This window comes from Equus caballus, chromosome 15, assembly GCF_041296265.1.
Source record: "Equus caballus isolate H_3958 breed thoroughbred chromosome 15, TB-T2T, whole genome shotgun sequence".
Classification (NCBI taxonomy): Eukaryota; Metazoa; Chordata; class Mammalia; order Perissodactyla; family Equidae; genus Equus; species Equus caballus.
In genome coordinates, this window is record NC_091698.1 from 16,180,663 (window position 1) to 16,290,086 (window position 109,424).

The following is a 109,424-nucleotide window of genomic DNA, read 5'->3' on the forward strand; positions in this document are numbered from 1 at the left end:
AATTTGAGATTTAGGTAGATCATTATGGGGGCTGGATTGAGGAGAACAAGTCAGAGGCAGGGAAAATGGAAGGCCATCATAATCCTGATACGGCATAATGAGAACCAGAACTAGGGCAAAAGCAGGTGGAATAGAATGGAAGGAGCAGATGTGAAAAATATCTAGGAGGTAAAACTGGTAAGATTTGGGGGCTAAGAAAGAGAGACACTAACACCGATCCCACGATTGCCCCTCCCCTTTGGAACCATAGTGAGCGTCTCGGCTGAGCTGGGGACCAAGGCGAGGAACAGGTTTCAGGGAGTGGTGACGAGTTTGGATTGGATGTATTTAGCTCCCAGCATCTATGAGACTTCCCAATGAGATGTTTTACACTCAGTTGGATACAAGAATTGAAGCTTAAAGGATGAGATCTGGGCTAAAAATTTAAATGTCAGAGTCAGCCTATATGTAGCTGCTGAAACAGTGAGACTGGGAGAATGCCAAATCCAAGAGTGGGAACACTGCTACTGGGGCAGATGAAGGTGAATCGCCCATGAAAGACCAAGAATAAACCATCGAAGAAAGACATGGAGAACCCAAGGGGTCACAAAATGCAAAGGAGTTGGGTTTCACACAGGAAGAAGAGATCTCAGTCGCAATGTGGTAAAAAGCTCCAGGAGAAAAAAGACTAAAAGGCATCTATTGACTTTGGCAATTAGGAGGTCCCTGGTGACCTAGGCAAGAATAATTTCAGAATGTAGGGAGAGCAACAGCCAAGTTCTAGCAGAGTGAAGAGTATGTATAACTATTTCATTGTGAAATCAACCATTGTTGGTTGATACAACCCTGTGAAAGACAATGATCGTCATTCAGATGTGCACACTGAGACTTGCTGAGGGTAAGTGGCTCAGCCTACAGACATACAGAATGAAGCTCAGAGCAGGCTCTCGAAGCCAGGTCTTCAGACTGCAGGGCCAGAGCATCCGGCCAGCACTCTGCATCTTTACCTCGGTGTTAAACACCCTTGTTGAATATGTTCTCTGGATGTTTCTAAAGTGTTAACAACCATAATCTTTTATATTCCTACTAGGCCACCTTATTTCTCAGACCTTTTTCCTAGAAGCAGGATCTAGAAGGATGGACAGAAGTTGGATAAGTTTTGGTGAAACAGAAAGAATAGTTTCGGAAAGTATCTTGCAACAGGGACTAGCTGACAAAGCCCATCTTCTCTTCCTGGACACACAGAGCACTACATTTCCCAGCCTTGGTTGCAGTTAGTATGGGGACAGGTGACTGGGTCTTATCAGTGGAAGTGATCCGCTCCACTGCCAGGCCTAGCTCCTAAAACATCATGACGTGCTCATCCAAGCTTTCTCTCTCCTACCTGCCCTGGGAGGATGGACTTAGGATGGCAGGGCCACAAGATAGAAGGAGCTTGGATGTCTGAGACACAGCTTGCAGGAGAACCATCCAGAAGAGCCACCTGACCTGCATCAGAATGTAACATGAGCAAGAAGTAGCTCTTATTATATTACACCACCAAGATTTCAGGGTTATATGTTACTGCAGCATCACTTGCCCTACACAGACTGTTATGTCCTGGAAGGTTACTAAGAGGGAGGCCCTGGGCAACAGTGTAGCAGATCAGAACCCTGTGCTTGTGGACAGGAGAGGCAGAGAACAAATGGAGATGATTGACAATGATGGAAGAAAATGCAAAGTTCAACTCTTCTCGAACATTTTAAACCATTTTGGCAGACTCCTGGTACAGTCTGATTAGACCTGTTTTTACCCTGTAAAAGAACTCATAGTAGGAGAAGCAAATCCCTAGATTAAGCAGGAATGATATATTGTTTGTTTCTTATATTTTCGATACTAGAAACCAACGTAAGCAGAAGTGTTAGTATTCTATCCCCTACCCAGTGACTCGCTTTCATCACCTCTGGGGTGCACATTCCCCCTTTGGAGACCCTGGAGCATATGGTTAGTTGACCTCTTAACGAGGCCAGTGTCCTAAAAGCTGCTCGGCCATCTGCAGTCTTTCTTATACTTGGAGTTGCTCCAGGAGTCTAGTTGGAAATTACTGGACCCCGGAAGGGACAGGCTCTCCTCTGAGAGCTTTGTTCTCTCTCTCTGTTTTGTAGCCCAATTTGGGATTGTGAGAAACTGAGTTGAACTTGAACCCATAGCCCTGCACTGGGCTGTAAAGATTCCTAATCCGTGTGGCTTAGAGGAGGGCCAAGACCGGCCCCATACCCTGCTGGGGTTCAAACTCAGTCGGAACCTGGAGCCCGGCACCTCTGGCTGCTCCATGAGCTGGACGCCCTGGCACACTAAGGGCCACAGTTAGTACAGGGGCCTCTCACTTGTCGCTCCCCATTCCCAAATCAGAATCCTCAGTTAGCCAACACTTCCATCCCTTCTATACTCCAAATGACACCCCTTTAGAGGCCCTATGAAAGGTAAGATCATCATAAAACAGACTATCTTAAACCTTGCTTGTCGAGGGGAAAAAAAATAGCATATCCCAATTTTTCATGAGAGACTGTACAAATCAATTAGATTTCTAGTACCGGGCCCAAGCACAGTGGCCAAAAGACATGAGGGGTTACTCTTCCCATTAATGAGGCAGGTAATTCAGGGCTGATGTGACAGCCCCACAAAGAGGCCAAAGCTCCTTCTGTCCTCTGGCTCCCCCATTTTTACACTAGTCATCACATCCTCACTGGGCGGCAGCAGAGAGTAAGCACCAGAGGATGGACGAGCCGTCCTCCCAAGTGAGTCAGCCCGCTCAGCAGCCTTTTCAGGAGTCACACACTTCTGCTCTGGCTCCTCGGCCTGGCTGCAAGGGAAGCTGAGGCAGGTAGCCGTCCAGCTGGGTGTGCCCCCCTGGACAGGGCTGAGGACGTGACTGCTGGGACTGAGACTGGGCGGCAGGCGCAGGTCGAGCTCCGCCAGCAAGGCTCAATTCCCATTAAAACACTTTTTCCTCATTCTGGTTTTCTTTTGCTAACCGCAGCTTTTGAGGCCAATGAGCTCATATCCATGATAGGTGAAGAAAAAGGGTATACCAAATATTCTGTAGAATTAAATGCCCCCAAGGACACATTAGCTCTGTTAAATTGATGATTCTTCTGCCTTACGTGTAACTAGCAAAATGTTCTCATAAATGTGATAAAATTCCAATAATAAATTTTATTGAATATAACCCAGTGAACAGATAATTTTACATATTTATACTCTGGACTCATATTCCCCTGCTGTGAGTATCCACTGATAATAGAGCGATAATCCCATGAGCAACTAACCCCATTACCCCAAAGCCATGAATTATGGTGGAAATGTGAACTCGTCTACTGGAAGAATGAACTTGCTGGTTTTTAAACGAAGACATCAATATTCTGTATTTCCAAACTCAGTTTTCCCGCTCTCTTAATTTTTCTGGTACAATGCAAATAGATTTTACCATACTCTTGTGGTTTCCTTTATTAGAAAAACATACTGATCTGTACTATCGAGCTAAATGGCAATACTACAGGTCATAAAAAAGATTCAGTATTTTGAACCTTTGCACTATTCACACTCCCAGAGTCATTCTGGGCGAGAATCAATTTCAATTATACTTTCACTGCTTACATTGCGGAGGTGAGCTGGGCCACTGCAGGCACAGAGTGGGAGCAGAGAGAGCTCAGGGCGCCGGCAGTGCCGCTCCACGATCCCCCCCCACCCCCAACCCCGCTCAGCTCCGCCCTGGAGCTTCCTCCATGCAGATCTGTTTCTCCATCCACAGGTTCACAGCCGTACTTTATGGGACCAGAATTCAGTGTTCCAAATCCAGGCAGCCTTTCTAATAAACAGGGTCCGCTTAGGAATCCGGGCACGTGGGCAGTAACCGAAAGCTAGGCTTCTACCTCAGATTAGCAGCAGGGTGTTGGGTGTGGCAAAGTTTAATTAAATAACAAAAGGTAGAATCTTGATCTCAGAAGGGGTAAAATCAGTTGAAGCCCAGCTTATTTGCTCTGCTTTTGACCTGGACTCATCCCGTCTTATTTTGTGCTGGGGAAGGACCACTGACCCGGGCGTGCTAACGGCTCGCTTAGCCTTTCCTCTCCCCGTGTCTAGTGTACGTAAGACCAGGGACCCAGCGAACACAGGGCTCCCCAGACTATGTCTCTCCTTCCTCACTTTGCTAGGGATAGAGGCCTGTTCCTCTTCTAAGATAAGTTTCCCTTTCCAATATCTTTAAATCATGATATACTCGCAACAAAATTCAGACCCCTTTCCCTGGCCCATGGCCTGCACTGCCCTTCCCAAGCCCAACTCAGCTTCCTCCTTCACCCACAGGGCTTCTCTTGGTTTCCCCACTATATCTGGCTATTTCCCCCTCGGTGCCTTTGCACAAGCTCTTTGTTCTCCCCAAAACATCTTTTCCCCATACCCTGCAAGACTCCCTCCTTCCTTCTTAGAACATCAAGTCCTGACCACCTTTCTTAGCCAACACAGGCCTCTCAAGCACCCTGTTCTCCATCGCAGCTGCTTGCCTGCCTCCTTTGTACCACCTAACTCCATTCTAATATTTGGGGCATCTGTTTGCAAACCAAAGCCCTCTGCAGGATCCATGCTTTTAGGAAGACATCATGAGACTTTAAATCACACTATTTATTTTCCTGTCTTTTCTGCCTACAGAGCTGTGATGAGCATGGGCAGCAGGGGGTCTGAGACAATGCTGAAAAAGTAGCTAGCCGGTGCTCTCAGGAGGGCAGAGCTGGTGCGTTGACCACTAACAGAGCTGGGGTCATGCATCTTCTAGAGACGGGGAGGAGCCTGAGGAGCCTGTGGTCTGCACCCCGCGAGGACAGGGGCAGGGTTCTCCCACAACACAATGCCAGTTCTGCTCCAGTTCAGGGACAGACCCGAAGCTGCAAATTCCATGCCACAGACAGAGCTGTGGTCATTTTATTCTGAATACCTTAGTGTTACCAAGCACCTGCCATGGACATAAAAAACATTTCATCAGATACTCATAAGCTTCCTGTTATTTGAGCAATATAATTTCCTGGCAGGAACTCAGAGATAAACTCTGTTTGTAGGTAACCAGAAGTTTACTTGCTGTGGTGAGCTGTTAGGTAAAGGCAGGTAAATGTCAGGGGTCAGCTTTCAGAAAAAAGCATTCTCATTTGGTGTCATTGGTCTGATTCCACTTTTCTAGACAGTTATTAGATAGCAGCAAAATGTCACAAGAAGGCGATTATAATCCCCCCCAACACAGCCCAAGTGTCCTCTATTCCCTTGCCTGCTTATCACTTCCAGAAAGTATATTTCATAGTTATTTGATAACTCGATTACTCTCTGCCTCCCCAAACAGAGTACAAACTTCTTGGGGCCAGAGATCTGACTGTCTTTATCATTGTGGTTCCCAGCACCTTGAGCAGTGCCCGGCTCCTAGAGGTACTCCATTCCATCTGCTGAATGAATAAATGATGCATGAACACATTAACATGGAAGAATGCTATTTTGATGGAATGAGTGGGTATCAAGAGTTTTCTTCCTGCTAACCCAATATAAGATTAGTAATTCGGACACAGTTGTTAGATAATGATGACCAGGATCTGGCTTAGTTTCCCGCTCTGGGAATTATCTGATCTGCTAGGAGGTCCTTCCTACCAAGCCCTGCATGTTTTCTACAGGCGTGGAGTCGCATTGAATCTCTACGATCATTTGCAGCGTTGTGGCTCTGTGGTGCAGAGAACTGGTGCCTGCTCCCCGAGCATGCCGCAGCCCCTCCACTGGATTCCAAGCCAGGATCCCTGCACACCCACCAAAGGTCAGACAGGTGGCCCAGGGCCAGTTCTGTGTATCAACCATGTGTTCTAAATTGTACTCTGTTGTCCACAGCCCCGAGAGATCCCGTTCACCCAGCCGTGGTCTGCAATCTTGATTCTGGTTCTTACTAAAAGATGCTCCTGACAACCATTTGTCAGTTCTGCCTCAGTCTTTTAGGAAATGTGCAAAACCAAACATCATATATCTTCAAAGCTCTGGAGCCTTAAACAATGAAGATAAGTAGTTCTCTCTCCTTTCATTCTTTCTCTTAACTGAATTAATTTGTATACTCATTTTCATTTGATATGACGACTGTGAAAATTTCAAGTCTAACTATCTACAGCCTTCCTTAACGGCATAATGTTTTGGATTTTTCAGAGTGGAAAAAAAATTGGGCATAAGAAATATTTATTGCTATAAAAAAATTGGCTTGTCCTACTACAGCATCCGTGTTCTGTGCCCATTCTGATTTTTTCTCCTTTTTTTCCCTATCTTTTGGCAATATCAGTGTCATCTCTTTGGTAAATTTAAAGCCACCATTTAATTTCCAATAGAAAAAAAAGTTACACCTAAGGTAATCTCCATCCTCAAATATACTTATCAGAATGAACCTGCCGACAAGTCAAAATTATACTCAATAGAAAAGATTAGCACAGAATACTTCCTTATCATTCATTTTCCTAGGTTCCTAATTTAACAATTCTAGTAATTTTAATTTATCACGAAAACCCTCAGTTTGGACTCAGCCTGGGGTTTAGTATAAACCAAACCTGAACGTTCAAGTTAAAATTCCTTTGAGAGCCTGTGTTCTCTGGATTGATTGTCCGTGTTGGTCAAGTAAGTTGGGTAAATATGGCCATGCTCAAGCCCTCTGGAGAAAGCGTGAGTCTTTAATCCAGGACCCTCTGCCCAGTCCCACATATTTTTGTCTCTGTTTCTCTCTTAAGCTCTTACTTTCTCATGTGTGAATTAAACTGTATGCGTCCAGGGCAGAGGGGACAAGAGGAAAAGGAGAACATAGAAATATAGCCTAGAGGAGCTGCTTGTTCTCTGTGTGTACGTGGGGTTGGGGGAGAGGAGGGTGGAAGAAATTCCATCCCTTTAAAGGTTGGGATTTTTTCCTAATCATTTAACTTTGGAAAGAGAATTCACCCGATACTAAAAGGCAAAGTCCTTTCAAAATGTTTGTGTTTCACATGTCTTCCTGATTATCTAGTTATATGAGCAGTAAATGGTTATCTGGAGTTACATGGAGTATGTGGTTGTGCTGAGGGGTATGGGTGATCAGAATTGGCCACCCCAAAATGTGTCTCTTTGGCTTGATTATTTTTAAGGACAAAAGACTCTGAAAGAAACTTTGACCTTCCCTCTAACTGCCTGAAAGAATTCAAGGTAGAAGGCCTGTCCCGGGACAGGCCATAACCATACATAACTGTGGGTATTGGTAAAATGGGAGGGTCCTTGCTGAGCCCATTTTTATCAAAGTTCTGTTTCTTGTGCCACATCGGCCATAGATGACCCAGCAAACACTTGTTTATCAAGCATTTGTTTTTCCTTCTCCATCTAAATTGCCTTCCCCTCCTTTGAAATTGCAAACCACTACCCTCAAGATCCTCCTTTGTCTTTAACTGAAGATGGCATTTAAGGTGGTGGCTTCAGCCATTTTGGTGAGTTGCTTAGTTTTACTGGGTCTCTCCCAAGTATACATGTTGTTAAACTTTGATTTTCCTCCTCTTATTCTGTCTCATGTCAGTTTAATTCGTAGACCAGCCAGAAGGACCCAGAGGGTAGAGGAATTGTCTTTGTCCCCTACAGGGATACAGGGGAGAGGAGAGAAAGAACAATCCTGGTGACTCAAACCCTGCAGTAGATGTGGTGGGAAGGGGCAGCAGTGGGGTGGCAACGTGCAGGAACACTGCCAACATGTTTCAAAGTTGAATGGATGCAGCAGCAGCCATGCCTGTGGCCATCTCGATGGGGAGTCCTTGGGGTGAACAAATTCTGTAATGCTCATTTAGCTTTCTAGCATTCCAATGCCCAAAGCCTCTGGTTGTTCTGACAGAAGCAAGAATTCCTTCCAAAAAAACAAATCATTGATTTTACAAATTCCATCTGGTGTCTTTCGGGGCAGGAAGTCGAGAGCCAGTCCTGTGGGGGGGTGGTCAGGCTGCAGAGCGGGCGGCCCTGCAGAGCGGGCACCAGCCTCTCCAGTGCTGGGAGAGGCCTCTAGGTGGCGCAGGTGAGTCTGCAGTGAGGGAAAGCCCCTCGGCAAGGGCTGAGTTTCCAAAGTGCAGACAGGACGGGAACAGTCGAGGAGGAGTCCCGAGAAGCCCCGTGGAACAGAAGGAAAGAGGGGCTGACGGCAGAGAGGTGCCTCGCCCCCCGCAGCTCTGCCGGCCTCCAGCGACGTTGAGCACCTGCTTCTGAGAGCAGTGCCGGGCCGCCAGCTGAGAACCCTGGTGGCCCAAACCGGGACGGTGCCTGGCTTTCTTCAGGGACCATCTTCTGCTTGGATTAGAAACTGCCCCTCCAGGTAAGCCTTCGTCCTTCTCTGGAGGTTTTCTAAACTCTTTGGCTGAGGATGAGACTGAGGTGTCATAGACTGAGAAATAGCCTGAGTGCATTTTTGAGATGCGTGTCATTTTTGGGTTGCGTTTGAACAAGCTTTCCCGATTATTGTATGTTGGCGCTACTAGTTCTAAGACCTGAGATTGTTCCTTTGTTTTCAGGAAAACATCAGAAACCCCATTTTGCTACTGGTTGCACATTTGGTTAGTGAGCCAAACGCTGTGTGTGCTTAGCGGGCTTTAAGAATTTGGCAACAGAGACAGCCGGTGTCTCCAGAGAGCGTGAAAGTGTTTGTCAGGTTTGCCCCCGAGCCTGGCTCCCGGGAAGGCAGCAGCAGCTGGGACTCTAGCTGGCCTCCGTGCCTGCGTCCCGCCCCTGGTTCCCCCAGTGCCCTATCAGACCTTCCAGGTGCAGGTTTTTGTTTTTTTTTTTGAGGAAGATTAGCCCTGAGCTAACATCTGCCGCCAACCCTCCTCTTTTTTTCTGCTGGGGAAGACTGGTCCTGAGCTAACATCCATGCCTATCTTCCTCCACTTTATCTGTGGGATGCCTGCCACAGCATGGCTTGACAAGCGGCACCTAGGTCCACACCCGGGATCCGAACCGGCGAGCCCCAGGCTGCCAAAGCGGAATGTGGGAACTTAACCACTGTGCCGGCCCCCAGGTACAGTTTTGAGTCAAGTCTGAGACCCAATGTCTGGCCCTTGTGTTTTGGGGTGGGAGGATGGGGGAGTGAGGGGTGGGTATGTATTTCTGACGATTGAGGCTTTCATTTCCAGCCAAGGGGTTCCTCTCAATGCTCTAACAGATCTTGGAGTGGTCTGGCTCCTGCACGGGAGCAGGCCCTGAATCCCCAGCATCCTGCAGCAATTGCTCTTGCACCACAGAGGCTAGGGGTGCTAGGGTGGGGAGGAAGGGGGCAGCTGGGTGGGGAGGATGGCAGGTGAGGCTCCAAGAGGGACAGGTAAAGCCATAAAGGGTCGGGAGTGAAGTGATAGGTTAGCAGGGTGGAAGCGTTTGACAGTCAGGGGCGTTTGACAGAGTTAGTGGGACACAGGGCTATGAGATGATGGGAACGAGGAACGGAGAGAGGAAGAGGACAAATGAAGGCCAGGCCGCTGCCCCCTGCTCTCCAGCTGACCGCCGCTCCGTGGGTTTTTTGAGACACCCTACCCAAGAGTGAACTGCAGCTAATTCAAAATATTGAAGAGGTGAAAAGCCATAACGGACTGACGGATAAAAGGAATTAGTTCAAATAGCTAAGAGAATATCATTGCCTGCTTTGATGCTCTGAGATTTCTAAGTCATAGTCACTTAAAACCTTTAAAGTTACGTTTTGAGAGAGTCCCCCAAAAAGAGAGTTTTCATCACAGTTGGGAAGGAGCATGTGTCCTGATGACTGCCTGTGTGTGCCCTTCCTCACTGGAGGAGAGGATGGGGCCCCTTGGCGCTCAGCTCTCCCCATCCTTAAGTGAGCCAGCTAGGCTGCGTGTACTGTGGGAATAGTAATTTGTGACAGCACGTTTGGAGGGTAATCCTGGAAGCACACGTCTTTGGGAGGAAAAAGTAAATAAAATTTCCCTGAAATGTTTGATGTCCACTGTCTGGCAGCTACCCAGTCTGTAAAAGTGAACAGAATTGTAATTTTGTTTTGAAGCTCAGAAGGGTCAGGGGCTCGCCCTTCTCTCTTCAGCGTCATTGTGTCCTTGTAGCTAGCACAGCACCTGCCACAAGTAGCAGCTCAGTGTTTGCGGGGAAAGTGAAGACAGACCTGGCCTTAGCCCCATTTCACGGGGCGCAAACGGAGCTGACCCTTTTAAGCGGAGAGCATCTTCTCGTCAAAGTTCCTTAGGTCCCAAAGGACCACAGATAGAAGCCAGGTCACCTGAGTCTCCTTCCTGGGCCCAGGTGAGTGAGTTTTGTGGTTTCCAAAAAATGGAATTCATTCTCAAGGAAATGCCCAGGAACCCTGCTTCAAAGACTCAAGCAAATCTGAAATTCAAACACCGTAGCTGTAAACAGGATGGCATTTTGGAAGCCAGCCCGCTGATTAAACGGCTCAGCCCCTCAGGCCGGTTTCTCTCCCCAGCCTGCTCTGTGTCCTGCCTGCACACTTCTTAGCAGCTTTCCTCCCGGCCCTTGTTTCCTCAGTTATCCCAGATGACACCTGCCCGCTTGTTTCTTTGATGCTGTTTGAGGCTCTGCCTAGGTAATTCCACCTACCAAGAGCATCATTAATTAACTTACATTACGCTCACTTAGCACATTAGATCAATTAGGAAACAAAGGCTGGGTTCTGCTTCCGTGAGTGCCCGTCACAGCCATGCTGCTGTCCTCCTTGAACTCCGTGTGTGGGCAGGACTTTTATTCAGCCTCCGATTATCGTTTTCCTAAAAAATAAAGCAAGGAAAGGTAAAGTGATGTCCAGTCATTTAACCTCTGCCCTACTTTCTCCACCACTTTACAAAGCATTTTCGTGCATATCTTCCCTATTTTCCAAATAAAGAACTTGAGACTTAGAAAGGTTAAGTGACTCGTCCAAAGCTACATAGCTAATGATGATTACGATACTGGCAGTAGCTGACGTAGGTCGCCCACCTAGAATGCCAGGCATCGTGCCATGTCAGTTGTAACTAGGAGGGATGAACCTCTGTCCCCACCTCTGAGACTGGTACATGGGCCTCTGTGAGGACAAGCGGAGAAGGTGCAATGACAACCATCAGGTAAAAATAAGTGTACAGTGAGTAAACACTCCCCTTTGTATACCTTAGCCTCCCAGGGTAGGGTCAACCCCAACACCACACTATTTATTGGCCCCCTGTCCTAATTTTTCATCACTCTCTGTCCTGAGGGAGTCACAGAGCATTGCCAAGGGTGGTTACCTCTATACAATCGAAGCTAAGGAAGAAGCTTTGCCCTGGGTCTTGGCAGAGGGTGGGCCATTCATTACATGGCATAGAAGCGGATCCTACAATCTGAGGGGTCCTTAGTCCCAGCGTCTTCCCTAGCACATAGTGGGCACCTAGTGAAAATATGTCCAATGAATGAATGAATGAATGAATGGAATCCTTCATGTCAAAGAAAGGTCACAGGTTGTTCTAATCACACAGTTGGGGGCAAGGGGCTGCCGAAACATCAAAGAACCCTAAGTCAACAAGCAAACCAATTGCAGTGAGCAAAGCTACCCTCTCTAGGAGCAGAGACGCATGTTATTTCTTAAAGGCTGCATGGCAGACACACTGTGTGGCTACAAGGTGGAACAGACACAAGCTGGAGAATCTGGAGGTCCTGCTTCCTCTGCCCGGGCCCGCCTTCTTAGGCACCTGGAGGTCTGTACATGTAGTTACACATGCAACTAACCAGGAGGCCTTTGTTTTCCATTCCGACAAATCAGATCACTGGAAAATAAAGAGCAGTAATGAGACTTGCACAGGGGGACACACTTGCCTCGATGCCGCAGTTGTGCCCCCAGTGAGCTCAGGTCATCTCATGTCACTTCATAAGCCAGCAAATCAGACTGTGCCCACCCATGGCAGGAAATTCCCTTGGCTTGTGAGTCTTGATGGAATCAGCAAGCAGAGCAGTAACAGCCATAATCGTGTTATCACTTCTAACAGTGGCAAGGCCCAGGGTGCATGGAAGCCCAGCTTAGCTGTGGTATTTCTAGATCCCTTAGGATTGATGCTGTTAAATGATACCATTCAGTGGCTAGATACAAGCAACTAAAAGGTGAGCCCAAATACTGAAATAAGATATTAGTCTCCTGAAAATAATAGGGAGATAATTCTGCCAACACTTTAATCCTGATACAAAGTACTTTCTTAGGATATAAAGAAAGACATGCTAAACTAGACCACAAATGAAAAATGAGAGGTCATAGTTTTGACAACCATCATACCATTACCAAATCTTTTCTCTTAAAATTCCAATGTTGCCGTATTTCCAATTCTGTATTTCCTAACCTTCATGCACAGGAGAGAGAGGAAGGTAGGATTTCACATTGGTTTTAATATACATTCATTCATTGAACATCTTTCCTGAGCTTCTGCTCCATGGCAGGCACTGTCCTGGGCTGTGGTGATGCCAAGGTACCATGGACGATGGGAGAAAATGCCTCTGCTTCATGGAGCTAGCATTCTAGTGTAGGACAGAAGCCCTAATACACAGATATGAAGGTAACTTCAAATAAATCCACTGCCATGAAGAAACAAATATGCTGGGTAAGCAGAGAAAGTGCTTGGCGTGAGAATGAGGGGGCTTTATGAGTAGATGGTGTCTGAGCGAAAACCTGAATGAAGTGAGGGAGTGAGCCAAGCAGAGGCCCCAGGGTGGGGATGAACCTGAGCCGTCCCAGCCCCAGTGAGAAGGCGGTATGGCTGTGGCAGAGGGAGGATGAAAGAGGAGAACCAGGAGCTAGGGCCTGCCGGCTAGAGGCCGTCGTGAGGAGTCTGGGCTGTCACTGAGGGGGTGGGAAGGCCAATAAAAGTATAGCACATTAACTGAAGGCTGAAGTTCAGCCACAGTTGTTCACGCCTGTGTTGTTCTGGGACCATCAGTGCCCACGGCACACCAGCTGTTATATTTTGAAACCCACCTCCACCTGCTGTGAGTCAGAGCTCCAGGGAGCCTCTTCCTGAGAGGGCTGATGTGGCTAGTGTGCCGGGCAGGAGAGGCAGGTGCACGAGGAGTGGGCAGGACAGAGGGACAATCCCTTTCAACCTAACTTCTGTTCTCTCTGCAATTCATAAATGAGAAAGGGGTCCTTTCGGAGAACAGTCTTAAAGACCTGAAACACATGCTTAAATTTTTTTAAATCTCAACTAGAAACAAGATACTTAACATTGTTCTAGAGTGAAGAATGGCCCTCTGCTCCTTTGCAGCCTTCCCCAGTACTGCCGCAGTCAGCCCAGAGCACCTAGCCAGCTCCGCTCGCTCCCCAGTTCTCACTCTGAGAGGGAGAAGCACTTACCCTGTTAGGAGAGAGATGGAGCAGGGCGGACAGAGGAGCACTGAGGGGAGCGCAGCCCAGCACCCTGACTCTTCCTTCCGCCAGGAAGCCTCCTATTCCAGTGTGCTGTTGGGGAACTAATTCAGAGAGCACTTTCACACCCAGTTTGGCATGCCAGAGCTGTTCCTGTCCATTGCACACAGCCCTTGTAGAGTTAGAGAGAACCTGGCTGCTCTGCCCAGCACCGTGTGGCCCACCAGCGCCGGGCCAGTTCAGTTTCCTTCCAAGTAATAGGACCACGGAGATCAATTGTCTGGGAAGACAGCCTGGAGAGGGACTCTGTGTCTGGGAAGCCCAGCGTGGTGAGAGCATGTGGACGGGTCATGAGGGAGGAGCTGGAGCATGGGCTCGTTGGCTTGGCATCTGGCCAGGCTCCTGACACTGTTCAGACCACGGAGGATGGTCCGATGGGATGCAAATGTCTATTGGTTTGGCTGATTTTGTTTACCTGCTAGATATGGTTTTATGGTTTAATATTTTGATTGAGGCTCTGTGTTCTTGCATAACAAACATTACCTCTGGCCCAGAAAACTTCTAATCCTTAAAAATGTTGAAATGCACTGCACTTTCTTAAAGAAACCTCAGAGGACTTTTAAGGTTCGTTTTCTTCAAGATTTAGTCCTCAATAATGGCTCAAAACGGCTGTTCCTAAAACTTCCTATCCATCAGGAAGAAAATCAATCAGAATGAGCCCTTGGGGATGTGGCTATTTAGATGCTCCCTCCTCTGCAGAAAGCCAGCATGTCCCAGAAGTGTGACCGGGAGGGGCCGGTGGCCGCCGGGCAGAGGGGCGTCGTTCGATTGGCGGAGTGTGGTTTTCTGCTGATGGGCAATAAAATTTACAAAAGTATCATTTCAATTCAGCAGGACCCCTTTTAAATTTTAGCTTATTCTTGGAGAGATTTGGAGAGTGAGACCCATGCCTCAGGTATGTGAACACACAGCCAACGTCCGATCCGTCAGGGTAGCCCCCGGCCTACAGCCACTGTGGTCTCAGCAAACGTCTTGGCACCCTCTGACACCCACTTGAGCAATTTTGCCCCTCACTTTATGGATAGAAGAAACCAAGGCAGGGACATCCCAGTGACTTGGGACACTTGGTTTTGAGTCAGCTCTAAAAACCAAGAGTCCAAATTTTCTCCAAAATTGCTGCCAGTTGGTTTCCAACTTGAGGTTTCCACAAGAAAATCATTATCCAAACAGACCACACACAGCTCTCTGCCTGACCTTCTGCAACTGGCAGACATGTGAGAGGGAAAGGCACTCAACGATATTACCCTGATGATTATCTCAGTGGTTGCTTTGAAGGCAAATATTTATTTTGTGAAGATTGCAAAACTAAGAACAGTAGAATGTCGAGCTCCTCCTTATGTTTACAGAATAAACAGAATTGAGACACTGGCAAATTCAGTGTCCCTTGTTCTCTAAGACACTGGCTGTTTGCCTCCTGCGGCATCAGTCAAATAAAAGGAGGGCCTCTGGACATGCAGGCCTCAGTCGGGCTGAGCATCCTTCCTCCTGCCCGCTGGTTCCAGTCAGGAGGCCGGAGGATGCGAGCTCCTTGAGTGTGGCTGTCCAGTGGGATTGGGGGCTGTCCTTCCTGTTTACACTGGTGCCTGAACAAGAACGCTTCACCAGGGCCTCCCTGGAGGTTTTCTCTGTTGAGTTAGAAAGGCCACTGATTTGCCATAGGATACCATGCCCCGAATCTTGCTCACGTTTTTGTACGAAGATCTAAAAGAATAGGAGACATGATTCCTGCTCTGATGGCCTTACTAGCATTAAGGAAGAAATAGGACAAATAGCCACATGTTCACACACAAACAAAAAGACAAATTCATATAAGAAACAGCAATAACAGCATTGACCACATTGCACGGTGTTGTAATTAGTCTGTTCAGTGTCCGTGTCCTCCATGCACTGAACTGTTCTCTCTTCGAGGACAGAGGGCGTGTCTACAGATGGAGCGCTGCTCTGCTCCAGCACCTAGCGCATGCCTGGCACACAGTAGGTTCTCAATGAATGTTTATATAAGCCAGCCTTTTTGGGACACTTGTGTTCTCATTTCATTCCCTCTGCACAACAATCCTGTAAAATAGAGAGTTTCACCACTGTTTCACAAATGTCAATTAAGGCTGGGAGAGGGCGGTCGGTAACTTGACCCATAGCTCTCTCCTGGTAAGTGGCAGGATTTCAACTCAGGTTCGTGGACTTCAACTCAGTGTCTTTTCTGTGGGCTCCTTCAGAGCTCAGATCTGGGAGGAGCTGGGCTGTTGCAAGTTAGATTGAAGTTTCCCTGTATGTCATAACCACTTCAGGGGTGGGGACACTTTCTACCTAGACAGATGTCTAAAACCCTAGGCATCTCTGAGCTCCGCAGACCGTTTAGCAGACACCCCCTGCTCGTTGGGCCGCAGAGCCTGCCCAGGTGTTGTTTGGGGAGCAGGATTCTGGGAACTAGAGCAGAAAACAGAACCTCTCTTTCCATTCCCCCATGGCCAACAGCAGACCCAGGCAGCCACTCTGCTCACAACGGCAGGGTCAGAATTGCACCCAAGACAAGCCAGATCTGCTTCAACTCCAGAAGCGTTTCTTCTCTGACGTAAGGCTGGACGTGTCCTGTGGGGTTGGACCAGAGTGGGTGTATCCACAGGAGGTGGACACACCTGCAGGAGGCAGCAAGGCTCAGGAAAGGGTGCTGAGGCCAGGGCATGGTGGAAGGGTGGGCAGGAGCACAGTCCCCAGCACCCCGTGGACATGTGCTGGTTGGGGGCACTCTGGATAATCGTTGTTGGGTGGTGTCTCTCAGTTTCTTGAGAAAGGATAATAGGACTCACTGTGTGGGATCGTTGTGTGGATTTAAGTGAGATGAGGCAGGCAGAGCACTTAGAACAGGACAGGGAGACGCTGTAGTCCTGTCAATGCTCTGCGTGCACTCATGGGCTGAATTTAATATGACAGCTAAACCTTGCCTCGTCAGTCATTCACTTGGGTTTCCTGAAGGTCAAGTCCATCTGGGGTATCCATCTTTCCCTGGGGCAACCTATCAGTTTGGCCAGGATCCAGAACACCACTGGGACCCTGCAATTAAGGGGCAGCTACACCAAGGAGGACAAGGCAGGGTCTACGATTTCCATGGAGCATCATGTCTGGGCGGCCACATGGGCCGTCCTGCCGCTTGTCACACAAGCCACAAGGTGCTGCATCTGCTGTTCCTTCTGCCCCAAAATACTCTTTCCCAGGGTCTCTGTGCGTTTTGTTCATTCTCTTCATGTCTCTGCTAACAAGTCACCTTATCACAGAAATCCTCCTGCCCCACTCTGAATAAAATAGCAGCTCCCACCCCAACACCACACAAGCAGTGGTCACTAGGTGGCTTGTTATAGGCACAATGTAACATAAATATCGTCATGTGCACGTGAGCCTACAACTTGGTGAGTAATCCATAAATCTTTGTTTAAAAATATAGATCACTGCTGAGACCAGAGGCAGGCATGCCAGCCAGAGCTGGGGAAGGGAATTTCCTCCCAGCCCTTGAGAGCCTCACAAGGCGAGTTTCGCTCTCCTGTCTCCCACCGGGGCTTCAGGACGTGACTCTCAGGAGCCGTCCTGGAATTCTTTCATCACAGACCTGTCTGGAATCGGTGAAGCCAATAGGGAAGAGGATGAAATGAGCTGAGGTTAAACAACAACTAGAAGACGTTACATAGTTGGGTTTCAGGTTAAGAACACAGAGAGTGCAGTGACCTGTCCCCCACCCCCACCCCACCCCCAGGAGCCTCACAGTGGCTGAGGTTACTAAGTGCAAGTGCACACCTTATCACGCATACGCGCAGCAAGCGAGGGGGTGCGTTCCCTTGGCTCTCCCACAGTCCCGCCCCACCTGCCCCAGCCCCCAAATGCCCACTGGGCTGCTCTGTCTCCCATGTGCTGCCCCTCAGAACTTGGGCGCATCAGGAAACACAGTTCATGTTAGATGGTCAAAATGAAGCAGCTTTATTCAAGGGACCAGTAATTCCAGAGGTGAAAGCAGGGCAAAGGGAATCCAGCTTCGCGTTCCCAAACATGCCTTAGTGGCTTTCCACTTGTTGACTCCCGCTACCCAAAATTTGCTGGAGTCCTCCTCTGAGTCGTCAGTTCTTGCTGTCTGTATTCTTCACAATACCTAACCCTGGGTGGGGAGGAGGCAGGCCGTGCTTTTCTTCCCCACAACCCTGCCTCGGAGCAGCCTTGCTCAGCATCCTCAAGCTCCCTACTGCCATCTTGACATCACCCCAGTTCATGGGGTTTCCTACCCTTCCCTTCACTCGTTCCTCGCTCATCGTGTTTTAGGTGAACAGCTCCTCTCCCTGCCCCAGAATTCCTGGGGTGAGGAGCAGTTTTATAAACGCTGCTCCCTGCCCCCACCCCAGCTGCTGTGGGGTGCCGTGTGGTGTGTGTGTGTGCGGGTGAAATGTAATAAGCAAAATTTCTCGGGATGAGGCTGGGACCAGGCTGGGCAAGTGGGAGAAGTGAAGGGCAGCGGGCAGCCTAGAGTGGGCCCAGCAAAGGAGGACGTTGGAGGAGGTGGACGTTCACCAAAGGGAGGTGGCAGATCTGGCCCTCAACTTGCCCAGCTGGGTGATACCTTCACGGCCTGGGTGTCTGGGTCTAAGCTGCAGATGCTCCTTAACCAACATCGGCTAAGGTCTGTTCCTTAGGCGTGAGTTACGTCCTTTGAGGCGTGACGGAGAAGTACAGTGGGAAGGAGGGAACAACTTTGGCATCACTGGATGGGTCAGCACCTAGGAGTTTTAGGTGAATCTCATTTTCTACAACATTGAACATTTTTGAAGCTGGCACTTCTCTGCTTACTCAGTAGACACCTGAGCCCTCACTGGAAACCGAATGCCTGTTCCTTATGCACCCCTGCCCCTTGCTGGAAACTCTTGAGCGTTAATGGTTTCCTTTTGGAAAGCTTTCAAACTATACTCATTTGAGTTTACATTATCTGCCTCTTTCTGCTCTGTGTGTGGATTATTCTCCTGTTGGGTTTAATTTAACCAGATTTGCAGCTGTGCTAACAAATTCATTGATACTCCCCTGCTTTCAGAATGGATTTTTCTTAGTCTTTTCTCTGGCTTTCCTGAGACTGTCTCCATACTGAAATGCTCCCAGGTGGGGCACAGTCTGTGTGGTGCTCCCAGTGCTTCAGCACCCATTTCTTTTGACCTCACTTCACTACATCTCAGACTCTAACAAGTTTCCTCTAATATTGTAAGAGTCAAAATTACTGATTTATAAAAATCCCTGTTAAAAACAAACAGGTCAACAGCAACAAAAATTCTTCTCCTAGTGCTGTCAACCTCAGCATCTGTTAGAAGGATCTGTGTGTTCCATAAACATGAAGATCCTTGGAGGCCTCATCTTTAGAAATACATTGCAAAACCCCGAGTCTTTTAAAAAATATTACAAACATGCAGACTAGCAAAGACACCCAGAACCTGCCAAGTTCAATCTTTTTGTGATTTTTTTTTAAATGAGCTTGTTGTGTTTAATTAGACTGAAGAAGAGACCTGGCCGCCTAATAAGCTGGTGATTATTGCGGGGAGGGGGAGACCACAGAGAGTAATGGGGTGTTCCAGACCTGGGGGGTGTGTTTTACCCCTTCAGACACTACTCCTGTACCCTGCCTGGATTCTTTTGTACTTCAAAGACCAACAATGGGTTTCTAAAAGATGTGGCTTTTTCAGTGATAACAGTAGCCAGCAGGCCTTACCCCAGTACATGGCACATGCAGCCCAGCCATGGTGCCTCTCTGCTTGCCTTCTTGCCCTGGGCACTTCCCTGTGTGGATGTGCTTGATCAGGAAAAGGAAGAATGACTTTGTACTGCAGCCCAGTCCTTTCGGAGAATGAAGTCAGTTGGAGTTCCTCTATTAGAAACGGGCTTCTTGAGGGGTCGTATCTACTTCCATAGAGGCCATGAGTGCCATCTATAGATAAGAATAAACACATGCCATTTGATTCTTTAGTTCATCGTATAGTGTGATGCCTTGCATTTAATAAGGACTTAAAAGTGATTAGTATCTTTGTATGAGTGAGAGATTGAGCAAAAAGAGAAAACCAATGATGGTTTTCCCCTCTCAGACCCAGAAAAGCCCTCCCGGCCTTTCACAAATGCTGAAGCCCATTGCCGCTGTCAGCGCTGAATTCTCATATTAATTGGAGAAAGTCTTCCAGGCTTTTTCAGTGATTAAAACAACGAAGGCTCTTTCAATGAGAAGGTAAATGTTTGTCTTAAAGTTGAGGAAGCAGGCGTTGGGAGAGAGGACTTTCTGATGCGCCAGGTCCTTCATAATACCTGGAATCATTTTTCTATTTAAAGAATACTCAAAAAGGGCAAGTTCTTCGAGGAGTCAAAGCCCCCAGACCCCTGAGGCAGGCTGCAGGGTCGACACTGATGAGCATGGAGGCAGACCTCTTGGCCAGGAGTCCAGGACACTTGAGTTCACCTTGGCTTGATCCGTTCTGGAAAAATCCAAGGGCGGGCCAATGGTGGGCTACCAGCATCATCAGCATGCCATTGTCGACTTACTGTCACAGCAGTTACCTTCATAAATGTGAGCGCATTTTTCTTGCACCGAGACATAGCAGGTATTCAGGGCACCCTCAGATATCTCTTCACCTTACCCCACATCTGGATACAGGTGTCCAATGCCACCTTCAAATAAAAGGGACCAGAGCTCCTTGGAGAAGTAGCTCATCCTGGGGCTGGGGAGGGAAAATACAAGGCGAGCCTGGGCATCTTATAGTGCCAGAGAGTAAGGAAGTGCTCAAAACAATGGGGGCGTGTCAAGGGGACACAAGACTCAACTGAAAGAGCTCCCAATCACCATACATATACATACATAAAGCAGCAATGGATTATAATCCAAAACTTAAAATAAATATCCATAGACGTAAATGATTGATTGAATGAATGGAGCAGAAGAGACAAATCTCTCATACAGAAGAATTTGAAATAACTATGTAGATACTCCCCTCTCAAGGAGGTAAAGCATCACTCCCCACCCCTTGAGTGTGGCTGCTCAGAGGGACTTCCTTCAGAAGAGACAGTGTGGAATGGGAAAAAAATAACTTTCGAGTGGAAAAGCCTGGCAGGCGCTGCCTCAGCCAGGTGATCGAGGTCAGTATCTACAGTGATAAGTCATGTTGATGGCATGTCCCCTTGATGCGCTGTGATGAAAAGGGCACTTCACCTCTGTGGTCTTCCTCCCCACACCTGTGACCCAGTCTAATCGTGAGAAAGATGTCCAACAAACCCCACTTGAGGGACATTCCACAAGATGCCCGGCCATCACTCCTCGAAACTGTCCAGGTCATCAAAAACTAGGAGCGTCTGAGAAACTCACAGCCAAGAGGAGCCTGAGGAGACATGACGGGGAAAGGTGATGGGACGTGTCCTCCTGGGGGGCATCCCGAGACAGAAAAGGACCTCAGGCCAAAGCTAAAGACACCGAGTAGAGGATGGACTGTGTGTTAGTAATGATGTACCAATATTGGTCCATCAGATGTGACAATGTATCATATGATTGTTAAGATAACAAAAGGGAAAACTAGGTGTGAGGTGTACAGGAACTCTCTGTACTATATTTGCAACTTTTCTAGAAATCTAGAACTTTTCTAAAGGAAAGGTTTATTTTAAGAAAAATCCCTCGTTTAGACTCGGTTACTTCCTCTTTGCTCCACCACCTGCAGATCAGCTCCACCCTGCAGCTAAATCTGTCTTCCCTGCTGGCTCCTGGACCATGTTCAGAGGTGGGAGAACCTAGAAGTCAGGATGGGCCCTGGAGCCAGACCACCTGCTTCCAAACCGGGTCTCCCCCTCCAAAGCTCAGTGAGCCTGGGCAAGCCCCCTACTCAGTGCCTCAGTCTTCTCCTCTGTAAAGTGGGGATAATAATACCCTCCTTCGTGAGAACTGCATGTTTAACACATGCATGGAGAGTGCTTAGAACAGCACGTAGCATGCGCTCTGTGTCTGTCACTCTAGTACTTTTTCGTCGCATGGCTACTGATGGTCCCAAGAGTTGCTTGTTAACCTTTCAGGTTAGGAATAGGGAGGAAGTCCTGTCACCATGCACTCCTGCTCCCTGGTGTCATCTAAAATTCTGGGCCTCTGACCAAGGAAGCAGGGCCACCTTACCCACAAAAGAAAGAGCTCCTTAGCGATGAAAACGTCTCCTTCTTGTCAACCCTTCCTCTGTAGATCAGGTTGGGTGAGGCCCTTCCTTGCAGGACAGTGCAGCGGCATCCGAGAGCTACCCTGTCTTACTACGGGCAGCTAAGGGCGGCTGTGGCTTTTCTAACTTGTGCAGGAGCAATTTCATGAGACATGCTCCCGTTGTCTAATCTGTCCCCAGGTCAGCCAGCTGACTCTTCCCTGCCCAGCACTTCAGGGCCACTCTCTCAGACATCACCTGCTTATGGGTTGGCCAGGCGGACAGTGCCAGGCCTTCTCTTGCTGAACCAATCAGTTCCTGTCCCCCAGGCCACTCCCTCCAGCCACCACTGGGCTCTAACCAGGGACATTTCTGCCAGGGGCTTTTCCATGCTCCTCAGTTCCCAGACCACAACTTCATTCCACCCAGCTCTCTCCCAGGCCTGTTGGTTCTGGCCACCCTCTGCCTGCCTGAGATCTGTCGCCCTGCTTGTGGGCTGGGGTGGGGGTGGGGTGAGCTGTGCCTACAAGTCCACCCACCATCTCCACTCACCCTTGCAGCCATCCTCTCAACCAACATTTATGAGCACCTGCTGTATGTGGGGCCCAGGCTGGGGCCTCCAGGACAAATAAGACACAGGTCCTGTCCGTGTCCTGGGCTTTTCCATTTCTCCCCTGACCCACTCTCCAGCCCTCTCTGCTCTGTGGCGGGGAGACTGCCCTGTGTGGGCTGCACCAACAGGCTGCTTTGCCCTCTGGCCTCCAGTTGGATTTGGCCAGTAGAAGGCCTGGTTGGGAGGCAGAGGGCAAAAGGAGGCTAGCGGCAGGCAGGGTGTTTACTCCCACTTGCTCCCTGTTCCTCTCTGCCTAAGGCCTATCGCTGGCTCAGAGAAGGTAAAGGTCCCTGCAGTGCTGGCCCCAGGACACTGCACCATCTCTTGCAGCCCAGTGCATATAGGCAGTGTCCTTGCACGTGGGGCCGTCTCAAAGGAAAAGCAAATTCAGTGATGGGCGTTGGTCCTGCAGGCCGGGTGTAAAGACGATGCTCATAGAGGAAAGCTGCAGAATGGCTGCCTGGATGGTCAGAGGACGACTGACTTACTGCCTCTGAGTCCTTCTAAATCTCCACCGGAATCCTACAAGCTCAGAAAGGCTGAAGCCCACTGTGCAAACTGCGAGTGTTCAGTGTGTGCTGGTGAGGCACCTCGGGGAGTGCAAAGAGCTAGGGTTCCATCTGTGCCACCTACTAGCTGTGTTAAGTTCCTTTTCCCCTCTGAGTCTCAGTTTCTTTATGTGTAAAATGGGAACAATGTCTACTTTTCGTAATGTAAGTATTTAAATAATGCTTGTAAAGAAGGTAGCTCAGTGTCTAACACATAATCCATGATGAATATGTGCTACCTTTTACTTTTATTCCTGTTTGAAAAAATGAGTGGACAGGAAGGTCTTCTGTCTCCTAGAGGTGGAATGTTGAGCCTTTTGTGAACAAAGATGAAGATTATAGCTCCATATTTAGTTGATAATGGATAAGAACTTTGTGCTGACAATGTCCCATGGACCTGATCTTGAACCTCAGGAAAAGTCGTTGAGTTATTTACACAAAACCAAAGGCCAGCAGGACATCTAAAGGAGCACAGTGTCAAAGGTCTTTGAGAGTTCTGATATGTTTTTTTTACCACCAGATGGAAGCCACGCTTGTGGCTCCAAGCCAGACAACTTCCAGTGTCTCGAGTCAGCGTGGAGCTGTGAGCAAGCTCCGGGCACCATGTACAGCCCTGGACTCCCAGACAGGCTCTCCGGAAAGTGCATTCCTCGTTTTCCTCCCCCAGAGGCAGCTGGCACCTTGGCAGGTGGAGGGAGAAAGGCACAGTGAGTTCTGGGGGCCACTGCTTGCAGGCTGGGACTGTTCCAGCACGAAGCCAAGAGGCAGGGGCGTCTGCTCACCGCCAGGGCTCAGGCCCAACACATCCTCCGGCGCTTGAAAACTCTGCTGTGCCAAGCCCAGACCCCTGGGTCTGCCTACAAGTTGAGTTGCTGCAGGACAGAGCTGGATGGCGGCTGTTCTCTCAGTACCACGCTCCCGCCCTGGCCAGCCCCCGAGGAACCATCCAGCTTCTAATGGCCTGTTTTCACAAAAGGCAGGGAAGTGGCATTTTAAACAGCTGGTGGAGCACCCTCATGGGAAACGCTTTGAACTTGGGACACAGGTTGCTGTGTTCTATGCATGCCCAGCTCAGAAAACTCTAGAAGAAAATTCAAGAAGGCAAAGGGGAGAATCTGGCTAGCCAGGGTGAGGTGGGTAGAGCACAGATGGAGCAGAGGCACAGGCAGAGCGTCCCTGGCAGGAGGTAGCCTGGCCTGAGCCCACATTTTCTCACTGAGTCTTGTATCTGTTTTCTGGGCCATTGGCCATTCTTTGGTCGTTGACGAATCACGGGGTCTCGTTTGTTTGTGATTTTCAAAATAGCTGGACAAGTTCTCACTCAGTGCATTCACAGCCACAGCTGAAAGACAAGTGGAGTAGGGGAAAATCCATCAGCCTTGTTCAGACGCTGGTTTTGCCAGCACTTGCCACACAGGGACAGACATCCTGTTTCGGCACCAAGGTTCCAGTCTTGCTGTTGCTAGGCTGCCTCAGCCTGCCCTGGCCCTGCCCCCAGCACTCCCACAGCCTGGCAAGTTTGGAAAGGGCAGTGGCTGGAATCTTGATCTGGAAGCCAACCAGAGGGCTAGGCAGATAGATGCCTGAGGGGCTGAGAGAAAACAGTGGGGATCACAGCATGACTGCGTGTGCTTGGGCTGGGTGACTGCACTACGCCAGTGCCGTACCTCCCTGTTTTGACTTTGTTCTCATTGTCTGCTTTAAATCCTAAACTTTTAAAATACTGGGGTCAGCATGTGTGCGTAATTTCCATGGAACAGACCTTGGTGCCACATGAATGTCTCACTGGGGTGTGGCTGAAATAGCAGAGGACTCGAAGGTGAAACACGCAGTTACATAACAAATGACCCCCAAACTTACAACTTCAAACAACAGCCTTTACTATTTCACAGAGTTTTTGAGGGTCGGGATCAGGGAGTGGCTCAGCTGGGTGGTCTGGCTCAGGGTCTCATGAGGTCGCAGCCAGCCGGAGCTGCATTGTCTGAAGGCTTGACTGGGGTGGAGGAGCCACATCCAGGAAGCCTCACGCTCATGGCTGTCGGCAGGAGCCTCAGCTCCTCGCCATGCGGGCTGCTCCACCAGCTGCTGCGCGACCCGAAGACAAGGCGGCTGAGCCACCAGAGAGAGCAGGCAGGGGCTGCAGTGCCTTTTATCACCCAGTCTCTCAAGTGGCACAGTCACTTCTGCTCTTTTTCTGCTCGTTAGAATTGAGTCACTAACAAGCCCACACTCACAGGGAGGGGCACTGGGCGCTACCTTTTGAAGGCAGTGTCAGAGAATTTGTGTATACTTTTTAAACCACCACACCTGATGGCTAATGCTAGCTTGTCTTTAGCTTTTACGTGACCTTGGGCAAGTCACTTCATATCTCTAGGCCTCAGTTTTTCCTTCCGTAAAATGAGAGACCTATTCATATGTCCAAGAGCCTCCTCTCAGCCCTCATATCCTATCATTCGTTCACTGTATGCGTTTATTTACTAAACATTTACTCAGTTCTTACTTTGTGTCTAGCTCTCACTCTCTTCTGGATTCCTGGCCTCTCACTGGAGTGCCTGGGGAGCTTCTAAAAAATACGGGTACTTGAGACGCACCCACGAAATCCAGCTTTAATTGATCTGGGTGGAGCCCAGGAACTCCACAGTCTTTGAACACTCCCCTAACGATGGCTAATGTGCAGGCAGGATTGAGGACTATTGTTCTAGAGCCATAATCTTGAACTTTGATAAACACATTTAACCTGGGGATCAGGTTAAAAATGCAGATTTTGATACTGTGAGTCTGGAGTGAGGCCCCAGACTTTGCATTTCTGACAAACTCCCAGGTAATGCAACGCATTCCAAAGACTACACTTTGAATAGCAAGTTTTTAGTTGCTGGGAGAAAGGCACAGAAGTACAAAGATAATTCCCGCCCTCAAAGAGCAAAGAATCTAGTTGGAGAGGGAACACATAGCATGAAAATGTAAAAAGCACCCCAAGACCTAAATGCCCAATATGTGGCCCAGGTAACATGCACCAGGAACTGAGTCTGAGGTGGTCAAGAAATCCCAAGAAACCTGCCAACTCCTGCCTGGACTATGACTTCAGCACCCTGAGCATCCCTCCCTCCCACTCCTCCATCATCAGCACGGCAGGACGCCACAGACAGCACAGGTCCGCCTGTGACCTCTGGAAGTCTTTCACAAGCTAGTTCGTTTTACTGAACAGTAGTGATTTCCACAGGGAAAGAAAAGAATTAGAAAATCTATTATTTGTATTTGTTCAGTCTTGTAGGGTATCCTCAAGATGAAACTTTTATTCTTTAGTGAGCCTGCTTTTATTGGTGCCACTAACAAATTAAAGCGTGTTTTCTGAACTTATTTTAATGGTGTGAAATTCTAGGCTTATGGAAATTCTAGTGGAATTTCCTTTAATGAAAGCTGCAAGGATCCATCATCCTAGTGTTTCTTCCTCTCTCTTGTGGTCTCTCTGTCTTCTCTGCTGAGTCCTCTTCCTGTGCCCTGAGTAAGAGGAACTGGAAGAGCCCAGAAGCTCTGCTCTCAGCGGAGGAGGCCCCCTCTGCTCGTGGAGCTGCTCTGCCCGTGGAGCTCAGCCCGCGGCTCTATGTGCGGGCTGAGCGCACTCACGCCTGCTGCCCAGCCCCCACCCGGGTCCGGAGGGCCTGTGCAGGTGTCTCCACGTGGTGTCTTGCCCTCTCTTCTACCTCAAGAGACCCAAAATGACATCAGGACCCTCCTCACTTCCTGGCTCAGCTACTGAAACAGACTCTTGGTTGAACTCCTGGCTTCAAGGTTCTCTTCACTCTAACTTTACACACCATTAACAGACTAATATTCCTGAAGTATTTCCTTTGTCCTGTCACTGATTGCAAGCAAGTCCTGGCTCCTCACATCCTGAACAAGTGCTTCTCAGATTCTAACGTGTGCCCCCAGGGTCCTGCGAGAATGCAGATTCTGACTCAGTGGGTCTGCAGTGGGGCCCAGGTTCTCTGGCTCTAAGTAGCTCCCGCGATGCCCAGGATGCTGGTGCTGGGTTTGCGCAGCCGGGTTCTGTGGGATGAGCTCCCCACAGCAACCATCTAAGGTTCACCATATTTGGCCGCGTTGCACCTGTCCCACCCGTCACCTTCCACGAGGCGGCTTGACTCTTGCGAGTCAGATTCCACATCACCCCAATAGCCGAGGCTCCACTTGGACTCCAGCCTCCTCCACTGTCCCCTTCTGTAGTGACTCTCCCACTTCCCTTCTCCCATATAGAAAGTCTGTAAGGTCTTTGTGACCCGGAGCAAACTCAAGTTTTCCTTGAACCCTTCTGACTGCACTTCCCTCGCCCTTTGGGTCCCTGCACAACTTTGTTCTGCGCTCTTTCTTGCTCTTAATCACGCACTGCCTGGCACTGTTATTTCCATTTTTTACATGTTTCTGACATCTTTCCAACGACATGGCAAGGCCTCAGGGACTGTGGCTGACTCATCTTTCACTTGTTTTGTATTTCTTTCAGCACTGAGATGGTGCTGTGCATTTATTAGGCACTTAATAAATTTCCTTAAGTGACTCAAGGTAAAATTCCCACACTTAATCAAAAATTAGTCTGAGAAATAAAGGGAATGAAGAGCTCAATTGAAACAGAATTACCCCCACTTTATAGCCCTCACTGAATTGTATTGTAGCTGTCTGCTTTTGAGTGGACTTCCCCACTGGACCCTTAGGGCTGACCCATCTGTCGCTGAAGCTGAGCACGGCGCCTGCCCCGTGATCGCTGGACAAATGCATGATCCATAAGTTTGCTAGCTGTCCTTTCCTCACTGGAGATGTAAGCCATCCGTCTTCCACCAGCACATCCAGAGTTATACAAATCAATAGCAGCAAAAACAAGACCAAGGGGAAAATGGGTAAATTCAGCTGAGGTCTTAGAATGACAGAAACTAACCGTATATCTAAGCAGGGCTGGGGTCGGGTCAGGACCAAAGGCGAGATAAGAGCAGAAGGAAAAGAAGGGAATAGTCCAAACCAAGGAGGGCGGTGTGTTCTCTCTGGCCCATCAAACCAGCGGCCTCGTCCCACCGGCTCGTTTCTCAAAGACAGCCCTGTCGCTGCCATGAAGAGGGTCCAGGAAAGCAGTTGTATGTGCTGCACTGGGCCTTGCAGAATCCAGTTGCCAGGGAGCTGCAACCACGACTCTCGTGCAGCCTAGACTGCGTTGCGTGTCAGGGATTTATTTGGCTCAGTAATGAGGGAGCCCTGAGGTGACAAAGCTGCTTCCAGGAGCATCGGAGGAATTAGATATTTAAAGAACATTAGGATAATAAAACGGCTTAAGGTCCTGCAGAGCAATGAAGTCATGGTCTTCGGGTTATCTTTGCTACGTGGCCAGAACCTGCACGCCGACGCGTAACCTCATGGGGCCTGGGATTGGCCTTGTAGTACATGACAAAGCCCCACCCAGAGACCTCCCCAGGGAGGTTCAGGCGTCTTGGCAGGCCTAGTGGTCCACAGAGCTCCTGTGCCCCCTTTCCAAGTGTTGGACAGTGTTTGAATCAGGGTCAAGCTGTAGCCCAGGGTGACCCAGAAGGGCACAGGGACAAGCCTTCTCTGCACAGGGGCGTGGAAGAAAGTGCCAGCACACTTCCCCCGTGGCGAGGAAGAAAGCACCACACCCTTTCCCAGGAGACTGGACGCACAGGCCTCCCTCAGGGCCGGAGCGCCACCCTGCGGGGCTGCTGGGAGCGCCTCCCCCACATTCCTGCCTGGAGGTGGGCAGGCCCAGGCAGGTGACAGGAAGGCTCTTACTGGACCCTCAGCCACAGCAGCTTTATGTGGCCCACTCCTTTACAGCTCCTCGAGGCTGTGACCACTGAGAAGAGCCCTCTCCATCACTAACAAAACGCCACAGCCCCCGTTTTCAAAGTTTAAATAGCCAAAAGTATTTTCGCGCCGTTTGTCAGTAAAACTGCTTATTTCGCCTTAACCTCATGCTTCTACTTTCTGTGTTTGCATTTATTTATAATGTATGTAATATATTAGTATAATAGGGTATCACGTATATGTGATGCTTACTCATTGGTTTTTGACTATTAGGGATTTGCAACCAAAAAAGCTTGGAGACCTTTGCGCAAATTCCTTCCATCTCAGGTGTCAATGTGTATCTGAATCACCTGAGAATCTCATTAAAATGCAGGTTCTGATTCAGTGGGTCTGGGAGGGCAGAGACTCCGCAGTCCTAACAGGCTCCTGGCTGAGGCCAATGTCACTGGTCTGGGGACCACACTGGAGGAGAGGACAGGTTTTGGCTCCCAGTCTGCAGAAAGCTGCTGACCCCACGGCACCCAGATGCCAGGACGCGAGTGAAGTGCTCACCACCCACCCAGGTTCAGGGGGTGGGAGCTGCTGCTGTGGCTGCAGCTGCTCCTAAAACTTCAGTTTCTCTTGCACCTTGGGTTCAGTGTTCTAAAACAAAGCAGGTAGAGAAGTACCCAGAATATCTTGCTTTAGGGTTACCCACCGTGGGTTTAAAGTTCCCCATCTATCACCTGTTAGTTACTATGACCTTAGATACATTGTTTGGCCTCTCTGAGCCTCAGTTTCCTCATCCGTAAAGGCACATCCCTCATGTTGATCTGTGAAATTCAGATGAGCTAGCACGTGCAGCACTGAGCACAGTGCCTACTGTGCCCAGGGCCGAGGGTTCCCGGGTGCAGCGCCCTGGGCCTGGGTCGGCTGGTCTCATGGTCAGTGCTCACTTGCACGGCTTGTACACTCTCTCCATCCATCCTGTCTCCATCCGTTCTCTAGGCACCGGTCCACAAGTGGGAGTGAACACACGGCTCTGTTTTCTGCAACCACAGGCTATTCTCGACAATGTGGCTGCTGGATGCCAGGCTCTCTTTTTCCACAAAGCTGTGTTTGACAGGCCTTAGACTTGGTAATCTCTAGGGTTTTCCACCTTTTGTCTCTGTGAAGTCACTGCTCTCAGTAACGTTGTTACATGAAGAGAATTTTATCTTGGTGGGTTCTTACTGTCCTTTTTAAAAATCCACATATGAAACCCTCAAACAAACAGAAATCCACAGTCTAGTTTTACCCAATATATTGTGTTATCAGAAGCTTTGAGGGAAAGAAATTGGTTTATGAAGTAAAATTGATGGAATTAAAGGCTCAAACTCACCTTAAACTTTTTTACAAAGACACATTTTTCCATGCATGGACAGCACCCAGTTCCTTTCAAGTTTTACAGTCACCTTATTTTGGCAGAAAAATCAGGAAGTCACTTGTAGCACACAGGACTGTTATAAGCCTCTTTGATAATAAAAAAGGATGAAAAGACAAGCAAGAACCCCGTAGACACTCATTTGAAAGCCCCGAGAGCAGTGGCCCCCCCTTCCTCCACGCCCCTCTGAGCCTGCAAACCCCAAACCATATTTTCCACAGCACATTCACGCAGCCTCGGGGAGAACACAAAGTATTGAAGTAAAAGAAAATTCTAGCCTTTGATATCCCTACATTTTTTTCTGGTTTTCTTTGTGAAGTATGAACCCACAACTGATTGTCCCAGGGACTTGATCTTGAAAATGCAGGATGGGCTGGCGTCTGGAGGAACCTGGTGAGGGGGGTCCCTCTCTCTGCCCCCTGGTTTGCTGCCCACGTTGCTTCATTTACCACGTTCTCAGAGGTGTTTGTCCTGTTTGGTGGCTTAGGCAAGGGCACACAGCTCCTGCAGTCCGTGCCCTCTGCTCCAAGGAGACCAGGCCTCCCTCTGCTAATACCTTTCAGGGCCGGCTCCTGGACTTACATGAGCATGGAACCTTGCGCGTGGCTCAGAAGAAGGGTAGGCGTGAACCCCTGCGCCCTTCTCCACAGGTAGAGCCAACACAGCTGGGGCTCATTTTCTCAGCAAGCTGTAACAAAATACCGTAGCTGGAGTGTTCCTGAAACAAGATGGGTTCCCTTGCTATGGGAATGAACCAGAGACAGTAAGCGCCATTATGACTGGTGTCCACGTGAAAGACAGCCTCTTCTGAGATGCTCTTGGCATTGCCTTGAGGAAGGAGCACAATGTATGGCTGAGGTTGCAGGCTTTATGCTCTGGCCCCACATGACCACACAGTGGCCCAGTGAGACATCACATAATGGGACTTCCTGTGAGCCATGAGGAATGTCATCCCAAAGAGGCTCAACCTGAGCTGGGCCTCCTCTGCATTTCCTAAAGTTCTAGAGTGACTAATAACACTCAGCATAGCAAATGCTAAGTCCTTCGCCCTTGGTCCAGGTATTCATTGTAAAGATGATCAAATACAAAATATCAATAATAAGAATAACAAAGACAGAACTTCGGCAGCTAATAAAATGCTACATGGACACAGTTTTAATTTCTTGAAATTTAATACATGAAATGGAAGTGAGGGCAAAAAGACTAGGAGGAGAGGATTGCTTCAAAGTTAGTCTGATCAAAACACCTTGATGTACTAACGGCATAAACTGCATTAGATTCAAGGTTGCGGTGGTGTCAAATGCTTTAGTTGTGCATATTAAGAGCGTAGTTGGAAAGTGGAAGATGTCACTCACAGATAAGGGAACTGGGCCTGAATTTTATAACCTAATTTAATTAGCGCTGATCTGTGGTTGCTAGTACCTGGTTTTTCCAGTTTTCAGGAAATATCTCTTTGCCTGGGGAGGTGATGAAGTGCAGGAGGAAAAGGTGGAGGGAGGGTGAGTGCAGGGAGGGGCTGGGGGAGGTGGGCTGTGAGACATGAAAGGCCCCAATATTGAATTTCCTCTGTGAGGTGATAAAACCTCAGGCCTCCCTCTCTTCCCCTGCCAATGCACACAGCAAGCCACACCTCTCCTCCACCGAGCACTCAGTTCCCGTAAAGGAAGCGCGAAGGAGACTTTCAACTGTGACAGTCACTCCGAGGAGAGTGAAAGAAGTACACAGACACCCAAAGGTAAGAGAAAAATACCCAAATCCCTCTAAAGCCTGTGGAGCTCAAGAGGCGAGAATCCTCCTAGGGTGACAGCGTTCTAAGGCTCCGCCTGGGTCTCAGTTTCTTTCTCCTGCTAGAAGAGCGTATCTGGGGACAACTGGGATGTTCAAGATCATTAAAAGATACAACCATGACACCCGAGGACTCAGCAAAAAACACCCCCCATACACACAAACTTACACATTTTCTGATTTGGTGGGGCAGTTTTAAAATGTTTGGGGAAATATTAAATAAAGAGGAAGTTTTTAGGAAGTTAGTATAAAATAGGCAGATTGTTATTAAAGATACATTTTTAATATTAAGCTGAACTTTATAGGACTTAATTAGAATGCATGAATTCTTCTGTGTTCTAAATGTGCTGTGGAGTGTCTTTGTCATGCTGCATGGTTTGCAGAATTTCTTCCAAGCAGGTTGTGCCTGCAATTCTCTGGAGCCTCCTATTGTGAAGAAAGACCATGTCTCTTGGTAGAAACCCACCTGTGGGCTGGTGCCATCACTGAATGAGCAGTGAGCTTAGCCTAACAGAATCAGTATTGAATCTAGGATTTTGTAAGCTCGCATATGGATCTGTCGTCCACATTTTTTCTTTCTAGAATTGGTTTGCTATTTGCTGTCCCATTTTGCTCACAGAAACCCAGTTGTTTAGGTAGGATCTCTTAGTTGTCAAAAAATTATCCTCATTTCTGTTACTAGTTACCATGGTTTTTTCCCCCAAAGGGCCTGCCTTTCTCTTAGTTAGAATAAGAACTTTTATTTCCAATATTTCGGGTTTCACGTTCAGTTTAGGGGAAGGATAAACAGTTCCATGACTTGATTCCTTTTTGTCACAGTAAATGGTGGTGGGATTGCTGTTGAGCTGGGGTGTAACACAAAAAGGGCGAAAACCTGGTCTAGAAGTCACACGACCTGGGGTGTGCTTCTGGCTCTAGCACACATTCCCTGGGGGACCTCAGAAAAGTCCTGAATCTCTCTGAACGCCGGTTTCCTCAGGAGGAATGCTCACTGCCTATCTCACGAGGAGGCCAGATGACCACTCTCAACAAGCCTAGATATTTTAGTTAGAACATTTGAGAGGTGGGGGGGATCCGAAAGACCATCTTCCTTCCTGCCCAATGAGGTAGCCACTAGCCACATGTGTCTTTACATTTAAATTGATTAAAACAAATTAACATTAAAAACTCAGTTCCTCAGTTGCACTAGCCGTGTTTCAAGTGCTCAGCAGACGCAAGTGGATAATGGCCATCGTGCCAGACGGCACAGGGCTCAGCCGCCACTTCCTATGGCTGCGGAAACTGATCGGAGAAGCGCATGCACACCCGGCCAGCGCTGGGGCTGGGCTGCACTCTGCACACCGGCCGGTCCACGGTTAGTCCAGAGGGTGTGGACGCCTTTACAGCCAGCTCTCACTTTTCTCCTGCCCACGTATTTCCAGGAGAAGGGCAGAACTTACAGCAAGAAAGGGCCCTTCCTGTGCAGCTTGGAGGTCAGGGCCAGTCACTCCCATGAGACCCTCAGCTTGGAAATTGCTCCAAACTGGTCACAACAGCTGAGGAGCCCCCGAGTTCATTCTTTTGCTGAAATGGCAGCTCACTCTTGCAAATGACGGTTTTATAGAATGGAGTCTTGTAGAAAAAGTCCTCTTGTAACTGTATTCTAATCGGATGGGCGATCTCATACTATAATTTTGCAAGATGAAACCATTGGGGTACAGGGGGCACAGGAGCTCTCTGTATTCTTTTCCACAACTGCAGGTAAGTCTACAATTCTCTCAAAACCTAAAGATTAATTTTTTAAATGTCCTCGTAGTTCTTACAATTCAAGTCTTTTTAAAGTTGAGAATATCTGCTCTGGGCACTCTGGAAACAGGTTGTGATTGACCTTTAAAAGCTAGTTAAATCTTTTTCTCACAGCTCCTGTGAACTTCAATTTACTAAATTTGGAGTTCATGAAGATCTTTTTGCTACGGTAGCTATTGCACATTTGCCCAGAATTTCAAATAAGAATAAGCGCACAGCTTGGCGATGTGGCTTGCCAGCCCTGTGAAACGCCCCTGTGCCGGCTCGCCTGTGCGTCACGGGGCCTCCGCTGGTGAGGCACAAGGGCTTGGAGACTCCAAAGTGCCTGGACGCTGAAGGTGACAGTGAGTGATCTTGACTGACATGCAGAACCACAGCACTGTGTTCAGTGCGGTTGATTGTTGCGCTGACATTACCTGCAAGAGGTTAGGGCACAGCAGGCACGGTGGGCCAGCCCTTTCCTCATCATCTCCGTGGGTGTCTTCAGTTATCCTAGAACAACACTAGGGTTATTCGATTTTATTTTTTTCCTTTTTCTCCCCAAAGCCCCCCAGTACATAGTTGTATATTCTTCGTTGTGGGTCCTTCTAGTTGTGGCACGTGGGACTCTGCCTTAGCGTGGTTTGACGAGCAGTGCCATGTCTGCGCCCAGGATTCGAACCAACGAAACACTGGGCTGCCTGCAGCGGAGCGGGCGAACTTAACCACTCGGCCACGGGGCCAGCCCCCTACACTAGGGTTATTTGTAGATCTTTAACATAACCGTTAAGGAGTGAGGATCTTTGAATTTATGCTTTATCTCTCTGTCTCTCTCTTTTTTTGTGAGGAAGATTGGCCCTGAGTTAACATCTGTGCCAGTCTTCCTCTATTTTATGTGGGATGCCACCACAGCGTGGCGTGATGAGTGGTGCTAGGTTCGCACCCAGGATCCAAAGCAGAGCACGGAAACTTAACCACTACACCACCAGGCCGGCCCCTGAATTTGTGCTTTTAATTCACTGGGACTCTGCCCAGTGCCTGAGGGGGTGGTATGTCTGGCCTTGAGAAGGGTGTGCCCTGATGTCATGCTGGAAAGCTAGAAGCAGCGTGGTGGCCCCTGGGAAGACCACGGGCCTTGGAGTGGGAAGCTCTTGGTTTTAGTTCCTTTCTCATTTATTATTGGTTGTATGAACTTCAACAATTGCCCTCATCTCTTTAAGCCTCAATTTCTTTATCTGTAAGACAGGCAGAACAAAATCCACCTATTTCATAAGATTTTCATGAGAGGTGACTTTGGTTAGTTCGGGTGAAACGCTCTGAAGGAATGGGTGACTCTCCGTAGTGGGCAGCACGCTGTCACGGCTTCTCGGAGCCCTGAGGAGAGGCCAGGTGGGATGCCGGCCCCGACGGAGTTCACGTTCCCACTGGGATGTCTTTGCAGATCTCCCTTCTGTGCTTTACAAAGTCTACACAGGGAGAAAAATCTCTCCAGGATGTGACCCAAACTGTTATATTCTGGGAGAGAGTGTTGGGAGAAAGAACTGAGGACTCATCCTGCCGCTGTGTTTCCCTCCTTGGTTCCCCTTATCACAGCTGGCATTTTTCTCGTAAATATCGACTTGGAAAAATGAGAGCTGGCCTGGCTGCGTGACCTTGCCTCTGTCCTTCTCCAGCGCGGGGAGCACTCACATGCAGCAGCGCACGCCACCAGCTCAGGCTGCAGAGGTACAGCAGCAGATTAGGTACACCAGCTCACTCCTGAGCTCCTCCGTGGGGCCCCCTGACTCATCCCCACCCACCTAAGGCCCAGCTGGGTCCAGGGCCCTGTGCATGGGAATGAGTTCCTTTTGACCACAGAGCTTCAGAAAAGAGACCATTTATAACACCTTCTGCCAGTGAATGCTCATTTAATATAGGTATCTGTAGTTTTCAGAATCTCCATAACCAAAAAGGCAGTTCCACCTTTGACATGGAAATCTGATGTTTGTTCCTCAGGAGCTCTGCTTGTCCCTCTCTGTGTCCTCTCTGCTCCACACATCCCTACTGGACACGCCAACCACAGAAGGGGTTCTTGCGAAGATTCTGGGTGAGGGCAGCCTGACACCAGCTCTGTTAGGTGGGTCCCAGAGCAGCTGAGTCCCGTGTGTCCACAGCGAGAGACTCAGGCCGTGACAAGGGTGGCTGACCTCCAACCCTGACCCCTCCTTGCCACTGCCACCCAGGAACCACCATCCGAGTGGGCACCTAGGGCTAGTGGTTCCTGTCGTCAGAGGAGTGACCTTGGGCTCAGTTATGTAGCTCCTTTCAGTAAGAGTTCCCTCCTGCCTGTCCAGGAGAGAAGGGCTGGGCAGTGCTCTCCTTGCTTGAATGTGTTTCTTTGTTCTTTCTGTACAAATCACGCTTTCTTCTCTCTGGGAATCCAAAATCTAGTCAGGGGCCAACGGGACTCCTCAGTGGTGGCCGTTCTGCAGATTCTGTCCCACACGGCACCGGGAGAGGCACTCAACGAGGCACTGTGGGGTGGCTGAGCTCTCCTGCACCTGTGGATCTTTGACCCAACAATTCTGCCACTAGGAATTTATTCTGAAGGAAGAACTAGAGTTCTTTACACAATGTGACTGTGCACATTGTCACATTAATTATAGTAGTGAAAGACACTGGAATAAGCGTCCAGCCTCAGGGGATGCATTGACCACTCATGGTACATCCGTGTGGTAGAATACAGCACAGCCATGTTCCTGAAGAACATTCCATGACAAAGGGAGATCTTCATTAAATTATTAAGCCAAAAAGGATACAAAACTCTGTATACAATATGATTCTAAATTTTTAATTATACATATATAAAATGGAAGGAAATAAATCAAAATCTCAATAATGTTTCTGGATGGTAGGACTACAAGTCATTTTTAGGTTTCTTCTTTATGCTGTTGCATATCTGAAAGCTTTCTACAATTAGTATACACTGTTTCCACAGTCAGGAAATTATGAAAAAATGACAGTGACAGGCCAGGTGACGAGGTCACCGTTCATTTTACTGTTTGCTGAGAGGTCAGTGGAGACAGAAGTGTATTCCACCCTGGTTCCTCACGCTCCCACCCTTCCAGAAGTTCTAGAAAATACTCATTCTTGATGATGTGCTTTTGAGAAACTCTGCTCTCTAGTATTTTGGAGGAGCATAATGGTTGCTCCAAAAAGTTACTCACCATCAAGGTCACCTTGTGAACTCAACCCGTTCTCCACTACAAATTCTAAGGTATCGATCACCTATTTTTTGTTCAGACAGTCTCCGATGAAAGTGTCAAATCAGGTCCTAAAAACAGAGTTAGAACCCTGTGGTCTCGTCAGTTGCAGTGCTCTCTTTTACCAGTGGAGAAACTGCTGCCCAGAGAGACCTGGCGGTTGCCTGTGATGCCTATGCTGAGCCAGGACTGGAACCCCCCCTCCTGGCTCCCAGTCTGCTTGGCTCTCTGTCGTGTCACTGAGTCTTTCCTAAGAGCTGCCTTCAATCTTGGCTTCCAGTCAGGGGCACCACCCTCCCTCCCTGGGGGCAATGCTTTCTCAATCTGCCTGTTGCCTCCCACTAGTGCATCGTGAATCAATTTAGGGGGTCGAGACCAGCATTTTTTAGTGGAATGGCGTACATAGTATAGCACTGTATAACATGGAAGAGAGTCGAAATAGCATATAGGAAAGGTAAGTGTAGTTTTGTAAATCATCTATTTCAGTTAGATATGTATGTGCTTGTGTGTGTGTGTAAGTGTTTTAAAGGAGGCTTAAGTTCTGTGGTGACAGACCTGTGGAAAAGTTAGTGTCTCAGAAGACACATCTTCCTAATTTTCATGCAGTGTTGTGTGTTAGGCTGGTGAGTAACTAGCATACTTTTGGCTCTAGTCATGCAGACGTACTCTGAGAACGGCCTCAGCCTTGGGCGTTTCTGTGAGGTCAGTTTCCCACCATGACTGCCCATTGGCCCCAGCAGCCATTCGCTGGGCATCAGAGCTAAGTGCTCAGGGTGCACGCCACATCCGGGTGCTGGCCTGGCTTGACGCCCCAAAAGTGCATAAGGCCACAACTCCCCCTCGGCCTGGTGACTGCCATGGGAACCAGGGTCCCTTGGACACCTTACAATTTGCGTCACTTTGGCACAGGTTTTGAACATCACAGAAAACAAAGCATTGGGAGGGGCAATATTTTGGTCATGAAAAATCCAGGAGGACCCCATAATAGACCAGAGCATGGTGAAGTCCATGTTGCAGGTTCCTCTCACCTAGGAACATGACACTTGAACTTCTCCAAGCCAGCATCGGCTCGCTCCCTCCCTCCGCACCCCACCATCACTGGGCGACTCTTTCTCAACACTAGCTAAACGGCAGTTTGGGTTCTATTTTTTATACTCACCTCCAGGCATCTGGCCCACTATATCCTCTGCGTCACAAACACTGGGAAACTCTAATTTTCTTTCTATCTGTCTTGCTGTCTGGGAAAGCAAACAACAACTCCAGGTCACCTTCTACTCCAGCTGCCAGGTTATGTGGGTTCCCTAATCCCAGACCACAGGGTTCCATGGAGCGTCGTTGGCCTCTCTGCCCAAACTTAGCCTTGCAATGACCTTGTTGGCTTCACTGAAGACTTTGCTTCCTCCTGAATCACCCCCAGCTCCACCCTCCATATACACACTTCATTAGGCATTATTCCAGCATGTTCTCAGAGTCAGGAATTTATGGGAAGCCACAGAGAGCTGGGTGTTGACACAGTGATTCTCTGGCTCTTGCCCATTTTCTAGGCATGACCTTGAGAGAACAGTGTCCCATTCTTGTGGATGCCAATTCCAATTGCCTCAGCCACAGGCCACGGAAGCCATGCTAAGTGGACTTACCAGATGGGGACGGTATTTCATTAGGTGGCTGCAGCTCCCAGATGCTCTCTCGAACTGTGTTGTCACCCTGCCCCAAACCTGGTGTCTTTTCTTGGACAGCCGTGAGCCTGGAAAGCCTACTCCCCCTGTTGATCTATCTGATTGGCCTTAAGGTCACAACATCCCAAACTATCAGAAGCCTCCTTTTGGGGCTTTTAGGTCTCTTGGAGCACCACGTATCTCAGGCCATTCCAGCAGAAGCCAACCTGCAGAGGCCTGAGAACTAGACCTCAACCTCTTAACTAGCGGGGTGAGTAGTAGGAGAAACATGTGCCTGACTCCTGGTTTTGCCGTTTCTGAATGGGCTGTCCTAGAGATGCCCTTGAGCTGCCCCTCCTGCCCTCCGGGCTCTTGCACTCTGTGTCCAGAGTCTTTCTGAGCACTGTGCTCCGCCTTCTACCCCCTCGCCTCTCCTCTCTGCCCCTTCCGCCTGCCCTGTCCCCTGCCCTAAGCAAGCCCTCCCCCACAGGCCTCCAGTCTCAGCCCACGGAGTGCATTTGCCTGTTTTTATTTTTCTTCCTGCTGAAGGAAAGCATATTTCTCGGTTATTAATGAAAGTGATAGCAGCCCCTGTGTGTTTATCTTAGATTATGTGGTCGTTATAAGACGAAGCTCCTCAAGCAGTCAGTCTGCGGCTGATTTGAAAACAGACGAGTCTCAACAATGAGCTTAAGGGAAGGTGTCAGGTATAAATCTCGTCTTCAAACAGCCAGGGTGCATTCCAGACTTCAGAGACACTTCTTTGTATAAAGGTGGTTTTTTTTTATCCGGCCTTTCTTTTCCTTGGGCCTGGAGGAGGATGAAAGTGCAGGGGTGTGTGTTCTTTTAGTCTGATAATGAGGCGAGGCTCACGGGCATGGTAATTTGGCAGCTTCGGTACTTCCTGTAACAGTTTTAATTTTTTTTTTTTATTTTTTATCCAAAGGCTGCTTAAAGACAAACATTTTTTGTTAAAGTGCTGGTAGTTCATTTTCTGCAGGAACCATGCAATTAATCTTGTTTATATTAAAGAGACAGGTTGCCTTTGTCAGCTTTCCTGAGCTATAATTAATGAAGATCAAAAACGTTACAAAGACATAATATTTAGCTTAATGTAGATGAGGCTGGGCAACAGCTGCATCAATTAGAGGAGCAAAAGGGAAAACAAACATCCCTTCCTTCGGAATAACTCGGATACATTAAAACACAAGGATCATGAGGCGTCTTCCCTCCACCAACCTTCCGCGGTCGGCCTGCTGAAAGACGGGATTTGGACATCAAATGGTTTGTAATGCCCCATCAATTACACTCGAAATGCAGTTGGAGGCACCAAACGTCTCTCTTCACTTAGCTGAAGTTTATCCAGGTGTGTGGCTGTGGATCAGAGGCTCCAAGTCTGAGAACCTCTTCATGGGGAGGTGGGGAAGGAACAGGGGCGGCAGGTAGAACCTCACAGAACTGTGGAACCCACTGGGGGACGCTCAACAAGGCCAGGGGCTACGTTATTTAGAGTCCTGTTGGAAGGACGGTTATCAGGAAAATCCAAGCAGAGTTGGTGAGATGTACTCAAACGGGCAACGCCAGCTGCCCTGCCCGTGCCCCCTACCCGGTGACTAAGACCTTTGGCTTCCAAATGAAAGTTTAAAAGGGATCACCTCTGCCTATAAACAAAACAATGTGGGCTTTCATCTGTTTCATGAAGCCAACGGTAAACAACCACCTGGGAGCCCACCAGGAAATTTCATGGAGATCCAGAGTGTGAGGGCTGGAGCCACCTGCCCGCGGCAGCCAGGTCAGTTACGTCACTCAGAGTTAAAGAAACTGAGGCCTGAGGAAACTGTAGAAACTTGTGCAAAGTCACACAGCGAGAGAGTCATCACCTTTTCTGCTGGGCTTCACAAACCTCAGATCCCAATCACAAAAGTCCAAGACAAGAAGGAAAGTGCAAAATAAAACATAAACTAAAGATTTTCAGCAAATGCTGTGATGCAAGATGGTAGCTGAGCAGGTGGAAGGAGCTGCCCATAAACAAGTATCTACAAGGGAAATGTTAATCAGTCAACCAAGTAACCAACCAGACAATCACAAAAGCACCCATGGGACCCCTTACACCTCGCCATGTGCAGGGGCTTGGCTCCCCAGACGGACTGAGAGATGTCAGAACCTTCCCATCTGAGTGACTGTGCTGAGTGGGCGGACAGCAGGCCGAGGACAGGGGGTGATTTGATAAAGTCAGGAACAGCCAGCAGTCAAAACCTTTCTGTGTTCCTACCTGAAACTAAACCAAAAGTCATGTCCGGATTTGAAAGGACACCCCTGCAGTTGTCATTCTCACACAGCAAGTCTTAACATTCTCATGCCCTTTAACTTCATAATTGCACTTCTTGGAATTTATAAGAGAAATATCATTAAATATAAGGTACCACCTGTTACCTCCCCACTGTAGCTCTTCCATGCATGGCGCCCACACCGGAACTCCTCTGCCCTGTCCCAGGTCAAATGCCACTTCATCCGTGGAACTTTCCTCGGAGCAACCAACCAGCAAGGTGATTTTGCTCTTTTGTTCTTCCCTCCCCATCCCCCAAACAAAGCAAGAAGAACAAGAAAAAAGCCCATGCTTGTGCTTCCTTGCAGAAATATTCCTGGGTCTACCTTCAAGGTCATCTGTCTACTCTCTAAGCCCTCCTATGAGACCATATGAGCCTCAGGGGCCAGTCTATGTCTTACTCAGCTTTGTATCCATTTGAGACCCCAGAAGCCCCTGGGAGGATGATGATGTTTGTTGAATTAATCAGAATATAACCAAGATGTAAGAAGGTAGCCCATAACTCAGGTATTTGTGATGGTAATAGTGTAGTGAGAGTGTTCAGTGCACAATGTAGATGTGATCATGGACTGATAGAGATGGCAGAACCCTTAGAAAGGATCCCGTGTAATACCCTCTGTTTACAGTTGAAGAGACTGAAGCCTGTTGGCGAAGTCTTACCCAAGGCTCCACCCTGGGCTAGTGCTCTTCCCTCTAAACCACATTACCTCTATCTATGTGCTTATAGCCATATAGGATTATGAATAAGATTGTATGTAGGATTTGAAACAAAGAATTTCAGCATGCATTTAAATTCTGATAAGACTAACTCCCTTCCATCAAGATGTGGTTTATATTGAATTCCTTTCAATTCTCCTGAAGTTCACTACCTATGAGTACAATAATCTCATAAGACATCCTGGCCTTTCTGGTTGAATTTTTTGTCTGACCCTCGGACACAGTCCTGCCAAGATAACAGAAATAACTGACATTTCGGCTTTTTGTGGTCATTGGCTAAGTTTAGAGTTTTCCTAGTACTAGTATTGTGGTGTGGTCATTGCAATTAGATCCCACCAGCCTGGACATAGGCAGAAGATGGGTGTTGAGATAATTCCACACACAGCTCCTATAGGGTGAACCAGGAGAATGGGGCCTCCTCCATGATGACAGCCCTCTGAGGAGAGCTCTAAGCCACATAGAATCCTTTCAGGGTGCAGGAAGTACAGAGGGTAGATGATGAACAAGCACGAGGAATACGGGTAGAGTAGAGCCTGTGGTGTGCCTCCCAGATGCTGGGACAGTGGATGGTAGAAGGTTTACAGCTGAGTTCCCCAACCTGGAAACTGCCCTTGGGCGGAGGAGGTTGCCGTACCCAAGGTCACAACCCCTCCTTGGGGAAGCCTAAATCCAGTGCTTGGGTGATGTGGGAATGTAAAGGCCTGTTGCTCTTGCTCCAATTCAGGACAACTCTGTAGGGCCACCAGCCTCTTTGAGGTCTTTGCTGGGGCTGCATTGCAGCCCAGCTTCTCAAGGTCGCAAGCATTGATCCCCAAAGCTCTCCCTGATAAATGTCTTGTACTTAATCTCTAGTTCATGGAGTTTCTTGGAGAAAAAGAAAAGGGAGTGAGAGCAGAGACTTAGAGCTGAGGAAAAGCTCCAACAGAGCTTACATGAGGGCACATGGCAGCATGTCACATTAGACACATAGACACAGAGCCCTGGTGGCATGCAGTGTGAAGTCACACACTCCTACCTTTCAATCACATTGCGTTGGAACATGAAAGAATAAACGGTCCCTAGGTCTTCCCTGATTAATCTGGCCCTTGCTGGGCTCACCTGCTCTCAATTGACTTTGGCCCTTAGAAAAGAAATACACACCTTAGAAGGCTATTGTCTGCTCTGCCTTGTAGGGTTGGGTATTTCCCTGTGCGTGTTTTATTCCGTTCCCCAGCTAAGAAGCTCCATCCTATGGTCAGAAATCATGTCATAAGTACTGCCTCCCCATGGCATCATGGCCCAGGCAGAGCTCAATGAATACGACCATCCAGTGAATTGATTTGTCCAGTTTACTACACCTAATCTCCGCAGTTCCAAAGAGATGAATTCCACCCGCTCCCAGATATACTAGTTTGTTCAAAAACCTCAGGAAATGAGGGCATTGGCCTCAGTGAGCTCACAGAATCTTAATTTGGAAGGGACATATTTTTCTGAGGTCATTTTCCAGTCATATCTGCTTCTAAGGCAGCAGACCTAGCCAGTGATAAATCATAGGCTGTGTCCGTCATTATTTCAACTGAGTCACTCTTGGGAGTTTTGGAAGAAATGAGCACATCTGTTTTCCATATGGCATACAGGGCAGGGGGTGGGCGTGGACATCACCAAGAGCGTGTATGGTTGGTGTGATTAGTTCCTGCAGCCCCAAACCAGTCCTCGAAACTCAAATGATTCTTTTTTTATGGGCAAGAGTAGGAATCTCATCACAATTGTTAGAAAAACGATGTTTTCATGGTAAAGTTCACACGAGGCGTGCACTTGTGTTGAGGCTGGTTTCTGGGGAGTGATGGCAGCAGGAAGATGATGTTCATGGAAAGTAATTGGATGCACCAGGCAATATCATTCTGAACTGACGGGCCGCATGCCCCTGGCCAAACAGGACTAATTGTAAGGATGGCATGACTGGGCCTACGATAGCTATAGTCTCCCACTAACTGAAAAGCAAAATCATTAGATAGCTCCTGTGCATGTGGAAATATCAATGCCATTGCTTTTTCCTTCAGAATAATTATTTTTTTAAAAAAAATAACATGCTTTAAAAAAATCAAGTAATACAGAAAAGTATGAAGAAGAAAGCAGAAAAAAATGTCTAATTCTGCCACCCACAAACAACCATTACTAACCATTACATCCCCAGAACGTATTTATTTTATAACTGAAAGTTTTATACCTTTTGACCACCTTCACCCATTTCACCCCCCCACCCCCACCTCTGGCAACCACCAATCTGTTCTCCGTATCATGAGTTCAGTTTGTTTGTTTTTAGATTCAACATATAAGTGAGATCATATGGTATTTGTCGTTCTCTGTCTGACTTATTTCACTTAGCATAATGCCTTTAAGCTTCGTGTTGCAAATGGCAGGATTTCCTTTTTTTTTATAGCTGAATAATATTCCCTTGTGTATATATACTACAACTTCTTTATCCACTGATGCACTGATGGACACTTAGGTTGTTTCCGTGTCTGCGCTGTTGTATATAATCCTGTTATGAACATGGCGGTGCAGACATCTCCTCAAGTTAGTGTTTCTGTGTCCTTTGACCAGAGAGCCAGATTTGGAGGATTGTTTGGTGCTCAGGCTATTCCTGACACTAGTCCCTGGGAGGTCATCTTTGTACACAATTCAGGTCAACAAGTTTTTACCGATCCCCTGCTGTGTGCGAGGCCCTGGGCCTGCTGAATACACTTGGGCCAGTGTCACCAGAAGATCCTCCTCCTGCCCCCTTCACATAGAGCTGCCCTTCCCTGCAGGTACTGAAGTTACTTTGGAGCATATCCGAAAACCTGCAATAAAGTGAGGGGAGAAAGGGAATTTCAAGACCTCAAAATTTCAAAGCTGAGAATATTGGGTTCATTTTGTACCTTGACTGCTCCTCACAGCCGGAACACACTCCAGGAGCATTTTACCAGGGTATAGAGGCCTGCCAGAAGGAGGGGGCTGCTGTGTCCTCAAATACACCAAGCATTTGGCAGTCCTCCAAAATGGCTGATTCCTTCACACCTGAAGGACTAGTGCTTCCAGTAACACTGCAGAGAAATGGAGCAGGAAACGCCGTGTAGGCCGGGAATCCTCAGTTCGGTTGAACTGTCTCTTATTTAGAGGAAGGGTCAGATGGAAGGATAGGATAGGGTCAACATCCTCATTAGAAAGTAAGGTCTGCTAAGCCTGCAGCCCTCGTCACCTGGCTGTCCCCTTGCTGTGGTCCCCCCTCTAGTCCCCTTCAGCTATCCCTATAGCCCCAGCTCCTTGCCTCCTCTCCACTCCATGCACTAGAAGCTAAGTAAGCCCCGAATCCATCTGACAAGAGGTAATATTATTTGTTTTACTTATATTCAAGTCCATATTCTCCACTCCTTCCAGAAAATCTTCCTGCCGTCGCCTTTTAAGCTTTTATCCACAACTCTCACCCCTCTCCTCTTCCAAACCCTCCTCAAGTCATACTTGCCCCGTGACCCTAGTCAGGCAAGATCTTCTAGGCTGTACCCCTCTCCTTTCCCTATGCCTTTCCCAGAAGGCTCGGCATTAAACACGCCTATCCGCACAGCCCTCGTTACCCATAACAAGTCTCTGTTCCTTTCGTTAACTCTACGTGGGCCTGGCCTGTGCCCCCTTAGAGGGGCCTTAGCTGGTCAGGCAGGAGAGCAACTTACCTCACAGAGCTTCATCAACAGACTGATCTGCAGACCTGCTCACCCGAGTTACTGAGCCAGGATCCCAAGACCCTCTGTTTGACAAAGCTCCCAGGTTGTTGGGTTTCAGGACCACTCGTGCGCTTGGCTCCTGGCACCTCATATCAGTCTTCTCTCCTCTGATCCCACAGGCACACTGCCTACTCACTTTGTATTTCCCTCGGTCCCTCTGCCCCCATGAATGTTTCTTTCTGACTATCTGCTGAGGGGCTTACAGTTTTCCAAAGAAATAGTCCATTTGCACAGGAAGGCTTCCAACTAAAGCACAGGGAAACATCCTGAGCAGTAATCAGGAGCTCACGAGGCACGAGAGAAAATGAGATTGCGGGTCTGAAGTTTCCGTCTGATCAAGGAGACAGTGTAGGCTGGAAGCCCTGGCCGCTCTGCCTCTGAGAATCACTCCTCTGAGTAAACCGCTGCCGCTTTGCCGTAAAAACGGGAATGCATGTTTGAACTGGGGCAGGTCCCCTGCGATTGTTTTGTTACACCCCTTTAAAGCTACAAGGCTGAGCCAAGGAGGGCACCTTTGAAAACCCACTGCCCTCTGCCAGCACAGTGAAAACATTTGGTCTTCCTCCCTTTTGAATCATTTATTGCCAACAGCACAAACCTCCAACTTAAATTACACAACTATTTAGTTAAAGAGCATTATTAAAAATGTGGACATTTTTATAGCTGTCAAGCACCCATGTTGTAAAACTTCTTCCAGTTTTGATCTGTTTTCCAAAAGAAAGATTCTATAGAGTTGGACACTTCTAGTCCTGTGGTGGACATGCTATGCAGGCTGAAAACAGATGGTGTGCTTTTCTGAGTGAGGGTGAAGGACCCAAAGAAATGCCAAAGCCAGTGTGAAGAAGACTCTTCACGGGAAACATGTGGGCCCTAGAAGAGATAATTCCAGGAAATAAATGAATTCCTAGCTAAAACCGAATCATTCCCATTCGAGCAGAAATTAACATCAAAAATCAGAAGAGAAGCCGGGTCCTGGGGCCGGGACCTGCTGCCATCCACCAGCCCTTGCTGTGTGATTCCCACCACGTAGCCTGGGCACTGAGTATCCGAGGCCTGGCCCCACTCTCAGGCTGTGAGGGCGTTGGGGTCTGAGGTCCTGGACATAACGACAGTCCTCCCTCAATATTGTCAATACATACATAGTCATTTCTTCATCCTACCCAGCTTTGGGTGCAAGCCAACCCAGGTTGAAGGAATAGAATGACCACGTATTAATAAAGTTAAATTAGCCTATCTTCCTGTGGGATCTATGGCATTTTTTATTGCTATAAAATGTACATAATAAAACGTTCACCATTTTAACCCGTTTTGAGTGCACGGTTCAGTGACATTAAGTGAGTTCACTCTGTTGTGCAACCGTTGCCACCTCCCTCTCCAGAACTCTTTTATCTTCCCCAAGTGAAACGGTCCCCGTTATACACTGACTTCCATCCCCTCTTCCCCTAGCCCCTGGAAAGAGGCTACTTTCTGTCTCTATGCATTTGACTTCTCTAGGGACCTTATGTAAGTGGAATCATACAGTATTTGTCCTTTTGTGACTGGCTTACGTCGCTTAGAGTAATGTCCTCAAAGCTTATCCATATTGTAGCGTGTGTCAGAATTTCCTTCCTTTTTATTTATTTTGTTTTAAGGATGTGTTTTGTTTTGTTTTTTGAGGAAGATTAGCCCTGCGCTAACGTCTGCTGCCAATCCTCCTCTTTTTGCTGAGGAAGACTGGCCCTGAGCTAACATCTGTGCCCATCTTCCTCTACTTTATATGTGGGACGCCTGCCACAGCATGGCTTGCCAAGCAGTGCCATGTCCGCACCCAGGATCCCAAGCGGCGAACCCCAAGCCGCCGAAACGGAATGTGAGAACTTAACTGCTGCACCTCCAGGCCAGCCCCTCCTTCCTTTTTAAAGCTGAATAGTATTCCGTTGTATCCCAAATTTATTTATTCCAAATCCAAAGCAAGTTTTGTTTATTCATTTTGGATTCATGGTGTTTTAAAATAAATATATCTCAATTTTATTAAGTAATTTTTAGGTCACTTCCAATCCTTTTTCCTGGCTTTCTTGGTGTTTGACATTTAAAACACTGGCAGTCCAGATAAACCAATTGTGTTCATTCTACCCAGACCTCTAATTAGCTCCACTTAAAACTCAGACATTTTCCCCTTTTAAGAATTTAATATTTCTTTCTAATTAAAAGGTTTCTAGGCTTTAAATGTATTTCTTTAATTTTAATATCAGCATACTCTAGTTCCGAATACTTTGGCATCATCTTAGGGCTCTTGGCATGGGAATAACTGGCATTCAAACCGCTAGAGGCATGAAATCCATCCATGGAACACCCAGTAAATGGTGTCTTCACACGCTGCGGCACTGGGCTCACTGGGGTGATGGTCCTTGTCAGCTCCTGGAATGAGCAGAGTGCTGCATTAGAGCAGGAGAGCTGCAGGGAGGCCACAGGCGGACTCAGCCACAATGCCACCTTTGGCCACACAGGCATTTGTCCCCCGTTAGGACCCCCATTCCCGGACACAGAGGGTGAGGCTGCCTCACAAACAGGCAGCACTGCGGGGACCACTGCTCCCTAGGAGATTCCAGGGGCGGGAAGCTCCAAACTGTACTAATGCAAACCAGAAAGCACAGGACAGTTTACTGAAGTCACCAAATTGGCATCACATGGTGGTCCTGGAAACCCTCGCTTCCTTCTATGACAGGAAACGTCAGAGCTTGGGATAAGCGGGGACACGGGGCCCCTCTGCTCATACCGGAGGGCTTGGAGGCTTCCCTAGACATTGGCTCCTCGAGGGTGGGGACCATGACTCTGGCCTGGGGGTTAAGAGCTTGGCCCCTGCAGTCAGGTGTCTGGCTTGGCCACTCATCCTGATCTGCGACCTCAGCAAGGTCCGCCGCCTGCTGGGTACCACCTCTGCCTCATCTGCTCGGTGGGAACACTAGCAGGACCGCCCTCCCAGGCTGATGTAGCGACTGGACCAGTGCCTGCACCAGACTGTGCTCTGGGAGGGCAACCAGCTGTGAGCCTCTGCCCCAGCGCTGAGCGGAGCACATGCGTCTGAAGGTCTGCCCGGATCCAGCACCAGAGCGGCTCCTGGCGAAGGAGCCCTCACGACCCAGGAGCCCCCGCCGCTCCTCCGCCGAGAGTAATGGCCACTCCAGGCCAAAGGCATGTGTGGGCCCCAGCCACCATCCTTGCAGAAACGCTCACACTATTTTAAATTTTCTCAAAGAAAATGCCGTTCCTGCGGAGCAGAGGCGTGTTCGCGGGCAAGCTGGGCAGCAACTGCCGTGCACACTCCCGAGTGACCAGCCTACGTCGAGCTTTCACATTCCAGACTTTCACGTACATTCCTCTCATCAGACCCTCTGAGAAACGGGCAGGCAGGGACCCCTGTGTCCCTGTTTAGACGTAAGAGGACTGAGGCACAGTGAGCTGAAGGGGCTCGTGCAAGACCACCCGTCTCAGGGTGTCACTAATCTTCGCGCGGCTGTCCTGCAGACGAGAAACAGTGCCCCTGTGGTGGACACAGCTGGCGCTGCCCGTGCTCAGCCCAGGACCCGGCGGGCCGCATGGTGTCCAGCCCGGTCCCCGCTCAGCCTGGGACATGCTGCCCGGCACAGCGTGCGCAACCGCTAAGAAAGGAGGCGTCTCGGTGCACCGACCTGTCGCCCCAGCCGGGAGCGGACGCCAGCAGTGCTGTCACTCCATGCGCAGCCAAGGAAGAGACGCCTGGGTCTTTGCTCCGAAAACCGCGTTCAGCAATCGGGCTGAGCCCGGGAGCCAGCACTCCCACCCCGTGCGACTCCTCGTGTTGATTCTGGACGGTTCAGACTAGTCGCTGCCTGCCTCCGCTGGGGCAGTGCCACTGCTTTCAGCGTCTCTTGAAAAAGGGTATTCAGGGCTCCGCACTGACTCAGCTCCCTCCTCTTGAAGAAAGGCACAGGGCGGGGGGAGGAGTGTGGTGTAATTACAACATAACCCCTGTCGTATTAATGTGTAATTTAACCACGTGAAGAACAAATTACACCATGAATAAGAGGTTTTATCCCAACCTCAACGATCCCCACGCGCGGAGCGATACCAATGCTCTTCGTTTCTCCAGCGGGTGTTCTCGGGGGGAGCTGCAAGGTGCCTCTGCTAAGCTCGCCTTCCTCCAGGCTTTCCTATACTCTACTTGAGAAGGGAACAGCAGAATGAATCCTCTTTCAAACCGGTAGAACAAGACCCTGAGTTTGACAGAAAGGATCCAAATTTACAAGTTACTTGCTTCATGCTGAGACTCGAATTCAAGGGAAAAAAGGGCCTCTCCGAAAGGGACATTTAATGGTTATTTATAGCCTGCAACATCCGGGTCACCTGCTCCATGAAAGACTCGTGCGGCAGCAGGAGGGGATGCTCTGATGCCAGGATCGGGAGCAGGGCCCAGCCCGTGTGCCCATGAACACACACACACACGAACAAAATCCTGCCGCTCCGCCTTAAGAGACTGGCCGCGTGCAGACATCGCTGTTGCTGCTGTTGGATTTTCTCCGCGCCCTGCCCTCACACTTCTCAGGGCAGGAACTCTTCGTGGGCATCCAAACGGCCACGGGTGTGCCTGGGAGTTAAGCGTCCGTGGAGCTGGCGTGATGTTGAAAGCGGAGAGGGGACAACAGGAACCTACTGGAACCAAATGGCTCCAGGAATCTTCAAACGCCCTGGGTGTGGGGGCGGGACGGACCCACGAAGTGAGGCTGCCACGGAGGACGCTGACTCCTGCCGTCGCCTGGCTCCTTGTGGTTCGCTTGGCCTTGTAAAGAATTATCCAACTCTCACGGGTCCTCAGAAGTTAGGTGAAACCAAGGCCACATTGCACTGACCCCGGCCTCCTCTACTGACTTGCCTTCTCACTCTCTCCTCTTCCAGCCATCTCTAGCCTCTCTCTGTGGCTCCCGAGAGCCCGGTTCCCAAGGCTGGGTAGAATGGTAGAAAGTGGAGCAGATCTAGATTTGTACCCCAGCTCTCCTACCTCTGTCTGTGTGACCTCAGGCAAGTCACTCAACCTCTCTGAGCCTCTATAGGCTCAGCAAGTTAAATGGGGAATAGTAAGTGCCTGCCTCATGGCTTTTGGAGGAGTAAACAAGAATGTGTGTACGAACACGGCCTGGGCCTGGAGCTGGGTACACCTCCACAAATACCCTCAGTAAGCTAAGAGACCGGACATCTGCCTTCAGCAACACACCTGAGGGCTCTGCTCCCACAGTGCAGACGCCTGACGAAATCCAGGGAAGATTCTCTTAGGCACGCCCTGCTTTTCCTCAGATGAGGGCATAAAAGGCTGCGGCTTTCCCGAACAGAGGGGGAACCTCTGAGTGGAGAGGTGGCTCCTTGCAGCAGTTTGCCAGGGGGGACGAGAGAAACCACGCCCACCACCTAGCCCTGCGCCCCACCTCCCTGGACACACACGTTCACTCCCAGGCTGGGAGGAGGAACCACAGCGTCCTCAGAAGTCGAGGCCACACGCATGCGCTGTGTTTGTTTGTCCTCTGAGCCGAATCTGTATGTGAGCATAAACACATCTTAGGACAGAGGAATTTTGGTGAGGGTGATTATTTATAATGACAAACAGGCTGCTGTTTTCAACACGCCATCAATCTTTCTGAAGTGACTTTTTGAAAAGCGTCCACTGGGGTTAGCTCTGGGCAAATGCCATCGTTTTTCTCCCCCTCGACCCTTCCCTTCTGGCCATGCTCGCCGCTGGTGTGGGAAGGGGCTGCGGGTTTATTTGCGGATCCTCAGAACTTACTTGTAGCATCTCTGTGGCGACCCCCAGCAGGGGGCTGGGGAGGGGCTCACAGGGAGCCTGTCAAAGGGGACAGCTCCATGGAAGCATTCAGAAGCGTGTCCAGGTTGCTGCCTTGAAAACTGCTGTGGTGGCCAGACGTGAAGCTGGCTGAGCCCACGGTCCTCCTCTGGGAGCGTCTAGACAGACTTGCCGGGGAAAAGTCCCTTTTGGAACCTTGATATTTTAGTCGCCTACATCAAATGTGAGGTCAGGACTGCCCAGGTCCAGGAAACTACCAAAAACCATTTTTTAAATGTAATTTTAGCACAAAGAAATCAGATGAGTGAATGGATGAACATCGTGCTGAAGCAGTACCTGGAATACTATTCAGCAATACAGAGGAGCAAAGTGTGGACGTTCACAGAGCGGGCGCCGCAGCTGTTGTGTCCACTGAAAGGCAGCGGATCCCAGGACGCCTGTGGTGACCATTCCCACGAGAGCCGGGCAGGCGGGATCCATCCCAGCCATCCGAACGGGCCCGGCAGGCAGGTTGATGACAAAGGGGCACAAGGACCTTCTGGCAACGACAGGGATGTTGTGTGTCATTGTTGGGTGGTGGTTGCATGGTGTCTGCCTCATCAAAGTCACCGACCTGTACATGGGAAATGTGTGGGTTTTATTCTGAGTTAGTTATACCTCAGTAAAGCTGACTGATTTTAAAAGTGTAGTCTTAGCAATAAGAAGATAAAAATGTGTGCCATTAACCAGACAGTGAACCATGGGTTCTTGGCAGACATGCAGACTCGGAGAACATCACTTTAATCGTTGTGAACTCTTTCCCACCTGGAGGGGCCCGTGCACAAGTGGGCCACAATGTGTATAGCGCGCGACATGCTGCAATGGCAATAATGGCGCTTACTGCCTCAGAGCAGCCTGCCCTCTTTCTGAGCCTAACTCCACGCTCACGTTGTGCAACAACACTATTAGATTTCTGGTACGGAGGATGAATAGAGGACCTGACCACCTTTGTCTCCAGCCTCTGTCCTAGGCTCCCGGCTGCTGGGAGCTCAAGCGAAGGCGGCACACAGCTGCCTCCCAGCACCCATCCCCTCTTCTGTCTCTGGGCTCAAGACTTCAAAGAGAGGCAGGGAGGAAAGAGCGGACTGTGGGGCGGGACAGGGGTCGCAGGCCCTGAGGAGCTGCAGGCCCTTCGCCTGGCTTCTGCGTGCCTTCGCCTCACCTTCCCTGTCAGACAGCCATCTAGCCTCAGGAGGCCCCCTGCCGCGGCCTCCGCCACCCACGCCGGAGACGTCTCAACTACCCACAGTAACAGTCCCAGAGAGCAGCAAGCCCTCTGAGGGCCCCTCGAGGACAAATAATGACAGCAGTGATGTTTAGGTCCTTTTTGCCGGGGTTTTGCAGCTAATTTAGAATCTGTTGATCCCAGTGCCAATAAATGGTTTATCTCCTTCGACTTCCTTTACTTAGAGGGTATCTTCACTGTCTAATTAATGTCTTTTATTTGGCTGACATGGCTTGGGATTCTAGTAGTGTGTCTTACAGTAATTGTTTATTATGTTCTCATTTTGGTTGTATTGTTAAGCGGAATTGGTGTGATTGAGATACATCTGTGCACCTCGTGGGGAGCTCACCTCCTGTCACAGTGTGAGTATTTCAGGGGCCAACTCACTGCTCTGGAGTGGACTCCAGATACCAGAAGAATAGCTAGGGTGGGGATCACAGGGTGAGCTGAAAGTACTGCTTCCCAGACGTCTTTGAGCTGATGAAAGCAAAGAAATGAGGACAAGAAGCTGAGGGAGAACCCAGCACGGTAGCCCCTTGGCAGAAGAGGAGAAAGAGTTCTTGATTTCATCAGAATGCAGTTTAGGAAATAACTCACTGTCTGTCGCTGAAAGAAGAGGACAGAGCAGTGACCTGGAGGGCATCCACGGCCGCTTTCAGTTGCCCAAATGGGACACGCCCTCCCCTGGCCTTAGCCCATGCTGTTCCCTCTTCCTTTCCCTCTACCTTGCCTCTGCGATTCCTGGCCAACTCCTGGCGGTCCTCCCTTCTCTGGGTCTGGGACAGTCTTCCTGCCCTCTCCAGTGGGCCAGGTTTTCCCACACATCACACCCCGTGTGCCCCCACCACACCATCACTCATCCCTCCCCAGGGTTAACTCCACTGTGTTGCACTTGCCTTTCTCATGGTCTCCACCAAATGGTGAGACCGCCGGGCAGGGATCGGGCCAATTCGTTTGCTCTTCAGCCTGCTCTAGAGCTGGTGTTCGGGAAGTATTGCATGCATGGTTGGGTGGCTGCAAGGATGAACTGATGGATCAGTGGCAGGACGGATGGACAAATGGAAGGCTGGATGGCATGCATATTAAAGAGCTGGAGAGCAGCTGCTCTTATGTCCCAACAAAATTTCATGTTTGTCTACGAGTCCTAGGAAAACTTGCATTTTTGTAGTTAAAGCAATGCGCTTTAGTTACAGTAGCCTTCCTGATTTCACCCTGAAAATGCTTTCCCTCAATTTTGATAAGGCAATATGATAGGGGATTTTTTTTTAAAGCTTCACCAGGCTCATCACTTGTACAAGATCCTTTCAGCTCTGAGGCATTACATGAAATAGAAATGGAACTGTGAGCACACGCGTTTACAGCAGGAAGTTTGAATAAGGGTAATTGCTCACCCTCCAGGCTTTCTGGGTGGATGTTTCCTGGCCCGTTATTTTCATGAGCGAGACTTCAAGATTGTCGTAGCGTCCAAAAGCCACACCGTGTCCTGCATGCAGGAGAGCGCCTCCCTCCACCTGCGGGCCCGCCTGGCCCTGCCCTGCGCTGATGCCTGAGCGCCTGCTTATGATGCAATTCGTATTCTGAGGGGCTCAAACCTCGTCTGACAAGCGGTAACAATAATGTCGGTGTTTAGGGAACGCTCTTAGGTCGTAGCTGTCTACAATTCAGAAACAATTAGCACTGTCACTGGTGTAGATGTGGGAAAATAAAAACTGACAGGAAAAGTTGAGTCAAATAGAAAGATGAGATGTGAACAGAGATGTCCAAAATACTGGCTTCCTTGCTCTTTACCGCCTCTCTGGATTCTGCTGCTGAAGAGCTAACAGTGATCCATAAAGAATTCAAAATAGTTTGACATGCTTCTTTGTGTTAGTAGTGATCCTTCAAAAGAAAGCTAGAAGCAGCCAAAAATAAATAAATGTTTCACGCATTATATTTATTCTATGTGTACAAGAATATCTATTTTCTCAGAATTAATTCAGTTAAAACTGACAAATGAAACTTAGGGACTCTCATTTTAAACTTTCAACTCAAATCACCAGGCTGTTTGTCCACATCTCCCGGGAAGGCTCCTCCCGGGGGTCCAGGCCCCATGGGTCCGGCCTCATCAGTGCCTCTCCAAGCCCAGCCTCTGCCAGGGCCGGTCTGCGGGGCCCGCGGAGCAGGCAGGCCTCCTACCCTTCGCGCTCACTGGCCCTGCAAGCCAGCACCTGGCCCCTCTCCCATCTACTCCCATGCTCTCTGTTCATCAGCCCCGACGCCAGAAAATCTAGAAAAACCGAAGTAACTACTCCTGCTTTTACTGAGAACCCATTGACTCTGCACTCTTTTAGAATAGGTAACATCTTTGGAATTATGTAAATTTAAGGTATTTTCTTTTCCCCTTTTTAAACAAGATTAAATCACCAATGCTGATTGTGAATAATCATGTGCCTCACATTGTTGGGAAGGCAACTGCCACTTCGTAGATGCCCCAAAATGTTAGTGCCCCTTTCTTTCCTCTGGAAAGTAAGAAAATGTTAATGAAGTCGTAGATGTGTAGAATTTCAGAGTTTTCATAGCCCTGGAGGTCATTTACTCAACCACACCACAACATCTCTGATGGTGTGTGATTATCAGAGTTGTCAAGTGAACACCTCGTGCCTGTCTGCGGCACCACAGGCTGATACAAGAAGCAAAGGCCGAAGTCCTAGAATTGTCCTGGGAGGAAACCGCAGTGGGTGCGGCCAGGTGGCGCCTGAGGAAAGTGCCTCCAACAGAGAAAGATGTTGGACCTTAACAAAAATTATACGCACGCATGCACTATATATTTTCAATCAAAAATATATCTGTTAAACAAACACATGGTCAAAGAGAACTATTTAGTGCTTACCAGGGGGAATGGGCATGGAGGGTGGGCACAAAGGGTGAAAGGGCGCACCTGTAAGATGACTGAAAAATAATAAGGTACAAGTGAAATTTCACAAGATTGTAAACTATCATAACCTCAATAAAATATATATGAGGGACATTTGTACGGTGACAGATGGAAACTAAACTTTTGGTAGTGAACATGATGTAGTGTATACAGAAGTCAAAATATAATGATGTACACCGGAAATTTACATGATGTTATAAATCAGTGTGACCTCTCTCTCTCTCTCTGTATATATATGTATATATATCCTTGAGAAAATGTATGAACACTGCCTGCCACCTCTGAGATGTTGATGGAGCCCTGAAATCTTCACCAAGGAGTTTCTGAGGAACAGTTTCTCAATGCAGTCATAAAGAATGGGGACTGGGCCTGTAAAACCCTTATGTCATTGAAAGCTCTAAGATAAGCCCATGCACCCAGAGTCAGGCACTTCTCTCCCACCCTTCATTCTCTGTCCCTTTGGGATTCCTCTCTTGAGTCTTGGCGGGGAGGAAAGGCGCCTATCGGTCTTGAAAGACTTTGAGCATCCTCTTCTTTTCTCGAGTGCTCCTTGACCCCTGGACACACTGCCCTGGGAGGTTCTTCCAGGCAGGGTGGTCCAGTAGTCGGGCCCTGTGTGGCGGCCTCGCCTGCCTGCCCAGAGTGGCTGAGAACAGGACCGGCTATTTAATTTGCGGCCCCGTGCAAAATGGAAACGCAGGGAGTGGTGGGGGGCCTCATTTGAAAATCACTAAGAATTTCACTCCAGCCAGGGCAGGGCCCCTCCTACGCGGCCAGCCTGTGCACCTGCGAGTGCACAGGAGGAGGCCTCCCAGTACGCCTTCCAGGCTCTTCAATTCTCCAGGGAAACAGCTTTGACTGAAACAGACTTGAAGGAGAGTGAGTTAATCTCTTCACAATCTAGCATTAATTAGCACTATCCAACTGAGAACAGAGGAGCTTCCCGGGAGCCATAAATCACTTGTTGGTGGGAAGTGGAGGCCTTCTGGGGAGTCTGGTGAGCAGAGGAACTGTTGATGTGTGGGGAGGAGGCCACCAGCAGCCTCCCCTCGGGCATCCTGCAGAGGCGGAGAGTGTGGGCGGCAGGAGGAGAGGGTAGTGTTGGGCAGGCAGGGAGCAGGGATCCAGCTATACAGCCGTCTCCCCAGAATACAGGCAGCAGCCAGCACCTCGCCTCTTTCCTCAAAGAGCTTCCGCTCAGGACCAGGGTAGGCTGGCTACGGCCCTCTCCGTCTCCTGTCTCTATCTGGCAGCGCTGTGCTCACCGGGTGGCCAGCAGAGCCTCTGTCCCCAGTCACGGCAGCCAGTTGAGGACAAGGGGGTGCAGTCAGCCAGCAGCACTTTCTGAGCACCCTCTGGCAAGCGAGCATGCTGGAAAGGTGGAAGGGGCCGAAGACAGAGGGACCCCCGACCTATGCACTTAAAAAGGCCACTCTGCGGGCATCCTTCCTACAAATGCTTCCCACAGCGCGCTGCCTCAGCCCCTTGCCGCAGATTCGACAGGCAGTCCCTAAGGTGTGGCTGTGTGGTTTAAACATAACTTCCCAGAGAAAAGCAGCCTTCTGCAGAGAGGCTGCATCCTCACACGCAGGGGTGGTCCAACGGAGCCCAGGGGTGACCCAGCTGGATGGAAGGACATGAAGCCGCCCGAGCCCGAGCTGTGACTCTCAGGTTGCACAGGTGATGTCCGGCCTGGAGCACAGCCCTCCTCCTGCACGGTGCACGTCTGCACGCTGGAGGAGTGCCAGGACCAGTGTCCACTGAGGCAGAGCCACCCCTCTGAGGGTGAAGGTCGCTCTAGGAGGCAAGCTGCCCAGCAGGAAACTGGACCCAAGGGAGTGGGCCTTAGAAATACAGGAAATGGACTCAAGTTTTGTATAATTATGTATGTGTTCAATGTCTGTCTCCTGGACAGATAAAGATCCAGTAGGGCAGGGACCTTGTCCATCTACCACCATCCCTAGGGTCTACAAGACTGCTACACAGCAGCAGCCTCGCCATCTCTGTTGAATAAATGATGGATGACCAAATGAATGAGTGAGTCAACAGACAAAAGCAGAGGGATCAGTGTCTAGTGCACGCACTGGGTGGGGTAATGCTGAAGACGGCATTTGTTCCCTAGGAGAGGATCAGAATGCAAGGAGGGAGGGACCCCAGAAGAAATCCTTGCCTGGGTCTGCAAGGGGCAATCAAACAAGATAGTGAGTAAGATGCTCGCAGGAGGTCGTGTGCACCGGTACTTTTCACACTCCATGTGCACACAGAGCCCCGGGGATCCAGCTGGAATGCAGGTTCTGATGCAGCAGGTCTCCCAGGCGCCTGAGATGCAGCATTTCCAGCAAGCCCCAGGGGATGCTGGTGCTGCTGGTCCAGGGACCACAGTTTGGGCAGCAAGGATGGACCGGTACTACTGCTGGTCACTCCTCTCGCATGCCCGCCCACCTGGTGTCGCAGCTCTGAGTGCTGGGCACAGGGCTGAGCTAGTCATAGCCTGAGGGTCATGGACAGCCTCCTCCTTCTCCCTCTCAGGTTGGGGGCTTACAGAAGACAGTGGTTCCCCACACCCATTAGCCAATCCCCAAGGCAAGGCTCTGCTCATAATTCTCACACCCATACAGGCAAGGTCCTGTGGTCTTGTCAGTGCGGTGGAAACATCACCCAGCTGGTTAGAAAGGCTCCAGCCGGGGAGAGTGTAATCTCCTGGGAAGGCTGCCAGGGCTGTGGTCAGAGAAGCAGCAGGCTGGTGCCGACCACAGGACGTGTCCCTGGGGCTGCCAAGCCCCATCGTGGACAGGCCACGTCCCCTTCCTGAGCGCGCCCCGGGGGCCATGAGAGCCCTGCCGCCTCGCTGACCCTCCCGAAAACTGGTGTGAGAAGGTGCGTGGAAAACCGCCAGCAGCTCTCAAGGGAGAGGCGCTCTTGTCTCCAGGCGCTGGTGCGCTTGCGGCAACTCCAGCTTCCTGGCGCCAGCTCTGAGCAGAGGACGGCCCTCTCCACGGTCCGGGCTGTGGCCACGGGGCTCCACCACGTCAGCTGGGGACACCTTTGCCTTTGCCAACAGTGCTTCCACACCCGCTGAGCCCTGTCACACTTGGGGTCTCCTCAGAGCAGTCTCTCGGTCGCAGAGGGGACCCACTGCTGTGTTTTTGGAGAGGAGAATGTGTGCTGCCCCTCACCAGGTCGTGGGCGTACCACACACGGCATGAAAGCAAAACCTCCTGAGGCGGGCCCCACAGGCCTGCGGACATTTTCATTCCTTTTAAATGAAAAGACAACTCATGTGGCCTGCAGCTCAGTCACTTACAATGTGGGGGAGTGGTGAACAGCGGGGACAGGTTCTGGGGCCAAACTGTGATGGTACAAATCCTGGCTCTGCCCCCATTGCTGTACAGCCTTGGGCAAGTTATGCAGCCTTTCTGTGCCTTGGCTTCTGCATGAGCAAATGGAGTTATGGGAGTCTCCACCTGCACCCAGGTGAGGAGGATTAGATGAGTTAATACAGGCTAAAGTGCCTGGACCAGTGTTGGGGAAGCGCTAAGCACTCAAGAAATGTTACTGAGGAGGAGGATGGACGGATTCAACGCCCACTGTGCGCCGGCACCACTGGCAAATGAGACTGAGGACTCGAATGGACACGGCCTCCAGGAGCGAGTGACCGTGGGGTGTGCTGTTGGAAAGGTCCTGGGAAGCGGGCGCACAGTCCGCCGTGTGGAGTCCACGTGCCTTCCAGCCAGAGGGGGACCTGGTGCTGGGGGTCTTAGGCTGCATGTGCCTCTAAGCGCCTCCGGGGTCTGTTGCTCTGTGAGGTCCCCCGGCCACTCTGTTCACACTGTCCTGCTTCACATGGAGCTCGAAGTGCCGGCCTCGTCCTTGGCCTTCTGGAGAAGACCAGCTGCGGACAGAGCAGTATATTTCCAAGCGAGCAGGGTTTTCCTCCGCTCTTGGCTGATCACATTAGACACAGCCTAGCTGCGAGTGGGAATGGGGCCTCCTTTCTTTACTTTTTATCTTGGAATGGTTTCAAACATTCATCATCATTTCGCCAAATGTGGTGTCCTTTGCCCCTGACTTCCCTCCTCGCAGACACAGAAGGGTGTGGTTCCCCATCTGCAGGAACCCCAGCTTTCTCCTGAGTCCTGGAAAGATTGCGAGCAGAGCAAGTGATCCAGTGGCACCCGACCTGGCGTGTTTCTGTCCGGAGAAAGGAAGGCCCACGAGGACAGGTCATGTCTGTTTCTTCTCTGCTCACCTCCCCCCGGCCCCCTCCACCAGGAGGCCTAGACCAAGGCCGCGGTCTCATGAATGCACAGGTCCTGGCCCCGTGTGACAGGAAGGGAGGGGTCTGCTGGCTTCAGAGGCCGGCCTGCTAGAACCCCAGACACCTTGCCACTGAGGGCTGTGTCTCTCCCTTGCTCAGATCCTTCTCCTGAGCTCAACTCATGTATGCAGCCGCCTGAGGCTGCCTCCTCTTGGAGGTCCTCCAGGCCCCTCAGATGTCCACGATCTGTGACACCTCCTACCTGCCCCAGCTTTCCACTCGGCAGCAACCTCACATGTACCCAACAGCTGAGCAGAGACCTGGGCCAACCTCAGCGCTCTGTCACCTCCGACACTGTCTGTCCCCTCCTGACAACTCCGCCTCCCCAGTCCTGGGCCCCCAGGCTCTTCTCTCCACCCCTCTGGCTCCAGCCTAGGTCAGGCCATCATCATCTCCTAACAGGTTTCCTCCCTCCAGTCTTGCCCTCATCTAAGCCAGTATTACAAATGTCAGATTACAAATCATGTCCCAGTAGCGGGTCATGAAATCAACTTTGTAGTCTGCAACTACTACCATTTTTTAAATGGCGTAAAGACAACAGGACAGAATAGATCACATGCATTGCATAAAGTAAGTATGAGTGTTGTTTTGTGCGTCTTTTATCTCGACTGTATTGATAATACGTGTGTGTTGGGTCCCATTGTGACACATGGCTCCTCGGTGGGTCTCCCCTTCTTTCACTGCAGGAGGAAGTTGGTCTTCCCTCCTTCTCTCCATCGCACAGCCTTTGCACAAATCCTGTTGCAACCTCCCAACTTCATCTGACCTCACGTTCAGCCCCTGGCTCCACCTATGGCCATTTGGACCGTCTATGCCTCTTTCCTGGAGGACCTTTCCCAGCTAACTCACTGCCCTTCAGGATTCCGTGAGACTCTGTGTGCCCTGGTCTCCCCAAGAATGGGCCAGGTGCCTCTAGGGGGGCTCAAAACCAACTCCCCATAACTTCTTCCCGGCTCTGCGTCCATTGCCCTCAAGTGGGTAGCTTCGATCAGCAGCTGAAACGGCCACAGTGAGAGTATTTACAGCCCAGAAATAGCCAAACACTATAAATCGGGGCTCCCCGCCCCACACACCTGAGCATCTTGTACCTCCAGCCCCTAAACTGTAGGTGATCTTCTGCTCCCCCTCAGTCTCCAATCACCTGGAGAACAGGTGCCGGGCCTCATTCTAGGGAGCCCGCCCTCTAGCCCAGAATTGGGCCAGACTGGAGAGGTTCATAAATAGTTTTGAACAGATGTAAGAAAAACACTCCAGAGTTACTATAGCTCAACTCCAACCCTCCAGGTTAACAAACCACAAGCTTCCTGAGGGCCATGCCTCTGTGAGCTGCCCAGAATCTTCTTGCTTTCTGCCAAGCGCCAAGCTCACCCTCCAACAAGTTTGAGCAAAGGCTTGTCTGTTGACTTGAGGCCCCTGGGAGGGAGGATGTCTTGATGGATACCTAACTTCATATTTTGGGCCTAAGTGTCTTTTGATCTTATCCTCGTGGATTCCTAATTTCTATAGCTTGTGAGAGAAGCTCTATGCATCAGGAAGCATTGCTGTTCTGGATTTTGGAAGACAGCTCTGCGTTGCTTTTCCTCCTCTGTTCTAGCGTTAGGAAGGGCTGCGCTCAACTCTGGCGAATCTGCAGGGCACCCACCAGGGCACTTGAGAACTTGAACCACATGCTGAACGGTGCCCTCCCCTGCCCAGGTCTCCAGAGGTCAGACTGCCTGGTGTTGGCCAAAGACTTGCCATAACGGGATGTTGTTACAAGGAAACCTTTGCCAGAAATGACCAGGCTGGGGCTGAAGTGGTGGTAACAAAAGGGGAGGCCCAGTTCGAGTGGGGAACTACTTGGGCCTCCCTGCCTCCCCCATATGAGGGAGGCATTGTTCTAACATCCATTTTATAGATGAGGAAACTGAGGCACTGAGAAGCTGCATAACTTGCCCAAGATGTGATTCAGCCCTTGCTTGTAATCACTACACGGTGGGTTTTTTTCCCGTTTGGTTATCAACAGGTTCAGGACTGCTGACTGAGGTCCTAGGATGGGAGAGAAACAAAACACACCAATGATTCCAGCAGTATAAATCCATCCAACTCTCCAACGGGCCTACAATCCAGCATGTTCTCCCCACCGACCCTTGATTTAGAGATTATACGGGGGGGAGTGAGCGGTAGACTGCAGCAGTGCCCTCCCAGGGGCCAGAGTTCCATAGCTATAAGCTGTTATTTTTATTATTGTGTTATTCCAGGTGGAAATAGTGTTGAGGAAGGAATGGCCAAAAGGCAGAAAAATAATGAGTCAGTGGAGGGAGGAGAAGAGTCAACCAGAGCTTTTCCGTAAAGGACCAGATGGTAGATATTCTAGGCTGACCCAGCTGCAAGGGCATGCGGTGTTCATGTGCATGGCCATAGGCACCAGGCAACGAGACCACGTGGCGGCTGGATTCACCTACGGGCACAGTCTGCACCTCCTGAGCTGGACCACCAGCCAGCAGGTCAAGTCCACAAGTTAAGCAGCAGGCTTGTCTGTCGGTTGACGGGCAGGGACGTTTCGGTGCCCTGTCCCCTCCCCCCCCCCCAGCCCATTTCTCCATCACTCATCGTTTTGGAGGGCTCAGCAACTTCACTCGCACCTCTGACAGCTGGCGGGCAGCGGCGCTGCCCTGCACAGTGGATTGAGGATCCCCAAAGGAAAAGCCACCAGGAGGTCACAACTGGGAGCGCTCCTGGCCCCGTCTGGCTCTTAGGCAGCCGGTTCCCAGTGAGTGCAGAACCACCTTCTGCGAAGGAGAGTCAGCCCAGAAACGGAATCCTCGCCAGAGGGCTGCCTGGTCCTCCTCCCCCACCCGCTCATCCTCTTGGAGAATTGGTAACAATAACAGAAACGCGTCAACGCCACAGACTTCTTGTTTTGCCTTTCATGTTTATCTGTCTTTCTTTTCTGTCTCCTTGGGCCCAGTGAGCCTTTCAATGAGTGCTCCCAGTTGACACTAAAGTGTGCTGGCCCGGCCCCACACAGTGTTTACCAGGAAGCCCTCCTAGGTTCAGCTATAATTAAATTAGGAACCCTTAGGACTGTTCTTGGAAGGCTCCAGGCTGCAGCTCTTCTCGGGAGAGCCTCTGGCCCCATCAGCAGACTCCGTGGAAACCCATCTCTGCTACCCGCCATCCTGAAGCAAGACTAGGCTGTCGGAGGAGCTGGTTCCTAAGTTCCCTTTCTGGCCTCGGTTTGCACCTTGCCCTCCCCGCCCAGCAGCAGGGCTGAGGCGCCTCCCTCTGCCTCTCGCCCTGCCTGCCCCGGCTTGCTCTGTTGTTAGAAGGAAAACACCCAGGAGTTCCCACCAGGCTGGCTGTGTGCTTTAATCTTGCCTTAGTCCATTTAGTGTTGTCAAACGTGGATGTGGTACTGAATTGCAAGACTGTGTGCTAGAAAGTGGGGAAAGGCAGCTTTTGTATCGCTTCAAGAGGTTCCGGAAGCCTAACCCTTCCCCAAAGGCCACTGATGTCACTCACTGGTGAGAGACACCTGGTAACTGTGCCACCCGGGAAGATCCAGGCCCGGGCCACGCTGCCTTCCCTGGTGTCTCTGATAGGTCTCTTTCGCTGGGGGGCGTCCTTCCCCAGCCTGTCCTCTGAGTAATCAGAGATGTGCTTCTTCCCAAAGGAAATGTCTGCATTGCCTTTCTTCCTGATCGCAGTTCAGATGTACTTTTCTCCATCATTCCGACTGTAGGAACTGTATAAAAGGGGGATGTTCCCCACAACCCTCCCTCCATCCTTAGTCACCCGCACCCTATTTCACTCCCTGCCAGAAAATCTTTGTTGAGAATATAGTGGATGTCACTCCAGACCTGCTTCTCTTACATAGAAACTTTGCAGATACACCCTGAGCTGTTTTTCTGGTGGTTTCTTTTTTTTTTCAAGATTTTTTTTTGTTATTATTTTTCCTTGTCCTCCAAAAGCCCCCCAATACACAGCTGTATAGTCTAGTTGTAGGTGCTTCTGGTTGTACTGTGTGGGACACCACCCAGCATGGCTTTGTAGGGGAGGAAGACATTTCTTCTACCCACTCTGGGTCCTTCTGGCCAGACAACGAATTAAATTCACATGAGACAGAATAATAGGAGAAAATCAAACAAAGCTTTATAGCATGTATACACGGAGACACTCAGGAAAACTAAGCAGCTCACCGAAATGGCGGAAGCTCTCACCTTAAATACCATCTTCAGCTAAAGACAAAGGAGGATGTTGAGGGTGGGGGGGGGTCAGTTATCGGAGGTTGCCAGAAAAGCACAGTAAACAAGAGTAAGGTTATTATGCAGACTTGAGTCCTTGCCTTCTACATTGATAAGAGTTTCTAGATATAAGGTCATCCCTTCTTCTTCCTGGTACAGAGATGGATACACCTTTACAGATGGAGATTTCCCTTACAAAGGTAAATGTCTCTTACAAAGGGTAACTTCTGCTTTTCAGAGTTTCCCTCATGTCTGCAGTTTTTAAAAGTAACCAGCCCAAAATGATCCTCATGCCAAAGAGACATATCTTGGGGTGGCCAATTCCAGTCCCCCCCAGCTTGATGAGTGGTGCCACATCTGTGTCCAGGATCCAAATCAGTGAAACCCTGGGCCACCGAAGCAGAGCACATGAACTTAAAACCATTCAGCCATGGAGCCAGCCCCAACTAGTGGTTTCTTTTGGTAGAGCCCTGCACGGTATTCCACAGAACAGGTCCATGTTCCATTGGACCTTTTGTTTGCTGTAATGATAAATAAGTACAATATCTAAGGCTCCACCTGGATTTTATCCAACCTCTTCTCCTGGGAAGCATGGGTGCCTGCTGCTCCCTGTCAGGAGGCGGGATGGGGTGGGATGGGGGTAGGGCAGGCATGTCCCAGGGGAAGCCAGAGCTGTGCCTTCTGGAGGCCCACAAAAGCTGAGGCAGGCAACTTGGAGCACTTGGGCCATGTCCCTCACTGGCCTCTCACTACATATTTGTATGTTGGGTGCTTCTCCTGAATGTGCATTCTCCCCCAAAATCTCGCTGTGAAGGTGCTAAGTCCCGGGGGAGTTACAAAGGAAGACTGTGTCTGTACACTCAGGCAGTTTGCTTCTCCTCAGCAACCCCCCACCCCAACCCACCAACTGGCCCCTGGTTTTCCTCTCTTGGCCTGTCCCCAACTCCTGAGTTACACAGCCCTCCCTCTTTCTCCAACTTAACTTCTTTATTTCCAATAAACAATCTTCTGGCTGCTTTTCTTCTCAATGCATTGGGTTATTGTATTGTAAAGACAAAGTTCAGGACTTTCCTCCTTAAAAAAAGGAATGGATTTCCCATTCAGTGTGTCTCCTGCTTTGAGCTACCCTGCACAGTCTTTTTTGTGTGGTTTTTGGAATTATGGGTTTCCCTGACCAACGATGGCTCACCAGGAACAAGAGGATTCAGCGGGCGAAAGTCCTTGGGGGGCTTCCCAAGGCCCAGGTGGACTTGTGGTCTGAGTCAGCGGTTGATTCTGAAGGCTCCTCACACAGCCCGCTGGTAGAAGAAGACAAGCTCCTTGGTCACTAATTCATCCTGTCGACCTCAGAAATAAAATAGGTTGTTATTTTCACCAGCAAAACGAGTTTATTTGGGATAGCCAAAGAATTGCAGTTCAGGATGTACATACTATGGCGGACCACAGGCAAATCCAACAAATAATGGAGAGGAAGATTATTTTACAGAGAAAAAGGAGGAAACTGGGAGGGGTTGTTTTGAACGGAAGTCCATTGGAGAGAAGCAAGACTTCAGGGTGGTGACGGTTGCTCACTGGCTGAGTTGCTGGGGTTGTTGATTTCTGCTTGGGATGCGATGTACATCCCCTCCTGTAACTGACCACCTTCCTGTTGACGCTTCTTTCTGTTGGGGTCTGCAGTGGGCCATCTTTCCTATAACCAACCTTGAGGTACTGCGTGGGAGCGCCTCCTTCTGGCCTCCTGACTCCATTCTAAATGAGGTTTCCACTTATTGAATCACAGTCCCCAGTGTCAAAATGACACAACAGTGACCCAGAGTGTGGCAGCTGGGGGATTTAGGTGCTCACGTGAACACATCCTCTCTCTTTGTGCAGCCAGGCTCCCAGGCAGAATTGCTTTGAGTCAGAAATACAGGTCTCCCATTCTGAAAGTGGAAAAGTGAAAAATAACACCTCCTCCTTAATTTAAAAGTTGGAGAAAAGCATCTGAACGCCTGGGATGTAACCATCCTCTGCGTGTTAAGTAGCTGTGTGACCTTGGGCAAGTACCTAACCTCTCTGGGCTTCAGTTGTCTCAAATGTAAAATTTCATGGTTCGACTTGTACATTCTCTTAATCATTTTGATGGATGACTCATTCTTAACAGAAAGAGGGAAGAACCTTCCAGTGGGGCTGGGAGAGCAGAAGTGGAATGGGCCAGATTCTGATTCCTGGCACTATCTCCAGGGGTCTCCTGGAGCCAGAGGGTCAGCAGTAGCCTGAAGCACCTCATGCCAGGGTTTCAGACTCTCCAAGCAAGTGAAGCAATTGGTCATTGCCCCGGCCTTACCAATAGGCTCTCAGTGTGCAATGGTCCTTCCTCCCCGGGGCTCTTTCCCAGGGATGGCTGTGATGCTGGGAGGGCCATGAATGGAGTCAGTCTAAGGGGGCCTGGGGCTCAGCTTAAAATCTGCCTTTACTTTTCGAGTGTCTTCGTTCCCCACTCTGTTTGCTGAGAGGTCCCTCATACCCAGCAGGATGCAGTGAAGGCAGCTGGACCCAGGCTACGGGCTGGGCCACAGCCCGTCAGTCATGGAGCAGCCCAAGCCCTGCAGGCACCACTGGTGCTGATGAAGTGTGTCTTTCAGGTGAACCCGCAGGCGAGGATGGCCCACGTGGGAGGCTGCAAGAGCACACTCTGGCTCCCCGTCTTGGTGGTAAGTGTGTCAGAGCTCCTGCCCGCCCTGCACCCTCGCCCCAGAGAGAGCCCGTGGCAGCCCTGGTGGAGTCCCAGTGGAAGCTCCTGTCCAGCTGTGGCTTTCACTAGTCACACCACCTCGGGCCAGCTCCTTGGCCACTTAAGTCTCAGTGTCCGCAGCTGTAAAATGGGAACAATGATAAGAGCACCTCCTTCACCAAACTCTTCTGAGGGCGCAATGAGATGACACCTGCAAAGCCCTGAATAGTGCCCCAGTTCTAATTAGACTCCTCTGGTGGGTGGCTCCCTTTATAGGATTCCATCGATAGAAATGTCCTTAAATGCTTATTTATGTTGCGATATACACAACCCAGTGCCTGTGTAGTGAGCGCCATGCCTGTGGGCCACATAGCTGAGAAAGAAAGACGCAGGGCTCCATCATGGGGGTCCCTCTCAGGGGAGAAGAGGACCATGTGACTAGAGGAGCTGTGTTCTGAGGCTCCAGGAAGGGGCCGCCTCGTCCGTGTCTTTGGAGAGAACGAGAGAAAGATTTCATGAGTGAAGAGAGTTTGGAGCAGGCCTTGGGGATGGGATGGGGTTTCTGAGAGCAGGGGGTGAGGGAGGCAGGAGTGAGGCCAGCTGGGGGAAGCGGGTGGCTGGCCCAGCTTATTAGCTAAAGGTACCGGGGACTTGACACCAGATGAGCACCAACTGACTGAGCAGGGCCCCTACCAGCAGGCTTCGTCCTCAGTTGACCTCGAGGACGTCTGGGCACTGACCCTGAGTAACTATGTGTGCCTGCAAGGAGGTCTGGAGGACGAAACAACCCGTTTCTTGTGGCAGGTGTCTCTGATGTGCTCCACCAGAGCAGAATACTCCAACTGCGGAGAGAATGAGTACTACAACCAGACCACTGGGCTGTGCCACGAGTGTCCCCAGTGTGGGCCGGGGGAGGAGCCCTACCTGGTAAGGCCCCCTGCCCGGCTGTCAGGCCACATCCCCCAGCGTGGTGAGCTCCCCCTCCTTCATGTGGGTGTCCTCACCCTAGCTTTTTTGTTCTACGTGTGGTCTCCAAGCTATATCAGTGCCGGGTATGCCCAGTGTGCCCCGTGTGTCCAATGTGCCCAAGGACCGCGGTTCTGGTGATGGCAGCTGCAGCCGCTATACTCACCTGCATCCTCTGTCCTCTTCCTCGGCCAGTCCTGTGGCTACGGCACCAAAGATGAGGACTATGGCTGTGTCCCCTGCCCGGCGGAGAAGTTTTCCAAAGGAGGCTACCAGATATGCAGGCGCCACAAAGACTGCGAAGGCTTCTTCCGAGCCACCGTGCTGACACCAGGGGACATGGAGAATGACGCTGAGTGTGGACCTTGTCTCCCTGGGTAAGCATGGGCACTGCCAGAATGCACCCCAGGATGCTTTCTGCAGAAAGCCCTGCATGTCCCATTGGTGAGGACCCCTGTCAACGTGAGCACCTCAGGCCTGCAGCATAGCCTCACTCCTGCAGTTTGTCCCAGTCTAGAGGGGGCAGCTCAGTAAGAAGGAGGGTACACATCTGCAGCCAGGAAGCATGGCATCTAGGATGGCGAGTCCTGCCACCTTTCACAGGAGATGCAGCCCATCCAGGCTCAGCTCCTGCATCTCCTAAGTGGACATTAGTCATAATAATATCCTCTGACTACCCAAATCAAACGGATTTGTTGAACACTTACAATGAGGTGACACATGTGGAATGCTTTGGAGAAAAGAAAACTAAAACCCATACAAAAGTATAATTTTTAGTAGTTTTAGTATTCTGGAAAAAATTGAGGGTAAGAGCTACTGATAGGAATATTTGAGTCATATGGTATCTATAATTCCACCACAATTCTATTAGGTATCAAAAGTCTTACCAAAAAAGCAAAGTGAAAATGCAATTAGCCTGAAAGATAGAAAGATAAAATCTTCCTTCTTACAGGCAAGACACACAGCAAGTTCCGCTTGAGATGAGGAAAGCACAGCTTTAACACCCAATAAATACCAAGCTATGGCTGTTGCTTCTGCCTCCCTCTAGTGGCCACGCCGTATAATGCTTGCAAGGGCTACAGAAAGAAACCAAAAGTAGGGGTGAAGGCTACACGGTGGCAGAAGAGAGAGAGGTGGTGGAGATGGTTGGTGGTGATGGAGATAGTGGAGGTGATGGTGATGATGGAGGTGGTGATGATGGAGGCAGTGGTGGTCATGATGGAGGTGGTGATGGTGGAGGTAGAGGTGGTGGAGGTGATGGCAGTGAATGTTGCACTATACTTTACAACCTACCTGTGCACATGTTATCTCCCTGGATTGCTGCATTGAATTAAGAGGAGGAAGAAAATAAGAAGGATATATCCAAATGAGAACATTGGGCTGGAAGAAGTCTATGAGACAAAGGAAATACAAAAAAGGCAGAAAGAGCTACCTATTTAGAAATAGATTGAAACTGAATAACTCTTTAAAATAAGGAGATATTTTACACTTGCAGAAATTAACCTTAGTTTATATTTGTTACTGAGACGCATCCATTTCCCTGGCTTCCACCAATATCTCTCTGCTGGTGACGGCCCCCCATCTCCAGGCTCCCTAGTTTTCTCCCTGGTTGTTTCAGGCCTACCTCCCGAGCTATAGGCCTGCATAGCCAAAAGTCTGCTGGACAGCTCTCTGTCAATGTCCTTGACACAAAGGATGATTCAAACATACTTGTCAAATGAATAAAGAAAGCAGGGGAACATTATCACAGAACACTATTTTTCAATATGCAAAAGAGCTGGTAGCTATACCCAAGGAAGATATTAGACTATTCTCTTGGGAAATATGATAACAATAAAAGTTCTGTAGCTGAGTAGTTAATTTAGTTGAGGATATTGTGCTGTGGGGGCTCCATGAAAAGGAGCGTGTTAGAAGCAGCAGAATCAATGCCTTCCCACCCAATGGTGCAAGCGTCTACTGAGGGACTGCTCTGCGCAGATGCTGTGCTTGGCCATGAATGAGAGAAATTCAGTAGGATCTGGACAGGAGAGAGCTAGAAGCAGTCTCTGATAACTTGAATACTTCCTAGAACTTCAACTTGACTGCTTTTTATTGATGCAGATACATGATTCATGAAAGAAATAGAGTTTCATGGATTAACTGTAGATGTGCCAAGGAAAAGCACGCACACCTTGCCATGCTTGCCTCACAAAGAAAATAACCCTCTTTGCAAAACCTGAACTTATTTTGAGAGCCTCTCAGTGTAAGAACTGACCCAACACAACCCAGCATAACAGCTCCCACATTTACTTTAGTAAGCCTTTGAACTAAGAACCTACAAAGTAGGTCCTAGTGAGACTAAGCGGAAAGACGTGGTGCCTCTTTCCAGGGGAAGAGTGAGACGAGGAAGTAGTACCCACAGTCAGTGTGGGAGGCACGCGCAGTTCAGGAAGTCTAGCAAGGCCCACTCGCTCTGTGGCTAGGGAGGTGTCTGGAGGGGTCTTAGAAGGCTTCTTGGGGTGATGCTGGGACGGGGAGGAGGACAGAGCTCTCCAAGCGGAAATGCTCATGCCAAAGCACTAAGAGGTGGCACCCACAGGATGTAGGGCTGTCGGTCCCTGGGGCCGAGTGGCAAGTGCTCTCAGGGAGTACAGAGGAACTAGCGATGGGGGCAGGGGCCAGTGGAAATGGCTCTGGAAGGTGAGGCTGAAGGCTCAAGTCTTCATCGTGATGCTGACGCGGGTCACCATACAGTCTTCCAAGCTGGTGTAGGACGCAGTCAGGCTGTACCTTGATCCTCTTAGCAACAGTAAGGAAAACAAGCTGACTAGGGAAGAGATGGGAGCCCATGGATCAGGCATGAGGTGGGACATAGTGAGACCTGGGGCAAGGAGGAAACACTGGAGGGTGGAGGGAGAGGAAAAATCAGAGTGTATTGGAAGATGGCAGTGACTGGAGTTGCAGACCAAGTGTGTAGGGGGTGTAGGGGAGGAGATTTTGAAGAGGACACTCAGATGTCTGCCTTGGCCAGCTGTGTGGACAGAGATGCCATTTGCTAAGGCCTCTTTGGAATACAGGAATACAGGAAGAAGAGGAATTTCGATGGTGCGGCGGAGGGAGGATGGAGGAGCTATGTGTGGAATTTGAAGTGGTTGTGATATTCAGACATGCAGACCAAGACATCTAACACATAGACAGATAAACGGGTAGAAGCTAGAGTGGAGATCTGGGCTGAGGGTCAGGATCTGGAAGTCATCTACACATTAACGGTGTGGGAGCCGCTGGTCTAGATAGGCCCTGCCAGTGAGGCAGCTTTGTAGAGGCAGAAGGGGGGTGGGTGCAAAGTGGAGCCTCCCCCATTAGCGTCGCTGGCTCTCACCCTGCCACACTTCAGACTGGTGCATGTCCCCTGGAGGTCTGTGAGATTCAGCCATGATTTTGTTGCAGATGATCCAAAAGGGGCAGTGAGTGTGCACATTGAGCCGCCTATTCCATTCTTACTTTGATCCACTGACTTTCTAGCCAGAAAGGACAAGCCCTGGGACCAATGCCATAAATAACCCTGTCCTACAGGCAGGTGCTGGCTCGGTCACCAGAAAGGCTGTTCTGGGACAATGAAGACAATTTGCTTCGTCCCAGTACCTTTACCAGAAAGAAATTTGACAATGGAATGGTCGTGAGCTCCCTGCTTCTAGAAGGCTTCAAAAGTTATGGATGACCATCTATAGAATTAGTGGGGAGGCTGCCATCTGTGCTCTTAAAAGGATCTTTCCGGCTCAGAAATCTTGAATAATTCCCTCCCTGCTCCTGAGAACAGCAACCTGCTTATTCCACCCTTTGTCTTCAGCACCAGGACAAGGAGAGGCCCTGAGCGCTTGCTGAGTGAATGGAGGGTATCCTGCGGGAGACACAGCTCAGCAGGCCTCTCCGGGAGTCCTCACAGTGCTCCATGGAGGTGAAAACGTTTAGGCACTTTCCCATTTGGCTCTGCAGCGTGATGTTCAAATAAATCACTCCCAACCCCAAGGCCACCAAAATAGAAGGCCCACTGCATCTCCGGTCCCCAGCCTCCCCATCCCAGCTCTGACGAGTTTGGTGCTTTATCAGCAGGACCCCGGAGGTCTCCCGCTTCCTGCTACATGCCCTAGGGTTAGAGAACAAAACGGAGTTCTCATGCTCTGTCACAGAGGAGGCTTACAAGGAGTTTCGGCAGGTCAGCGCTGTGAGCCCAATGAAAGGCTGTTTTCATTCCCAAGTTTGTGTGGCTCCCAGGCTGTGATGCAGACCGCCTCATATTTGTCTTGTACCGCCACAGGTTGCCTTGGCCCTCTCGCCCTGTGGTTTGGCAGGCACTCTCTCCTCCTTTGCCCTCTCTGCTTTGTATCATATGTGGCTGAGACACTCGCTGAACAAGGAGCGATACCCGGGGCTTTCCTGTTGAGCAAGGCTTGTGTGGGAGGACCAGCGAACAAAACACAGGAGGAAGAGAGGAGAGGGTAGGTTTCACAACCTCCCCCAGGCATCATCTTACCCACTGGACAAGCTCCATCTGGCTGGGTTCCACACTGTCCACTCCCTTCAAGTGAGGGAGTTCGAGGATGGTTGGAGGACGAGATGAAGGGCACAGCCGTTGGTCCTGCATTCCAATGTTGTAGAGGGAAAAAGAAGCATCCGATGGCTCAGTGGCATCCATTACACGCCTAGGAGCCCTGAGAAAAGGAAATCTTTGGGGAAAATCTATATACCTGTTGACTCGGAGGAAGTCAATCCCTACACGGAAGATTCTAGAGGCCCCACTTAAACTGAATCTTGTCTTGGGCTACTCATTTTAATCAACCCTTGAAGAACAGTAGGAAAAAAACAGCTAGAGAATAGTCAAAATATAGATCAGAGTGTAGGAAATTAGACTTTACACAAAGACAATGGGACCCGATATGCTTTAGTGGGGGCAGAGATCGTGAAATGAACACCCAGCTCCAAGTTGATGAAAATCTGTCAGATGGAAGAAGCCAAGCAATTATTTTCCACTCCTGTCTAGCCCAGGGCGAGCAACGTGGATGTGAACCATACCATGAGGAGTTGCAGTTAGTCCTAAAGAGAAAAATCTTACATTTAAAAATGTTCTGTGCAACAATGCGTGTCAGGAAATGTGTAAGGTATTTAACACTCACACTGAGTCAGGCAGTACAATCCCACAGCAGCCTCCTGCAGCCAACATATTTTTTAAAATGCATAGCTTCTCAATATTCTTTCTTTGCTAAGTTACTTAATACATTACCCAGCTTGGTCCAGACACGTTGTCAGGGCAGGAGGCACAGCCATGGCCATGCAGAGCCTCTGGGGGAATGAGAGAGAGGTGCCCACTGGGACAGAGAGCGAGAAGGTGCCTGTGTGCCAAGAAGAGGTAGCAGACTGCCCCGGGATGGAGTGGCCCCCTAGCTGTGACAGAGCATGGCGGCCCCGCACCCGTCGGGCGCACAGCTCTAAGCCCAGATGTTCTACACCCACCCGGTGGCTGTGGATCTTCATCTACGGAAGAGCTCAGCGCCCAAAGTGTTAACCAGGGTGGGCGTAGCTGTGGTTCTGCTGTTAGAAAAGGGAGGAAAGATGCACAAAATGTCCTCCAGGCTTCTGTCAGCCTCGCACTCTCCCAGTCAATACTTGCCTAGAGCCTTCCCTCCTCAGTACCCAGCACATGGTACTAGAAATACAGATATGAACAAGGCTGCCCCTGTGTACTCCCAGGCCAGGGGGAGAGACAATCACAATCTAGTGAGACAAGATACACTGGAGGTGGAGTTGAGAAGAGCAGAAACTAGTAGTCCCAAGAGGCTATACTGAGTGTGGGCATCAGAAAGCTGCATGGGGGCTGGCCGGGCTGAGCTGGAGCCTGTCACCCGCGTGAGGCCACACGCAGACATGCACCCCCTCCTGGGAGCAGATGCATGGTGGGACCCAGTAGCCCTTCCTGCTTCCTGGGTGCATGGCTTCTGGAGGTGGCAGAGTATGTGTTTGAGAGAGGCTTTTCCAGAAGGCTTAACTATAAAACTGGCTGTTGTGGCTTCTCTGAGGGGTGTTTTGAGATTGGTTAATTAATGTTTACAAGAAACATAGGGTTCTGAGGATAAAAGGCCCTGAGGAAGGGCAGGCAATTATGATCCTAATGTTACTGGTAATGGTCCAGCTCACGGTGGCTGGAGTCCAAGACTGCCCCCAGCACTCCTGCACCACGCTGCCACTTACCGCTGCCGTCAGCAGACGCCTGGGTGTGCACGGCTAATAAAAAAGAGATTAAGAAACAAACACAGAAAAATCCAATAGCAGAGAGGGATTTTTCATCTCCTGAGTTGTAATAAGGGAAAACGTTGGCACCAGCTCACTTTATTAATTGACTTCTCACAATGTGATAAATGACTCCATGATCACCGCTGAATGTGTGTTTATGGAAAACGGGCACGCGCCAAGAGAAGTGCCAAAGCCTGCAGGTGGAAAGGAGCCTGAGCTGTGAGTGGCAGGGGGAGGAGGCCCAGGGCCAGGAGGCGGCGTGGCTGCAGAGAACTCCGACCAGGGCGCAGAGCTCTACCAGGAGGGCCTTCTGAGTCGCGTGGTCGTGGGGCTGGCAAGCGGACATCAAGAAGCTCGAAAGATAAAATGAAACATCGTTGGGGCCTAAAGGACTTCAGACAGTCTTGTGTGAATGACTTGCCCTTTTCTTTAAGTGTGTGCAATCCCAGCGCAAACTTACATAGGTGCCTTCAGTCACATGCTTCCTGAGGAGGAAGCAAACGCATTGCAGGTAGGGCCTGGTGGTATTTCAGGCTGACCTTAAGGCCCTCTGTGGTGACCTCTCTAGACATTGCTGCTGTCTTTTTGTCTGCTGCAGACATGTTCTGCCGGACGGCTCTGTTCAATCTTGGTTAGCAAGTGTTCAGGTAGTCCGGGAGGTCCAGTGTCCCAGGGGCTCATAGACACATCTGTCAGCACTCGCACCAGGCCACAGGCTCTGCAATGGGCACTCACAGAGAGGGTGCTCCTCCTCCAGGGGCCTGGCTCCCTGGTTGGTACACCAGAGAGCTAAACGAGCCTACATGTGGTGGGCATGCAGCTAATTCTGGTGGATGATATGATGAAGATGGTGATAACACACACACCCCAAACAAATACATGAGTGAAGGGAACCAAAAAGGGGAGAGATTAAAAGAAAGGCTCAAACTGGCCCCGATTGCAAAAAGAATATTCCATTTCAAGACAGGCTGCAAACCCCCAAGGAAACTCAGTGGTCAAAATGGGCTGCTGGCTCCACGGGGCTGCCAGTCCCCACAGGTCTGTCTCCTGCCTGGCTTTGATCGTGGGCATGCTCATGATCAGTGCTCGCTTGTGGCGACTCCAGCCTCAGCTGCTTTGTCTCGTGTCGCCCTCCCCACAGCTACTACATGCTGGAGAACAGACCCAGGAACATCTACGGCATGGTCTGCTACTCCTGCCTCCTGGCGCCGCCCAACACCAAGGAGTGTGAGTACTCTCCATCCTTCCATCAGAATCATACTGGTATCTTTCGCCAAACCTGGCACCCAGACAAATTAACTACAGTGAACACGTAACCGAAAATGCTCCCACGGCCTGACCAGTCAGGCAGCAGGTCCAAGAAGAGAGTTTTGCTATGGCTGAACCATGAGTCAGAGACTCAGGTCAGTCACCAGCTACCTTGAATGAGTCACATCACCCCTGTGAGCCTTGGTTTTCTCATCTGTAATGTGTGGGTACTAAAATCCATCTCATGTGATTACTGGAGAAACCAAGGAGACCGCAGATGCCAAGGCATTTTGTGAAGCACTGCAAAGTGCCAGACAATGTAAGTTCTCAGATATATATATTTTAAACCGCAGTTAATGAAATGGATTCCACAAAGCACATGTAAACAATGAGTCTCAGGAGTGTGAAATCCCACCTTAGGCTGTTTCTTTCCTCTTCTCATTTTGGTTTGACTTTCACAGCATCTGTTGATAAGGGCCAGGAACTGGGGCTCTGACAATGTCGTGTTGGTCTCTTGGCTCTGTGGTCTGGAGAGACACTAGTGAAGGTGGGATGGGTGGGCGGTGGGGAGGAGACTGGGAGTCTGGTCCCTGGGCGGCAGGAGCACTTGCCTTGCCCTCCCTCCAGCTCTGCTCCCACTCTGGGGCATCAGAGGGCACAGGGGCAGCGTGGGACCCTGCCTCCCCTGGCTCTCCATGAGGCCCTGTGTACCCCATCTTCTCACAAGAATCCGGTTGAGGACATAGCATAGGGGCCTGCATCATAAGAGTGCTAGGAGGAAGAGAAGGAGAGTCAGAAGAGGGGGCACACCTCCCCTCACCCAAAGGTTCAGCTGGACGGCGTGCTCTGGGCAGTGGGGCATGGCTGCCTGTGGGAGGGCCCTCCTCTCCCTTCCAAATGGCTTCAGGAGAGGAGCCTGGCAACATTGGATTTGCATGTCTTTAAAGCTGAGGGTTCCTACCCAGCCAGGTGCTAATTAATTCAGAAATCAGAGGAGGCCCAAGGGCCAGGCTGCCAGCAGGACCTGAGGTGAAGTCCGATGCCATCACTGACGTCTTCTGCTGGGAATCCTCAGGATTCAATACTGGATAGTTCTGGGATAGAGTTCCCACCTGGGAAGCTGTCAGACACTCACTGCCTATTTAGAAAAGACTCTTTGCCTGTGGAGCCTGGAAAAAAAGCAGCCCTTCCCAGGGCGCCCTTTCGTTTGAAAGCTCTCACACACAAGGGCTCTGCCAGCCACCTGGCCAGCGGAAGAGCTCCAAGTCCAGGAGGAGCGCCTCTGTCCTCTCTGTCCAACAGTGAGGTCTATCGCATGGGGAGAAAGCAAAGCCCCTGAGTCCAGAGACTGTGAAACAAGCGCCCCGCCTCCTAACCCCTAGCCCTTCACTGCCTAACCGAAGACCAGCTCCAGTTTGTAGAGTCCAGCCCTGAAGGAGGCCAGCAAAGAACCAGCACCGAGCTTCACGAGTCACCTAGAGAATGGAGCCCCGTCTAGGTCAGAGTCGCAAGTGTGGACACACAGTTATTCTCTCCACCTCTGGGGTCTGCTCTTCCCTCTGCAGGGTCCTCCATCCAGAGATCTTTTTACCCAGGCCTCCTGTTCTGGAGTCTGCAGATAGAACTAGAAAGGCTGGTTATGACCACAGCCTCCATAAAGACAGACAAACTCACAGGGCTGCCTTCAGCAGCCCCACCCTGGGAAAGCCAGGAAGGCTGGGAAGCCTTATTGTCAGGACTCCGAAGTCACCGGCTGGCTGCCCAGGTCCCACCAGGCCCTGCCCTCCCCGAGCCCACGGTCGGAGGCGGTCGAGAGCTCCTTTGGCTCCAATCTGAGACTCTCCTTTCGGTTTTGATAAGATTTACCTGGGCCCTGCAAAAGCGAAGCTCACACCGTCCATACCGCGTCACTGAGTAGTGGATTATACAAACCCCCAGAGAGCTTGGCACGTCCCCGGGAAAGCGTGTGATACAGAGGCGCACATCCCCGTTAGGGATGGAACAGGACTGGGGCAGGGGAGAGGGAGACCGGCCACCGAGAGCAAGACGTCTATGCAGGAGAGAGCCCTGGGCGCCCGCCTGCCGTAGTCGGGGGGGACACAGCCCAACGAGCGCCCAGCAGCTCCTCAGCAAAGGAGGCCCCGCAGCTCTCTGCACCCCCGGGGGCTCCCCTCCCCTCCCCTCCCCTCCCCTCCACTAGCATGCGCTCTCCTCTCTCCTTCTCCCCTCCCCCCTAGCCCCCCCCTCCCCCCCCCTCCCGCGCGCGCTCTCTCTTCCCCGCTCGTCCCCTCTGGGCAGAGGCGTTGCTCTTTCCTCCTTAGAGCGCTGGCGGCCTCTCCGCGTGGCGCTATGGTTAGAGTGCCCCAGCGGGGCCTCCTACATCACGCAGGGTTGGGCCCCACCGCTGGGTCAGCAGGACCCGGTGGGGCCAAGAATGCGCATTTCCAACAAGTTCCCCTGGGAGGCCAGGACCACACTTTGGGAGCCGCGGGTGTACCGTATGAGGTGTGAGCAGTCCCTGCTCTCGACCATCGCTGCCTGGGTTTAAAATCCTGTTTAACGTGGACGCGTTATCAAGCCTCAGTTTTCTCATCTGCCAGACGTGAGGCAGTTGTGTGGCCGGAGTGAGCTGAGGCCCAGGGTGAGCCGCCGCAGTGCTGTTAGTGCCACCTGGCCCATCCACGTAACCCTCAGGAGACACGGCAAAGCACCGCACAGTTACTTTTCAAATGGAATAAGAATCATTCTAGTTTCCAGCCCCTCCAAGGAACGTGAGGGAAAGCAGAGGACGGCGTTGGGTTCCTATTGGTCCTGCCTTTGGGCCTTGTCACCGCTGATGAAAGCAGAGGCATGTGGAACTTGGGGCGGGCCTGGGACTCGGCCGTAGCACCCGTGCGTTCGTGAAAGCAGGAACCCTCCCCCGGTTTGCTTTCTCTCCTGAGAACATCACATCCTCTCAACCAACGGGGTTGACATATCCGTGCACAAAAGGCTGTGAAGGCTGAAAGCACGAAGCAAGAGTAAATGACGACTCCTCCCTAACCAGAGAGGACCCGGTGCTCGGCCGCCCGGCGCTCAGGCGCCCTCCTCGCCCGCCTGTGGCTTGCGGGCCGGAAAGCGGCAGGTTGCAGGACACGAGCAGCCTTCCCCGCCCTTGGCCACCTCCAATGCCATCGCTGTTTGTGCCCTGACAAGTCGATGGCAGTTATTTTTCCGTTAAAGAGCAAGACCCACTGGCTGCAACCGGAGTCTCCGGTGTTCTTCCCTCCCGCGTCCTGAGAGCGGCGCTCAGGGCCGCCGCCCGCAGGCACCTGCGCGGTAAGGGCCCGGGCGCGTGGGGCGACACAGGGAGACGGCGTGTGCCGGCAGATTTGGGTCTCATTACGAGTTCCACTCTGGAAAGTTGCTTCCTCCCTCAGTTTCCTCAACCGTACCATGGGGCGCCTGTCTCTGAGGCTGCGCGAGGACGCGCCGAGGGTGTCCGCGGTCACCCCGGCCCTCTGCGCCGGGGAAGCCGCAGCCCCAGGTGAGCCAGCTCCGCCTCCGGCTGCCCCTGCGCCTCCTCGCCTCGGCTGGGACGCCGGCCCGCCAGAACCGCTCCCACACGGTGCTGGAGGGTGGATGAGACGGGCTGGGCATGGCCCCTGGCAACTGTTCCATCGGCAGGTTTTCATTGTTACTCGTCAGTGACTACGACCCCTGCGTCAAGTCCGAGATGGACTTGCCCTTTGGAGAAGTCCACTCTGTGACTAGGAGTGCTGCGGCATACTTCCGTCCAGATGCCACATGTAGTGTCACTCAAATGTGAAGGCTTGCCCTCCCCAAATGCCAGTTTCCAGCTGTTTCTAACAGTGTTTCTCAAATGTGAAAGCGCACACACATCACCAGGAGCCCTATTAAGAGACAGATCCTGATGCAGCAGGCCTGGGGTAGGGCGGGAGATGCGTTTCTTAGCAAGCTCCCGGGACCCCACTTGGAGCATCCAGGTTCTAACGGCTCCGCCAATTGTTCCAGCCTCTACCACCAGGGGGCGCTCAGCAAAAGCAACAGCCTCGGGGCACCTGATCGACAGCTGCAAGGATCAACAAATAAATCATTGCTAAAAATTCAAACAGCGTGCCCTCTGTAGAAGAGAATCTGATCGACAGCTGCAAGGATCAACAAATAAATCATTGCTAAAAATTCAAACAGCGTGCCCTCTGTAGAAGAGAATCTGATCGACAGCTGCAAGGATCAACAAATAAATCATTGCTAAAAATTCAAACAGCGTGCCCTCTGTAGAAGAGAATCCCAGTCTCTGATACGTACCGACATACTGATAAATTGTGAACTGACAAACTGCAAAGGCCCAGTAAAGCGGCTCATCGCCTTAAATAGCGGTAGAACTACCTTTAGCCCTATGGCGCGGTTCTCCAGGTCCTCCTGGGGGAGGTGCCCGCACACCCGGCAGAGCGCCCGCCTCCCGGTGCTGCTCTCCCGAGGCATCGCGGCCTCAGTGCAGCCCGGAGCAGGCAGACCCAGACCCCACTTGCTTTCCTTTTAATATAGAGCTTGTGTGGAAATTTCTGGGGCTACAGCTTTCACCGTCCTTCCTTTACCCCTCTTATAAAATACTTCATCTTTGCTTATTCAAAGCTGCGCTCCAGTGCGTTAGGGAAGGTAAGATGGATCAGTCGTTGACCACCTAACAGAAGCAACAATGAGAAACACTTTTGTCAGCTATTCATTCCAAGGAGGCCAAATGAACCAGAACTACACGGCATGTGTTGGAACAGAGGGAAACCTCCCAGACGCCAAATATTTTTGTGAGTGCTGAGTTAATCCCCGTTAGACTAGAGCAGAACCTGGAACAGGAGAAGGTGCTGTGCAGGGTCCTGGTGGCGACGGCATGCTGTCCTGAGGGCACCTGCCCACAGAGATGGGCTTCTACTCCATGCAGCCTTCCTGCCCACCTTCCCTCTCACCCTCAGATGTGCCCACGACAGAATGCTTTTCTGATCAGCTCCGGGCTCAGCGAGCAGCCAGAGAACATCCTGCTCGGCGCTCCAGCCCAGGGCTGTCCAGTTGACATTTGCTGGAGATTGCTTGAGAGGAAAACGTCTAGCAAGTCAGGGTGGAGGAACAGCCCAGCTTGCCACCTGACCGAGGGCAGGCGGCACCCACTTGGCGTAGTAGATGTGTGTTACTGACTTTGTCTCCCTGCGAGCATTGTTCCATGAGGTCATTGTGTAACCAGCCCCGCCAGTGGGTGCAAAGGCATTTCATATGTCCATGTCCTGTTAGGCTGCTCTCACTGTCCCCCTCCAGGCCACAGGCCTGGGCGTATTTGTATCCCGAGCCCCAAGCCCTGTCACCCTGCCTCAGCCACAAGCCCCGGCAGAGCAGGACAAGAAGAGACAGAGATGACAAACGTCCACAAACTGAGCCTATGAATATTGTTCTCCTGGCAACGTAGCTTAAGCTCCCTTGAGCCCCTCACCAAACAGATCAGCCTCGTTTTCAGTGTCCGGTTTGCTTTTAAAAAAGAGATCAGGTTCTGCTTGAGCTATGCCCCATGTCCTTTTTTCTCCCATCACTGGATGAAGTGTGATAGGCTGCCCCCAGCGCAGGGCAAGGGGGTCTCGAGACCCGCAGCCAGCTCATGGCAGAGGCTCTCAAACGGCCGCCCAGGCCGGAGCAGTAAGAGGCTGCCGCCCACTCTGAGCAGCTGTGGTGAGACTGGCTCCTTCTCCTGAGGGGCTTGCACCTTGCCACCAGCATGTTCCCCCATGGGCCACCGGTTCTGAGGCCAGGTGAGACAGCTCCATTAAAAAGCAGAGATTGATCATAAGTTTGGGGTGGGAGGCAGGCTAAGGCTTCTGTTTATCCTCCAGAAAGGCAAAGAAACCTGTCTCTGGGCTCTGGACACCAGCAGGGAACCACAGGTGTGGGGAGTCGTCATTCCTCCCCAGCCACCCACCACGGCCCACGTCCTGCGTTCTTGCTCCCTGTCCCATCACCGGCCGCCATTCCAGAAAGAAGAAGTGAGGCCCAGGGACACGAGCTTGGCGGGCTGGGGTACAGGACATGCCCGCCTCTGTTCTGAGCAGGTCACCTCCAGGGTCTCTGTTGATTGAAGGCACCACGGGCTGGCCTGTTGCTGGTGCGCATCCACCCCTCAGCACCCCTCTCTTTTGGTGGAAGAGCTGAGAAGCATCCCAGTGACCAGCAGTTGAGAAGAAAGAAGGAAGGAGGCGGGAATCACAGAACTCATGGTGCCCCACAGAGGGAAGGGACTGCCCGTCCATTATGTGCTGGCCTGGGTCGGACCCATTCCCACATTTGAGGCAACACTGAAGGTGACAGAGAGCAGGCTGAGGGGCAAAGGCCAAGAGCTCAGAGAAGTAGTCCCTGGGCTCCAGAAGCACAGATCTCCAGAGAGGAGACATGCTGTCTTTAAGAGCTCTGACTAAGCAAGTGCTATGTTTTCAGCAACATGGAAACTGCTCCAAGTTTGGGCTGGAGGGGCAACAGGATGGTGCCAGTGGCCTCCTTGGGCTCCCAGGTCAGCCTGTGCCCCGGGGGTATTGAGGAGGGCATAAGGAGGTGGGCTGTCGCCTCCAGAGCCTGCGTCTTTGCCCGTCAGCCAGCAGATGACATTGCTCACGCACTAGCATGTCTATGCCGAGCCGTGGGCTGGCCCTGAGCTGTGCGGCACCTCCCAGAAGTACAGTCACCCGAGCAGCAAGGCCTCAGCCTGTGCGTTCCCACCACAGCCCCGCCATGGTTCACCTGTAGGGTATGCTATTGTGTCACACAGTGGAAGGATCACCAGTTTGTGACCCTGCTCCCCTGTGACCTTCTCTACTTGCTGGACACAGACAGAGGATAGCTCAGCAGGACTTTCGTGGTCACCGCAAGCAATTTAGACATACCGCTCACAGAGCAGGCGTCTGCGTTTCTCCCGAGAACCTTCTCTTAAAGAAAACATCCCCGTTTCTCACGGAAGCCTCGCTGGAGGCTGACCAGGGTCCAGTGAGGATGCATTCCTCCTTGCTGGGCTGGCTGGGGGGCCAACAGTGCTGATTCCAGGGAGGCACTTACCTGTCCTTGCTCAGAAGCCAGTTGGCCACAGGGCACAGCCACTTCGTGAAGATTCCAGAACTGGTAGAGACCAAGCGAGACAAAGAAACTTATTTGAAACATGACCTTTTGTGTGTGTGTGTGTGTGTGTGTGTGTGTGAGGCAGATTGTCCCTGAGCTAACATCTGTGCCAGTCTTCCTCTATTTTATGTGGGACGCAGCCACAGCATGGATTGACGAGTGGTGCTAGGTCGGCGCCCAGGGTCCAAACCTGCAAACCCCATGCCACTGAAACAGAGCATGCGCACCTAACCAGTAGGCCATCGGGCAGGCCCACGTGATCATTTTTATTAATTGCAAAACTAAAGTCTGGCCTAAAGGAAGGTTAACCATCAGGATGTCATCTTTTCTGTGGCAGAACATTTCTGTTTGTTTGTTTAAACTGAACAATTCCTTAGTGAATCAGCCTCCATGTCACCCCTGCTAAGTGACACTTTTTACATAGAAGGGGAGTTTTATGGATCACAGTTTTGAGGGAAGGCAAAGCTCATCTCCGCTCTTAAAACAATTTGGTCATTTAATATTTAAAAAATGTATCATAGGAAAAATCCTAGAGGAAAATACACCAAAATGTCAACTTCAGACTGTGAAGCTGTGGGTGATTTTTTTACTTCTTTCTTTTCCAATTTTTTCCAGATTTTTAATAATGAGCATAAATTACTTTTATAACTAGAAAAAGTTTTAAAAACACATCCCTGGGCCAGCCCTGGCTGCCTAGTGGTTGAGTTCAGCACGCTCCACTTCGGTGGCCTGGGTTTGGTTCCCGGGCACAGGCCTGCACCACCCATTTATCAGTGGCCATGCTGTGACGGTGGCTCACATACAAAAAGAGGAAGACTGGCAACAGTTGTTAGCTCAGGGTGAGTCTTCCTTAGCACAAAAATAAAATAAAAAAATAAAAATACATCCCTGGTCTATGTAATTGAGAAACTACTCAAGTATTATTTTCCCCCAGTGATATTTTTGTATACACACCCTTTTCTCCTCTCTCTGGACTGCATATATGTCATCTCATTTATAGGAAAATTGAGTTGGTGAGGTTTGCAAACTCTCCAGCACCTAGTCTTTAGTTTTAGCAGAATTGTCTATCAGATGTGTCTTCTTATTTAAAGAGCAACCACCCTTGAGAATGCTTTTTAGGGATTATTAAATACTCTAAGAAATTAAAATGTTTCCCCTTCCCACATCCCCAGCTCATTCATAATCCAGACCTCCAGGTCGCTTAGCTCTGTTGCTGCATCGTATGCTTCAGTCTTGGAAGGTGGGGCTGGAGAAGGTCATTTTGAGGAAAGCACGGTGACTTTGTTCTCTCTGCAGGCACGGGAGCCACCTCGGGAGTTTCTGCCAACTCCCCCAGCACCTCTGGCAGCACCCTCCCTCCTTTCCAGCGCGCCCATAAAGGTACGGAGCATACAGTGGTGTGATGTTCTGGAGGCCGCCAGCTAGGAGGAAGGGGGCTGGGACGAAAGTGAAGAGGGAGAGAGGTGATCATCAGCAACGGCTGCAGAGCCTCCCGCCTCATCTCACTCCCCGCCTGTGATTTAGTCATGCGCGGTGCCCCAGTGGGTGGGAGATAGTAGTTGTCTCTGCAAGGAGAGGCACTGCTCACCCCGTGGGTGTCCAGGGCCCATTAGCATGCGGTGGCAGTGTTCTCATGATTCACATTCCCCGTGCTCAGGGCGCCAGTGGTGAGGGTGGGAGGGGAGACCAGCTTCCTGGGCTTTGGTCAGGCCTGACATCCACAGCAATTCTGTTGCTGGCTTTCAAATAAACCTGCTGATCTCGACACTTGAATATTCATTTCTAATAACTACATTTCACTCCCTAACCCCTTAGGGATGGAAAGGGTTGAGGGCCTCAAGGTCCACGGGTTCTCAGAGCAAGACCTCACTTCGGCTCGCCCTCCCTCTCGCACTGTTTAGTGCGGGCCGTGATCTGAGCATGTTTAAGGCCTGGATCTCGGGGAGGCTCTGGTACCCTCACGATCCCTTGTGTGCTCAGTAGCCCAGCCTCGGCATCGCCCTACACCTGCCCCTCCTGCAGCTGCACACAGCGCGTCAGGACGGAAGACTCTGCTAGAGCACGTGGATCTCACTTGCCCCACGCCGGGGGAAGCAGCACACAACACAGAGAACGTTAAACCATTTGTATTACCCATGCCCAGCATCCAAAGGCTGAAACTCCCCAAATGACAGCCTGAGGCCAGTTTTCCTGCAGACACACCTCACCCGGGAGGGCGGACAGCTGTGCAAACCGGTGGCCCTTTGGCGCTACCACCTTGGCGCCTCCTTTCCAAACCAGGCTGCAGCCTCCCTCAGACAGTCCAGGTGCCTTAGAGGCTGTCCCCGTCCCATTTGGGTGCTGGGTAACCTGGATCCCGCCTCACAAGAACCAGGATCCTGATTGCTTATGTCCGAGAATTAGAACAAGTGTCAGGGTGTTTTACATTCAACAGCAGGCAGCATCAGAGAGCTGAGCAAAATGCCAGGAAGAGGCTGTGTGGTGTGGGCAGTGGAGGAGAGGCGCACCAGCCTCCGCGCCGCCTGTGCCCAGGACTGGGATTAGTACGCTGAGGTTGAAAATGCAGGAGACATAAAATACAGCCAAACCGGGAATAAAATCTTGAGCCCTCGAAGGTGACATTTACTTGGAAACGACTTGGATGGAAGTGTCTTCAGGACACTTTTTTCCTGGGCCTTTCTTCTTCTCCACATCCCACCTCCCCCGGGTCCCAAAGTGGCAGAACCAAAAACAAGCTCCCCAGGCACAGCCAGCACCCTGAACCTGGCGTTCTGGAGAGGTCTGGGTCCGCCTCGGTCACTGCCTTCTCTCCCCGACTCCAGCAGAGCTCTCGAGCCAAGGACACCTGGCCACGGCCCTGATCATTGCCATGTCCACCATCTTCATCATGGCCATTGCCATTGTTCTCATCATCATGTTCTACATCATGAAGACAAAGCCTTCTGCCCCAGGTGACCACTCCCCAGTGCCACACCCCCTCCCCCTCCCCCTGGACAGCTCCGTCAACTTACCCAGTCGGTGGGCCTGGCTACTCACACCCTTCTCTTTCTCCAACCAGCCTGCTGCACCAGCCAGCCCGTGAAGACTGTGGAAGCCCAAGTGAGCAAGGAAGAGGAGAAGACAGAGGCCCCAGGTCTGCAGATGGAGCCCCCGTGAGCACGGCTGTCCACGTGCAGGGTGGATGTCACCTGCCCCTCTCACCACTGCCCCAGCAGCCTGCTCCTCACTGCTTAGGCTCTTGTGCCGCTTAGAACAGAGGCCGCAGGAAGGTGTTGGCGCACCCGCATTGCGCTAATCCTAGGGCAGTGTGGTTTAGCCACCGGGCGGGTCTGCTAGGGAGGAAGCAAGCAGGGGGAGGACGAGCTCAGAGCTGGAGCCCGCTCTAACTCCTCCCTCCCCAATCTTCCCGTTTACCTGCAGACGGTGTGGTGATTTTCTCTGAGAAGGACGAATTCGAGAAGCTGACGGCAGCACCAGCAAAGACAGCCAAGAGGTAAGTCAAGCTGAGGCAGCCACTTGGCCGTAGCGTGGGTGGCCCCCAGCCCCAGGCTGAAGTCTGGGGTCCTCATGGGGTCCTGAGCAGGAGGGGAGCTGGGCATGCCAGGCCAGGAGTGCAGCGAGACGCCTGGCCACTGCCTGGAGGCCGTGCTGGGGACGGCTGCAGAGGGAGCACCGGGCCTCGGCCGGCCGGCGGTGTGAGGGGCAGTGGTCAGTGGGACAGGCGTGCTTCCTTCTCACTAGCTCTTGGGTGGGGACAGAGGCAGGCCTGCCAGCTCCCACGGAGGCCCTGAGACTAGAGGGCTTTGCCCATCGATTTGGTTTTCTTTGTGACCTCCTGCCTCTAGCATTGTGTTTGAGTGTGGCTTCCTAAGTGTATCCCACTTACCAGCAAATACGATTCTTTACAAGGGGAAAACGTCTTCAGCCAAACAGCAGAAAGCAAGCAGGATGCCTATGAAAAAGGATGCTGTTTTTCATGTATTTGAAATGATTTGGAGAGTTTAAGCTGTAACCCACAGTGCCTAGGTCTACGGACCCTGGCGGTGAGGCCACCTGCCTTCTTGTGGGATTTCCCAAAGCCCCTCGCAGGGCCTGCTGAGGCCCCCACCCCTGATGCACACGTTCCAGCCAGGTCACCCATAGTTAAGAGGGGGCTCTCCAGGCAAGGCTCCGTTCGACATTGTTCTCATTGTCCCAGAGAGCCTGCAGGGTTGGGGCCGGCCACGTAAGCTTGTTTGCTGACTGAAGACGCACAGGTGAACTTGGTGCTCATCTGCACTAAATACAGGGAGCTGTAACATGTTCAGGAAACCTCTGCTGAGCCAGGTGAGGGTGGAGAGGTGAGCAGTTGCCGGCCCCCCCCGCTGGCGGCTCCGCACCCTGACGAGCTCGCAGGGCACCCTGTGAATCCCCTCGCAGCACCTGTTGGCTGCCCTGCACCCCGGTCCCTCATTCAGAAGGGAGCAGAGAGCGGAGCTGTCTTTCTCATCTTGTGTCCGTGCCCACGAGCTGCTAAGTAAGAACTTGAGGAACAAGTCACAGCATCCCGATGGTCTCTGCCGCTGGGAGGACACGTCGGGGCTGCCCCTTCCCAGGCACCCTTGAGGACCGCCCTCTTGTTTCCACAGCGAGAACGACGCTTCATCGGAGAACGAGCAGCTGCTGAGCCGCAGCCTGGACAGCGACGAGGAGCCCGCCTCCGACAAGCAGGGCCCCCCTGAGCTGTGCCTTTTGTCGCTGGTCCACTTGGCCAGAGAGAAGTCGGCCACCACCAAGTCGGCTGGGGTGAGGCTCTGGCGCGCCCTCCACGCGTTCACGGTGCGGGGGACAGGTCGCAGCCACGCGGCCCAGCCGGCCTGTCTTACCGACCTGGCTCCGCCGCGAGCGAGGGGCTTCTCCCACAAGCTCAGGCCAGGAAACCGAGAGGAGGTGACAGGTTTAAAACAAGATATTGAAAAACAGTAAACAGTTCTTTTATTATATAGCTTTATAGAAGAAAATGAAAAATAAGCAAAGAGAAGAAGTTAAAATTACTTGGAATATCATAGGACAGGAAAAACCTTTGTAAACATACTGATGTATAGCCAAGTAGACAAATACATACATGTATGTTTTATATATAAATAAACATAACATATATTATATATAAATAAACAATATATTTCAAAACAACTATATAGATAGATAGATACAGATAGCATGCATTTTTTGCGTAAAAATGGTCCACATGGTTTGTGACCTAAGCAGGCCATGGTGGGGGCGTGGGTGGAGATTGGCACAGCCCTGCCCCAGGCAGCCTGAGAATCTATCTTGTGGTTCACCGGCAGCCTGGTCCAACCCTCAGGTCAGCTATGTTTCTAGGCAACACTGCTCACAGTAAACACGTCCCTGATTGGGAGGACAGATCTGCTGTGGGTCCTGACGGGGACACCATGCTCTGGGCTGCCCAGTTCAGCGACCCCTGTAGTGGGGCCTGTCATTTGCAGGGGCCCTGGAGGCCTGTGAGTTGTTACGAGAGATACTGGCTCTGGCGGGGCGTGGGACCTTTCATCTGGGGCTACTTCAGCCCCCGCCCATCGTGGGCCTCCTCTCCTTGCACCGAGCCGCGTGCTCTGGGGAGAAAAGAGCACCCGCCCAGCTCTGTGGACCGCTGCATCAACAGCTGCAATACCCCAGGCTGCCCGCTGGCAAGCTGCGTCCCCTGCATTCATCCTTCCAGATAGGCTGGCGCCAGGAGTGGCCACTGGCTGTCTTGTGAGTCTGAAAGGCCAGCGGAGCCTGAGAAGCAGCCCCAGTGGGCTCTGAGAGCATTTGAGGTGGATACCCAAGGAGAAGGCTTTGTCCCTGCGACTCGGGTGGGATGCTCCTGTGAGGACTCAGTGCAACATCCTGATTGGAAATCACGGAGAAGTTCCCTCTGCCCACACTGAGATGGAGGATTTGGTTCTTTTTCCGAAAATTAACATTCTCTTAACTTATTTCGCAGATTCAAAGTCGAAGAAAAAAGATATTGGATGTGTATGCCAATGTGTGTGGAGTGGTGGAAGGTAAGCACGCAAGGACCACTGGGCAGACACTCCCCCTGGACTTTCCCCAAGGACCTTCTCAATGGTCAGCAGGGGGAAGGAGGCCCTGACGGAGCCTGAGGCTCCTGTGAGGGACCCAGAAAGCCTCTAAATTACCTTCTCATTCACTCAGGAGGTAAAAACCCTCATCCCCGAGTTCCAGGACTTTCCCTGGCTTCCTCAGGCGTCTGGGTTCCGTCTCACTGACCTCTCTCCACGGACTCCCCCGTCTGGCCCGGGGGGTGGGAGTGGAGCCTGGTGCCTGCTCCTTCCTCCCCTTGGGCCGAGCCCAGCACCCTGAGCCTGCAGCAGGCTTGCTGGTTGGGTGCTGTCTTGCCAAGAAATAACTACTGAGGATGAGTTCCAGCGGCCAGGAGCTCCACTCAGTGGCCTGCTGAAAGGTGGCTGCCCTCCATAAATGCTCGTGCCCCAGGGTCAGCCCGCCTGACCAGCCTGGCATGACTGGGGCCGTCGGCTGCCTGGCGGAGGAGCGTCTGAGATTGGCATTCTGTCACCCAGAAAGCTCTCTGTTCCAAAAGATGTCTCTGCTCAAAGAGCCTATACCCCAGGGACAGTGGTTTTCAAATTAATTTTAGGAACCCCACAGGAAAGAGCAGCCCCTCCAGTGAGACCAGGCGGGTGAAGATCTTGAAGCCTTGTGCACTCAGCCACCCAGGGCCGAGCCCCTGGGTTATGGCCCCAAGGGCTTGCTCACACAGCTAAAGCCCAGAGCCTTGGCCTAGGTGTGCCTCGCCCTGGGTGAGTGGTAGAACCCCCTGGAGAGCCTTGTACCCTCTCTCTCTGCCCAGCCCACACCGCCTGCCCCGAGATCCTGATCTAATTAGTCTGAGTGAGTCCCAGGCATCAGTGTTTTCTGGTTTTTGTTTTATTCTCTTTTGGTGAGGAAGATTAGCCCTGAGGTAACATCTGTGCCCATCTTCTATTTTGTATGTGGGTCACCGCTACAGCATGGCTGCCAAGTGGTATGTGTCCACGCCCGGAATCCGAACCTGCGAACCTGGGCTACAAAGTGGAGTCCACCAAACTTAACCACTGTGCCATGGGGCCAGCCCTCTGTTTTGTTTTTATTTTTTTATTTTATTTTTTAAAGATTGGCACCTGAGCTTAACAACTGTTGCCAATCTTCTTCTTTTTTTTTTAAAGATTGATACCTGAGCTAACAACTGCCGCCGATCTTTTTTTTTTTTCTGCTTTTTCTCCCCAAATCCCCCAAGTACATAGTTGTTTATTTTAGTTGTGGGTCCTTCTAGTTGTGGCACGTTGGACGCTGCCTCAACCTGGCCCAATGAGCAGTGCCATGTCCGTGCCCAGGATCTGAACCAGAGAAACCCTGGGCTGCCGAAGTGGAGCACACGAACTTAACCACTCGGCCACAAGGCCGGCCCCCTGTTTTGTTTTTAATTAAACTTTTTCTTTTGAGATCATTGTAGATTCACATGCAGTGGTAAGAGACAATACAGAGAGACCCTACATACCCTTTACCCAGTTTCTCCCAATGGTTACGTCTTGCCTAACCATCCCTAGAAGTCACACCCAGGACACTGACATTGATACAGTGAGGACAGAGCCCATTTCCATCACCACAAGGATGCTCAACTTCCCTGAGCCCCTGGCAGCCACTAATCTGTTCTTCAATTCTATAATTTTATCATCTCAAGAACGTTAGTGGAATCATGCAGTGTGTAACCCCTTGCAAATGGCTTTTCGCACTCAGCATAATTCCCTGGAGATTCATCCAGGCTGTCACATGTAATGTAGTTTGTCCCTTTTTATCCCTGAGTAGTAGTCCGTGTTAAGGATGTACCACAATTTGTTTAATCAGTCATCCATTTAAGAACATCTTGGTTGCTTCCAGTTTGGGGCCATCATGAACAAAGCTGCTATAAATATTTATGTATAGGTTTTTGTGTGAACATAAGTCATCATTTCTCTGGGATAAGTGCCCAGGAGTGAAATTGTTGGGTCGTATGGTAGTTGCACGTTTAGTGTTTTAAAAAACTGCCGAACTGTTTTCCAGAATGGCTGTACCATTTGTATTCCCATCAGCAAGTATGAATGATTCAGTTTCTCCACATCCTCCCCTGCATTTGGTGGTGTTACTATTTTTTATTTTAGTCATTCTGAGAGGTGTATTTTGATATCTCATTGTTTTAATTCGCATCTCCCTAATGTTTGCACATCTTTCTATGTGGTTGTTTGCCATCTGTATGTCCTCTTTGGTGAACTGTGTCTTCAAATCCTTTGCCCATTTTCCAATTGGACACATTTTCCAACTGTGAGATGATTTTTTTGCTGTTGAGTTTTGAGTTTGTTTAATATATGTTCTAAATCGTAGTCCTTTGATGGATGTGTGGTTTGCAAATATTTTCTTTACTTTGTAGCTCATCTTTTCATTCTCTTAATAGGGTCTTTCAAGAGCAAAATTTTAAATTTTGAGTCAAATACATCAAGTTTTCCTTTTATAAATTATGTTTGTAGTATCAAGGCTAAGATCCCTTTGCCTAGCCCGAGATCCCAAAGATTTCCTCCTATGATCTTTTTTCTAAGTTTTATAGTTTTTGTTTTACATTCGAGCCCACGATCAGTTGGAGTCAATTTTTATATAAGACACGAGACCTAGGCCGAAGCTCGTTTTTTGCCTGTAGATGTCCAATGGCTCCAGCACCATTTGCTGAAAAGGATGTCTTTCCTCCACCGAATTGCTTTAAAAAATCACCTTGAGCATGTTTGTGTGGGTCTGTTTTCTGGGTTCTCAGTTCTGTGGCATTGATCTATGTGTCTGTCCCTCTGCAGGTACCAAATAGTCTTGACTCCCATAGCTATATAATAAGTCTTGAAATCAGATAGACTGATTGCCCACTTTACTCTTTTTTTTCAAAATTGTTTTAGCTATTCTAGTTCCTTTGCCTTTCCATATAAATTTTAGAACGATTGTCCCTATATCTATGAAATATCTTCCTGGGATTTTGATAGCAATTTCATCAATTGAATTTTGATAGGAATTGTATACCAAGGTTTGTGGAGATTTGACATCTTTACTATGTTGAGTTTTCTAATCCATGAAAAATGTATGTCTCTTCATTTATTTAGATTTCCTTGGATTTTTTTCATCAGCATTATGTCATTTTCAGAACACAAATCTTATACATATTTTGCTAGATTTATACCTCATTTCATTTATTTTTTGATTGATTGTAAATGATATTTTATTTGAATTTCAATGTCTTTATATTGATTGCTAGTATATAGAAATATAATTTATTTTTGTATTTGTCTTGTATCCTCTGACCTTGCTGAACTCACTTATAAGGTCTGGGAGTTTTCTTGTGGATCCTTTGAGATTTTCCACCTGGATAGTCACATCTGCTGATAGGAACAGTTTCATTTCTTTCATGCCTTGTCTTGCCTTATTGCACTGTCTATAACTCCCAGCACTGTGTTGAATAAGAGTGATGAGAATAGAAATCCTTGCCTTATTCCTGATTTGAAGGGAAAGCATTCAGTTTTTCATCATTAAGTATAACGTTAGGTCTAGGTTTTTTGTAAATGATTTACATTAGTTTTGTGAATAGATTACATTAATTCTTAAATATTGAACCAGCCTTGCATCCCGGAATAAAGTCCACTTGTCATGGTATATAATTCGTTTTATATATTGTTGAATTCTCTTTGCTAATATTTTGTTAAGGATTTTGCACCTGTATTCATGAGGGATATTGGTCTGTAGTTTTCTTTTTTTGTACTGTCTTTATCTGGTTTTGATATCAAGCTAACACTAGCTTCACAGAATAAGTTGGAGAGTGTTTGCTCCTTTTCTGTTTTCCAGGAGAGACTATGTAGACTTGACATTAATTCTTTGAATGTTTGGCAGAGTTCTCCAGTGAAACTATGTGGGCCTGGAGATTTCTTTTTTGGGAATTTTTAAAGCTACGAATTCCATTTCTTTAATAGTTATAAGGCTATTCAAATGATCTAGTTCATATTGGGTGAGTTGTGGTAATTTGAGCTTTTTTGAGGTATTGTTCTGTTTCATCTAAGTTGTCAGATTTGTGTATGTAGAGTTGCTCATCGTGTTCCCGTATGATCTGTTTGATGTCTGCGGAGTCTGCAGTGCCATCCCCTTCTTCATTGCTTGATAGTGATAATTTGTCTTTGTTTTTACTCTGTCAATATTACTAGAAATTTGTCCATTTTATTGATCTTTTCAAAGAACTTTTTTCTCATTCACCTTTATTGGTTTTCTCTTTTCAATTTCATTGATTACTGCTATTTTCTTTACTATATCCTTCCTTCTGTTTACTTTGAGTTTATTTTGCTAAGCTTTTTCTAGGTGCTTGAGATGGGAGCTTAGATTATTGATTTGAGACTTTTCTTCTTTTGTAATGTATTTATGATGTAAATATCCCTCTCAGGATTACTTCAGCTGTGTCCTATAAATTTTGATATGTTTTATTCATTTTTTTAAACTTTTTTTTTTAAGATTTTATCTTTTTCCTTTGTCTCCCCAAAGCCCCCTGGTACATAGTTGTATATTCTTCATTGTGGGTCCTTCCAGTTGTGGCATGTGGGATGCTGCCTCAGCGTGGTTTTGATGAGCAGTGCCATGTCCATGCCCAGGATTCGAACCAACAAAACACTGGGTCGCCTGCAGCGGAGCACGCGAACTTAACCACTCGGCCAAGGGGCCAGCCCCTGTTTCATTCATTTTTAAAATTTCCTTTGAGATTTCCTCTATGACCCATGGATTATTTAGAAGTGTGTTGTTTAGTCCTCATACCACACCAAAGGCATCACCAGTGGTGCAAGACAGAGGCCTGCTGAGTAGTGGAGCTCCCACAATGCAGTGGGAGGCCAGCACTGTAGAGTTACTCCCAGGGCCAGTGGCTGCCGGTGACTCCTCCCTGCCTGGGAAGCACCAACAGCCTTTGGTTCCGGAAACACCCATAAGGAGGAGATAATCCCACATCTTTCTTCCCTCCACCCACACACACAAAACAGAAAGGAAAATCAAGGGAACTAGTGGGAAATTAATAAAGGTCTCTAGAAGCAATTTGAAAATAGACCGTGTCTTTAAATGCATTAACTCCAGGGGGAAATAAATGTAATGAACCAAATTCAATCCCTGCCCCCTAAAATAAATAAATAAATAAAGTGTGTTTAGTTTCCAAATATGAGAAGATTTTTCTCTTTCTCTTGTTGATTTATAGCTTGATTTCACTGTGGTAAGAAAATATACTCTATACAATTTCAATTCTTTTAAATTCTTCTGTGGAGGTTTAAGGCCTGCACTTAAAAGTTCTGTTACTGTTGGGTGTGGTGTTGTACAGACGTTGGTTGGATTCTGTTGGTTGGTGGTGGTGCTAATTTCCTCCTGGTTGTTTTCCCGGTTCCTGCGGGAGAGGTGTTGAGGCCTCAGACTGTAACTGGGGTTTGTTTCTCCCTCAGTTCTGTTTCTGTCATGTATTTTGGAGCTCTGCTGTTTGCTGCATACATACTTAGGAATGCTACTTCTTCTTGGTGGATTGACCCTTTTATCATTACATAAATGTCCCTCTCTGTCTCTGGCAGTTTCCTTTGTTCTGAAGTCTACTTTATCTGAGTTGATGGCCACTTCTGCTTTCCTTTTATTAATTTTATTTCCTTCTACATGATATATCTTTTTCCATTCTTTTACTTTCAACCTGCCTATATCATTGTAATTTCACATGACTTTCTTATAGCCAGCATAAAATTGGGTCATTTTTCTAAATCCACTCTGCCAAGCTCTGTCTCTTAATTGGTATTTATACCATTTACGTATAATGAAGCTATTCATTTGATAGAGTTTATGATTATTTTATTTTTTGCTTATTGTTTGTTGTCTCTCTTTTTCATTTCTCTGTTTTCTTTTTATAATTATTATTATTTTTAATTGAGTTAATGATAGGTTACAATCTTGTGAAATTTCAGTTGTACATTATTGTCTGTCAGTCGTGTTACAGGTGCACCACTTCACCCTTTGTGCCCACCCTCCGCCCCACCTTTCCCCTGGTAGCCACTAATCTGTTCTCTTTGTCCACATGTTTAAATTCCTCATATGAGTGGAGTCCTACAGAGATTGTCCTTCTCTATCTGGCTTATTTCACTTAACAGAATTCCCTCAAGGTCCATCCATGTTATTGCAAATGGGACGATTTTGTTCTTTTTTATGGCTCAGTAATATTCCATTGTGTATATATACCCCACATCTTCTTTATCCAATCATGTGTTGATGGGTACTTAGGTTGCTTCCACATCTTGGCTATTGTAAATAGTGCTGCAATGAACATTGGGGTGCATGGGACTTTTGGAATTGCTGACTTCAAGCTCTTTGAATAGATACCCAGTAGTGGGATAGCTGGGTCATATGGTAGTTCTATTTTTAATTTTTTGAGGAATCTCCAATCTGTTTCCCATAGTGGCTGCACCAGTTTGCATTCCCACCAGCATTGTATGAGGGTTCCTTTTTCTCCACAACCTCTCCAACATTTGTTACTATTTGTTTTAGTTATTTTTGTCATTCTAATGGGTGTAAGGTGATATCTTAGTGTAGTGTTGATTTTCAGTTCCCTGATGATCAGCGATGATGAGCATCTTTTCATGTTCCTATTGGCCATCCATATATCTTCTTTGGAGAACTGTCTCTTCATGTCTTCTGCCCATTTTTTAATCAGGTTGTTTGATTTTTTGCTGTTGAGTTGTGTGAGTTCTTTATATATTATGGATATTAAGCTTCTGTCAGATGTATTATTTGCAAATAGTTTTTCCCAGTTAGTGGGTTGTTTTTTTGTTTCAATCCTGTTTTCATTTGCCTTGAAGAAGCTCTTTAGTCTGATGAAGTCCCATTTGTTTATTCTTTCTATTGTTTCCCTTCTCTGAGAAGACATGGTGTCCAAAAAGATCCTTTTAATACTGATGTCAAAGAGTGTACTGCCTACATTTTCTTCTAGAAGCCTTATGGTTTCAGGTCTCAGCTTTAGGTCTTTGATCCATTTTGAGTTTACTTTGGTGAATGGTGAGAAAGAATGATCAATTTTCATTCTTTTACATGTGGCCTTCCAGTTTTCCCAGCACCATTTGTTGAAAAGACTTTCTTTTCTCCATTGTATGCCCTCAGCTCCTTTGTCAAAGATTAGCTGTCCATAGATGTGTGGTTTTATTTCTGGGCTTTCAATTCTGTTCTATTGATCTGTGCACCTGTTTTTGTACCAGTACCATGCTGTTTTGATTACTGTAGCTTTGTAGTATGTTTTGAAGTCAGGGATTGTGATGCCTCCAGCTGTGTTCCTTTTTCTCAGGATTGCTTTAGCAATTCAGGGTCTTTTGTTGGCCGAATGAATTTTAGGATTCTTTGTTCTATTTGTATAAAGAATGTCATTGGGATTCTGATTGGGATGGCATTGAATCTGTAGATTGCTTTAGGTAGGATGGATATTTTAACTATGTTCATTCTTCCAATCCATGTACATGGAATGTCTTTCCATCTCTTTATGTTGTCATCCATTTCTTTCAGAAAAGCCTTGTAATTTTCATTGTATAAGTCTTTCACTTCCTTAGTTAATTTCACCCCAAGGTATTTTATTCTTTTTGTAGCAATTGTGAATGGTATTGTGTTCTTTTTCTGTTAGTTCGTTATTAGAGTGTAGAAATGCTACTGATTTATGCAAATTGATTTTATACCCTGCAACTTTGCTGTAGTTGTTGATTACTTCTAAAAGTTTTCCAATGGAGTCTTTGGGGTTTTCTGTGTATAAGATCATGTCATCTGCAAACAGCGATAGTTTCAATTCTTCCCTCCCTATTTGGATTCCTTTTATTCCTTTTTCTTGCCTGATTGCTCTGGCCAGGACCTCCAGTACTATGTTAAATAAGAGTGGTGATAGAGGGCATCCTTGTCTCGTTCCTGTTTTCAGGGGGATGGTGCTCAGTTTTTGCCCATTGAGTATGATGTTGGCTATGGGATTGTCATATATGGCCTTTATTATGTTGAGGTGGTTCCCTTCTATCCCCATTTTGTTCAGAGTTTTTATCATAAATCGCTGTTGGATCTTGTCAAATGCTTTCTCTGCATCTATTGAGATGATCATGTGGTTTTTATTCCTCACTTTGTTGATGTGGTGGATCATGTTGATTGATTTGTGGATGTTGAACCATCCCTGTGTCCCTGGTATGAATCCCACCTGATCATGATATATGATCCTTTTGATGAATTGCTGAATTCTGGTTGCCAAAATTTTGTTGAGAATTTTTGCATCTATGTTCATCAGTGATATTGGCCTGTAGTTCTCTTTTTTTCCGTGCTATCCTTGTCAGGCTTTGGTATCAGCGTGATGTTGGCCTCATAGAATGTGTTAGGAAGTGTTCCATCCTCCCCAATTTTTTGGAATAGCTTGAAAAGGATAGGTATTAAATCCTCTCTGAAAGTTTTGTAGAATTACCCAGGAAAGCCATCTGGTCCTGGGGTTTTGTCCTTTGGGATGGTTTTGATGGCTGTTTCAATCTCTTTCCTTGTGATTGGTCTGTTCAAATTGTCTGCTTCTTCTTGACTAAGCTTTGGAAGATTGTAGGAGTCCAAGAATTTATCCATTTCCTCTAGGTTATCCATTTTGTTGGCATATAGTTTTTCTTAGTATTCTTTTATAATCCGTTGTATTTCTGCAGAGTCTGTTGTTATTTCTCCTCTTTCATTTCTGATTTTGTTTGTTTGAGCTTTCTCCCTTTTTTTCTTTGTAAGTCTTGCTAGGGGTTTGTCAATTTTATTTATCTTCTCAAAGAACCAGCTCTTTGTTTCATCAATCCTTTCTACTGCCTTTTTTGTTTCAATAGCATTTATTTCTGCTCTGATTTTTATTATTTCTCTCCTTCTGCTGACTTTTGGCTTTGTTTGTTCTTCTTTCTCTAGTTCAGTTAGGTGTAGTTTAAGATTGCTTATTTGGGATTTTTCTTGTTTGTTAAGATGTGCCTGTATTGTGATGAATCTTCCTCTTAATACAGCTTTTGCTGTATCCCATATGAGTTGGTATGGCATGCTATCATTTTCATTTGTCTCCAGGTATTTTTTGATTTCTTCTTTAATTTCTTCAATGATCCATTGCTTGTTCAATAGCATATTGTTTAGTCTCCACATCCTTGTGCCTTTCTCAGTTTTTTTCTTGTAATTAGTTTCTCACTTTATAGCATTATGATCAGAGAAGATGCTTGCTATTATTTCAATTTTTTTTAATTTGTAGAGGCTTGCCCTGTTTCCCAGCATATGGTCTATCCTTGAGAATGTTCCATGCGCACTTGAGAAGAACGTGTATTCTGCTGTTTTTGGATGGAGTGTTCTATATATGTCTATTAAGTCCAACTGTTTTAGCTTTTTGTTTAGCTCCACTGTTTCTTTGTTGATTTTCTGTCTGGATGATCTGTCCATTGATGTGAGTGGGGTGTTGAGGTCCCCTACTATTATTGTGTTATTTTTGATATCTTCTTTTAGTTTTGGTAATAGTTGCTTTATGAACTTTGGTGCTCCTATGTTGGGTGCATAGACATTTATAAGCGTTATTTCTTCTTGATGAAGTGTCCCTTTGATCATTATATATTGGCCCTCTATGTCTCTCTTTACCTGCCTTATCTTGAAGTCTGTTTTGTCTAAGTATTGCGACACTGCTTTCTTTTGTTTGCTATTAGCTTGGAGTATTGTCTTCCACCCCTTCACTCTGAGCCTGTGTTTGTCCTGGGAGCCGAGGTGTGTTTCCTGGAGGCAACAAATTGTTGGATCTTGTTCTTTAATCCATGTTGCCACTCTGTGTCTTTTTATTGGAGAGTTCAGTCCATTTACATTAAGGGTGAGTCTTGATGCATGAGGGCTTAATGCTGTCATTCTGTTGCTCGTTTTCCAGTTTTCCTGTGTTTCCTTTGTTTCTCGTCCTTTGTCTTTTAGCCTACCCATTGACTTCTTCAATTTCTCATGCTGGGTTTCTTAGATTTTTCCTTATTTATGTTTTGTGTCTCTGTTCTGTTTTTTAGTTTACTGGCTACCCTCAAGTTTGTATTCAGAATCTCGTGTATAATATAGTCCATTGTCTGGTGGTCTCTTACTTACTTAGCCTAGACTATTTCATTCCCTTTCCTCCTCCCCTCCTAAATTATTATTTTCATGTCTTATTCCAACTTGTGTTGTGAGTTTGTGGTTAGATTGATAAGATTGTCTTTGCTTTGGTGACTTATTTCCCTTTATCCTAATGCTATAGTTGAATATTTTCTATCCTATTCCAATTCTATCTGTCTCCCTACTCTGTGTTTTGTGACCCCTTTCTCCCTTTTTTTTCTTTTTTCAGGTATGAGAGACTTCTTGAGGATTTCGTGTAGTGGAGGTCTTGTGACTATGAAGTCCCTTAGCTTGTGTTTGTCTGGAAAAGATTTAAGTTCTCCCTCCTATCTGAAGGATATTTTTGCTGGATAGAGTATTCTTGGCTGAAGACTTTTATCCTTTAAAGTTTTGAATATGTCACTCCAATCTCTCCTAGCTTGTATGGTTTCTGTAGAGAAATCCACTGAGAGTCTGATTGGGGTTCCTTTGTAGGTTATTTTCTTCTGCCTTGCTGCCCTGAGTATTCCTTCTTTGTCATTCATTTTTGCCATTTGTACTACTATATGCCTTGCAGTAGGTCTTTTTACATTGACAAATCTAGGAGATCTGAAAGCTTCTTCCACACACATTTCTCCGTCAATCCCTAGATTTGGGAAGTTCTCTTCTATTATTTCGTTGAGCACACTTTCTGCTCCATTTTCCTTTTCCACGCCCTCAGGAATTCCGATTATTCTTAAGTTGCATTTTCTCATTGAATCTGCTATTTCTCGGAGATTTTCTTCAGTTTTTGTAATTCTTAGTTCTCTTTCTTCCTCTGTCGGGAGCCATTCAGCCTGTCTATCTTCGATTATGCTAACTTGCTCCTCTATGGTGTCTACACGTGCATTCAGGGAATCCATATTCTGTTTTATCTGATCCATTGTATTTTTCATCTCTAGAATTTCTGATTGGTTCTTCTTTATAGTTTCAATCTCTTTTGTGAAGTGACTCCAGAACTCTTTGACTTGTTTCTCCATATTTCCCTTTACCTCATTGAGTTTTTTGATGATAGCTACTCTGAACTCATTTTCACTTAGTTTACCTAGTTCCAAGTCCTCAGGACATACTTCTGTGTTTTTATTGTTTTCTCTGTGCACTGGAGCTTTTATAAATTGCTGGATGGTAGAGGAGCGGTTTTTGCACATGATGCTATTATTCAGTTGCAGTTACACCCTGTCACCACTAGATGGGGGTTGAGAACCGTGTGTTCTGAGCCCTCCACCTTCAGCTGCGATGGTGGCACACAGTGTGGGTGGGGGGAGGAGGGGCACTTTCTCTTGCGTGCCAACCTGGATTCTGATCAGATCTCGCTCTCTGGTCTCCTGGGGCCCTGGCTTGATGGGGTCCCCCCATGCGAAAGTTTTCCCCTGTTAGAGGGTTTCTGCTGCATGGGCGGTGGGAGTCCTGGATGATCCCATGGATGCGTGGCCCCTCCCTTGCTCCTTCCCTTACCAGCAGCAGCGATCCCAGTCTCTAGGGGAGGGAGCGAAGTTCTCTCTTACCCTGTTCCAACTCCTCCAAGGGTGGCTCCAGCTTCTCCACCCTCCGTCATTTGGCTGCTGTGGATCTCTGACAATTTCTGTTATTAGGATTTTTTTTTGGTTGGAAAGCAGTTGCTCTTTTTGGTTGTAATTTGGAGGGGAGAGAGTCCTGCGTGAGCTCACACTGCCATGTTGCTGATGTCACTCGCTCAAAAGTCCCATTTCTCTCTTTTCTTTTTCCTGCTTTCCTTTGGGTCCTTTGAACATATTTTAGAAATCCATTTTGATGCCAGCCCCATGGCCGAGTGGTTAAGTTCCCGTGCTCTCCTTCGGAGGCCCAGGTTTTCACCAGTTTGAATCCTGGGTGCAGACATGGCACCACTTGGCAAGCCATGCTGAGGTGGCATCCCACATGCCACAACTAGAAGGACCCACAACTAAAAATACACAGCTATGTCCCAGGGGGCTTTGGGAGAAAAAATAGAAAAATAAAATCTTAAAAAAAAACCCAAGAAATCCATTTTGATTTTTTTTAGTGATGTATTTGATGTATTTTGAGTGCATCTTTTCCCACAGCTATTTTAGTCGTTTCTTTAGGTGTTATGTATACATAACTTATCACAGTCTACTGGTGTAATCATTTTACTAGTTTGAGTAAAGTATAAAAAATTTATCTCCCTTTATGTTCTTTCTGTTTATAGTTGTCTTAAATATTATCTTAGTATTTTCCCTATATGTTGTCTTAAATATTTGTCTTAAATATTTCCTTGATCTATATTTAGAACTACATCAGTTGCATCAATTGGCAAACATAATTCAGAAACCTTAAAAGGAAAAGAAAACCTATTGTATTTTCCCAAAATCTTGCTTGGTTTCATTCTTTTGTCATTCCTCTCTGTTTAGAGATTTCCTTTAGTCATTCTTTTAGAGTAGGTCTGCTGGTGACACATTCTCTTAGTTTTTCTTCATCCTGAGAATGTCTACGTTTCCCCTCCTTCTTGAAGGATATTTTCACTGGGTATGGGGTACTGGGTTGACAGTTTTTTCCTTTGAGTATGTGAACATACTATGCCACTTCCCTCTGGCCTTCAGTTTTCTGATAAGAAATGCACTGTCATTCTGATTACTTTTCCCCTATAGGTAAGGTGTTGGTTTTCTCCAATTGTGTTCAAGATTTCTTTGTCTTCAGTTTTCAGAAGTTTATTTATGATGTGTCTTGATATGAATTTATGTTTATCCTGTTTGGAGTTTTCTCAGCTTCTTAAATCTGTAGACTTATGTCTCTTGCCAGGTTTGGGAATTTTTCAGCTATTATTTCTTTCTTCAGCCCCATTCTCTTTCTCCTCTCCTTCTAGGACTCCATGACACAAATGTGAGATCTTTTATTATAGCCCCACAGGTCCCTGGGGCTCTGTGTTTTTCAATTTATTTTATCTCTGTTCAGATTGGGTAATTTCTGTTCTATTATCCAGCTCACTAATTCTTTCCTCTGTCTTTATTCTGCCATTGAGCATATCTACTGAGCTTTTTATCTTGATTATTGTATTTTTCAGTTCTAACATTTTCATTTGGTTCCTCTTTATATTTTCTATCTTTTGCAAAGGCTTTCTATTTTTTCGTTTGTTTCAAGCATGTCTGTAGTTACTTGTTAAAGTGTTTTTATCATGGTTTCTTTAAAATCTTTGTCAGATAATTCTAACATCTCTTCATCTCAGTGTTAACATCTATTGATTGATTGTCTTTTTTTATTCACTTGAAATCTTCCTGGTTCTTGGTATGATGAGTTTCTATTGAAACTGGACTGTTTTATGTCGTGTTTTGAGACTCTGGGTCTTATTTAAACTTTTTGTTGCAGCCAGCTTCCTCCAATACCTCTGTGGCAGGGGAAGGAGGTGCTGCCTTGTTGCTGCCGGGTGGAGGCAGATGTCCAAGTTATCACTTAGCTTCCATTGACACCTGAGCAGGACCTTCTTTTTATTGCTGCTTCAGGGTGGGAGAATCTTTCTCCCAGTGGTCTCCACTGACATCACGTGGTGGGGAGGCTTGCTACTGGCCAGTGATGAGAGAGTCCAGGCTCCCTGCTTGGCCTTCCGTGACTCCACCCTGATACCGTGTTACAGCCTACTGAGGATGGACATCCAGGCCCCCCATTCAGCTTTGCTGACCTTGGTAGGGTCGGGGCCATAGTTTTTTCTGTGGTATTTGGCTGTAATAAAGCGGTTATTGTCTAAGTGTTTTCCTCTTGCTAAGCTTCTCTTTTCTTTCTGCTTTAGCTAGAGCGAGCAGGCTTTTGTTGGGGCTATTTTTGTTTGTTATTGTTGGTATTTCTGGATTGCTAAAATCTTCAGCTCCGTGTCTGGGATAATGAAGTAAAAGAAAACCAAAGGAGCTCACACTGTGTCACTGTGCCAGGCCTGAGGTTCCTGGCAGTCTGTCTTTTCTCTCCACTTTCCAGAGCCCTGTATGTTTGCTTTATACATGGTGTCCAGAGGTTTTCAGTGTACTTATGAGGAGGAATAGGGAAAAGCATGTCAACTCCATCTTCCAGAAGTGAAAATACATCAATTTTTTAAAAAATGCTTGTAGGTGAGTCTAATGTATAGCAAAGACTGAGAACCATTAGACCACAGAGGTGGCAGTAACTTGGTCCAGATAACACCAACTTTGGGCTGTCTTTGAGAGCATCCTTCATAAAGGTGACTACTGTCATCATAAAGGGAAATGATACCATCCATTTAACCCCCTCCTCAGCCCAGCTCCATTTAAGGCATGGTTACCAAACTAAGCGTAGCCAATATCAAAGGCTTTGGTGGTTGCTTAAAATGGTCTTGAGGGGATTACGATAACAGTCAGCATGGTGGTTATTTTTCCTAGTAGAAAAGGGGCTATTATTGGGATTAGGGCTCATAAAAAGCCTCCTAATGTGGTGGCAAAGTCCAGTGTTGTTCACCTTAAGCTATGCATTTATTTTGTGTGGTGTTCCACATCTGTGGTTTTTTTTTTTTTTACAAATTTTTTTTAAAGATTTAAAAAATAATTTTTAATGGTGTTTTCTGTTGACTGCCGTTTGTGACATCTGACTGTCTCTGCAGGTCTCAGCCCCACAGAGCTGCCATTTGATTGTCTCGAAAAGACAAGCCGAATGCTCAGCTCCACGTACAACTCTGAGAAGGCTGTTGTGAAAACGTGGCGCCATCTCGCCGAGAGCTTTGGACTGAAGAGGGATGAGATTGGGGGCATGACAGATGGCATGCAACTCTTTGACCGCATCAGCACCGCAGGCTACAGCATCCCAGAGCTGCTCACAAAACTGGTGCAAATAGAGCGGCTGGATGCCGTGGAGTCCTTGTGTGCAGACATACTGGAGTGGGCTGGGGTCGTGCCACCTGCCTCCCAGCCACCCATTACACCCTGAGGACAGCCTGTGGACTGTCCTCCCTGGGGTGCACCAAGGATCTAATGAGGGCTCTGGAGCTGTGAGCAGTGCCAACAGACTGCCAAGAATCAAGGCTTTTTCTCCTATGTCACCTAAGGCTTGGAATGTCTTAGGCTATTCCAAGGAACAAGAGGAATGAGGCCTGTCTTCCAAACTAACCAAAGGTAAGAGATTAGAGCTGGGCTACTCCTAGCTACCCACTGGTACCTCACCAGGCAGAATGAATGTTTACTCAGCCAGCCAGTCAGCCTACCAAGAACTCTGTCAGGGGACATTGTTGGGTTCTCAAATGAACCAAACATGTGGAGATTACAGAGGTGAAGAATCTGGTCCCTGTCTTTAAGGAGTTTACAACCCAGTGAGAGAGAGAAGACGTGTGCAAACCACTTTGCTAGAAGGCATCAAGCAATCTGAATGAGGAGACGTTAGAAAATGTAATGAAAATTCTGAGAGAGGGAGATGCCTTCCCACTAGAGCAATGAAGGAGGGAATGCTCGTGAAGAAAGGAGCTCAAAAGTTTGGTACAAAGGCCAGAAAATACAGATACCCCACTCCATGTATTGTTTCAGGTTCAGTACAAGTCTGTTAATATCCTAAGTGGCTTCATTAGGATAACTTTGCCTGTTCTTGAGGTTTTCCATGTTCCTACAGCCCTCTAGTCACTAATTCAAGAGCTCACTCTATCGCCTGCTTGTGTTACTGATATGCAAGTTGTGCATTTGTCCAATCAAGCAGACCTGTGTGGTAGCCAATGACACTTACTGCATGAGTCCTAGGCCTGGGAATACAATGGTTTTGTATTGCACATCAATTGCCTTCAACTCTCATTCTTAGTCAGATTTGACCCCTTTCGAGCAGCTATTGCTGCCCAAGGACACAAGTCATTAAGTTATGTGTTAGGCTATTTTTGCTTCAAAGAGAAATGGGTGGTCAACTCTGCTTAGAAAGGAAAGTGATGACTTCCTAAGAGGTCAGCCATGTATAATTGTAGATTTGCAGAGTATCCAAGTCTTGTGGGTGAGCCTCATGGGGTGGGGGTTTCACTCCAGCCTCCTGAGCCAGTCAGGGAAAGGGGAGCCCTGCAGTACAGGGAGAGCCTGGGCATGGAGTCCAGGGACCTGGTTCGAGTTGTGCCAACTTGGGCCATTTTCTTCTCCCTCCCTAGCCCTCAATTTCTATCCTGCAAGTGAGAGCTTAGTCTCTGATTCTATAATCAGGAAAAGTAAGAATCAGGGGAGCAAAATGGAAATTGAGCTCCTTGAAATGCCAGGCCTTCAAAGGCACTCCATGTGAATACAGTGTGAGTATCAAGTAAAATGGGAATAAAAACAGAAAAACTCAGATTGGGAGTGTTCATAGTAACTGCAATTGTTTGGCACATGTTTAGAGATAAAGTTAATGAACTGGCATTGTTATTGGCAAATTCTCTCACTACACCTGCAGTTGCCAAGAGCTTGGGAGCCAGGATGGTGAGCATCCCGGAGGTTAGAGTTCGCTGCTGAGCTGACAGGGCTGACCATGGGTGTCACGACATTAACCTGTCCCTGCCTTGTAAAGCAATGTTTTCAAATTGACGAGTCACATGACTGAGCAACGCCCTGGGGGAGGAAATCAGTCATGTCTTTAAAGCCAACAAAGTTTCCCACCAATGAATGTAGAACGTACTGTGATAGGATCATGATTGGGTCCTGAATATTTAATATCACTTACTGTGTCTGTTTGCTGCTGTTTTTCAGAATCTATTAGGTATATATCCTGCGAGCTAAATACTCCACAGCAAACCTTAATTATCCTTTTAATCCCTCTTTGAAATCCTACAGTGCCTCTTTCCCCTGCTTTGTGATAATGATGATGAAAGTCTCCCCTTTAATTAGACTGCAAATGTCTCATGTGATGAGCATGCCGTTACAGGATAACAGCTTGCAGCTTCTTTAGAACAATGTTTTCAGGGAAGGAACAGGGGTGGCTGTTCTCTGGCCCCGGAGGTTTGCCTTATTTCACACTGTTAGAATTCTGGGGCCCGAGGTACAGCCAGCATTAGACCATGTTCCGTTGACTCTTAGCCTGCCATTTTTAGGGAGCTAGTCCTTATAGACTTACCAATTCCTTTGTCATTTACTTGTTTGGAAACAAATCACGGAAAGCTTTACTCTGATGAGCTGTAGGCTGCATTATGGAATTCAAATCAGTGAGACTGTAATGATCATCACTGACCGAAGCTGGGACCCCACCCTGCTGTTTTATACGGAGACGGTCAGTATTTTGCTATATTTAAAAACATTTAGAAACACCCCAGGCTAGAGCTGTGGCCTTAGCAAATGAAGTTTAATTGTCAATATTTTTGTCTAATTCTGTATATATAACTTATTATATTTTACAATTTCAATAAACAAACTAATAAAAAAGAGATCTACAGATGCTACACTGTGAGCTCTTTGTGTGTGGTGGGACAGGGTGGGGGAGGGGGCAGATGAGTGGAGAAGGTTCTGATTGCTCTGTTCCTGGCTTTTGCACTGTGTATGATGAGACTGTAAGATTGGGACCAGCCAGATATGAATTGCCTAAAATGTTATGGCCTGGGCCATGCATTCAACAGAAGCAAGCATTACAATGAGGTCATGTAAAAAACACCGGGAGCGTTGCTTTACAAGTTGCCATCATTAGTTTGTAAGGCATTGTATCACTTAGCTACCATGATGTAATGTACCATCCCAAAATTCAGTGGCTTAAAGCAACAGTCATTTTATTATTACATCTCAGGGGTCAGTAGGGGTGCTAGCTGTCCTAGGTTGGGCCCGGTTGGATGTGGCTCAGCTGTGCCTCTGCCTGCTGGCATACTTTAACTAGAGTAGCTCTGCTCCACTGTCTCTCCTTCTCCTCCTCCAACCAGTTCTCTAGCTTACGCATGCCTTCATTGTGGCATTGGCAAGTGCAAAATGAGCAGAAACGCAGAAAGTTTCTTCAGGCCTAGGCTCAAAACTGGCATGCTGTCACTTCTAGCTCATTCTATTGGCCAAAGTAAGTTCTGCAGCCAACCCCATCTGTATGAGGAACTGCGAAGTCAAATAGCAAAAGGTAAACAATTGGGACAGATAAAGCAAATGTCCATAGGTATATGAGTTTCCCTGTGGCTGCTCTAATAAATTACCACAAATCTAGTGGTTTAAAGCATCACACATTTATGATCTTAGAGTTCTGCAGGTCAGAAGTCCTAAAATCAAGTTTTCAGCGGGGTTGTGTTCCTTGCAGAGACTTTAGAAGTGAATCTGTTTCCTGTGTCAACACAAATAACCCGTAATCAATCTATAAATCAAAATTGGGGTGAGTTATTATGAGCCAGATCTGAGGACTAGCCTGGGGCCTTCCTTCCCCAAGGAAGGAATGGCACCAAAGACGTGGGATGTACAGAGTGGTTTGCATACTGTATAGAACAAGAGCTTACATCACATATGATAGGAATGTTCCTTTTACAATTGTCATGAGATGCTTAGCTGGCACAACAGGTCAGTGGTCACAAGGTGACCACAGCAGGTGGGTAACTAATCCTGTTCCCAGGAAGAGATGCTTATCCTTAAAGAAATGCCGATATGGGGGGAAGCTACATCCTTATCTTTAAGGGCATTGTTCTTGTCTTTGGGACATGGTAAATGTTTAAAGCAGATGTATAATGCATGCTCAACAGGCCACATAGGTCCTTTTGGAAAAACAAGGTCAGGCCGAATCAGTTTTAACCCAAATGTCTTCCTCATATACTCCAATATAGCCTATTGTTTTTTATTTATTTATCGCTTGCCTTTTCTAACTTCTAGTGTCTGTCCATATTCCTTGGCTCATGGCTCCCTTCCATCTTCCAAGCCAGCAATCACATTGCTCCAACCTCTGCTTCCACTATGACAGCTCCTCTCTGACTCTCACCCTCCTGCTTCCCTCTTTCCCTTTTAAGGACCCTTGCAATTACACTGGGCCCACCCAGATAATCCAGGATAATCTCTTCATTTCAAGATCATTAATTTAACCACCTCTGCAAAGTATCTTTGCCACGTAAAGTCACATACTCACAGGTTCTGGCAGTTAGGAGGTGGATATCTTTGAAGGGCCATTGTTCTGCTGACCACAGTAAGTATGTGAATGGTTGTGGACTATAACAATGGAACAACATCAGAAGAAGCACTCTGCCAAAGGGTACTTTCCAGCTAGGTCTATTTTATCATGTAGGTAAAATGTAAACCGCAGTAGCTGCCTCTTGCTGGGGCCTGAGAGAGAGGAGGGACAGGCCGTCCGCAGGTGCTCAGCGACAAGGGCTCCACTGGCCTGCCCTCCGGCTCCTCTCCAGCTGGGAAACACAAGCTCTGCGCTCCTCCACCTCCATCCCCAGTGGTCCAGAGGGGATGTGGCAGAGTCACATGAGCCCCTCAGTTTGAATTTGAGAGTATCTCTTTATTCAAATCTTAATCAGACTTTTAAAAAAATTTCTAGCAAATCATTCACTTTGGCAACAATGATGGATTTGAATCCTAAATGAATTATTGGCTTTGCATACAACCAGCACCCAAGCTGTATTTTGCTGTTCAGTCAATGCATTGGGGCCCTGCAAATACTTCTTGCATTTTGTAGTAAAAAGTTAAAGTCCTGATACCTCTTCCCATACAGCATGTTGGAGTGTTTTATAAACTAGGAAAATCTGGAAACAGTACAATCATTGCCTTAAAAAGCCACTTTTGAGGGTTGGAGGAGTCCTTCTCAGCTACACGTTCTGGTGCCGTGACACCTTGTGAGAAGTCGAAGTTTTGTAGGTATTTCATTTGTTAAAACCCAGCAGAGAGATAACCAGAGGGCAAAAATGGAGGGAGAAGATTTAAAATCATTTCCCTGAGGGTCACCCTGAGCCTGGCTTGTCATTCAAACCAAAAGCATCTAGTGGTTCCAATTAAACAAGGTTATTCATGTTCTTTTCTTCCTTATTTTCATAGAGCCAATGAGCATCCTGTACACAGGATGACTACTTCACTTAGAGAAAATGCTCCTATTCACCCACAGTCACCTGCCTTGAACTCCTCTAAGAGACTGTCAAGTCATTTCTCTATGCTTGAGTCTTCTCATCTATAAATGGAGATAATAGTATTATGTTGCTTTTAGTATTGTTGTGAGAATTAAATTAGATAATAATTATAAAATACTCGATCTGGCACATGATAAATTTCAATAAATGTTAGCTATCATCACATTATTATTATCTCATCTTGAAGGTGTGGAAGCTAATAAGCTAGCTGCAGAGAATTTTCTAAATGGAATTCAGATAGGAAGATGATTATAAGGCTTACAATGATTACTGCTAGGAGAACTATTACTACTAGGAGAAATATGAATATACGAGAGAAAAGAGGACGTCAGTCCAATCAGAGAAAATGCTGGTGTGCAGATTTCTGCTGTCCATGGTGGGGACCTGGAGAAGGGGCAGCAAGCTCCCCAGAGCAGAGGCCAGCGACCTTACACCAGGAGGAGGCCTGTGCCTCTGGGCCCTGGAGCTGCTCTGCTTGGATTGATGACACCCTGAGGAAGAGGTGAAGGGGTCTCTCATAATGCAGAGATGGGATTGGCTTGTAAACCATCTACCTGAACATCATAGATAACTAATGTTAACTGATGTTGATACCTAAGAACAAAGGAAACATCTTTCAACTCATCTGCAATTCAAACTTTAGTATATATTACAGATAAAAGAGAGCACTTCAGAGCTACAGGACATCAAAAAAGTCTGCATGACACTTTCTGAAGTTCAAGTTAAAGGGGCTGTAGGCTTTTACTCAGTAAACACTTCAGGATTAGTGTAATAAAATTATCAAAACTCCTCCTTTATGTTAGTAGGAGCTTTTAAAATGTAACTCCTTACAGGACCAGCCCCATGGCCAAGTGGCTAAGTTTGCACACCCTGCTTCGGTGGCCCAGGGTTTCACCAATTCGGATGCTGGGCACTGACATGACACAACTCATCAGGCCATGTTGAGGCAGTGTCACACACACCACAACTAGAAGGACCCACAACTAAAAATATACAACTATGTACTGGGGCTTTGGGGAGAAAAAAGAAGAAGCTTGGCAACAGATGTTAGCTCAGGGCCAATCTTTCAAAAGAAAAAGAAAGCATGGGAAGCCAGCAGAGGAGTAACTAGGATTGCTCAAAAACAATTAAAATTAAAATTAAAAAGGACTCAAAATAAAGATGGTGGCATAAGCAGACTCTGAACTCACCT

At 48.8% G+C, this 109,424-nt stretch overlaps 1 protein-coding gene and 2 long non-coding RNA genes across 7 annotated transcripts; 1 reads left to right on the forward strand and 2 right to left on the reverse strand.

The window, feature by feature from the left end:
- The first annotated feature begins 8,049 nt into the window (after positions 1-8,049).
- EDAR (ectodysplasin A receptor) lies at positions 8,050-104,510 on the forward strand. 4 transcript variants are annotated; one of them, XM_014730851.3, is made up of 12 exons: positions 8,050-8,335; positions 66,329-66,397; positions 67,222-67,344; positions 67,579-67,760; positions 74,789-74,874; positions 83,335-83,418; positions 84,861-84,989; positions 85,097-85,171; positions 85,459-85,531; positions 86,667-86,823; positions 88,025-88,085; positions 102,830-104,510. In XM_014730851.3, exons 2-12 carry the CDS (start codon positions 66,347-66,349, stop codon positions 103,150-103,152), a joined length of 1,344 nt encoding a protein of 447 aa, XP_014586337.1. In that variant the 5' UTR covers positions 8,050-8,335; positions 66,329-66,346; the 3' UTR covers positions 103,153-104,510. The 4 variants fall into 4 exon arrangements, with proteins under 4 accessions (XP_014586337.1, XP_014586338.1, XP_070091082.1 ...); XM_014730852.3 differs by having other exon boundaries at positions 8,055-8,335; positions 84,864-84,989; XM_070234981.1 differs by lacking the exon at positions 8,050-8,335 and adding an exon at positions 27,612-31,679.
- Positions 43,597-49,118, reverse strand: LOC106781670 (uncharacterized). 2 transcript variants are annotated; one of them, XR_001378374.3, is made up of 3 exons: positions 48,842-49,118; positions 47,410-47,570; positions 43,597-44,255 (listed from the first exon to the last, which is right to left on the reverse strand). It is a non-coding gene; the product is annotated as an uncharacterized lncRNA (long non-coding RNA). The 2 variants fall into 2 exon arrangements; XR_011425897.1 differs by lacking the exon at positions 43,597-44,255 and adding an exon at positions 45,737-46,043 and having other exon boundaries at positions 48,842-49,037.
- On the reverse strand, positions 81,979-84,897 carry LOC138917638 (uncharacterized). The gene is made up of 3 exons (XR_011425898.1): positions 84,802-84,897; positions 83,229-83,474; positions 81,979-82,038 (listed from the first exon to the last, which is right to left on the reverse strand). It is a non-coding gene; the product is annotated as an uncharacterized lncRNA (long non-coding RNA).
- Positions 104,511-109,424: the final 4,914 nt, after the last annotated feature.

Coding starts and splice junctions, on each gene's coding strand:
- EDAR (XM_014730851.3), top strand. CDS start 66,347: ATGGCCCACGTGGGAGGCTGCAAGAGCACACTCTGGCTCCCCGTCTTG. Junction 67,761..74,788: donor TGTGGACCTTGTCTCCCTGG/GTAAGCATGGGC, acceptor CCCTCCCCACAG/CTACTACATGCTGGAGAACA. Junction 88,086..102,829: donor TGTGTGTGGAGTGGTGGAAG/GTAAGCACGCAA, acceptor CTGTCTCTGCAG/GTCTCAGCCCCACAGAGCTG.